At 42.1% G+C, this 144,179-nt stretch overlaps 3 protein-coding genes across 3 annotated transcripts; 1 reads left to right on the forward strand and 2 right to left on the reverse strand.

Moving 5' to 3' along the window:
- Nucleotides 1-6,393: 6,393 nt before the first annotated feature.
- On the forward strand, nt 6,394-35,402 carry LOC106602714 (uncharacterized protein C4orf54). The gene is made up of 2 exons (XM_014195514.2): nt 6,394-11,396; nt 33,804-35,402. The coding sequence occupies exon 1, from the start codon at nt 6,770-6,772 to the stop codon at nt 10,832-10,834; it is 4,065 nt and encodes a 1,354-aa protein (XP_014050989.2). The 5' UTR covers nt 6,394-6,769; the 3' UTR covers nt 10,835-11,396; nt 33,804-35,402.
- Nucleotides 35,403-40,983: 5,581 nt separating this feature from the next.
- LOC106602715 (microsomal triglyceride transfer protein) lies at nt 40,984-83,681 on the reverse strand. Its single transcript, XM_014195517.2, has 17 exons — nt 83,377-83,681; nt 81,311-81,501; nt 78,877-79,020; nt 76,681-76,788; nt 75,989-76,245; nt 75,490-75,640; nt 74,921-75,078; nt 74,351-74,519; nt 68,648-68,755; nt 67,881-68,093; nt 62,491-62,702; nt 53,048-53,145; nt 52,698-52,819; nt 50,079-50,306; nt 49,609-49,733; nt 42,536-42,706; nt 40,984-42,388 (listed from the first exon to the last, which is right to left on the reverse strand). The coding sequence occupies exons 1-17, from the start codon at nt 83,435-83,437 to the stop codon at nt 42,241-42,243; spliced, it is 2,664 nt and encodes an 887-aa protein (XP_014050992.1). The 5' UTR covers nt 83,438-83,681; the 3' UTR covers nt 40,984-42,240.
- Nucleotides 83,682-85,609: 1,928 nt separating this feature from the next.
- On the reverse strand, nt 85,610-103,446 carry LOC123742349 (uncharacterized). Its single transcript, XM_045716237.1, has 7 exons — nt 103,275-103,446; nt 89,911-90,072; nt 88,137-88,231; nt 87,772-87,853; nt 86,558-86,714; nt 85,985-86,022; nt 85,610-85,867 (listed from the first exon to the last, which is right to left on the reverse strand). The coding sequence occupies exons 1-7, from the start codon at nt 103,444-103,446 to the stop codon at nt 85,644-85,646; spliced, it is 930 nt and encodes a 309-aa protein (XP_045572193.1). The 3' UTR covers nt 85,610-85,643.
- Between the last annotated feature and the right edge of the window lie 40,733 nt (nt 103,447-144,179).

Below are 144,179 nucleotides of genomic sequence, written 5' to 3' on the forward strand. Positions count from 1 at the left end.
TCCGTAAACACACCAGCCAGCTGGTCTGCGCATAATATGAGGACGCGGCTAGAGATGCCGTCTGGACAAGTTGTTGGAGCATCCCTGAGCAAATCATTAGTAACAATAACAGGGACATCTGGACAGCCCAGGAATGTGTACCGGACAAAAACTTGTTTGAAGAACCTCTGCTTGACTCTGACATGGTGTTGTTCGTTGATGGATGTGCCTATATAGATCAAAGCTCAGGGTATTAACATGTAGGATTTGCTGTAGTAGATGTGGGAGGTGATATTGAGGTTATACGGCCCCTACCAGACCATTTATCAGTGCAACAGGCAGATTTATTAGCTCTGACCACAGCTTGTGAATTGGGGGGAAGGGAAGCCTTTACTGGCTACTCTGACTCAGCATATGTTATTGGGGTTTGTTTGTCATGGTGTGGGATTTGGAGAGCAAGAGAGTTTACTAATTACACAGACACACCTATTAAAAACAGACCTTTTGTTGAACAGTTGTTTGAAGTTTTGTGAAAACCTAACACATTGGCTATTGTTAAGGTTGAGGCATACAGTACTATATCTCTTGACACAATGATGAAAATAATCATGGCCTTTAAACCTTCAAGCTGCATAGTGGACCCTATTCCAACTAAACTACTGAAAGAGCTGCTTCCTGTGCTTGGCCCTCCTATGTTGGACATAATAAACGGCTCTCTATCCACCGGATGTGTACCAAACTCACTAAAAGTGGCAGTAATAAAGCCTCTCTTGAAAAAGCCAAACCTTGACCCAGAAAATATAAAAAACTATCGGCCTATATCGAATCTCCCATTCCTCTCAAAAAAATTCAAAAAGCTGTTGCGCAGCAACTCACTGCCTTCCTGAAGACAAACAATGTATATGAAATGCTTCAGTCTGGTTTTAGACCCCATCAAAGCACTGAGACTGCACTTGTGAAGGTGGTAAATGACCTTTTAATGGCATCAGACCGAGGCTCTGCATCTGTCCTCGTGCTCCTAGACCTTAGTGCTGCTTTTGATACCATCAATCACCACATTCTTTTGGAGAGATTGGAAACCCAAATTGGTCTACACGGACAAGTTCTGGCCTGGTTTAGATCTTATCTGTCGGAAAGATATCAGTTTGTCTCTGTGAATGCTTTGTCCTCTGACAAATCAACTGTAAATGTCGGTGTTCTTCAAGGTTCCGTTTTAGGACCACTATTGTTTTCACTATATATTTTACCTCTTGGGGATGTCATTAGGAAACATAATGTTAACTTTCACTGCTATGCGGACCACAACAGCTGTACAATTTTGGAGCCCCAAAATTGCCCTCGCTGGAAGCTCTGCATCTGTCCTCGTGCTCCTAGACCTTAGTGCTGCTTTTGATCGCATCGATCACCACATTCTTTCAAACCCAAATGTGTCTACACGGACAAGTTCTGGCCTGGTTTAGATCTTATCTGTCAGAAAGATATCAGTTTATCTCTGTGGATGGTTTGTCCTCTGATGAATCAATTGTAAATTTCGGTGTTCCTCAAGGCTCTGTTTTAGGACCACTATTGTTTTCACTATATATTTTACCTCTTGGTGATGTCATTCGGAAACATAATGTTAACTTTCACTGCTATGCGGACCACAACAGCTGTACATTTCGATGAAACATGGTGAAGCCCCAAAATTGCCCTCCCTGGAAGCCTGTGTTTCAGACATAAGGAAGTGGATGGCGGCAAATGTTCTACTTTTAAACTCGGACAAAACAGAGATGCTAGGTCTAGGTCCAAAGAAACAAAGAGCTCTTCTGTTGAGTCTGACAATTAATGGTTGTACAGTCAACTCAAATAAAACTGTGAAGGACCTCGGCGTTACTCTGGACCCTGATCTCTCTTTTGACGAACATATCAAGACTGTTTCAAGGACATTTTTTTCCATCTACGTAACATTGCAAAAATCAGAAACTTTCTGTCCAAAAATGATGCAGAAAAATGTATCCATGCTTTTGTCACTTCCAGGTTAGACTACTGCAATGCTCTACTTTCCGGCTACCCGGATAAAGCACTAAATAAACTTCAGTTAGTGCTAAACACAGCTGCTAGAATCTTGACTAGAACCCAAAGATTTAATCATATTACTCCAGTGCTAGCCTCTCTACACTGGCTTCCTGTTAAGGCTAAGGCTGATTTAAATGTTTTACTGCTAACCTACAAAGCATTACATGGACTTGCTCCTACCTATCTTTCCGATTTGGTCCTGCCGTACATACCCAAACGTACGCTACTGTCACAAGACGCAGGCCTCCTTACTGTCCTTAGAATTTCTAAGCAAACAGCAGGAGGCAGGGCTTTCTCCTGTAGAGGTCAATTTTTATGGAATGGTCTACCTATCCATGTGAGAGACGCAGACTCAGTCTCGACCTTTAAGTCTTTATTAAAGATCTCTTCAGTATGTCCTATGATTGAGTGTAGTCTGGCCCAGGAGTGTGAACAGGAGTGTGAAGGTGAACGGAAAGGCACTGGAGCAACGAACCGCCCTTACTATCTCTGCCTGGCTGGCTCCCCTCTCTCCACTGGGATTCTCTGCCTCAAACCCGATTACAGGGGCTGAGTCACTGGCTTACTGGTGCTCTTCCATGCCGTCCCTAGGAGGGGTGCGTCACTTGAGTGGGTTGAGTCACTGACATGATCTTCCTGTCCGGGTTGGCGCCCCCCCCCCCTTGGGTTTGAGCCGTGGTGGAGATCTTTGTGGGCTATACTCGGCCTTGTCTCAGGATTGTAAGTTGGTGGTTGAAGGTATCCCTCTAGTGGTGTGGGGGCTGTGCTTTGGCAAAGTGGGTGGGATTATATCTTGCCTGTTTGGCCCTGTCTGGGGGTATCGTCGGATGGGGCCACAATGTCTCCCGACCCCTCCTGTCTCAGACTCCAGTATTTGTGTTTTATGTTTGAAAGTGAGGTTGAACAGGCTAGTAATAGGGGTTGCAACAATTTCGGCAGATAATTTTAGAAAGAAAGGGTCCAGATTGTCTAGCCCGGTTGATTTGTAGGGGTCCAGATTTTGCAGCTCTTTCAGAACATCAGCTGTCTGGATTTGGGAGAAGGAGAAATGGGGAACGCTTGGACGAGTTGCTGTGGGGGGTGCAGTGCTGTTGACCGGGGTAGGGGTAGCCAGGTGGAAAGCATGGCCAGCCGTAAAATAATGCTTGTTGAAATTCTCAATTATAGTGGATTTATCGGTGGTGACAGTTTCCTATCCTCAGTGCAGCCGGGCATGTATATGTGCTTTCTTGAGCAGGGGGACCTTGCGGGCGCTGCAGGATTTCAGTCCTTCACGGCGTAGTGTGTTATCAATTGTTTTCTTGGTGACTATGGTCCCAGCTGCCTTGAGATCATTGACAAGATCCTCCCGTGTAGTTCTGGGCTGATTCCTCACCGTTCTCATGATCATTGCAACTCCACGAGGTGAGATCTTGCATGGAGCCCCAGGCCGAGGGAGATTGACAGTTCTTTTGTGTTTCTTCCATTTGCGAATAATCACACCAACTGTTGTCACCTTCTCACCAAGCTGCTTGGCGATGGTCTTGTAGCCCATTCCAGCCTTGTGTAGGTCTACAATCTTGTCCCTGATATCCTTGGAGAGCTCTTTGGTCTTGGCCATGGTGGAGAGTTTGGAATCTGATTGATTGATTGCTTCTGTGGACAGGTGTCTTTTATACAGGTAACAAACTGAGATTAGGAGCATACTTTAAGAGTATGCTCCTAATCTCAGCTCGTTACCTGTATAAAAGACACCTGGGAGCCAGAAATCTTTCTGATTGAGAGGGGGTCAAATACTTATTTCCCTCATTAAAATGCACATCAATTTATAACATTTTTGACATGCGTTTTTCTGGATTTTTTTGTGTTATTCTGTCTCTCACTGTTCAAATAAACCTACCATTAAAATTATAGACTGATAATTTCTTTGTCAGTGGGCAAACGTACAAAATCAGCAGGGGATCAAATACTTTTTTCCCTCACTGTACATTATAACATTATTTAGGTTATTCAAAGAATATTATATACTTCCTGTGGAACATTTGCCCATGTGTTGGTGTATTTGTCTGTGTGTGTTTATGTGTGAGGGAGGGTTTAAAAGATCTCCACATGGACTGTTCAGGGCTTTGATTAATGGTGGTCATGATTTAACACCTGCTGTTTTAATGTGCCCACTGTAAGTAACTGATCCCAACATGCTTGCATGAGGGGCGTCCCCATTTTAAATAGCTGCCTAAATTTATCAGCTTTGTGGAGGTCATTTAAACATGTGGGTGTGTTAGAGAGTTAAAGAACCCACTCATAACTGACACCAAGACACCATAGAGACAAATGCAGTCAAACCCCCACACCTCTCCCTCATGTTATCAAAGCTAGAAAGAAAGGTGGCAGGTGTCAAGAGTTTAAATATTCCCTATGAGTGACAGGAGCTGTTAGCTGGAGCTCCTCTCACATTCAGAATGTGGCCGTGTTCCAGAGCATCAAAACTGTAATGTATTATGGGTAAGTTGTGACAGACTGATCTACAAATAATAATGAGTTGTTATTTATGAAGCAAGGTGATTTGTAGATTTGGCAGTTTCCTGCACCCCTTCACAGAACTGACCAGACAGTATAGGTGAAACCAAAGCAATATGGCTGAAACTAGGTGAAGCTATTGCATAACACCCATCCAGTCGTCTCAAGGCTGTGATGACAAGTGAACGAGAGCAGAAGGGAGGGGGCAGAATTTTGGAATGGAATGAGGCCCGGTTCTACCCCCACGCCCCTCAGTTTGATGTCAAGTTAGAAGCCCAAGGGGAACCCAAAGGGTTCCTTGTCACGAGGCTGGGCCTGTGCCTCATCTGCATATCCTGCTTACTTTAATTTATTGTGGCTTTGGAAAAATAAGAGGTATACAACTGTGTGTGTGTGTGTGTGTGTGTGTGTGTGTGTGCGTGTGCGTGTGTTTGTGTGGTTTTGTTTTACTATCATTGTGGGGACCAAAAGTCCTTACAAGGATAGTAAAACAAGAAAAATCCAGACAAGTGGGGACATTTCACCAGTCCCCACAAGGAAAAAGGCTTTTTTAGGCTTAGGGGTTAGGTTCAAGGTTGGGTTTACAATTAGGGTTAGAATTAGGGTTTTGGATTCAGGGCTAGGTTAAGGGTTAGGTTTAGGGTTAGGTTTAGGGGTTAGGGAAAATAGGATTTGAACGGGAATCAATTGTTTGGTCCCCACAAGCATAGTAAAACAAATGGTTATTCTGCAGAAAATTTGTTTGATGTCCACAGTCCCCCTATAATGTTTTTGGCATTTCGGGTGAAGACGTTTGAATACCACTGCTGTACAAATTTTGACATTTTTTCATCAAGTTTGTCACCAATATACAGTCAGGTCGATCCAAAGTCCATACATACTGTATAAGATGAGAAAAACATATACCATTGATGACGCATTGGATCGCAGTCCTTGCTGTGAGTTCCACGACGGAACCTATTGGACAACCTCCCCGGTTCTCTTTATTTGCAGCTGTTGAAAATCGTGGGTGGAGCATTGATAGCATTCAGCTGTCAAAAAATATTTGAAGTCCAATGTATTGCAGCTATCACATAAATACAGCGAATAAGAGCTGAAAGCTGTTTCGGTTTCTAATATCAAAGTAGTTTAGCAATTTTGTTAATTTGTTAGAGACATTGATGCTCTGCATTTCTGATCTTCCCTTTCTTTAGAAAATCTTTCCTTCCGAAATGTATTTATTTACTTAGAAGGTATTTATTTAGAAAGTATACAATGAAAGAAAGAAAGATCTGGATAGAAGTTTTTGCAGTTTTCTAAGAAAATGGGCTGTTCTAGGAAAGGTGATGCACATTCCATGTCCTTTGAGCATACAGAAGCTGACACGCGACAATTCTCTTGAAAATGGGAGGAAGCTACAGTAGCGTTAAACCCCTTTAACATATTTTGAAAATACTTTTTTAAAACATTTTAATTAGGAGTTAAATTAGGACCTAATATTTTTCAAAAAGAGTATGCCTACTACGCAGTCAGCGAGTGGCTGTGCTGTGCGGCACTGAGATTTAGCTCCATGCACGGCTGATAAAAATAGCGTGTCTTCCATTCCGTCATCTTTTATAGCCTATTTGTCACATATGCAAGTATTTAAGGCAACACTATAGAGCTTTGATGTTTACGTTTTAGTATCTAATAGACTGCATGGGCGCACAAAATATTTACTAGAAAATACAGTAACACTTTGGGTATTCTGTCGCTGTGCATAATTTATTGTAATTTGGGACAGGGGAGATCATGTTCAAGCGCATTCCATAAGGGTCGTTAAATCCACATGGTCATTCGTCTCTCTCTCTCTCTCTCTCTCTCTCTCTCTCTCTCTCTCTCTATCAACTGCGCAATTGATTGTGCACCGCTATTTATCAAAGAGAGTAGCATCAAGGAGATTAGGATGTAGTCCTAAATGCGCACGCTGTGGCGAAGGTTTGACCCCAGCCTCTGCCAATGTAGCTGACATGTCATCCGAAATGTTACTCGAGTGTTATACAGACAACTGTCTTCGAGAGAAGCGGTGAAGTGCAACAGCTCCATGCGCTGAGAACGGACAGCAGAATATTCAACAGAGCGTGCACTTGGGATTCCGAAGGCAACTAGACTGACCCCCCCCCTCACTCTCCCTCCCTCCTTCACTCCAGTCTCTCCCTCGCACAGAGTTTTCCGTCCTGTGTCAGGATAAGAGCATTTCTGGCAGTAAGAAACGGCACAAATGGAAGCAGTTGAGAAAACTCTCACTTACCGAGACAACACCGGACCTTATGGAAAGCTGCTCCCTGGAAATAAAGACAAGGACAAGTGCAACCCTAAAACAAAAAGTGACGAATCCAATTATGTTGATTTGGATGACTTAATTGATATGAAATCAGAGGTCACAAAAACTGTTAAAGTGGCTTTTACCGGTGATGGTAACCAACTGGCGGTATTCAAATGCAACAGTGATACGTCCGGAGAGAGGAGCCCCTGGATTCGCGAGATTGATGACAATGTGGATAAAATCTATGAGGAAGAATCGAAGGACAAGTCAGCAGATAGGCCTGTATCGGAAGATCCCCCCATGGACACGTATTTGACAGAATTTAACAGCAATGTGGACTTGGAGAATGACAATATGACAGAACTCCAGAGCGAAATTGTGCCTCGTGATTATAATGTCCCCAGCGAGTGTGAGGAGTTACAATACACAGACATGTATTTGAACAGTAAAACCGAATCGGACGACTGTGAGAGCGTAGTATTGTCGGACCATTGTGCGCCTGATACCGAAATAGACGAATCGCACTACATTACAACGCACGAAATCCAACTGACAGAGCTTGACCATGATGTCGATTATGATTTGGGACGGGGAAGCTGTTGGGATATTGAGGACGATAATCTGGTTTATTCATTTGTGGATTATGCCTCTTTTGAAAGCGATGAAACAACAAAGGGGACTTTGATAGGCCTGGTAGATGGTAGGAGCCAGGCGAAAGTGAAAAGCAGTAAGGCGCAATATAATAATGTGCACCAAAGTGTTGCTGGTTGTGCAGTTGTCAGCACTGAGAGTGAGTTTTGTGACTCTGACAAATGCCCCAGCTCAGATGAAAGCATTTGTAAAAACCAAAACGGTAGTGGGAATTCGGCGGGGCAAATTCACCTGTCAATCAAGACCTCATCCAGAGCGATAAAGGACTATAACAATATCATTGAGAATGAAAACATTTGTTATCATACCAAGAATGTGGGAGACAGGAGCCACTTCTTCTTTACAAGCACTGACGCCAGAGCGGAAGCCTTGTGCGATAGATCCCAATATTTTATCCCAGCCCCGGGACGTCAACACTTTGCAACTAAATTAAGAGGGAAAGATGTTAACGAATATTCCAGCGGTGCGTCAAGTTCGATAAGTGAACTGGACGACGCTGATAAAGAAGTGCGTAATTTAACCGCCAAATCATTTAGGAGTTTAGCATGTCCCTATTTCGATGCTATACATTTGAGCACTTCAAGTGAGTCTTCAATGTCAGAATATGGGCTTGGCTTAAACAAGTGGTCAGCTTTCGTTGACCTTAAATATGGTAACATGTCACAGGGCAGAGACCAAAATGTAATCGCCCATAAGAGTGCAACTGCAACTTTTGAAATGAGCAAGAACGCAGACTATAAGAGTATAAATGGTATTGCCATAAGCAGTAAGAAAGGTCCCCAAACAAATATGTTTTCTTTGAATACAAAAAGATCTAGTCCACAACATGCATCTTCCTCTACCCAAAATGTAGAGCTTACAGGCCCATTTGAACCAGGCAGGGAGGTTATCACTTTGACAAAGACATTGGATTTTCGCTGTAATGTTGAAGCGGGGTCACCTGAACGCGGGAAGCCTCCCAAATATTCAGAAAATGCGTCAGGAGCACGTTCCATGGATGAAGTTCCCGGCACCTTGCCAGCAGAGCCAGGATATGAAGTGAGCTACCAACACATTGACGCGGGTGATAGCATGGAAGGCACACATAAGAAGGCAAGTTTTGCATCAAGTCTCTTAAAAAATGTAATATCCAAAAAAATGCAATTTGAACAGGAGCGCAAGATGGAGAGGGGGGAAATACGGGACACGCATCCCACGCACTCCCCATGCTTTCAATGCAAGGATCAAGATGGGGTAAGAGAGAGGGATACAGAGAAAGGCGTGCATAGTCAAACCTCAGAATCGGGTTCGGGATACACAAGCAATTCTTCTGATGAACAAGGGGCTGTGGACCGTAGACCTAATTCGTGTGACCCCAAAGAAGAGCTTACTGAGGCATTAGAAAGCTTTCAGACTATAAATGAGGCACGATTAGATTTTCAAAAGGATGCATGCGAGCCCACAAGAGGATCCCTGAGCCATAGCCAAAACAGCGCATTCAAATCATGGAGGGATGGTGAGCCAGAGCCCCAAGAGAAACATGAAATTCGTACCATTTTAGATGGGACACCCTCGACAACTGATAATATGGGGGAAAGGGAGTTAGACTCCAGAGCTGTAAGTAGCAAGCTAACTAAATTATCACACTTGTTTGTTCCAAGTTCCCAGCTTCTCCCTAAAGAAAATAAATTGAAAGAACAGGTGTCAGACAGTAATTTAGTCGGTGCGCAAAAAGAGCAACGGGGGTACGGGGAGAGAAAGTTTAGACCTGACAACAATGCAGGAATCGTGAAAGGGTCAAAGGCACCCGAGATAAAAATACGTCTGAGGAGCGTAAAAGAAAACAAATGCAATCCGCTAAATATTGACAACTTGTTAACCCCTAATATAAGTTATCCAATAAAGTCAGCAGGTGACTCCAAATGTCAGGTGCTGCCAGCGTCAGACAGAGTGCCACACTTTACGGTTAGGGATATAAGGGACAATAAGTGCAAGTTTCAGACGCCAATTCATCAGGTTAGAGACGTGCGTAAATTGGTCAAGAGTTCATATCGTTTAGTCTCAGTGGATAACAGCGAGAGTAAAGGTGCAGTCGCCACTGCTGCTGCCTCATTACGCAAAGATAATAAAGCTTCTAAGAAAGAACCTGATAAGAAATCGCCCCCCTCTTCAATTGTAATAAAATGTCAGTCTGTAAATACAAATAATAGTACTAAACAGCATGTGCTTGTAACCGAGGCTCCAAAGCGGAGACAAATTGAGAACGATAGGTCATCCCCCAAACCATCTCCAGAATGTGCCAAAAATGAACCCACGTCGCTGCACAGGGCGACAGGCAGACCTCCAATTGGCTTCGCTAAACAGCCCAACACAGATCAGTCCGAGGCTAAACAAAAGCAGGAAAAAATGGTCGATGCAGGTGAACGCAAACTGGAGTCAAAAATACCAAAACAGGTGGCATTAGAGAAACTAAAGGCGGCCGTTAAAACAATGGAACAGCTTTATGTTTTTGACAGAAATGAATGGAAGCGCAAGAGCCAGGCTCCCTGGCCTATTACAGACAGTCATGTTCTGTCACTTATTGCTAGAGAGGAGCATGGTGGCCCCGAGGAGCAAGGTGCAACAGGTGGCAGAGAGAGGCTTAGTACAGCGATAAACACAGACAGGTTGCCAGAAACATGCAACATTCAAGAAGAGAAAGGTTGTCTAAGAATAATCAATGTCCCATTCACAGAGGACACCTTTAAAACCAAGTCACAACAAAGTAAAACGTTTAGTAACAAAAGCGTGTTCCATTTGGGGAACAGCATTAAGACAGCTGTCAGTAGCAGCAGCACTAATAGCTGGAATGGGCCACAAACCTGTTCTCCATCACATGCAACCTCTATGGTGAAAAGCATTAGCTCTAAGACCCCGAAAGCTCCACTGTCATTGAAAATATCCCCCCCAAAACGAGCCCTTGTGGACAGGGGAAGGTTCAAAAGCAGCCCCACCACAGAGACTCCACCACAGCCCATCAAATCTGGCAACCCAGACACTGAAAACTACTTAACAATACCTGTAGAAGGCAGGAGTGTCGGTCAAATGAAACTGCCCATTCAAGAGCAGGTATTCCCAAGCAGCCCTGCCGCCAGTCAACCTGGCATCACCGACAACAAGAGACACAAGCATAATTATATCCAGTCCCTCAAACGGTCCCCTGTTGTCATAGAGACGCGGCCCCCGGATACCCCCACTACCGCCACCATCTACCACCACTCTCTACCAGTGGTCAAGCAAGGAAACCCCCAGCCGCAGGTGTTCTGCTTCTCCCCCCTCCATTGCCCCCTTGCTCACCACCCCTTCGGGGGGAGACGCCTTCCAGCCTACCCAGAGGAAGATGCTCTTTGATCCCACCAACGGACAATACTACCTGGTAGACACGCCGATTGAGCCAGTCACCCAGTGTCTCTTCGACCCTGAGATGGGCCAGTATGTGGACATGCCCATGCCTATGCCCCAGCCGCAGCCAGTGACCTCCGTATCCCCCCCTGGCGCTGAACCCGGGAGGGGTGTACGCACCCACCTACATGATCTACCCGGGGTTCCTCTCACCCACACTTACTGCCCAGACGGTGATGGCACCCCAGGTTGCAACCCACATGGTGTCCCAATTAGAGGACGAGAGCAGGGAGATGGCTCAAGGGAAATACACCCTGGTGCAGGAGGGTAACATGATGGGGGCAGAGAGCCCCTACTACAGTGCTACGGGAGAGTCAGTGCCAGCGTCAGTGCCTGTCATCTTGGGCCACCACGTCACCACCCAGGGGAGTGCGGTGACGTCAGAAGGGAAACCAGCGGTCATCAGCATCATGTCGCAGCAATGCCCGAGAATCATCGCACCACCCTCCTTTGATGGGACGACCATGAGCTTCGTGGTGGAGCATCGATAACCACTAAGGGAATATACACAGTGAGTCACATTGAGTGTTTCCTTCTCACTCATGCTTGTACCACTTCAAAGCTGTACAGTCTGTGGCTGGAATACAACCTTAAATAACTCGTATAGATATATTATATTGACAACATGCAAAGACCCCACTCTGTATTGGAATACCACCAAACATGCCATTAAAATGTTTACATAGTGTCTTTGTTTAAAATCCACTTTTTGACGGCCAACAGATTTTCTCGTGGAGTTTTCATTCAATAGGGTTTTTAGGTCATTTATCTTAAGCCATCCCTTTAAATACAGTGTTCCTTTTAGTTAGAATTTTAACGACACTCAATAGAATATATAGAGGGGTTCAGAATATTAGGGATCAATGAAAGAAAGCCATCTCAATAGGCTATATGCATATCGTCTCCATTTCAGCACCAATTCGTAGATGAAAAAATACTCTGTTCTTTAGATTATTTAGTTTTAGGAAAGTATTTATGAATCAAAAAAACAGGTTTGGAGATCCTTTACTCACAAAATAAAGAAAACTATGGTTTGATTAAAGATGCTCCGCCATTTCCCAACCTGGTCTCAAAGCATTTCGTATCATTCTGTATGTAAATCCGAGATACTCCATTTAGTATGATATGTTACGTTTGGTATGGTTACATAAGATAGATGGTTAGTTTAGGCAAAAACTAAAGTAGGGTTGTTGTCGGGGTGGATGGGTGGGCGTATAACGCGAATGTTTAGCAACCCAAAGGACAACTTTAGAATTTTAGCTATTTAGCATATTTTCAACTACTTACTACTTTGTATCTACTTTTCAACTACTTAACATGTTAGCTAGCCCTTCCCCTAACCTAACTTTAACCCTTTTAGCTAACTCTTCCCCTAACCCTAACCTTAACCCTATCATTAGTTTGCAAATTCGTAACATATTGTACGTTCTGCAATTCATAACATATACTATGAATTGTAATTTGTAACACATCATACGTAATGGGGGATGGACATCCACAAATTAATACAGACCATATGAAACATAACATATCATACTAAGTGGAGTGACTCAGATTTACGTACAGAATAATATGAAATTCTCTGAGACCAGGTTGCATTTCCTGGTTGCAAAATTCTAAGAGTTCGCCTAATTTTAGTTTATGTGACAAAACAAGCAAGTATAGTGTAGAGAATCATTGTACCACTGTGAAATATTTTTTTCCAGTACCAAAAGTATTTTCAGCTGTTTGAAACTGGTGTAAAAAAACTGAAGTAAAAGACGCAAAAATGAAACTTATGAACTGGAAGCATAGATATAGCACACATAAAACATATATAATGTTTCTTAGACTTGCTTTCAATGAGAATGACAGATATGTTACACACATAGTTATGTGAATTTGGTCAGATCACCCAAAAAGTTACATATTGTAGCTTTAATTCTGAAAATGGCCAAATTCAGTTCTTCGACCCATGATAATGTTGGAATATTAGTGTACATATAATTATCATATGGAGAATAGTGTACAATAGTAGGCTATACCCTAGTCTATTGCCTGCACTAACCATGGAACTGTGTAATGACACGGCCAAGTACTGTGCCAGGCATTGGGTTCAAACTGTTATGGCTTTGTCTGTGCTCCACTCCATAATATTTGAATTAGCCTACATGTCTTTTTTTTACATTATCAACTGTGACTAATGATCCTCAGCAACAACCACCCCGCCATGACGGCGTTTACAGAGGAAGCAAATGAAGTTAAATGAAACAACGTAATTAAATGGAATGATAATGTAGGCTTTCCCAACTGAAGGGAACTAACAGTAAATTAACAGTTGAATATGTGCGGTTACTGACGGTCGATACTGACAGTGGCTAAATATTTAACGTGATAGAAATAGGAAACAGAGAAAGCCAGGGTAACTCAGACATTCAAGAGTGCCCATCCCTGCAAGTTAAAAGGCTGTAAAATTTCAATTCTGCATAATGGCACAGCATTTCAAAAACATTACTGTGCGAAAGTTGATATGTTGATATACTTCAGTTTGCTGTCATATGACAGGTGTCACATTTGTCTCCAGCGATTATAAAGTAAAATAGATCTAAAACAAGTGTAATTTATATTTACAATTCCCTTATTCAAATGGGTTACTAATTTACCTAGCTATATCAAGTTGTAAATTACAGTGCATGAGAATGCTGTTATTTCTATTGGAAAATATAAAGTAGATGCTTTTTCCACTTGGAACCATCAGGATCGCTCAACCTTATTCATGGTTTCCGTGCCCGTAAAGGTGGTGGAATTATGAGAGAATTAAGTCAAGGTCAAAATACGATGTATCTGTAAACACACCGCCACCACACCTTCATTTCTTAGATCTCCACCCCGAATGAATAGCAGGTGAATAGCATGCCATTCTCATGCTTAAGTTCAAGGTCAGAATAGAGAGAAAAGTGCATATAAACGGAATTATGGTGCATTTATGTGCACTTAACTTGGGTCGGAATCGGGCCTTATGAGCCTTATGAGAAATAATAGTTAAGATTTGGTTTGAGATTAGTGTGAAGAAATGAAGAAATGTACAATTTGGTTAAAGATATTGAACGAAATCTTAAGCACTTCCAAATTCATAACATATTGTACGAATTGGAATTCGTAACATATACTAATTGCAGGGGAGTATTTATTTTTTAAATTGATATTGTAATAAAAAAAAAATTGGTAAGTGGGCTTGCGAGTTTTCATGAAGCCTTTCAGAAAGACTAATTAACGCACCATTATTGCATTAGTATTAAAAGTGCCATGCCCCCCCCGCCCTCCCATCTACTTGGAACTTTAAGATGAATGAGGAATGTTAGATATTATGAATTAGTATAATGAATGATGAGACCAGATTGACTTGGCACTTTTTTACACTTTTCTTATGCTATAAGTCCCCTGAATTTTTTTACATTTTACATTGCTGTCTCCATTGGTATTTAGCTGGTATTTACTAAGAAATGATATGGTAACAATGGGTACTTTCTGGTAATTACTTCAAATAAGTAAACAAAATTGGTAACTATCTGGTAGCAGGTGTCTACGTGGTACCAGGTGTCTTAAACTCTGATGCCCTCTGGTGGCATTTTCTAAACAATGCATAATATTGTATACTATCCACACAAAGTACATTTCGGTTCCAAAACTATGTCCTACAAACACATGCTTAGTACTGTTAGAAAGGTAAGAACTGAGGGATTCTGATAAAAGTGTCAATGTGACTACTACATAGCTCGAGATTTTGAATGTTGTAACAGTAGAATGCACTAGTAGAATCCTCTTGTCATATCAATCATTGCATACCTTAGATAGTTATTTATAACTTTCCAGAAATGTCCAGATCTGTCACGATTGTCGTCGTAGAGAGAAAGGGACCAATGCGCAGCGGGTTTCGTGCTCAACATATTTATTTATAAAATAATGCGAACACCACGGAAGAAAACAATAAACAAACTAGCGACATGAAACAGTGAAAGCAGGCTCAACAAAAGCAGTGCTCTCAAACAACTACCCACGAAAAACAAAGACAAACACACCCTACTATATAGGACTCCCAATCAAAGGCAACTCCACACACCTGCCTTCAATTGAGAGTCCAACCCCAATCAACTAGACATAGAAACACAGACATAGACCAGTGACAAACCCCATAATACATACATCAACTACCCTCTGCCACGTCCTGACCAAACTACAATAACCAAATATATACTGGTCAGGACGTGACAGTACCCCCCCCCTCCAAAGGTGCAGACCCCAGAATGCACCTACACAAAACACAGAAAAACCCCAAAACAACCAGAAAAATCCCCTAAACAAAAAGGGAGGGAAGGGAGGGTGACTGCCGTCAACGACGGGACAGTGCTACACCCCCCCTCCCCAACCCACCTATATGGGAGGCGGCTCAGGTGCGGGACATGGACTCCGCTCCATCCCTGACGTAGTCCACTTAAGTGGCGCCCCTGACCTCGCCCGACTGGCGGGCGATTCTTGCCGCAACTGGCTGGTTGGTGTCTCTTGCTGCGCCCGGCTGGCGGGCGGCGATGACTGCGCCCGGCTGGCTGACGACCCTTGCTGCGCTTGGCTGGCGGGCGACCCTGGCTGCGCCCGGCTGGCGGGCGGCGATGGCTGCGCCCGGCTGGCGGGCCACTCTGGCAGATCCGGCGCGGCGGGCCACTCTGGCAGATCCGGCACGGCGGGCCACTCTGGCAGATCCGGCACGGCGGGCCAATCTGGCAGATCCGGCACGGCGGGCCGCTCTGGCAGATCCGGCATGGCGGGCCGCTCTGGCAGATCCTTAACGGCGGGCCGCTCTGGCAGCTCCGGACAGACGGGCCGCTCTGGCAGCTCCGGACAGACGGGCCGCTCTGGCAGCTCCGGACAGACGGGCCACTCTGGCAGCTCCGGGCAGACGGGCGGCTCTGGCAGCTCCGGGCAGACAGGCGGCTCTGGCTGCTCCTGACTGGCGGGCGGCTCTGGCGACTCCTGACTGGCGGGCGGCTCTGGCGGCTCCTGACTGGCGGGCGGCTCTGGCGACTCCTGACTGGCGGGCGGCTCTGGCGGCTCCGGACTGGCGGGCAGCTCTGGCGGCTCCGGACTGGCGAGACCCACTGGAGGCCTTGTCCTGGGAGGTGGCACAGGACGGACCAGGATGGGGAGACCCACTGGTGGCCTGGTCCTAGGAGGAGGCACAGGACTGACCAGGATGGGAAGACCCACTGGAGGCCTGGTCCGTGGAGCAGGCACAGGACAGACCAGGATGGGGAGACCCACTGGAGGCCTGGCCCGAGGAGGAGGCACAGGCTTAACCAAGATGGGGAAACCCACTGGAGGACTGGTCCGAGGAGGAGGCACGGGCTTGACCAGGATGGGAAGACATGCAGGAGGCCTGGTTCTGGGCGTAGGCACAGGACGTGCAGGGCTGGGAAGACATGCAGGAGGCCTGTTTCTGGGCGCAGGCACAGTCTTCAACAGACAGCCAGACGCACCTCAGGACGAGTATGGAGAACTGACTCAGGTGACATCAATTCACTGACACGCTCCGTAGGATGAATGCCGTGCCATATGCACCAAACCAGCATCTCTCTCTCCTCCAATCTCCCCATCAACTCCTTCACCGTCTCTGCTTCGCACCCTTCTCTCACCTCCAACGTCAACCCGACTGGCTCTGGTTCCGACCTCGGCACCGCCGACTGTCCCGTGTGCCCCCCCCCAAAAAAAATCTTGGGGCTGCCTCTCGTGCCTGTTGCGCTCTCTCTCCTCATACCATCGCCTCTCCGCTCTCGCCGCTTCAATCTCCCACTGCGGGAGGCGATACTCCCCAGCCTGTGTCCATGGTCCCTCTCCGTCCAGTATTTGTTCCCACGTCCATGAGTCCATCATGCTGCTCTCCTGGTGCTGCTCCTTCCTCCGCTGCTTGGTCCTTGTTTGGTGGGTAGTTCTGTCACGATTGTCGTCGTAGAGAGAAAGGGACCAATGCGCAGCGGGTTTCGTGCTCAACATATTTATTTATAAAATAATGCGAACACCACGGAAGAAAACAATAAACAAACTAGCGACATGAAACAGTGAAAGCAGGCTCAACAAAAAGCAGTGCTCTCAAACAACTACCCACGAAAAACAAAGACAAACACACCCTACTATATAGGACTCCCAATCAAAGGCAACTCCACGCACCTGCCTTCAATTGAGAGTCCAACCCCAATCAACTAGACATAGAAACACAGACATAGACCAGTGACAAACCCCATAATACATACATCAGCTACCCTCTGCCACGTCCTGACCAAACTACAATAACCAAATATACTCTATACTGGTCAGGACGTGAGAAGATCAAACTAGCCCATGTCAACTAAAGTTTTTTTGCTAGGTTTTTTAGCCCATAGATTTTGTTGTAATGATCGAGTAACTCATATTTCACATGAATAGACATTAGACATGGCAAAATTTATAGAATTGCAAGATAATTTGCTTTAAAACTGCAACATGTTCTCTACACCGCTTGACAAAATGTGTTGAATTGCATAAAATAAGATTTTAAACCTGCAAAATGTTCTCTCCGCCAACAAGATCGGTGTGAACAGTTTACAGTATGTCATGAACAGTGCTTGTGCCCATAGAAATAGATATGGCACGCGCATAGGGGGCACGGGATGTTCCCCTGTGCTGGAAGGGGGGCCTGAGTGAAAACATTTGGGAACCCCTGCACTAGATAGCAGTAGGTGATCATATGATGTCTCTTGGCCACATTAAACCAGTTGTGTCTGGTTTGGGTAGTGAGTCACTGTGCCAAAATGGCTGAATGGATTTTCAAGCCTGACATCTTAAATTCACCCTAGCAATCAGGCCTTTCAAGGTATCGAGATTGTTTATTGAAATAAGATACAGGCAGGTGAAGAAATGTCTAACTTATTTTCCAATTCACTTTCCCTATTGTAAAACAATTGAGACAGATCAACGGCACATGTGGAGAATGCATACAAGGTAATGTGGTTGGAGAAGGAAATGCATTGCTTTACAATGAACATCAAGGTATACCCTTTCCATGCATACTAAATGTTTGCAGTTTTGAACTTGAACTACATTGAATACTACGAATATAGGTCATGATTTATGGCCTTTACGGGGAGAGGTAGGGGTAGGGGTGTCACGGAGGGTTTCTTATGACATTGCCAGCAGTAAGATTTGAGTTCAATTCCCAAAAAGACAAGGGCTGTAGCTTTCAAATGATATGTCACTTTCTATTTTCAACAAAAAAAAATTTACAGGGCCCAAAACAACTGCTCAGAGTTTAACAGGCTAAGTAACAGACGTGTAATTCATAGGTTATTGCTATGTACCATAAGTACCATCTAACAATAACATTTTGTAGTAAATATCTGGTAATCTGTGTGCAATTATATAAAGCTCAATCAAAAGGGCTTTTTGATTAATATTACATTTACACACATGCCATGTTCAGAACTCTCAAATGAATGCATTTCTAGTACAAGACCGATGTCGTCAATGTTTGAGCCCATGGATGTGGGCCAGCCCAGCGTTTAGAGGCATGTGGTTTTGTGCAGATGATTTGATGTACTACATCATGTCGGCCAGCGTGTTTGAGTTGTGCCCGTAACAAATGGCGCTAATTGACACTGCTAGTTTTACGAGACACCCCAGGGGTAATTCGACTCTAGGTGGGCTCTGGTTGGACTTGTGGTCCGGGATAGACAGTTCCCTTTCTCTGCATTACACACTGGCGGGCTATTTCCATAGTACGAGACGAGTGTGTGTTTATAAGTTTATTCTCAGGGTTTGACACTTGTCACATAAAGGTGACCTGAACAATTGTGCTCTTTACAGTGCCCTCATGCAGGCTAAGCTGATCATTATTCCATGGACCACTGGCTGATTGAAACAATGAATAAGGTTGAGCAACCTGTTGGTTCCAAGTGGAATAAAATCTACTTAATTTTTTTCCGATAGAAATTACAGTCATATGGCACCTAACTGAAGAATATGTGACTCACCACCTGGATTTGGTCTTATTTAGCAAAATGTGAAATGGTGTTTTTTACATTGGATAAAAGTAGAGATTCAGAGCTACAAAATGCTATATCATACACTGCATTTGAGGAACAATGGGAAAGTAATTCTGCTTTGAAAATTGATCAACTTGTAAACTAACTTTTGAGAAAATGGCCTTTGAATGTTTAGCGAAGAGCTCTTCTTTGTCTACACCCATTCAGCATCGTTCACACCCTCTTAAGATTTTGCCCCACCCATCTTGTTTCGATCTCGGATTGCACACTTGACGCTCTGGCCGATGATTTGTTTACCTCTTGATAACATGAAAACAGCCTAATCAGCTCTACTGGCAACAATTTCATTACCCTTTTTTGCAGACGTTTACTGACACCGGCCGTATTCAATGAGTGTTGTACACACATCACATAATGTTAGCTAACAAGCCAGCCAGCTAATGTTAGCTAGTTAAACAACAATGAACAAAGTGCCAACACTGCCTAACATTAGACTCTAACTAGAAAAGCAAACAGCTCTGGGAAACTAATAATAACGTCTGCTAGGGAGCCATCCAGCTAACGTTAACTAGCTAGCTAACAGTACACTTTAGCTAAAGACATATAGTTAGCTAGCCAGGTAAACAATGAACCTAGCTAGGTAAACAACGTTTAAGACCACACATGTCACATAACGTTAGCTAACGAGCCAGCCAGCTAACGTTAGCTAGTTAAACAATAATGAACAAAGTGCCAACAATGCCTAACATTAGCCTCTAACTAGAAAAGCAAACAGCTCTAGGAAACTAATAATAACGTCTGCTAGGGAGCCAGCCAGCTAACGTTAACTAGCTAGCTAACAGTACACTTTAGCTAAAGACATATAGTTAGCTAGCCAGGTAAACAATGAACCTAGCTAGGTAAACAACGTTTAAGACCACACATGTCACATAACGTTAGCTAACGAGCCAGCCAGCTAATGTTAGCTAGTTAAACAATAATGAACAAAGTGCCAACAATGCCTAACATTAGCCTCTAACTAGAAAAGCAAACAGCTCTAGGAAACAAATAATAATGTCGGCTAGGGAGCCAGTCAGCTAATGTTAGCTAGCTAACAGTACACTTTATCTTAAGACATCTAGCTAGGTAAACAATGAACCTTGCTAGGTAAACAAAGTTTAAGATCACCCACGTCACGTAACGTTAGCTAACGAGCTAGCCAGATAGCATTAGCTAGTTAAACAACAATGAACAAAGTGGCAACAATGCCACAGTGCTGGGAGCTAACCAACCAGGTCCAGTGTTAGCTAGCTAACATTAGGCTTTAACTAGAAAAGAAAATGGCTCTGGGAAATAAATAATAACGTCAGATAGGGAGCAAGCCTAACTTCAAATGAAACCACTTTCTGTCAAAATTAGAAACCTGTTATATTTGAAAATGTAGCTAGCTAACGCTAGACTATCTTACCTGTATACATCAACATGCATCATGTTATGCGTCTCCCTGTTAGGAATGCCATACCACGGTTGCCCTTAGTTTTAAAGATGTAATCCAGAGACAGGTGTTCTCTCCATCTCTTTAACTATCATCCTCTAATTCCACTGATTTCAAAACTTGATCCTCCAGAAAATGGAGAGCAACACTTATGCAACTCCACTACACAATACATTTTTTTAAAAGCGGTGTTCGACAGGATTACCAACACAGACTGACGAGCTCAAATAGACAAACGCCTTCAATATGGCAGACCAATCCGAACTCCTCTCTCGGCATGTTCAGCCCACTCATTATCTCAGCCAATAATGGCTAGTGGGAAGGTTGCTAACTTTTTCTGCGACTTAACCAACAAGGCTCGTAATTTAGCAATTGTTTTCGTATATACAGATGGCATACAAGTTTGTTATTAAGGCACATGAATGTTCACATGTTCACGAAGGCATTTCTGCCAAAAAATGCATTTAGATAAAAAAATATATATATTTACATTCAAACAGCTCTCCTGTGAAGTCACGACATATGCTTAGTTTCCTGAATCGGGTCACATATCAACTTTTCCACGGTGAAGTTGATGAAATGCTGGCCTTATTAATCGCAAGGATGAAAATTGGAGCCCTAAGTTCTAGGCTTCTGTAGCCATGCGCAAATTACAATAAAGGGGAAAACCCACGGAGTTGATTTGTGATTTCTAGTATGTTTTAATTTTTGCCTCAACTTTTCAATGTATAACAAAAAACGGTATCATGTTAAACAATTAGCCACGTTCGGTAGCCACCATCAGTTATACCCACATATTGTACATTCATAACTGTCAGTTTAGTGTTCATTTCCTTACATTTTGCATCATTCCATTACACACTTAGATTACCTTTCTTTCCTCTGTCACATTTGTGTGGTTGTTCCTGAGGATCGCTAGCAATAGTTGCTCATATTAGGCTAATGTATTACAAGTTCTGCAGTCATTTGGGACATGTAGCCTACATATGTAGCAGTATAAATTTGTTTGCCTGGCGCTGAGTTCATGACGACTAGAATGATGTCACCACAGTTCCATGATTAGTGGGTATTATTAGGGTAGATTTATAGCACTACTGTTCAACCCCCATTGTACACTTTGAATCAAACCACTGTAATTTTGATTCACCAATATATTTAGTACGTAAAGTCTCTCCAAACCTTTAAAAAAAAAAAAATATTCATGAATACTTTCCTAACGCTAAATAGATAACATACAAGATCAGAGTATTTTTAAATCTACCAATTGGTGCTGAAAAGTAGACGAATATGCTTGTATTTAGGCCTACATGACTTTCTTTCATTGATCCCTAATATTCTGAACCATTTTCTCCATATATTGTAGTATACTCTGTGGAGAAAATTCAAATTAAATGTACGCCTAACTTTAAAGGGATGGCTTTAGATAAATGTACTGAAAACCATATTGAATGAAAACTCCAGGAGAAAATCTGTTGGCCAGCAAGTGGGAGAGTTTTCAGTGGTTGAATTACATTTATTCAGCACGCGCAGGGGGACCACGCCTGCAAAGCCTGTTACGCACCTACATCAACTACTGAGAAGTGCGTAGGGAAGGCGAGCGTAGGGAAGGCGAGCGTAGGGAAGGCGAGCGTAGGGAAGGCGAGCGTAGGGAAGGCGAGCGTAGGGAAGGCGAGCGTAGGGAAGGCGAGCGTAGGGAAGGCGAGCGTAGGGAAGGCATACATTTCCTAAATTTGAATCTGGCCCCAAATGAGTTATCTGGTATTATAGTTTATCAGTGCTTCTAAGGAATCAATCACTTGCTTTGAGTTGCACTTTACTTTCCACTAGTTACCTGGTGTTTACTAGAAAATGATGTGGTAACAATACTTTCTGGTACTTACTTTAAATAATTATACACAATTGGTAGGCCTACTTGATGGTGCTTGTTTTAGTGAATTCTAAAGAAAGAAAAAATGTATTTCTGAGTTGTTTTCAATTTACCCTATACTTTCAAAGTAAAGTATTCGCAAAGCGTCTTAGAGTAGGAGTGGTGATGTGGAATCAGTTTTCTATTTTAGAAATTGTAATGTTTAAGATTATATTGATTGGTGGGTGTCACGACTTCCACCGGAGTTGATGCCTCTCATTGTTCGGGCGGCGTTCGGTGGTCGTCTTCACCGGCTTTCTAGCTGCCACCGATCCACGTTTCTTTTTCGATTTGTTATGTCTTGATTGTTCACACCTGGTTCCCATTACGTTATTATTATTTCCCTATTTAACCCTCTGGTTCTCATTATGTTTTGTGCGTGATTGTTTCCTGGTTTGTGTTAGTCTTTTGTGTTAGGGTTTTGTGCGTGGATTTATTTGGTTGATTATTTTCCAGAGTAAAGTACGTTATTTTACTCAGTTCTGTGTCCTGCTCCTGACTCCATCCTCATCTCTGCACAACTGACACCTGACAGAATCACGCACCACTTTTTTATGGAGTCAGCAGGTGCACCCAGTCCTCTGGTACCGGTGGAGGAATGGGTCCAGCAGCACGCGACGATGTTCCAACATCTTGGCACAGCCATGGATCGTGTGCTGCTCACCATGGAGCAATGGGAAAGAGGGGGTGTTCCCACAACCCCATCAACTTCACTCCAACCAACACCACAACCCATACCGCTGTCCACCCCTCCATCACCTGGACCCAGTGGGATTCGGCTCTCGCTCCCGAGTGAGATCTGCCGGCTGCCAAGGGTTCCTGCTCCAGTTGGAGCTCTACCTGGCGATCGTCCACCCGGCTCCCTCGGGATACGAGAGCGTGTCCGCCCTCATCTCCTGTCTGTTGGGGAAGGCGCTTGAGTGGGCCAATGCGGAATGGGGAAGTATAGACGCAACGTTGGTCCGCTATGAGGATTTCACCCACCGCTCCCGCCGGTCTTCGATCATCCACCTGGGAGAGCGGCGGGGGAATGCTTGTTCCATCTCAGACAGGGAATGAGGAGCGCACAGGAATTCGCACTGGACTTCAGGACCCTGGCTGCCAGCGCGGGATGGAATGAGAGGGCCCTGATTGACCATTACCGATGTAGTCTACGGGAGGACGTTCGTCGGGAGCTGGCCTGTAGGGACACCACCCTTACCCTCGACCAGCTGGTGGATTTATCCATCTGGCTGGATAACCTGTTGGCCATCCGCGGACGTCCGGATTGGGGTCCGTCCATTCCATCCCCCAGCACCTCCGATTCTACACCTATGTAACTCGGAGGTGCTGCTCTAAGGGTGACCGGAGGGAGGGCTGTTTCCTGCACTACCTGTGGCCGCAGAGGACACACTGCTGGTCGGTGCTAGAGAGGTTCCCCAGGAAGTCGAGGCAGCAGGCAGGGCACTGGTGGATCATCCCAGGTGAGTATGCACCTAACTCACCCAGAGCTTCCTGTTGCGCACATGTATATATCTGTAGAATTTCCTGAGTTTTCCCCGCATTCCCAGCATAAGGCGCTAGTAGATTCAGGCACAGCTGGGAATTTTATTGACCGTTCGTTTGCTCGTAGATTAGGGATCCCTATTGTTCCTGTTGATGTGCCCTTCCCTGTACATTCCTTAGATAGTCTTCCTTTAGGGTCGGGTCTGATTAGGGAGGTCACAGCTCCACTATGTATGATAACGCAGGAGGGTCATCACGAGAGAATTAGTCTCTTCCTGATAGATTCTCCTGCGTTTCCTGTGGTGTTGGGGTTTCCCTGGTTGGCCCATCATGACCCCACTATTTCGTGGCAACAGAGGGCTCTCAAGGAATGGTCATGCCAGTGTTCAGGGAGGTGTATAGGTGTTTCCATAGGGGCAACTACGGTGGAGAGTCCAAACCAGGTCTCCACCATGCACATCCCCCCTGAATATGCCGATTTGGCTCTCGCCTTCTGTAAAAAGAAGGCGACTCAACTACCACCCTATCGATTGGGGGATTGTGCGATAAATCTCCTGATAGACGCAGCACTTCCCAGGAGTCATGTGTATCCTCTGTCACAGGAGGAGACGGCAGCTATGGAAACATATGTCACCGAATCTCTGGGACAGGGATACATTCGGCCTTCCACTTCACCTGCCTCCTCGAGTTTCTTTTTTGTGAAGAAAAAGGATGGAGGTTTACGCCCGTGCATTGACTATAGAGGTTTAAATTAGTTCACGGTGAAGTATAGTTACCCTTTGCCTCTCATAGCCAGTGTGACCGAGTCATTGCATGGTGCGCGCTTCTTCACCAAATTGGAACTCAGGAGTGCTTACAACCTGGTGCGTATCCGGGAGGGGGATGAGTGGAAGATGGCATTTAGCCCATTTAGCCCACCTCTGGGCACTATGAGTACCTTGTCATGCCGTACGGGTTGATGAATGCTCCATCCGTCTTCCAATCCTTTGTAGACGAGATTTTCAGGGACCTGCACGGGCAGGGTGTAGTGGTGTATATAGATGACATTCTAATATACTCGAGAATGTGTCTCTGGTGCGCAAGGTGCTTGGTCGACTGTTGGAGCATGACCTGTACGATAAGGTGGAGAAATGTCTGTTCTTCCAACAGTCCATCTCTTTCCTAGGGTATCGCCTGTCTGAGTCAGGGGTAGAATGACCGCATTTCAGCCGTGCGTAATTGGCCGACTCCAACCACAGTAAAGGAGGTACAGCGGTTCTTAGGGTTTGCCAACTACTACCGAAGGTTTATCCGGGGCTTTGGTCAGGTAGCGGCTCCCATTACCTCTTTGCTGAAGGGGGGACCGGTGCGACTGCAGTGGTCAGCTGGGGTGGACAGGGCTTTTGGTCACCCGAAGGCTCTGTTTACCTCGGCTCCTGTGTTGGCTCATCCTGATCCCTCCTTAGCGTTCATAGTAGAGGTGGACGTGTCCGAGGCTGGGATAGGAGCTGTGCTGTCTCAGCGCTTGGGTACGCAACCAAAAGTCCGCCCCGTGCGTTCTTTTCGAAGAAGCTCAGCCCGCGGCACGAAACTATGATGTGGGGGACCGGGAGCTGTTGGCTGTTGTCGGGGCTCTGAAAGCGTGGAGGCATTGGCTTGAGGGGGCTAAACACCCTTTTCTCATTTGGACTGACCACCGCAATCTGGAGAACATCCGGGCGGCGAGGAGAATGAATCCTCGCCAGGCAAGGTGGGCCATGTTTTTCACCCGTTTTGTGTTCACTCTATCCTACAGACCAGGTTCCCAGAACGCTAAGGCAGACGCACTGTCTCGGATGTATGACACAGAGGAGAGGTCCACGGATCCCACTCCCATAATATCGGCTTCTTGCCTGGTGGCACCAGTGGTATGGGAGGTTGACGTGGACATCGAGTGGGCGTTATGTGCTGAGCTCACTCCCACCCAGTGTCCAGTTGGACGTAAGTACGTTCGGTCTGATGTTCATAATCGATTGATCTGTAGGCTCATACGTCACCTTCCTCTGGTCATCCTGGCATCGGTCGGACAGTGCGCTGTCTTAGATGGGAAGTACTGGTGGCCCACTTTAGCTAAGGACGTGAGGGTGCATGGTTCCTCCTGCTCGGTGTGCGCCCAGTGCAAGGCACCTAGACACCTGCCCAGAGGGAAATTACAACCCCTACCCGTTCCACAACGGCCGTGGTCACACCTATCGGTGGATTTCATGACGGATCTCCCTCCGTCACGAGGAAACACCACGATTCTGGTTGTTGTGGATCGGTTTTCTAAGTCCTGCCGTCTCATTCCCTTGCCCGGTCTCCCTACGGCCCTACAGACTGCGGAGGCCCTGTTTACACACGTCTTCCGGCACTACGGGGTGCCTGAGGATATAGTGTCTGATCGGGGTCCCCAGTTCATATCAAGGGTCTGGAGGGCGTTCATGGAACGTCTGGGGGTCTCGGTCAGCCTGACCTCAGGGTTTCACCCCGAAAGTAATGGGCAGGTGGAGAGAGTTAACCAGGATGTGGGTAGGTTTCTGCGGTCTTATTGCCAGGACCGGCCGGGGGAGTGGTCGGATTTCATCCCCTGGGCAGAGATGGCCCAAAACACCCTCCGCCACTCGTCCACTAACCTGTCCCCGTTTCAGTGTGTACTAGGTTATCAGCCGGTTCTGGTACCGTGGCATCAGAGCCAGATCGAGGCACCTGCAGTGGATGAATGGTTTTGGCGCTCGGAGGAAACCTGGGACGCTGCCCATGTACACCTACAACGAGCCATCAGGCGACAGAAAGCGAGCGCCGACCGCCACTGTAGTGAGGCCCCGGTATATGACCGGGTCTGGCTCTCGACCCGAAACCTGCCCCTTTGCCTGCCCTGCTGGAAGCTGGGTCCGCGATTTGTGGGGCCATTTAAAGTCCTGAGGAGACTGAACGAGGTATGTTATAGGTTACAGCTTCCCCCTGATTATCGTATTAACCCCTCGTTCCATGTGTCTCTCCTCAGGCCGGTGGTGGCTGGTCCGCTCCAGCAGTCTGAGGTGCGGGAGGTTCCGCCTCCCCCTCTGGACATCGAGGGGGCCCCAGCATATACTGTGCGAGCCATCATGGACTCAAGGCGTCGGGTGAGGGGCCTTCATTACCTCGTGGAGTGGGAGGGGTACGGTCCGGAGAAGAGATGCTGGGTGCCGATGGAGGACATACTGGACCCTTCCTTACTGCAGGAATTTCACCGTCTCCACCCAGATTGCCCTGCGCCTCGTCCTCCGGGTTGTCCCCGAGGCCGGTGTTGGCGCACTGCTGGAGCCGCGCGTCGGGGGGGGGGGGGGTACTGTCACAACTTCCACCGAAGTTGGTGCCTCTCCTTTTTCGGGCGGCGTTCGGCGGTCGTCGTCGCCGGCTTTCTAGCTGCCACCGATCCACGTTTCTTTTTCCATTTGTTATGTCTTGATTGTTCACACCTGGCTCCCATTACGTTATTATTATTTCCCTATTTAATCCTCTGGTTCTCATTATGTTTTGTGCATGATTGTTTCCTGGTTTGTGTTAGTCTTTTGTGTTAGGGTTTTGTTATCCCTGTGTGGATTTATTTGGCAGATTTTTTATCCCCAAGTAAAGTACGCTATTTTACTCAGTTCTGTGTCCTGCGCCTGACTCCGTCCTCATCTCTGCACAACTGACACCTGACAGTGGGACAATATAATCTTAAATCTGGCAATTTGAATAGCCAGATTGCTAAATAGTCAATGAATGGTACCAAAACTATCTCCACTGACTGTATCTTGCACTGACGCTACGCACACTCACTACTTTGACACTCCCACACATTCACATACACTACGCACACACACATAACACAAACACACATACATACACATTACACACAGACGCACACACTCACCCACTTTTACACTCATCATTTGCTGCTGCTACTCTGTTCTTTATTTTGCTCTTTTTATTATCTACCCTGTCGCCTAGGCACTTTATCCTGCCTTCATGTACATATCTACCTCAAATACCTCGCACATTGATCTGGTACTGGTACTCCCTGTATATAGCTCCATTCTTAAGTATGCTAGCTAGCAGGTGTGTGTTTTCATTAGAACGACACCTTTGGGTTGTTTTTCAACAACGGTGACTCAAGAGGAGGCTATGCATGCAGAGTTGACAGAGGGCCAGCTTCTGAAGTAAGGAATGGGCTGTACTCTGTAGGGATCTCGCCACAAAGTCCCAGTAGAGAAAAGCTGCAAAAGGCTGAGATGGCCTGCCACCACCTCCGGTCCCCACCTCTGCTGACTATGAGCTTCCAGATCCGTTCATGACTGCGGCTGCCCAACTGCTGGAGGCTTCAAGAAGCACTCAAACAGACTTGATCTAGTTACTGTTGTAGCCTATATTTCTTGTTTATTTTGCTTAACAAGTGCTTTCTGTCTGTAATGAAATGCGCTATAAACGTTTAATAAATTATTATGATGGATTAGACTAAGGGCTCTATTTAATCCATATAGGCGAAGTTCAGCATTACAGCGTGATTGAAATTTAAAGGCAATGTTAGCTGAGACTGCATTCACGGGAAACATTGCGTATGTTAGCTCAATGAATTACCTTCACATTTCTATACACAATCTGTAACGCTTCAGCAATACATATTGAAGAAAGCCGTAAGTATCATTTTAAGAGTAAAAAAAATCACCCAGTGCTTATATACCACTTACAATAGTTCATAATTTCATCAATTAGCGGCCTTAGTTCGATATTTTTGGAGATTTCTATTTATAGTTAAACATCACTGCACTAAAACCTTATGAAAGAATGCACAACTAGCATTTTATAAGGACTCACAAAAAAGTGTTATCCTTATGTACAGTACATTGGAATAATGTTAATAGTAGGCTTGTAATCAAATCGTATTTGTCACATGTGCCAAATACAACAGGTGTAGAAATGCTTAGTGACATGTAATCAAAAATATAGGCTATACAATGCCACACTAGCTAGGTTTCCATCCAATTGGCTGACAGATTTTCATGCGAATATTCAAAAATCTGCATAAATAAAATATGCCCATTTTCCCACCAGAGATGTGTTTCCATCAAATTGACTTGTTGCAGATAAAAGTATGTGCATGATGACGTAGTTGTCACGTACGTCGTAAAGATGGGACGAAGGCGCAGCGGGAATGTGTATGCTCATCTTCTTTATTTAATGAGAAGAAAACGAAACAAAACACTTAATACAAAAAACAACGACGAGAAACAGTCCTGTAAGGAACACAACTACACAAGGAACAACTACCCACAAAAACCCATGAAAAAACACCCCTACTAAATAGGACCTTCAATTAGAGGCAACGAGAAACAGCTGCCTCCAATTTGACCTTCAGTCAAACCAATAAACTAAGCATAGAAATAGATAAACTAGACACAGACATAGAAATAGACTAACATAGAACATTGCCCAACAAACCCCGAAACACATTAAACAAACACCCCCTGCCACGTCCTGACCAAACTACAATAACAAATAACCTCTTTACTGGTCAGGACGTGACAGTACCCCCAAACTAAAGGGAGGGAAGGGAGGGTGGCCACCGTCACCGACGGTTCTTGTGCTACACCCCCCCTCCCCAATCCTCCACTATGGAGGTGGCTCAGGCTCTGGCCTTAGTCCCCAACCTAACCTGTCCACCCCTGCTGAAGGCTCAGGGCTAAAGCGCGTCGCTGGAGACCTCGGGCTGAGGCGCGTCGCTGGAGACCTCGGGCTGATGCGCGTCGCTGGAGACCTCGGGCTGATGCGCGTCGCTGGAGACCTCGGACTGGAGGGCGACTCTGGGAGCTCCGGACTGAAGGGTGACTCTGGGAGCTCCGGACTGAAGGGCGACTCTGGGAGCTCCGGACTGAAGGGCGACTCTGGGAGCTCCGGACTCTGGGCCGTCTCTGCAGGCTCTGGACTGTGGGCTGTCTCTGCAGGCTCCGGACTGTGGGCCGTCTCTGCAGGCTCCGGACTGTGGGCCGTCTCTGCAGGCTCCGGACTGTGGGCCGTCTCTGCAGGCTCCAGACTGTGGGCCGTCTCTGCAGGCTCCGGACTGTGGGCCGTCTCTGCAGGCTCCGGACTGTGGGCCGTCTCTGTCGGTTCCGGACTGTGGGCCGTCTTTGCAGGCTCCGGACTGTAGGACATCGCCGGAAGCACTGGACGGGGAACTGTCGCTGGAAGCTCTAGACGGGGAACTATCACCGGAAGCTCTAGACGGGGAACTGTCGTCGGAAGCTCTAGACAGGGAACTGTCGCCGGAAGCTCTAGACGGGGAATTGTCGCCGGAAGCTCTAGACGGGGAACTGTCGCCGGAAGCTCTGGACTGGACAGGCGCACTACAGGCCTGGTGCGTGGGGCTGGCTTTGGAGGCGCCAGACTGGTAACACGCACCTCAAGGCTAGTGCGAGGAGCGGGAACAGGACGTACTGGACTGCGCTGACGCACTGGAAGCCTAGTGCGTGGTGCTGGCTTTGGAGATGCCAGACTAGAGACGCACCTCAAGGCTAGTGCGAGGAGCAGGAACTGGATACATCGGGCCATGAACAAGCACTGGAGGTCTGGAGCGCACAACCCGTCCTGGCTGGGTGGTAACAGTAGCCCTGCACAAGCGGAGTGCTGGCACAGGGCGAACTGGGCTGTGAAGAGGCCTGATGGCTGCCGTGCGTAGAGCAGGCGTAGGGTAGCCTGGGCCTAGGAGACGCACTGGTGGCCAGATGTACTGCGCAGGCATACTCCTACCTGGCTGGATGCCCACTCTAGCACGGCAACTTGCGAGGGGCTGGAATCGCTCGCACCGGACTGTGCGTGCGCATGGGCGAGATCGTGCGCACTTCCGCATAGACCGGCGCTCTTCTGATCCGCTGCTCCCCATAATAAGCACGGGGAGTTGGCTCAGGTCTATTGCCTGACCTAGCCACACTCCCCGTGTGCCCCCCCCCAAAAAATGATTGTGGGTGCCTCTCGGGTTTGCCAATCGGCGCGTATAATGCCTCGTAACGGCGCCGCTCCGCCTTGGCTGCCTCCAGCTCGTCCTTAGAGCGTTGGTATTCCCCAGCCTGGTGCCATGGTCCTGCCCCGTCCAAAATCTCCTCCCAGGTCCCTAAATCCAAATAGCTCCTCTGCTGCTCCTTCCTCCACTGCTTGGTCCGTTGGTGGTGGGTAGTTCTGTCACGTATGTCATAAAGATGAGACCAAGGCGCAGCGGGAATGTGTATGCTCATCTTCTTTATTCAATGAGAAGAAGTGCACATAAAAATAACTTTAGCACTTATTAATTTTACAGAGACAAAAGAATCCCACTTTGTCTAGCGTATTTTGTTTTGTCGACATTTGGAAAGTTTATGACAAATTTGCTGTTTCCATCAGGTCTGTCATGACATTTTTTTATCCGGCATGTACTTTACGGGTATAAAAAGGTTGGATGGAAACCTGGTTATTGTGACAAAATACAGTTTAAATGTTGAATATTTATTTCACACAATTTTATGAATTACGTCTACATTTAACTTAATTACATTTTTGTAAGGAAGTAAACTCAAATTTGGGTTCCTCAATATTAAATTGATCATATATGTGAATGGAGATTTGTGTATTGACATTTGTGGATATATTGAAACTCAAAATCAATTCATAATTCTTCACCTCTTCGCATCCTCCCCTACCCCTTCTGTCCTCATCTTCGCTTTCACAAACACACACACACGTGTCGGTGTATTGAGACAATTGCGTGAGGGATACATGTCAGCTGGGTCAGTGGCGTCAGATGGGGTTGAGTTGTAGCATTGGGCACGGCTGGGATAGCGACGGGAGAGAAAAGGTCAGGCAATGTAAAGTATTTGTTGTGCTGAGGCAGGAGGAGGACAGCTGCTGGGAGAGATCAAATGCTGGGGGAGGGGGGGAATAGGTGGGTGAACAAGGCTGCAGCAGGTTCAACTTTTTATAGGTCGCCCCTCTCTCCAAAAAGGGGAGGAGGTGGAGTGGTGCTGACCTCCAGCTCTTACATAAAGGGATTATATACTTTTACTGCGTTTTACTGTATCTTTTAATGGTCACACTTTAAATTAAGTTGCTCTTATTCCTGTATAATAACACCACACTGAACCTCACACCAAATATTTTGACCATGTCAAAAGGGTAATACTTTATATGAAATGTTAGACCTATGTAATAACGCTGTAATTACTCAAGTAATAATGTTGTTTTATATTATAAGTTAATTTAGTAGTTGCTTTGTAATTGCATCGTCAATTATCAGTACATATGAACATCACACCTGTGGGACAGGTACAGGATGGCAATAACAACTGCCCGAGTTACACCAGGAACGCACAATCCCTCCATCAGTACTCAGACCGTCCGCAATAAGCTGTGAGAGGCTGGACTGAGGGCTTGTAGGCCTGTTGTAAGGCAGGTCCTCACCAGACATCACCGGCAACAATGTCGCCTATGGGCACAAACCCACCGTCGTTGGACCAGACAGGACTGGCAAAAAGTGCTTTTCACTGACGAGTCGCGGTTTTGTCTCACCAGGGGTGATGGTCGGATTCGCGTTTATCGTTGAAGGAATGAGCGTTACACCGAGGCCTGTACTCTGGAGCGGGATCAATTTGGAGGTGGAGGGTCCATCATCGTCTGGGGCGGTGTGTCACAGCATCATTGGACTGAGCTTGTTGTCATTGCAGGCAATCTCAACACTGTGCGTTACAGGGAAGAAATCCTCCTCCCTCATGTGGTACCCTTCCTGCAGGCTCATCCTGACATGACCCTCCAGCATGACAATGCCACCAGCCATACTGCTCATTCTGTGCGTGATTTCCTGCAAGACAGGAATGTCAGTGTTCTGCCATGGCCAGTGAAGAGCCCAGATCTCAATCCCATTGAGCACGTCTGGGACCTGTTGGATCGAAGGGTGAGGGCTAGGGCCATTCCCCCCCCAGAAATGTCCGGGAACTTGCATGTGCTTTGGTGGAAGAGTGGGGTAACATCTCACAGCAAGAACTGTCAAATCTGGTGCAGTCCACGAGGAGGAGATCCACTGCAGTACTTAATGCAGCTGGTGGCCACACCAGATACTGACTGTTACTTTTGATTTTGACCCCGCCCCCTTTGTTCAGAGACACATTATTCAATTTCTGTTAGTCACATGTCTGTGGAACTTGTTCAGTTTATGTCTTATATGTTGAATCTTGTTATGTTCATACAAATATTTACACATGTTAAAAGTTTGCACAAGTTTGTTGAAAATAAACACAGTTGACAGTGAGAGGATGTTTCTTTTTTTGCTGAGTTTAGCATGAATACAGCAAAATAACTTTTTAAATGAAAATATGTAAATCATTATTTGAATATGTTGGTAACCCGTTGTATAAAAATGATAATACTTTGTCTCAGGGCTGACAACACCCATGCCAATATATCCTCCAAACACCGGCTTCGAGGGCATTATGACTTAAATAACAGCATGCTAGTACAATGTTATTGTTGTGGCATGACCCACTACAGCAGTGGATCCCAACCTTTTTCGGTTACTGTACCACCAACTTAATTTTGCTCTGCCTGGACTACCCTAGAAGTACCCCCTCATGTGTGTTTTACCAGTAGGCCTATGGTCCCATGAGTCTTTGCAAGTACCCCCTGTAGATAGGTCCTAGTACCCCTGGTTGGGAAACACTGTACTACAGCAAGCACAATGCTCTGGGATTGAACCCCAAACCTTCCAATGTCAGGGAGGACACTCTAATCACAAGGCCACTGAATTAGACTCTGAATACAATTTCTTGAATAATTAGTTTCACACAGGTATAATAGTTAATGTGATTCACTGCACCATTGTTGCAAAAGTGGATGTGGTCAAAATATTGTGTGTGAGGTTTGCCAAGAAAACAAAAACAAATTCAAGCCTTTTCAAATTGACCCTTACACTGATTAAGTTTTATTACATGTGTCCTGACCACAATCCTTTATTGTTTTTCTACACAGGAGTGCTTCTTGAGGAGCCTGTCCAGTGATAAGTAGATATTTTATGGTAATCTTCTCACACCCTTCTTCGCACCCAGTCCACCAAATTCCACCTGAACCCACAATGTTTCCAAGCCCAACCACCTGCCACCATCACCGCCCCCTCCAACTCTATCCTGCCGGTGGTCGTTGCAACATGTTTGTATCTGTAAAGCTATGCCTACTGCTTGTTTGTAAGGTAGCTAATTGCTTTGTAAGACTGCTTTCGGATCTGTATTTAGATTACAGACCATCCCTTTTGTTCAAAAGCAATTGGATTCAGGGACTGCAATATTGTGATTCAAAAGGAAATAATGACTGTTTTCCTATTAAGATTCAACATTTTAGACACTTTATTGGGTCCACAAACATTGAATTCAGCATGTTTCCCTTCCTGTGAATCTCTTTTGATTTCAGAACAAACAAGATATCTTTTTCTTTCTCACAGTTATTGTTGAAAAAATATATTGCAGCATACAGTATCATTCATCATACAGTAGCATTCAATGTACAAGCTGCTATGATTAATGGGAGAATAAGTAAACATTTCAATTTAAATGGAAGGCCCATAAATGTCACACACGTGTGTGTGTGTGTGTGTGTGTGTGTGTGTGTGTGTGTGTGTGTGTGTGTGTGCGTGCGCGGGTGTGATTGTCCCAACAAAAATATTTAATCAGTAGACATAATCAGTAGACAGTAGACATCAGTAGACCCTATTACACCATACATTGGAAAACATTTGCATTTGCACGTGGGTCAATTCCAATTTAATGCATCATATAAATTCAAAATCCAATCCAGGAAGGATTTTTAATAACGGATTTTTTTTTTTTTATTCTCTGAACTGAGGCGTTTCCTTTTTCTCTTGGCTGTTAGGTGACCTGTAGACGTAGAAAACCTTTTTCTTTCTCTCTCTGAACTAGCTGCACCCATTGTTTCCTAATTTTGCAGGTAATGGCCACACAGTTATTGCATTGTGTGATTTGATGTGCTTTTATATGACATTCGTATGGCACTCTCTTTGTATGCAAATAATACGAGGATAGACTTTAAGAGAAACACACTAAGTGTGTTGCCGAGAAAAGCTGGAACCCTGGGACCTGCCACATATTTAGTGGTTGTTCAGGGTCAGAGGTTGGCTATATAGTGTATTTGGGGCAAACATTTCCCAAGTAGCTTTAGGCTTAGGGGAGCCAGCTATAGTTGACACCTTTTAGGGGATAACCTCCTCTATAGGTTTTGGCTAACTTTTACACTCGTGTGTAAGATGACAATGATATGGTGCCTGTGTGTGTATGCACTGTAGGTGTTTAGTAATTTTGAGGTATTATGCATTATGTGAACAGACAACAGGCTGGCGTGCTACTTCAGCGTTAAAGAGGGCATAGAAGTAGAATACAGAGGGCTCAGATAAATTTGAAATGCATCAGGTCGATCATTCATTCATACATGAGTATTATTTACGTTTTCACAATGTTTTGGGTAGTTGCCTACTTGTAAACAGGAACGGGAAAGGAATTGTCTTTCCCTTTCATCCTTTTCTTAAATGGCAATTATTAAAAAAATAATGGATACTGCCAATTCATGCCCATTCTGAATGCTTTTAGAATAATTCTGAATGCTAATTGTAAATAATGCTTATATTCATATTCAATCAGGTCCAGGGTTGGGTTGAATTCAAATTTCAATTCAGTCATTTCAGGTTATGATTTGAAATCAAATTTAAAACACTAATCTTGTTCTTTCCTTTTGAACAACAGTGCAACAACAGACGCTCATGCTTAGTGCAATGGTGCTTTCTTAATTTTTAAATATGCATACTGTAGGTTGCTGTTTTTCTTGTTTTACAAATTTGAACATACATACAAGGTATTTGGAGCTGCTGGTCAGTCTATGAACCTGAATTGTGTAAAAAATATATTTGAGTTTTCTGTCTGTGACAACATACTGTATAAAAAAGTACCCTGTGAGTTGATTCCACTGTAGAAGAAAGTATAGTCACAGAACAACCCACTGGGCCATGGATCTATAACATTTAAAAAATGTTCACCTGCTACAAAAGGGTGTATTAAATTGACTTATGGTATTTCACCTTTATCATGCAAACATTTGGATTCAAACGTCAAACATGATACCTTTCAAAATGTCAAACCAGAGAAGACAATATATATATATATTTTTTGACATATTATTTATTGTGTTGTTGGTTTTTATGAAATGGTTCATATACTGTGGTATGTAAACTGAATTTCCTTCTTAAGTGTGTGTAATTGCTGTTGGGCACATTTGTGCACTTGGCAGGCCAGCTAAATGATTTTATTCACCAACCAATAGCAGTGCATACTATAACAGTTGAAAATTGGTTGATGATGTTTCTTGTCCTTCAAAAGGAAATTCGTTACACATTATCCTGATGAATTGTTGAATACTAGAATGTAGTCTAATTGAATTCTGTAGCACATTTTTCTGAACAATACATTCACACTACTTACAGTGCCTTTAGAAAGTATTGACGTTTCCAACATTTTTGTTGTGTTACAGCCTGCATTTAAAATTGGTTAAATTTAGGTTTTGTGTCACACAATGTCAAAGTGGAATAATATGTTTAGAAATGTTCACTATTTCTTTTTTTCCAATTGCATGGGCTCACTCTGTGTGCAATAACAGTGTTTAACATGATTTTTTGAATAACTACATCCTCTCTGTACACCACACATACAATTATCTGTAAGGTCCCTCAGTCGAGCAGTGAATTGGAAACACAGACCATGGAGTTTTTCCAATGCTTCGCAAAGAAGGGCACCTATTGGTAGATGGGTAAAAAAATCTGACATTGAATATCCCTTTGAGCATGGTAAAGTTATTAATTACACTTTGGATGGTGTATCAATACACTCAGTCACTACAAAGATACAGGCATCCTTCCTAACTCTGTTGCCGGAGAGGAAGGAAACCGGTCATGGATTTCACCATGAGGCCAATGGTGACTTTAAAACAGTTACAGAGTTGAATGGCTGTGATAGGATAAAATGGATAAACAACATTGTAGTTACTCCACAATTCTAACCTAATTGACAGAGTGAAAAGAAGGAAGCCTGTACAAAATAAAAATATTCCAACAAGGCACTAAAGTAATACTGTAAAAAATGTGGCAAAGCAGTTCACTTTAGGTCCTGAATACAAAGTGTTATGTTTGGGGCAAATCCAATACAACACATTACTAAGTAGCACTTTCCATCTTTTCAAGCATAGTGGTGGCTGCATCGTGTTATGGATATGCTTGTAATTGTTAAGGACTGGGTAGTTTTTCAGGATAAAAAAGAAACGGAACTGAGCTAAGCAGAGGCTCAGTCTGCTTCCCAGCAGACACTGGAAGATGACAATAACCTAAAACATAAAGCCAAATCTACACTGGAGTTGCTTACCAAGAAGACAGTGAATGTTCCTGACTGGCCGAGTTACAGTTTTGACTTAAATCTACTTCAAAATCTATGGCAAGACCTCAAAATGGTTGTCTAGCAATGATTAACAACCAATTTGACAGAGTTTGAATACTTTTTTTAAGAATAATGGGAAAATGTTGCACAATCCAGGTGTGGAAAGCTCTTAGAGACTTACATATAAAGACTCACAGCTGAAATTGCTGCCAAAAGTGCTTCTACAAAGTATTGACTCAGGGGTGTGAATACTTATGTAAATTAGATATTTCTGTATTTCATTTTCAATAAATTAGCAAACATTTCATAAACCATGTTTTCACTTTGTCATTAAGTGGTACCGTGTGTAGATGGGTGAGAAAAAAAATCTATTTAATCAATTTTGAATTCCGTCTGTAACACAAGAAAGGGTGGAATGAGTCAAGGGTTATAAATACTTTATGAAGGCACTGTGTAAATATGTGTATTTCATTTGGTAATGTTAGATGTTCTAGTCTAGCTGACTACAACAGAAATATGTGCAATACTGTCATTACCTTTATGTCTCTTCATTGTATGTCCATTTCTGAAAAATGACATTACACTGTCTGTTGCTCAACTTAGCTAGCTGATGCTAGCATTTCATAACTTACGGAGTTATAATTTGTCACTAACATGAACAGTCATGATGTGACATGATATATGTTAAGCTTAGTCAAAGTGATAACATAATTTAGTAAAGAACTACCCAGACACACTGTAGCATAAATTATGAGTCATTGAATAAGAAATCTCAGTTTACAGCTTCACCTAAGCACAACATCCCTCCCAAAGCCCATAAATCTACTGGCTTTCATGTTCCCTGATGCCCAATGAAAGAAACATTGTGTAAATGCTTGTTTTTTGAAAGATGTTGAAAAGAATGACAGACTGATGGGGAAGTGATGTTGAGATGGGAGAAATGTACGTGAACGAATGCATGAGAAAGAATGGCGCTATTATGATTGAGTGGCTACATTAGCCTTGGTGTCTGCAACACAGTCATACAAAAGGGACATTATGTATGTGTTGTGTAAGTATTGTGCTTTACGTACTTAAGATGGCGGCCTAAGAAGGAGCACGAGACCGGGAGGTCAATGCAGAGTTTGTTTGTTAGATGAAGCAGTGCCATGTTTGCACTTGCAAGGTGACGGTGATGAAATATGACAAGTAGACTGAGGTGAAAAGAACACACTCTAGGCCCAAAAGCCTACAAGTGTTTGGAATAAATCAAATTGCAAGCTAATTAACATTGTCTGTTGCGTATGTTGCTCATCATGGTTGTCTTGCTTGTGTCCATTTTCTTTTCTAAGGTACTTCCATAACATATTGACAGTGAGCAAATCGTTGGGAATCACAGCTATCTTTAAACACACTAAGTGGTGTCCCAACCAGTGTTTTTCTGGTCAATTTGTATAATTTCTGTTGCTGGTAATATGATGTCCCCCCAACCCTTTCTAGCAACTTTCTGCTCTACTGAATCTGCTCCTGAAAAAATGTATCCCGAGAAAAACAAGAGGAGCAAATTGATTTACTTGGAGAGACACATAAACGTGTTGGAGTCTGCCGAAGGGTGATGGCCATGAAACCTCACCCGGCCCAGGCTTAAGTTCAACCTGAGAGTTTGCTGGTGTGTTTACATCGTTGCCATGGAGGCAGTGAGACTGGCAGACAACCCCTCTCTCCCAGCTGCTCTCTGTACTTCCTAAAGAATCTCCTATAAGGCCCTGATGTTGTGCTTGGATGCCAACCGAGGGCTCTGATGTCACAACTGCGACACAAGGCCAGACACGATTTATTGCCTCACCCGGGTCAGCAAATGGGTGCACTACTCATTCAGTGCTCCTTCACACACTCACTCACTCTCATGTCATGCTAAATTCCAAATCAACCCCTGGCCCTTAATCCCTAGCCACTCCATAGATCTGACAGGATTGGATAGGTGGAGGTGAGATGGCGACATTTTCACCCAGCCAATCATAAGGCAAGATGAAGCGATTTCAATGATGCTTACTGTATATCTCAGATTGACAGGACCGCCTGCTGTAGGGGTTAGGGGTCAATTTGGGATTCAGAATCAATGCTCTCCCCTGGTTGACATACTTTGCTAATGCTACATGCCATCAACACAAAGTGTTAAAAACATAACAGGACTTGGTTTCCCACGTTTGATGTTTTTTTATACTATAAATCATTACTAAAGTGCAACGTTAATAGGCTTGTGAAATAATTTTTAACCATATCCTGTGGTTAAACATTACATTGCCTTCAGAAAGTATTCCTACCTATTGACTTATTCCACATTTTGCGGTGTTAAAGCCTGAATTTCTCCCATTCTTCCTTGCAGATTTTCTCAAGCTCTGTTAACAGGGGAGGGAGGTGAATAGCAATCTTCAAATCTTTCCACAGATTTTCAATGGGAATCAGGTCTGGGCTTTGGCTGGGCCACTCAAGGACTTTCACATTCTTGTTCTGAAGCCATTCCAGCATTGCTTTGGCTGTATGCTTGAGGTCATTGTCCAGTTGGAATGTAAATCTTCCTGTGTACTCTGAAGCTGGTTCTCATTAAGGATTTGCCTGTATTTGGCTCCGTTATTTGTCCCCTCTATCCTTGCCAGTCTCTGCCCCTGAAAAGCATCCCCATGCTTCACGTTAGGGTTGGTGTTAGATGGGTGATGAGCTGTGCCTGGCTTTCTCCAGACATAGCTTTGCATTCATGCCACAGCGTAATATTTGTCTCATCAGACCACAGAATCTTTTGCCTTATGCTTGGAGTCTTTCACATGCCTTTTTGCAAACTGTTGTCATGTGCCTTTTTCACAGGAGTGGCTTCCGTCTGGCCACTCCCCCATAAAGTCCAGATTGGTGAAGTGCTGTTGAGACTGTTGTTTTTCTGGCAGGTTCTCCCTTCTCTGCCAAAGCACTCTCTAGTTCTGGCAGAGTTGTCATTGGGTTTTTGGTCACCTCCCTGACCAAGGTCCTTCATGTCCGGTTGCTCAGTTTGGTCGGACGGCCAGCTCTAGGCAAAGTCTGGGTAGTTCCATATTTTTTCAATTTCACAATGATGGAGACCACTGTGCTTTTGGAAACTCTGGATGGTTTTATACCCCAGATATATGCCTCATCACAATTCTATCATCTTGCAGATCTACAGACAGTTCCTTGGAGTTCATGGTATAGTTTCTGGTGGGCTCCAATCAAGTTGTAGTGACATCTCAAGGATGATCAAAGGAAATTGGATGCACTGGAGCTCAATTTGAAGTGTCATAGCAAAGGGGCATGAATACTTATGTAAATTTGATAATTTATATTTCATTTTCAATACATTTGCAAAAATGTTTTAAAACAGGTTTTCACTTTGTCATTATGAGGTATTGTGTGTAGATGGGTGAGAGAGAAAAATATTTAATCCATTCTCAATTCTGGCTGTAACACAACAAAATGTGGAATAAATCAAGGGGTATGAATACTTTCTGAAGGCACTATCTGTAAATATCCCTTATGTACTATACTTCTTCCCATAACTTTCTACTATGATTGACATGTGTTAAAATTGTCAACCTGAACAAGCCACACAGAAAATCTATTATTATCTAAAAGACATGTCAGGTAAGCCAGTGTTCTGATAGCTTAACCAAGTAGGCACAACGGCCATGTGCAGGTCAGTAATGTTAGTGGGAAAGGTCAAAAGACAACCAGAATGGAAATTGTTTTTCATATCTTTATTGAAAATAATCTTACACTAGTGTAATGCCAGAAAAGCACTGCATACTGTATGTACAATTTCTTATACACTTACAAGCCAATGGGGCATAGTGGTTCCAGTGCACTCTTTGTTGTTGGTCAAGAACAAACCTAACAAACTAATCTCAAACTATGGTACAAAAAAATATATCAAAGGTTTAATGTAATAATTATAATATCAAGTCACATTTCTTAGGGATACAGGACCAAATTATGTAAATAGGCCCAATTACAAATGTAAATAAATTCATCATACATTTTCCTATTGATATACATGTTAAACATCCAGAAGTTAAAATCATAGAAGTGAATTCAATAAATTAACCCTGCGTTATCTGGTCTCATGTAACAGCTCCTTCAAGCTTGTTACAGAGTGAATCAAGTAATGTATACATTATTTTACATTGTTACGCAATGACTTTAGTGTAATTCAATCTTTGTAGCCTTGGAAACCACATTCATGTATTAAATTAAACAAACAAACTAGAAACTGTAATGTGAGCATGTATGTAAATTCAACTATAGCATCAACTCACCCAATGCTATGTACCATATTTACATAGGTGAATATGGTGTTGTATCACTTAGCTATATTGGGTATATACCACATAATGTATATGATACTCATCTACCCATATAAATAGATATGCAAACAAATTCATAAAGTCACCAGAGAAATTCCTGATTTGAAATAAAAACATTGAATTAAGAATGTAAACATGTTTATGTTGTAAAAAAAAAATAATAATAAAAAACTCAATTTCATGTTTTTTGCCTGTGGTGTGATACAGTAGGTGTTCCTGGATAGCTTTAAAAAATAATAATAAATAACTTTCCAGACAGAATTTCAAGTAGGACTCATTAAAAGAATAACCTTATTCCACTATTGTCACACTGTAAATAACACATTGTATTGTGGGATCGAAAGGGAGATAAATAGTAGTAAACAGCTAGCAAGTTAGCCTCTAGTTAGCAATTTTTCAGTAAACTGAACTCTGATGTAAGCGCTGAAAAAATGTGCCCATTTTCCAATCAGATCAACAAAAAAGGCACACATTTTACAATGATCATATCTTAGCTAGCTAGCATCCATTTATCCGCCTCATACAACACGCTGTTTACACTGTGACGTAATAACAAAATAGAGTTGTTGGCCCATAACTCTCTACACTCTGCAAAAGATCTTCCATCTTCTTACCGATTGATTGACACGGAGAAGACTACCAGTCTGAGTCAAACACCCTCTTGCACATGTTGGAGTTCTCCTGGTGGAGAGGGAACTCTGAGCCAGGCAACAGCTGCTTGTGGCCCCTGCGCGACACGTAGCTCTTCCCCGATGGCAGGCTCTCGTATTTTGTTAGGGACTCACTGCAATAAGGGACCATGTCAATTCATGAGCTATGTAATCAGAGACAGCACAGAGTGGGATTATAATGAGCCATTAACTCCTTCATAATTCACTGAAAATACAATGTAGAATTCACTAGGCTGCAATTGGTCTTAGCCCTGGCCTACCTGAAGGGGAAGGTGGTCTTGTCCATCTGCATGCACACCAGGAAAGGGTACTCCGAGAACTGGACCGTGGTGATAAAGTCTAGAGACGCCTCTGTCTCAAAGCTCACCTCCATCCCAGTGCGCACAAAGTCCATGTCCACGGTCACATTCCCAGTCACCACCATGGCTCCCCTGAAAACAGACACAATTACAAAAACTCATGGGTGGATGAGAATAAATTGTTCAATTGCATTTTACAAGTCTTTGACCAGTAAAATGCCTTTTAACTCAACATAAAATGAACAAGTGGTGACTGATGGTGGACAGAGGTGTGACAAAATCTCTTACAAATTTGAGATTGGCTGAATATGAAACCGCTATCGTCATATTAGTCTGCTTAAAATTTGTAATCAAAATGGCCACTGCCAAGCCATCTGAAAAACCTGTATGTCTGTCTGTCTGTGGAAGCATGCCTTGGCAAAGATGTTTGTTCTGCTCCTATAGATAGCCTGCTGGTCTATTATCAGAGGAGAGGAGGTACATTACGACTGCCCCTGATCCATACACCTGCCTCTGCCATTCCCCTCGTTGACTTTGAGCCAACACAGAATGCCATCTAAAATGCCATTGCAAAACAAAGACCAAGAAAGCAGCAGAAGTCTATCTACAGGATCTGGATCAGTGTTCCAAGTATAGGAAGTCATGAATCAAGCAAATTTCATTTCTTCAACTAGTATATTTGAAGGAACAATCCCAATGGCACTAAGATCAGACCAACCAAATCAGATCTTGGGTAACATAATTTTGACTAGACACAACTTGACATTGTCGAGACAAGAGCATTAGGCTCAAATAGGTGATTCAAGCACTGGAATTAAATGCCTCATGCCTCATTGCTGATCTAGGATCAGTTTTGCCTTTTTGAATAAGATTACAACATGGACAGGGGAGACCTATCCTAGTCTGAGACGCTTTGGGGGGAATTCCGACCAGAGTTAAGCATGTGTAAATGGAACGTAATTCCCTTTTATACACTTTCCTCTCTATGCGTGTTGCGACCTTTAAATGAGGGTTAGCATTAGAATAGTATGTTATTCACCCGTTATTTGTTTGGGGTTTAGATCAAAGAAATGAAGGTGTGGCGGAGGTGTGTCTACACTGAATTCTGACCTTTACCACCTTTATGCACGATGAAATGATGAATAAGGTTGAGGAATCTGTCGGTTCCATGTGGAACATCTACTTAATTCTTTGTGAAAAATTAACACCATTGTTCATGCACTGTAATTTACAAAAATTGTTAAGAGCTATTGATAAGAGCTAGGTAAATGAGTAAACCATTTGGATAAGTGGATTGTAAATATAAATGACACTTGTTTTAGATATATTTTACCTTATGAACGCTGGAGACAAATGCAAAACCAGTCATTTGGCAGCAAACTGAAGCATATCAACATATCACCTTTTCCACAGTGAAGTTGATGAAATGCTGGCCTTAAACTTAGGATGAAATTTGGAGACCCAGCTATAGGCTTCTGTAGCCATGCGCAAATTACAGTATAGTGCCAAACCTACTGAGTTGATTTATGATTTCAAGAATGTTTTAATTATAATATACCTTTCACTGTATTTTTTACAATTTGTATTGTGTAAAATATTAGCCACTATCGGTAGCCACCATCAGTTCTACCTACATACATTCATAACGGTCACTGACTTTAGTGTTCGTTTTCTTACATTTTGTATCATTCCATTACATCGTTAGTTTACCCATCTTTCCTGTGTCACATTAGCGTGGCTGTTCCTGAGGATCGCTAGCAATAGTGGATCATATTAAGCTAACATATTACAAGTTGTGCAATAATTTGGGACATGTAGCCTGGAACGCAGACCAGCAGTTAAAACCTGGAGCCTGGCTCACGATGACTGGACCGTCTTCATCACAGTTCCATGATTAGTGAGGATTATTAGGGTAGATTTTTACGACTACTGTTCAACACCAATTGTACACTTTTCTCACCTTCCAATATTTCAGGGATTTAACAATTGAATATGCCAACTTTCAGGATGAATCAAACCACTGTATTTTTGATTCACCAATATATTTTCTGCCTAAAAGGCTGTCCAAACCATTTTTTTCTGTCTTATTCATAAATAATTTCCTAACCCTAAGTGATATACAAGATCAGAATATTTCTTTCATCTACCAATTGGTGCTTAAAAGGAGATGAATATGTGTGTATTTACATGGTTTTCTTTCATTGATCCCTAATACTCTGAACCGATCTCTCCATACATTCTCCTGAGTCTGTCGAGAAAATTCTAATTAAAAAGGTACACCAAATTTAAAGGGATGGCTTTAGATAAATGTACTGAAAACCCTATTGAATGAAAACTCCAAGAGAAAATCTGTTGGCCAGCGGGAGTGTTTCAGCGGTTGAATTCAAATTGATTCAGCGCACAAAAGGGAACCAAGCCTGCAAAGCCTGTTACACACCAGGTAAGTCTGAATACCAACTTCTGAGAAGTGCATAGGAAAGGAGCGCGAAGGAAAAGGTGTACATTTACTAAAATCAGGCCCTTTATGAATATGGTCCCTGATTCCTGTAAAGCCTTGAAACTGTAAAGCACCCATCTAGATTCTAACAATTCTATCTCCATTTTATCACTGCATGATGTCACATATTTATCTACTGGATCAGTTAAGGCGAGTGATGAGCTCTACAGCAGTCTCACAACTCAATCGCTGGTTGAAAACTGTTTTCTGCTCCTACCAAAAGATAGAATTTGTAGATAAATTGGCCCTTTTTCTGGGACTCACCCACAAACAGGACCAAGCCTGACCTGCTGAGGAGTGATGAACTCCATCCTAGCTGGAGGGGTGCTCTCATCTTATCTATGAACATAGAGGAGTTAGAGCCCTGCCTATCTCCACAATGAGATAGGGTGCATGCCAGGCAGCAGGCTGTTAGCCACCCTGCCAGCTTAGTGGAGTCTGCCATAAGCACAGTCAGTGTTGTCAGCTCAGCTATCCCCATTGAGACCGTGTCTGGAGGTGTTCGCCTTAGCAATCTCACTGGAATAAAGACCTCCTCCATTCCTGTCATTATTGAAAGAGATTGTGATCTCACATCTCAAAATAGGGCTACTTAATGTTAGATCCCTCACTTCCAAGGCAGTTATAGTCAATGAACTAATCACTGATCATAATCTTGATGTGATTGCCCTGACTGAAACATGGCTTAAGCCTGATGAATTTACTGCGTTAAATGAGGGCTCACCTGGTTACACTAGTGACCATATCCCCTGCGCATCCCGCAAAGGCAGAGGTGTTGCTAACATTTACGATAGCAAATTTCACGGGAAAGTCCACAGACCCACTCCAAAAGGCTTTCGGAGCCATCATCGACTCAGTGGGTTTTGTCCAACATGTCTCCGGACCTACTCACTGCCACAGTCATACTCTGGACCTAGTTTTCTCCCGTGGAATAACTATTGTGGATCTTAATGTTTTTCCTCATAATCTTGGAAGATCAGACCACCATTTTATTACGTTTGCAATCGCAATAAATAATCTGCTCAGACCCCAACCAAGGATCATCAAAATGCTATAAATTCTCGGACAACCCAAAGAATCCTAGATGCCCTTCCAGACTCCCTCCACCTACCCAAGGACGTCAGAGTACAAAAATCAGTTAACCACCTGAGGAAGTAAATTTAACCTTGCGTAGTACCCTAGATGTAGTCGCACCCCTAAAAACCAAAAAAAACATTTGTCATAAGAAACTAGCTCCCTGGAATACAGAAAATACCTGAGCCCTGAAGCAAGCTTCCAGAAAATTGGAACGGAAATGGCGCCACACCAAACTGGAAGTCTTCCGACTAGCTTGGAAAGACAGTACCGTGCAGTATCGAAGAGCCCTCACTGCTGCTCGATCATCCTATTTTTCCAACTTAATTGATGAGAATAAGAACAATTCTAAATTTAATTTTGATACTGTCGCAAACCTAACTAAAAAGCAGCATTCCCCAAGAGAGGATGGCTTTCACTTAAGCAGTGATAAATTCATGAACTTCTTTGAGGAAAAGATCATGATCATTAGAAAGCAAATTACAGACTCCTCTTTAAATCTGCATATTTCTCCAAAGCTTAGTTGTCCTGAGTCTGCACAATAATGCCAGGACCTAGAATCAAGGGAGACACTTAAGTTTTTTAATCCTATATCTCTTGACACATTGATGAAAATAGTCTTGGCCTCTAAACCTTCAAGCTGCATACTGGACCCTATTCCAACTAAACTACTGAAAGAGCTGCTTCCTGTGCTTGGCCTTCCCCTATGTTGAACATAATAAACGCTTCCCTATCCACCGGATGTGTACCAAACTCACTAAAAGTGGCAGTAATAAAGCCTCTCTTGAAAAAGCCAAACCTTGACCCAGAAAATATAAAAAAACTATTGGCCTATATCGAATCTCCCATTCCTCTCAAAAATTGTTGAAAATGCTGTTGTGCTGCAACTCACTGCCTTCCCGAAGACAATCAATGTATACGAAACACTTCAGTCTGGTTTTAGACCCCATTATAGCACTGAGATTGCACTCATGAAGGTGGTAAATTACCACCTTAAGATATCAGTCTGTCTCTGTGGATGGTTTGTCTTCTGACAAATCAACTGTACATTTCGGTGTTCCTCAAGGTTCCGTTTTAGGTACACTATTGTTTTCACTATATATTTTACCTCTTGGTGATGTCATTCGGAAACATAATAATAACTTTCACTGCTATGCGGACGATACACAGCTGTATATTTCGATTAAACATGGTGAAGCCCCCAAATTCTCTTCCCTGGAAGCCTGTGTTTCAGACATAAGTAAGTGGATGGCAGCAAATCTTTTACTTTTAAAAACGTAGACAAAACAGAAATGCTAGATCTAGGTCCCAAGAAACAAAGAGATATTTTGTTGGATATTTTGTTGGATCTGACAATTAATCTTGATGGTTGTACAGTCGTCTCAAATAAAACTGTGAAGGACCTCGGCGTTACTCTGGACCCTGATCTCTCTTTTGACTAACAAAGAATATTTCAAGGACAGCTTTTTTTCCATCTTCGTAACATTGCAAAAAAAAACTTTCTGTCCAAAAATGATGGATCCGACTACCCGGATAAAGCACTAAATAAACTTCAGTTAGTGCTAAACACGGCTGCTAGAATCTTGACTAGAACCCCAAAATTTGATCAAATTACTCCAGTGCTAGCCTCTCTACACTAGCTTCCTGTTAAAGCTAGGGCTGATTTCAAGGTTTTACTGCTAACCTACAAAGCATTACATGGGCTTGCTCCTCCCTATCTTTCCGATTAGGTCCTGCCGTACATACACGCTACGGTCACAAGACGCAGGCCTCCTTACTGTCCTAGAATTTCTAATCAAACAGCTGGAGGCAGGGCTTTCTCATATAGAGTTCCATTTTTATGGAATGGTCTGCCTATCCATGTGAGAGACGCAGACTCGGTCTCAACCTTTAAGTCTTTATTGAAGACTCATCTCTTCAGTAGGTACTATGATTGAGTGTAGTCTGGCCCAGGGGTGTAAAGGTGAACAGAAAGACACTGGAGCGACGAACCGCCCTTGCTGTCTCTGCCTGGCCGGTTCCCCTCTCTCCACTTGGATTCTCTGCCTCAAACCCTATTATGGGGGCTGAGTCACTGGCTTACTGGTGCTCTTCCATGCGTCACTTGAGTGGGTTGAGTCACTGATGTGATCTGCCCGTCCGGGTTGGCGCCCCCCTCAGGTTCGTGCCATGGGGGAGATCTTCGTGGGCTATACTCGGCATTGTCTCAGGGTAGTAGGTTGGTGGTTGAAGATATCCCTCTAGTGGTGTGGGGGCTGTGCTTTGGCAAAGTGGGTGGGGTTATATCCTGCCTGTTTGGCCCTGTCCGGGGGTATCGTGGGACAGGGCCACAGTGTCTCCCAACCGCTCCTGTCTCAGCCTCCAGTATTTATGCTGCAATAGTTTATGTGTCGGGGGGCTAGGGTCAGTCTTATATCTGGAGTATTTCTCCTGTCTCATCCGGTGTCCTGTGTGAATTTAAGTATTCCGTCTCTCATCTCCTCCTGGCCAGTTTCAACTGTTCTGCCTCCGGCTATGGAACCCAGACCTGTTCACTGGACATGCTACCTTGTCCCGGACCTGCTGTTTTGGACTCTCTCTACCGCACCTGCCATTTCTAACGCTGAACGCTATGAAAAGCCAACTGACATTTACTCCTGAGGTGCTGTCATGTTGCACCCTCTACAACCACTGTGATTATTATTATCTGACCCTGCTGGTCATCTATGAACGTTTGAACATCTTGGCCATGTACTGTTATAATCTCGGCACAGCCAGAAGAGGACCAGCCACCACCCAGAGCCTGGTTCCTCTCTTGGTTTCTTCCTAGGCTACTGCCTTTGCTAGGGAGTTTTTCCTAGCCCCCGTTATTTTTCATCTGCATTGCCTGCTGTTTGGGGTTTTAGGCATGGGTTTCTGTACAGCACTTTGTGACATCGGCTGATGTAAAAAGAGCTTCATAAATACATTTGATTGATTGATGTTCTCTGCTTGAAATGGCTATTGTGTTTGCATTGACAGCAAGCATCAATCAGTCAACTACTCTAATCTAGAGCTGAATGAAATGTCACCTTCACATATATCTGATGAGACAAGAATAGTCACGTCACCATTCACGAGCATGCTCTATGAATCAGTGTATGAAATGAATCAGTCGTCATTTTAAATTGTGTAGTTAACGTCAAACCTCACCATTGTCAATCATGTATTACCAATTGAGTTTATAAATGTTGTGCATGTCGGCTTAAGCATAACTTACCTTTAAAATTCAGTTGTTCTATAACACGCATTGGATTGAATCTTGGCCTTTTTCTCAAATCCGAGCCCACCAAAAAGATGTCTACCTTTTGTCATGATCGTGACAAAAGGTAGACAACGATAAGCATGACTGAGTACATTCAGGCAACATACGAGAAGAATGATCAAATTGAAAACGTATTTTTGTTATCATCCTGCCCATCACTATTGAACCCAGGTTCCCTACTTGTTGTTGACGCTGGTCTTTGACTCCCTGTACCATAGGCTGACCTCCATGCCTCCTGAGATGTCGATGGCCAAGCCACCCTGGAACTCGGCATTGGCCTTCAGCCCAGACTGAAGCTGGATGACCTGAAATGATGTAGGAGAAGAGAGAATGAGAAAACAGGAGTGAAAACACAATAGCTGCTTGACCGTACGGGCCAGTGAGTGCTAGTGTCAGAATGGTTTGAAACCAAGTGGCTGAAGAAGGCACTGACAACTAAAATGTGGCCTAGGCAGATACCAACACCTATAATAGTTTCTATGAGTCTATATGAAGAGATTTGTTAAAAATGTCTGAGGTATCAGCAACTTTATATGATACAGAAGAACAAGTTAATTTGTGTGTTGTCATTAAAAAAATACATTTTAAATAAAGTTTGATTGATCGATTGACTGATTGGTTGGTTGATTAATTGATTTAAGGGTACCAACCTGGGAGTGGTCAGTGAGCAGGATCAGGCCCTTTACCACGTTCATGGGCTCGCCGGACATGGAGAACATCTTGGACATGAGGTCACTGTAGCCCTTGAAGAAGGTCACAGGCCGCAGCTGGACGTCGAAGAGCAGGGCCGACATCCCAGCGAAGGACTCCAGGTCCTCCTCACCTTCGTCCGGCTTGGCCGCGATCAGGGACTCCATGCCTTGGGCCTCAATCGCCACCTGGACAGCGAGAGATCAAATATGGCAGTCAGATCCTAACTGTCAACAAGTCGGCTGTAACTGTAACTTGGCCACTCAGGAACATTCACTGTCTTCTTGGTAAGCAACTCCAATGTAGATTTGGCCTTGTGTTGTAGGTTATTGTCCTTTTGAAAGGTAAATTGCAGTGTCTGGTGTAAAGCAGACTGAAGCAGATTTTCCTCTAGGATTTTGCCTGTCCTTAAAGCCATCACTTTTCTTTTTATCCTAAAAACCTTCACAGTTCTGCCGATGTCAAACATACCCATACCATGATGCAGCCACCACCATGCTTGAAAATGAGGCAGTTACTCAGTGATGTGTTTTGTTTTCCCCATACATTAAGGCTTTGCAGTTAGGCCAAAAAAGTGTATTCCTTTGCAGTTTTTTTGCAGTATTACTTTAGTGCCTTGTTGCATACAGGATGCATGTTTTGGAATATTTCTATTCCAAAAAGAATTAAAAAACGGCAGACACAGCATTTTCCTAGAGGAAAACCTGGTTTGAGGGGGAAACCTTTCCACCAGACACTGGAAGATGAAATTCACCTTTCACCAGGACAATAACCTAAAACACCTAAAAAGGCCAAATCTCCAATGGAGTTGCTTACCAAAAAGACAGTGAATGTTCCTGAGTGGCTAAGTTACGTTTGGCTTAAATCTGCTTCAAAATCTATGGCAAGAGCTGAAAATGCTAGACAACCAATGATCAACAACCAAAATGAATTTTGAAAATAATAAATGGGAAAATGTTGCACAATCCAGGTGTGGAAAGCTCTTCGAGACTTACCCAGAAAGACACACAGCTGTAATTGCTGCCAAAGGTGATTCTAATATGTACTGATTCAGGGAGTTGATTACTTATCTAATGAAGATATATTAGTGTTTTATTTTTCATATTATTTCTGTGTTTACAAATGTTAGAATTTCCCCCCCACTTTGACAGAGTCTTTTATGTAGGTCGATGACAAAAAAATGACAATTAGGCCTCCCGGGTGGCGCAGTGGTCTAAGGCACTGCATCGCAGTGGTAGCTGTGCCACCAGAGATTCTGGGTTTGAGCCCAGGCTCTGTCGCAACTGGCCGTGACCGGGAGGCCCATGGGGCGGTGCACAATTGGCCCAGCTTCATCCGGGTTAGGGAGGGTTTGGCCGGCAGGGATATCCTTGTCTCATCGCGAACTAGCGACTCCTGTGGCGGGCCGGGCGCAGTGCACGCTGACCAGGTCACCAGGTGTACGGTGTTTCCTCCGACACATTGGTGCGGCTGGCTTCCGGGTTAGTTGGGCATTGTGTCAAGAAGCAGTGCAAATTCATAGATTAGAGCCTAACAAATGTATTTCAATTGATTGATTTCCTTATATGAACTGTAAAATTGTTGAAAATTGTTACATGTTGAGTTGATATTTTTGTTCAGTATAGTTATAGCTAGATACCTGGCTAATAGTCAGCCCTTGAGATACCTAACTGACTGAAATATCTGTGACTATTTACCAGTTGTACACTCATTCTCCAGGTGTCAGGGGGTTTTTGTTTGGGGGATATCTGTTGACACGGCAGGAGACGAGGGATGTAAAAAAAATTCTGACTGTCAACGGCGTCTCTCCGCCACTTGCTACTGTAGGTCTCTGGTGAGCTAGTTCGTTTCACCTTTCTATGTCCTGGGCGGAGTTTCCCGTTGGACAGAGTAGTGAATTAATGCGCTGCCAACAAGCCAATTCCGGGGGAAAAGGCAAACATAATGAGCATACATGAATTACTCATGATTCCAGTCGTTCGCAGAGGTAGGCATGATAAGAACTCAGATCAAGAAGCCTCCTGAGCGTCGATCAATGCTGGGAACGCAATAATAAATGGGTAAACAATAATTAACTGAATAAAAAGGTGCGTAAACGCTATTTCACAAATAAAAAGGTGCGTAAATGGTGTTTACCCTCCACCTGGTTGGGTCTGGCAAACCCCATTCATAAACATCAATATCCTGCGTGGAAGGATTATTCATTATAATAGCTACATTTGCCCGGCATTTTAGCTATCAAATTGACCTTTGGCAGCGCCTAATCAGTCAGTTCTGTAGCTGCCTGGCGACAGTGTGGGTGGAATGAGTGAGCTCGCCTGGTAACCAGTCTGCATGGAAATTAGATCATATCTCATATTAACATATTTGATCATCTTCTGTTCTCTTCTCATTTTAATTCAAGTATTTTCAACTACCAACTTGAGAAAATGTCTGATTTAAGGTATTCCAGTACTTGAATTTCAGAGTGCTAAACTCAAGTACTTTCAGCACCTCAAACACCTTGTGCGAACCCTGGAATACTTTATGAAGGCACTGTAAATATAATAATTTCTTCATTATCAATTCATTCTCGTTACCTGGAGGCCATGTAGCAGGGCGCCATTACTGGCTCCATAGATGTTCATGTTGCTCCTCCTGAGGACTCCAGAGCCAGAGTACAGAATGTCCAGACTGTAGGTGGTAGTGGCATCAGCGGTACCTGCAGGAAGTTGATTTAGTTATAAACATAATTATACAGTACATAAAATGGCACCTGTGACTGTGCCTCATGGCAGCAATGACTAATCAACAAGACTATGAACTTTATCCATATATGATTATATCACATAGCTGTATCGATTATTCTTTAAAATGTACAAAAAAAATCCTTAATGTGGAAAGTAGTTTTTCATTTATATTGAACAGGAGAAAGGTGGGGGCCACTTACGTGCCATGAAGCCAGAGAAAGCAGAGGATGACCCAACCTTGGAGAAGCGGTCATAGTTGTGGGAGATCATGTCCTTCATGGCTTGCCGTAGAATTTTGCTGGAAATTGTAGCGACCAATAGAAATAAATGGTAAATAATGCATTGTGTCATTTTGGAGTCACTTTTATTGTAAATAAGAATATAATACTTCTACATTAACGTGGATGCTAGCATGACTACGGATAATTCTGAATGAATTGTAATGATGAGTGAGAAAGTTAGAGGCATAAATATCATACCCCCCCAAAATGCTAACCTCGCTTTTTATTGTAATGGTGAGAGGTTATGTCTTTGGGGTATGATATTTGTGCATCCATAACTTTAACTCACTCATCATTATTCACGATTCATTCAAGATTATCCGTAATCACGCTAGAATCTACATTAACGTAGAAGTGTTTAGAAACATTGTATTCTTATTTAAAAGTGACTTCAAAATGACAAAATACATTATTTACCCATTTCTATTGGGCATACAATAATATGTAACAACCAGTAAATGTATCCAACATGTTTGTAGAGTCACAAGCTTGATGCAATCATTGTGTGCTAGGAATATGGGACCAAATACTGGCCATGTTGACTCCAATGTCTATCACAGTTGTGTAAAGTTGGCTGGATGTCCTTTGTGTGGTGGACCATTTGTGCTAGGAATATGGGATCAAATACTAAACTTTTGACTACTTCAATACACAAGACAACAATAAGCAACACAAACATTGGCACACAAACACACACACTATACATGGATTTAGTACTGTAGATATGTGGTAGTGGTGGAGTAGCCTGAGGGCACACAGTGTGTTGTGAAATCTGTGAATGTATTGTAATGTTTTTAAAATTGCATAAACTGCCTTAATTTTGCTGGACCCCAGGAAGAGTAATGGAGATCCATAATAAATATAAATACATTGAGTGTACAAAACATTATGAACACTATGCTCTTTTCATGACATAGACGGACCAGGTGAATCCAGGTTAAAGCTATGATCCTTTATTGATGTCCCAATCAGTGTAGATGTAGGGGAGAAGACAGATTAAAGAATAATGTTTAAGCCTTGAGACAATTGAGACATGGATTGTGTATGTGTGCCATTCAGAGAGTGAATAGGCAACAAAATATTTAAGTGCCTTTGAACAGGGTATGGTAGTAGGCAGTGTTGTATTCGAGACCACCTAAAGCGAGACGGATTCAAGACCAATACCGGAGCAAATCAAGTCCGAGTCAAGACCAAGGCCGAGGGGGGGGGGGTCTCTGGGGAGATAAAGCTAGCTAGCTAGCTAGCTAAGTCATCCATTGGCTAGGCCATCAGAAGAATTGGATCCTGAGTTCGTAACCCCCAGGGCAATTGAACTTATCCCAGAGGCTGCTCCAAGACGCCGCCGGCGGAGAAGAGGAATTCGGAGTGGACTTCTAGTCCGACTCAGGTGGCGGGCACACCCTCCACCGCTTCCGAGTATATTACTCGCTAATGTTCAGTCTCTGGACAATAAAGTATACGAGCTCAGGGTGAGGATCTCCTTCCAGAGAGACAATCAGGGACTGCAACATACTCTGTTTCATGGAATCATGGCTCTCTCGGGATATACTGTCCCCGTCCACACAGCCAGCTGGGTTCTCAGTTCATTGCGCAGACAGGAATAAAGAACTCACCGGGAAGAAGAAAGGCAGGGGTGTATGTTTCATAATTAACTACTCATGGTGTGATTCTGATAACATACAGAAACTCAAGTCCTTTTGTTTACCCGACCTAGAATACGTCAAAATCAAATGCTGACTGTATTACCTTCCAAGAGAATTATCTTTGGTCATAGTCACAGCCGTGTATATTCCCCCTCAAGCCGATACCACAACGGCCCTCAAGGAACTACACTGGACATTATTCAAACGAAACCACATATCCTGAGGCCGCATTTATTGTAGCTGAGGATTTTAACAATGCAAATTTGAGGAAAAAGCTACCGAAGATCTATCAACAAATTGACTGTAGTCCTCACTCAGCAAAAAGATTAGATCACTACACTGATCACTGCTAGGCCCTCCCCAGCCCTCCCTTCGGCAAATCTGATCACGACTGCATTTTGCTCCTCCCTTCCTATAGCCAGAAACTCAAACAGGAAGTACCCGTGCTAAGGTCTATTCAACGCTGGTCTGACCAATCAGAATCCATGCTTCAACATTGTTTTGATCACGCGGACTGGGATATGTTCCGGGTAGCCTCAGAGAATAACATTGACGTTTACACGGCAAGGTGACTGAGTTCATCAGGAAGTGTACAGGGGATGTTGTTCCCACGGTGTTTAAACCTACCCATACCAGAAACCGTGGATAAATGGCAGCATTCGCGCAAAACTGAAAGCACAAACCACCGCCTTTCACCATGGCAAGGTGGCTGAGAATATGGTGGAATACAAACAGTGTAGTTATTCCCTCCATAAGGTAATCAAACGGGCAAAACGTCCATACAGAGACAAAGTGGAGTCGCAATTCAACCGCTCAGACACGAGACGTATGTGGCAGGGTCTCTGTGGTAGGGTCTACAGACAATCACGGACTACAAAGGGAAAACCAGCCACGTCGCAGACACAATGTCTTGCTCCCAGACAAGCTAAACACCCTCTTCTCCGTTTTGAGGATAACATAGTACCACTGACGCAGCCTGCTCCTAAGGACTGTGGGCTCTTGTTCTCTATGGCTGATGTGAGTAAGACATTTAAGCAGTTTAACCCTCGCAAGGCATGTGCAGACCAGCTGGCCGGAGTGTTTACGGACATATTCAATCTCTCCCTATCCCAGTCTTTTGTCCCCACTTGCTTCAATATGTCCACCATTTCTTTATTTGGTACAGGAACAAAGGTATCTGAACTAAATGACTATCGCCCCATAGAACTCACTTCTGTCACCAGGAAGTTCTTTGAGAGGCTATTTAAGGATCATATCACCTCCACTTTACCTGACACCCTAGACCAGGGGTCAACAACACGGTGCCCGCAGGCACCAGGTCGCCCCCAGGGACCACATGAGTCGCCCGCAGGCCTGGTCTAAAAATAGCACAACTCACTAGTGAGCAGCGTCTGAAATTTAATTATATTCTGTTGCTATTCTTTTTAATCACACTTGCATTTATATATATTTATATATATATATTTCATTATACATGAGTTTAGATAAGTTTAGGTGAACTCTGACCTACTCTAGTTCAAAGGTCAGTATTGTGCGCTCGAAAAAAACAGTGCTCGTGGAGAGTAAGCTAGCGGGCGCAGCGAAGATGGTAGCTGAATGCAGTTTCTGGCGAAGTGCAGCTGGTTTAGCATCCAGTGCGACGAGTCCGTGGACAGCAGCAGTATAGCGCAGCTGTTAGTTTTTATCCGGATGGTGTTTGAAGATTTCTCCACAAGAGAAGAACTCCTGGCACTACTGCCCTTAAAGACAACTACGAGGGGAGTTGACATTTATAACACGGTGAAGGAGTTTTTCGTGCAGAAAAAGGTACCATTGGAAAAGCTGGTAGCGGTGACTACAGACGGGGCTCCTGCTATGATCGGCCGACATACAGGTTTCATCGCTCACTGTAAAAGTGACCCAGACTTCCCAAAATTTCTGCATTACCACTGCATCATTCACCAGCAGGCGTTATGTGCAAAAGTGATCGGCTTTGAGCACGTGATGACTCCCATTGTAAAAATCATAAACAACATCCGCTCCAAAGCAAAACAGCACAGGATTTTCAAGGTGCTATTGGAGGAGATGTCAGCTGAATATGGTGACCTGCTGCTACACACAGAAATCCGATGGCTCAGCAGAGGACGAGTTTTACTTCGTTTTTTGTCACTTTTGGGTGAAATCATTGAGTTCAAGCAGTCCAAAGGCGAAGACGTCTCACTGCTAGAGGACACAGAGTGAACACTTGACCTTGCATTTTTGACGGACATTACTGGGAAACTAAACGACTTGAACTGCAAGCTGCAAGGCAAAGGTAAGACTGTTGTTGATCTGATAAGTGCTTTAAATGCATTTAAAGCCAAGATGAACATTTTCTCTGTGGATTTACAGAAAAAAAGGTGCTGCACTTTCCCTCTGTGCAGTCGGTGCTGAAAGACAATGCTTCTGCATCTGAGACATTTGACAAAGTTGCAGAAAAGTACTGTGAAGTCATAAACAGACTTGGGCAAGAGTTTGAGAATAGGTTTTGTGACCTTCATCAGCTTGAGCCATGTGTGTCGTTAATTTCCAATCCTTTCATGAATGTGGACAACATTCTTTGCTGAGCAACTAAGTGCAATGTTCAACTTGGATGCTGGACAGGTGGAGATTGAAATCATTACATTGCAAAATGACCTCCACCTCAAAGCCTACCAGGCTGCACCAAACTTTTGGTGCCTTGAAGTACAGTGGAGTATGCACAGCAGCTATGAAGGTTGCTAGCCTGTTTGGTTCAACCTATCTCTGTGAATCAGTGCTTTCTGACATGAACTTCATCAAGAACAAACACAGAACACGCCTCACTGATGCACATCTGAAAGACTCACTCACAATTGCAGTGTCAAGTTACACACCAGATTACAATACACTGGTGAACAGCATGCAATGCCAGTCTTTCCACTAACAAAGAAACAGATACCAGATGTTGTCAGTGGCAACATGGCAGTGCCATGGCGAAGTTGAATTAAAATATTGAAGAATTGTGTTCAATTTAAAAGTGTGTTAAATGCAGCAGATTTGGTCATTAGTTCAAAATGTGACAAGATTTATTTAAAAATAAGTTGGTTTTTCTAACATTACATAATTGATAACTTTTTGAAACATAGTGCAACATAGTTCATGATTTGTTAAAAAGGGTTTGTCAGTGGCTAGTGAAAATGGGACATTTTTCCTATGAAATGTAGTGATGTAAGTGATCATCTGAAAATGTAACAGTTACTGAGATTAAAGTGCTGAATATTGATATCTGTTTCCCACCTTATTGTCATTGTTGATAATTATTGTGAGAAATTATTAACGTGATCAGTGTCTTTACATAGATGAGTATCATTAATCATTATTAATAACGTATAACTAAAGGCAAACTGAGCAAATTTGTTATTTCAGAAGAGCGTATCAAACTGGTAGCCCTTCGTATGACTCAGTACACATGAAGTAGCTCTCAGTTTCAAAAAGGTTGGTGACCCCTGCCCTAGACCCAGTTCAATTTGCTTACCGCCCAAATAGATCCACAGACGATGCAATTGCCATCGCACTGCACACTGCCCTATCCCATCTGGACAAAAGGAACACTTACGTCAGAATGCTGTTCATTGACTATAGCTCAGCCTTCAACACCATGGTACCCTCCAAGCTCATCATTAAGCTCGGGGCCCTGGGTCTGAACCCAGCCCTGTACGGGGTCACACCTAGGTGGTGAAGGTAGGAAACAACATCTTCACTTCACTGATCCTCAACACATGGGCCCCACAAGGGTGCCTGCTCAGCCCCCTCCTGTACTCCATGTTCACCCATGACTGTGTGGCCATGCACGTCTCCAACTCACTCATCAAGTTTGCAAAAGACAACAGTAGTAGGCCTGACTACCAACAAGACCAGACAGCCTACATGGAGGTGGTGAGGGACATGGCGGAGCCAGGAAAATAACCTCTCCCTCAACAAAACGAAGGAGCTGATCGTGGACTTCAGGAAACAGCAGAGGGAGCACGCCCCTATCCACGTCGACGAGACCTCAGTAGAGAAAGTGGAAAACTTCAAGTTCCTCGGTGTACACATCACTGATGATCTGAAATGGTCCACCAACACTAACCAACTGTGAATATATTTTATGGGCTTTGCGATTGTGTAAAAATCTAATCAAATTTTAATGGTCACACACACATATTTAGCAGATGTTATTGCGGGTGTAGCGAAATGCTTGTGTTCTTAGCTCCAACAGTGCAGTAGTATCTAACAATTCACAACAATACACACAAATCTAAAAGTAAAATAATGGAGCTAAGAAATATATAAATATTAGGACGAGCAATGTCGGAGTGGCATTGACTAAAATATAGTAAAATAGAATACAGTTGGGCTGGGCGATATGACGATATACAGTTGAAGTACACCTTAGCCAAATACATTTAAACTCAGTTTTTCACAATTCCTGACATTTAATCCTCGTAAAAATTCCCTGTCTTAACTCAATTAGTATCACCACTTTATTTTAAGAATGTGAAATGTCAGAATAATAGTAGAGGGAATGATTTTTTTCATCTTTTATTTCTTTGATCACATTCCCAGTGGGTCAGAAGTTTACATACACGCAATTAGTATTTGGTAGCATTGCCTTTAAATTGTTTAACTTGGGTCAAACGTTTCGGGTAGCCTTCCACAAGCTTCCCACAATAAGTTGGGTGAATTTTGGCCCATTCCTCCTGACAGAGCTGGTGTAACTGAGTCAGGTTTGTAGGCCTCCTTGCGCGCACATGCTTTTTCAGTTCTGCCCACAAATTTTCTGTAGGGTTGAGGCCAGGGCTTTGTGATAGTCAGTCCAATACCTTGACTTTGTTGTCCTTAAGCCATTTGCCATGACTTTGGAAGTATGCCTGGGGTCATTGTCCATTTGGAAGACCCATTTGCGACCAAACTTTAACTTTCTCACTGATGTCTTGAGATGTTGCTTCAATATATCTACATAATGTGTGTTCCCATGGTGTTTATACTTGCGTACTATTGTTTCTACAGATGAACGTGGTACCTTCAGGCGTTTGGAAATTGCTCCCAAAGATGAACCAGACTTGTAGAGGTCTACAATTTTTTTTCTGAGGTCTTGGCTGATTTCTGTTGATTTTCCCATGATGTCAATGAGAGGCACTGAGTTTGAAGGTAGGCCTTGAAATACATCCACAGGTACACCTCCAATTGACTCAAATTATGTCAATTAGCCTATTAGAAGCTTCTAAAGCCATGACATAATTTTCTGGAATTTTCCAAGCTTTTTAAAAGCACAGTCAAATTAATGTATGTAAACTTCTGACCCACTGGAATTGTGATACAGTGAATGATAAGTTAAATAATCTGTCTGTAAACAATTGTTGGAAAAATTACTAGTGTCATGCACAAATTAGATGTCCTTAACTGACTTTCCAAAACTATAGTTTGTTAACAAGAAATTTGTGGAGTGGTTGAAAAATGAGTTTTAATGACTCCAACCTAAGTGTATGTAAACTTCTGACTTCAACTGTATATCGTTTCATATTATGCTCTATCGTTTATTTCGATGTGTTGTAAATCACACTCTTTACGGCAATATGTTTTGTCAATTGAACAATGCTTTGCAGACATTTGCAACACAAACAAACATGGAGGAGAGTGAACGTGACACAGAGCATGGAGACATGGAGCTCGTACCTAAAAGAGGGGCTACTTCGGTCGCATGGACTTGATTTGGGTATGAAAAGTCTGACATGGACCAGAAAACCACCCTCTGCAAAATATTACGCAGGCCGGTAACCGACAACAGGCTCAAACACCACTAACTTCTTACTACCTATGCAAGAATCATGTGAAACTGTACGGAGAGTCTATGGATGATACCCAAAAAAGTACAGTCAAGTGTTCAAATCAAACCCCCGACTCAGACGTTGCAAGAGGCTTTTGCCCGCGGCACACCATATGGCAAAAAATCACGAAGATGGAATGAGATAACAGCTGCCGTTACAACTTACATCTGCAAAGACATGGGCACCAATTTACACGGTCGAGAAACGGGGGTTTCGTGAGTTGCTGCTAACACTCGACCCAATGTACCAAATGCAAATTGATATGTGACACGTATTAATGCCAAACAGGCAAGCCCAGGCAAGGATGTTTCGGACTAGCTGATCCGTCACAATAGATATGAGATGAGTAAAGCAGTATGTAAACATTATTAAAGTGACTAGTGTTCCATTATTAAAGGGGTCAGTGATTCCATGTCTATATATTTAGGGCAGCAGCCTCTAAGGTACAGTGTTGAGTAACAGGGTGGTAGCCGGCTAGTGATGGCTATTTAACAGTCTGATGGCCTTGAGATAGAAGCTGTTTTTCAGTCTCTCGGTCCCAACTTTGACGCACCTGAACTGACCTCGCCGTCTGGATAATAGCGGGGTGAACAGGTCATGGCTTGGATGGTTGATGTCCTTGATGATCTTTTTGGCCTTCCTGTGACATCGGGTGCTGTAGGTGTTCTGGAGGGCCGGCAGTGTGTCCTTGGTGATGAGCTGGGCAGACCGCACCACCCTCTGGACCATCACAGAAGCTCCTTTGTGCATGATTTCGCTATTCTACTACATAATTGAACAATCGTATACCTCCACTACTTTGATACGCATCAGTAGGGATTAAGACGTAGGGATACACCACTGGCCCTTTGTGTTTAACAAAAAGTGCACTCTCCTACATGACTGCGCTGGTATTACGGTTGCTGTCCTTTCAGAATCACAAACCTGTCACACACTGAAGGCCTATAGGTTCGCCACTTCGCAAACATGTCTATAATAGATATAAAGGCTGTTAAGATACTGTTTCAAGAAAGGAGTGTATATAGTTGGCCTGGCAAAGCGGTTTTATGCGTTTAAAAAAAAAAAATGTTTTACTGCTCTGGTCTCGGCAAGAAGTTATGAGTCCTCACTGCCCGAGAGCGAGTCAAGACCAAGTACAAATGTATCCGACACCGAGACAAGACCGAGACCCTCAATTTGTGATCTCGAGACCGGACTGTTAGTAGGTGCCAGGTGCACCGGTTTGTGTCAAGAACTGCAACGCTGCTGAGCTTTTCACGCTCAACAGATTCCCATGCGTATCAAGAATGGTCAACAACCCAAAGGACATCCAGCCAACTTGACACAACTGTGGAAAGCATTGGAGTCCAACATGGGCCAGCATCCCTGTGGAACGCTTTCGACAGCTTGTAAAGACAATGCCCCAACGAATAAAGGCTATTCTGAGTGTGGGGTGGGGGGCTATTTGAGTCTATTCTTGATGTTTCGTACGCTGAAGTCCCCTAAAATCTGGGGATTTTGGGGATACATTGCTGTAATTTCTAAAAGGTTCAACTAATATGGATGGAAATACCCTCAATTAAAACTGACAGTCTGCACTTTAACCTCATAAACATTGTATAATTTCAAAACAACAAAATGTGTCACTGTCCCAATACTTTTGGAGCTCACTGAAAGTAATGCCTGCCTTCAATTTAGTGTTTTAATTAAATAAAATTAGTGCCTGCTGGTCTAGCAGGTAACACCACTGCCTGCACCACATATACACCACCCCAGTGTGGGTACGAATCCCAGCCCAATCGCTAGTCTCCCCCCTCATTTAGTGCTGTTTCAGTCTGAATAAAATGAAAATAACAAAAAAATTGTCAAATCAAATGTAACTCCCATCACCCACCTGGCAGGCATTTCAAAGTGGAGGATGTCCTTGACCTTGGAAAGCATGTACTTGTTCAACTCTTTGGGAAGGTTTCCGATGGACAGGAGCACATTCTTCACCTCCATGTATGAGGGGTTGCTGCTAAAGACGACGTCCGCGGCTGCTGCCCTCACATTCTTCTCGTAGACCCGGCGGTTCTGGTGGTACACTCGGTTCACCGTCTGCTTCACCTGAAATGGAGTGAGGTACGACAACAGTTTAAAAGATCAGTTTTGGTGGCCAGGCTGGTCTAGCGCGGGCACACATCTATGATGTTGGCATAAGTTTGAACCCGACCTACTGCCCTTTAACACAACTTCTCTCTATAGTTCCACACTGCTATCATCCTTTCAATAAAATCTGAAAATACACACACATACAGTTGTGGCCAAAAGTTTTGAGAATGACACAAATATTAATTTTCACAAAGTCTGCTGCCTCAGTTTGTATGATGGCAATTTGCATATACTCCAGAATGTTATGAAGAGTGATCAGATGAATTGCAAAGTCCCTCTTTGCCATGCAAATGAACTGAATCCCCCAAAAACATTTCCACTGCATTTCAGCCCTGCCACAAAAGGACCAGCTGACATCATGTCAGTGATTCTCTCGTTAACACAGGTGTGAGTGTTGATGAGGACAAGGCTGGAGATCACTCTGTCATGCTGATTGAGTTCGAATAACAGACTGGAGGAGGGTGGTGCTTGGAATCATTGTTCTTCCTCTCTCAATCATGGTTACCTGCAAGGAAACACGTGCCGTCATTGCTTTGCACAAAAAGGGCTTCACATGCAAGGATATTGCTGCCAGTAAGATTGCACCTAAATCAACCATTTATCGGATCATCAAGAACTTCAAGGAGAGCGGTTCTATTGTTGTGAAGAAGGCTTCAGGGCGCCCAAGAAAGTCCAGCAAGCGCCAGGACCATCTCCTAAAGTTGATTCAGCTGCGGGATCGTGGAACCACCAGTACAGAGTTTACTCAGGAATGGCAGCAGGCAGGTGTGAGTGCATCTGCATGCACAGTGAGGCGAAGACTTTTGGAGGATGGCCAGGTGTCAAGAAGGGCAGCATAGAAGCCACTTATCTCCAGGACAAACATCAGGGACAGGATGATATTCTGCAAAAGGTACAGGGATTGGACTGCTGAGGACTGGGGTAAAGTCATTTTCTCTGGTGAATCCCCTTTCGGATTGTTTGGGGCATCCGGGAAAAAAGCTTGTCCGGAGAAAACAAGGTGAGCGCTAGCATCAGTCCTGTGTCATGCCAACAGTAAAGCATCTGAGACCATTCATGTGTGGGGTTGCTTCTCAGCCAAGGGAGTGGGCTGACTCACAATTTTGCCTAAGAACACAGCCATGAATAAAGAATGGTACCAACACATCCTCCGAGAGCAACTTCTCCCAACCATCCAGGAACAGTTTGGTGACGAACAATGCCTTTTCCAGCATGATGGAGCACCTTGCCATAAGGCAAAAGTGATAACTAAGTGGCTCAGGGAACAAAACATTGATATTTTGGGTCCATGGCCAGGAAACTCCCCAGACCTTAATCCCATTGAGAACTTGTGGTCAATCCTCAAGAGGCGGGTGGACAAACAAAAACCCACAAATTCTGACAAACTCTAAGCATTGCAAGAATGCTTAGATGTGGATGTGGCCCAGAAGTTAATTGACAACATGCCAGGGCAGATTGCAGAGGTCTTGAAAAAGAAGGGTCAACACTCAAAATATTGACTCTTTGCATCAACTTCATGTAATTGTCAATAAAAGCCTTTGACACTTATGAAATGCTTGTAATTATACTTCAGTATTCCATAGTAACATCTGACAAAAATATCTAAAGACACTGAAGCAGCAAACTTTGTGAAAATTAATATCTGTGTCATTTTCAACTTTTGGCCACGACTGTGTATTCGGAAAGTATTCAGACCCCTTGATTTTTCCCACATTTTGTCACGTTACAGCCTTCCTCTAAAATGGATTTAAAAAAGTAATAATTCTCAGCTATCTACACACAATACCCCATAATGACAAAGCAAAAACAGGTTTAGAAATGTTTGCAAATGTATTTAAGAAAAATTGAAATACCTTATTTACTGTACATATTGCAATGAGACTCGAAATCAGGTGCATCCTGTTTCCATTGATCATCCTTGAGATGTTTCTACAACTTGATTGAGTCCACTTGTGGTAAATTCAATTGATTGGACCTGATTTGGAAAGGCACACACCTGTCTATAGAAGGTCCCATAGTTGACAGTGAATGTCAGAGCAAAAACCAAGCCATGAGGTCCAAGGAATTGTCCGTGGAGCTCCCAGACAGGATTGTGTCGAGGCCCTGATCGGTGGAAGGGTACCAAACAAATGTCTGCAGCACTGAAGGTCCCCAAGAACACAGTGGCCTCCATGCCTCCATTCTTAAACGGAAGAAGTTTAGAACCACCTCTTCCTGGAGCTGGCTGTACGCTCAGCCAAAATGAGCAATTGTGGGAGAAGGGTCTTGGTCAGGGAGGTGACCAAGAACTCCATGGTCAATCTGACAGAGCTCTACAGTTCCTCTGTGGAGATGGGAGAACCTTCCAGAAGGACAACCATCTTTGCAGCCCTCCAACAATCAGACCTTTATAGTAGAGTGGCCAGACAGAAGCCACTCCTCAGTAAAAGGCACATGACAGCCCGCTTGGAGTTGCCAAAAGGCACCCAAAGGACTCTCAGACCATGAGAAACAAGATACTCTGGTTTGATGAAACCAAGATTGAACTCTTTGGCCTGAATGCCAAGCATCACGTCTAGAGGAAAACTGGCACCATCCCTACGGTGTAGCATGGTGGTGGCAGCATCATGCTGTGGGGATGTTTTTCAGGGACTGAGAGACTAGTCAGGATCAAGTCAAAGATGAACAGAGCAAAGTACAGAGAGATCCTTGATGAAAACCTGCTCCAGAGCACTCAGGACCTCAGACTTGGGCGAAGGTTGACCCTCCAACAGGACAACCACCCTAAGCACACAGCCAAGACAACGCAGAAGTGGCTTCAGGACAAGTATCTGAATGTCCTTGAGTGCCCAGCCAGAGCCCAGACCCCAGACCCCATCGAACATCACTGAAGAGACCTGAAAATAGCTGTGCAATGATGCTCCCCATCCAACCTGACAGAGCTTGAGAGGATCTGCAGAGAAGAATGGGAGAAACTCCGCGAATACAGGTGTGCTAAGAGTCACACCTAAGAAGACTTACAGTTGAAGTCAGAAGTTTACATACACCTTAGCCAAATACATTTAAACTCAGTTTGACATTTCCTGACATTTAATCCTCGTAAAGATTCCCTGTCTTAGGTCAGTTAGGATCACCACTTTATTTTAAGAATGTGAAATGTCAGAATAATAGTAGAGGGAATGATTTATTTCATCTTTTATTTCTTTGATCACATTTCCAGTGGGTCAGAAGTTTACATACACTCAATTCGTATTTGGAAGCATTGCCTTTAAATTGTTTAACTTGGGTCAAATGTTTCAGGTAGCCTTCCACAAGCTTCCCACAATACATTGGGTGAATTTTGGCCCATTCCTCCTGACAGAGCTGCTGTAACTGAGTCAGGATTGTAGGCCACCTTGCTCGCACATGCCTTTTCAGTTCTGCCCACAAATGTTCTATGGAATTGAGGTCAGGGCTTTGTGATGGTCACTCCAATCCCTTGATTTTGTTGTCCTTAAGCCATTTTGTACAACTTTGGAACTATGCTTGGGGTCATTGTCCACTTGGAAGACCCATTTGCGACCAAGCTTTAACTTCCTGACTGATGTCTTGAGATGTTGCTTCATTATATCCACATTATTTTCCTCCCTCATGATGCCATTTATTTTGTGAATTGCACCAACTAGTACAAAGAGGAGGGTGCAAAACGTCCTGGGATATTTATTTACAACTATGTACAATGTCTCCAACGCATTACAAGAGGAAAATTTACACAGCGGAGACCTTTAACTGAAACATACCACAGATGTCAGAAAGATAATAAATAGGTTATTTGTCACCACTCCTGCAGCAAAGCACCCCCACAACATGATGCTGCCACCCCGTGCTTCACGGTTGGGATGGTGTTCTTCGGCTTGCAAGGCTCCCCTTTTTTCCTCCAAACATAACAATGGTCATTATGGCCAAACAGTTATATTTTTGTTTCATCAGACCAGAGGACATTTCTCCAAAAAGTACGATATTTGTCCCCATGTGCAGTTGCAAACCGTAGTCTGGCTTTTTTATGGCAGTATTGGAGCAGCGGCTTCTTCCTTGCTGAGCGGCCTTTCAGGTTATGTCGATATAGGACTCGTTTTACTGTGGATATAGATACTTTTGTACCGGTTTCCTCCAGCATCTTCACAAGGTCCTTTGCTGTTGTTCTGGAATTGATTTGCACTTTTCGCAACAAAGTACGTTAATCTCTAGGAGACAGAACGCGTCTCCTTCCTGAGCGGTATGATAGCTGCGTGGTCCCATGGTGTTTATACTTGCGTACTATTGTTTCTACAGATGAACGTGGTACCTTCAGGCATTTGGAAATTGCTCCCAAAGATGAACCAGACTTAGGGAGGTCTACAATTCTTTTCTGAGGTCTTGGCTGATTTCTGTTGATTTTCCCATGATGTCAAGCAAAGAGGGACTGAGTTTGAAGGTAGGCCTTGAAATACATCCACAGGTACTCCTCCAATTGACTCAAATTAAGCTTCTAAAGCCATCACACCATTTTCTGGAATTTTCCAAGCTGTTTAAAGGCACAGTCAACTTAGTGTATGTAAACTTCTGACCCACTGGAATTGTGATACAGTGAATTATAAGAGATATAATCTGTCTGTAAACAATTGTTGGAAAAATTACGTGTCATTCACAAAGATGTCCTAACCGACTTGCCAAAACTATAGTTTGTTAACAAGAAATTTGCGGAGTGGTTGAAAAACGAGTTTTAATGACTCCAACCTAAGTGTATGTAAATCTCCAACTTCTATATAAATTAAATTAGCTAACATTTCTAAAAACCTATTTTTGCTTTGTCATTATGGGGAATTGTGTTTAGATTAATGAGGAAAACAAACAATTGAATATATTTTAGAATAAGGCTGTAGCGGAAAAAATGTGGGCATGTCAAGGGGTCTGAATACTTTCCGAATGCAGTGTACATACAACAGTATATACAGTGCATTCGGAAAGTATACAGACCCCTTGACTTTTTCCACAATTTGTTAAGTTACAGCAAGTGTCCATATACCTTTGGTACTCTCAGTGTATATCGAAATAAGATAAATATATCTAAATATATGGCTCTGGCAATGGCAATCCAGCTTCCCTCATGAATGGATGTCTGGCCAATGGCCTCACCTCATCTGTGATGAGGGCGACGTCGTATCTCTGCAGGGCTGTGAGGGAGATGGTGCAGTATGCCCCGACCTCCGACTCAGCATATTTGGAAAACAGGGGAATGGCCTCGGGCAGAAGGGAGTTCTTCAGCGCTAGCAGGTACATCTGAATGTCTGACTCCACCTGTGTACTGTAGGGGCCTTCCAGAATCATCTTCTTTACCTCAACCACAGTCTACGTTGGACATGGGACAAAACACACACCATAAATCAGCCATTGTATAGTTCCTTTTAAGAAATTGTGACTTTCTTTGGTGCATTTCACAACAGGATCATAGAGGGATCATTTCTGTATATTTTCAAACTATCAGACACAGCTACCTCTCACTACTGTTTCACTTCACTATTCCAGTCTTGCATTCCAATAGAGTCACACATGGCTCAGTTAAAAAAGTCTAATCAGTATTATCTTGGTTGAAGATGATTCAATTGCTTAAAAGGGACATTTAAACACATTTTACTTCATATTCATCGAGACAATGCCTACTCATAGTTGGTTAAAATCATATGATGCACAACAAGATGACGTCACCGGAAACACTTATATTCCTCCATCTTTTGAACTATGAAACATAGAAAAACGCCATTTTCACATTTGATGACGTTGGGGGTGGTGCTTGAGATTATTAATATGAAGTAAAAATAATGTTTTAATCCCTTTAAGAATTGGTTGTGTACAACTCCCCTCATTGCAGACACGGGCTAAACATATTCGATAACTTTACTCACTGGTAGCTCGCAACCTCCTTTTTGACAGAGTTTGTGCACAATGGCACCCATGATGATCACCACCGATTCTTTGATGTCTTTACTGCCAATCTTGCCCTTTGAAATGTCCTGAAAAAACAATGTGTCATTATCATCATATGATTTATCATCATACAGTACCCCAAAAAACATGATTTTAAATAAAATTGCAATTTTGGAAGTCATTTGAGTGTAGGTACAACATCTAAGAGAAGGAGAAACAACTGCCCCACAAATTCTGTATGTTATTTCCTTTAACGCAACACGGGACATATTTAGACTGAGCCACAGAAATGCTACAATCAGCAATGTCATGAAGGGTGCATTGAGAGCGCTGGGTCATGATCAGTATGGAGAAAACATTTTCAAATGGCAAGGTTCAAAAGTATTTACAGTACCAGTCAAAAGTTTGGACACCTACTCAATCAAGGTTTTTTTTCTTTTTTTTCTCTTCTATTTTCTACATTGTGGAATAATAGTGAAGACATCCCAACTATGAAATTACATTATTCCATACGTGTTGTAACCAAAAGAAAGTGTTAACCTGTCTGGGAACCTGGGACGCTTGCGTCCCACCCTAGTCAACAGCCAGTGGAATCGCGTCGCGCGAAATACAAATACCTCATAAATGCTATAACTTCAATTTCTCAAACATATGACTATTTTACACCATTTTATAGATACACCTCTCCTGAATCGAACCACGTTGTCCGATTTCAAAAAGGCTTTACAGCAAAAGCAAAACATTAGATTATGTTAGGAGAGTACCCAGCCCAAAATAATCACACTGCCATTTTCAAAGCAACTAGCATGCATCACAAATACCCAAAACACAGCTAAATGCAGCACTAACCTTTGACAATCTTCATCAGATGACACTCCTAGGACATAATGTTACACAATACATGCATTTTTTGTTCGATAAAGTTCATATTTATATATAAAAACAGCATTTTACATCGGCGCGTGACGTTCAGAAAATATTTTCCCTCAATGCTTCCGGTGAACAGCGCTACAATTTACAAAATTACTATTTGAAAACATTGTTAAAATGTAATATTGTCATTCAAAGAATTATAGATTAACATCTCGTGAATGCAACCGCATTGCCAGATTTAAAAATAACTTTACTGGGAAATCACACTTTGCAATAAACGAGGTGCTATGCTCAGAAAAATAGGCTAGGCGATACAGGTTAGCGCCATCTTGGAACCATCTAAAATCAAATATACTATTGTAAATATTCCCTTACCTTTGATTATCTTCATCAGAAGGCACTTCCAGGAAGTGTAGTTTTGTTCGAAAAAGTTAATAATTTATGTCCCAATAGCTCCTTCTTGTTAACGCGTTCCGAAGGCTACTCATAATGTACTGAAGCGCGCGGGACTTGTCGTCATGAATGTGTAAAAAATATATATTTACGTTAGTTCAAACATGTCAAACGTTGTATAACATAAATCTTTAGGGCCTTTTTCAATCAGAGCTTCAATAATATTCAAGTCGGACGTTTGCATTGTCTTACTAAACGTTTCGGAACAAAAGGGTACCCATAGGTGCCCGCGTCATAGTGGTAATGGCCCTCCCCCTATGACCAACTTTCCAGGCCTCTCGTTCGGTCAGTTTTTACCGGAGAAGACTCAAACCACTTTGTAAAGACTGTTGACATCTAGTAGAAGCCTTAGGAAGTGCTAAATGAATTATAACTCACGGTGTGTTTCATAGGCAAAGTGTTGAAGGTGATTACACAAATCAGAATTCCACTTCCTGCATGGAATCTTCTCAGGTTTTGGCCTGCCATATGAGTTCTGTTATAATCACAGACACCATTCAAACAGTTTTAAAAACTTTAGAGTGTTTTCTATCCAAATCTACTAATTATATGCATATTCTAGTTACTGGGCAGGAGTAGTAACCAGATTAAATGGGGTACGTTTTTTATCCGGCCGTGCAAATACTGCCCCCTAGCCCCAACAGGTTAAACAAATCAAAACATATTTTAAATTTAAGATTCTTCAAAGTAGCCACCCTTTGCCTTGATGACAGCTTTGCACACTGTTGGCATTCTCTTAACCAGCTTCATGAGGTCGTAACCTGGAATGTATTACAATTAACAGGTGTTCCTTGTTAAAAGTTAATTTGTGGATTTTCTTTCCCTTCTTAATGTGTTTGAGCCAATCAGTTGTGTTGTGATAAGGTAAGGGTGGTATACAGAAGATAGCCCTATTTGGTAAAAGACCAAGTCCATATTATGGCAAGAACAGCTCAAATAAGCAAAGAGAAATGACAGTCCATCATTACTTTAAGACATGAAGGTCAGTCAATCCAGAACATTCCAAAAACTTTAAAAGTTTCAAGTGCAGTCGCAAAAACCATCAAGCGCTATGATGAAACTGGCTCTCATGAGGACTGCCACAGGAAAGGAAGACCCAGAGTTACCTCTGCTGCAGAGGATCAATTCATTAGTGTTACCAGCCTCAGAAATTGCAACCCAAATAAATGCTTCACAGAATTCAAGTAACAGACACATCTCAACATTAACCGTTCAGAGGAGAGTGCGTGAATCAGGCCTTCATGGTCGGATTGCTGCAAAGAAACCCCCACTAAAGAACACCAATAAGAAGAAGAGACTTGCTTGGGGGCAAGAAACACAAGCAATGGACATTAGACTGGTGGAAATCTGTCCTTTGGTCTGATGATTCCAAATTTGAGATTTTTATTTCCAACCGCTGTGTCTTTGTGAGATCTCCGCATGTGTAGTTCTCATAGTGAAGCATGGAGGAGGTGGTGTGATGGTGCTTTGTTGGTGACACTGTCGGTGAATGGATGATCTCCGCATGTGTAGTTCTCATAGTGAAGCATGGAGGAGGTGGTGTGATGGTGCTTTGTTGGTGACACTGTCGGTGATTTAGTTAGAATTCAAGGCACACTTAAAACCTGTTTGGGCTAGGGGGCAGTATTTTCACTTTTGGATGAAAAGCGTGCCCAGAGTAAACGGCCTAATACTCAGGCCCAAAGTCAAATATTTGCAAATTATTAGTAGATTTGGATAGAAAACACTCTAAAGTTTCCAAAACGGTTTGAATGATGTCTGTGAGTATAACAGAACTCATATGGCAGGCAAAAACCTGAGAAAAATACAACCAGGAAATGAAAATCTGGTGCCTGTAGTTTTTTCAAGTCCTTGCCTTTCTAACACACAGTGAGTTAGGGTTCATTTTGCACGTCCTAAGGCTTCCACTAGATGTCAACAGTCTTTAGAAAGTTGTTTGAGGCTTTTGCGGTAAACACAGACCGAACGAGAAGGCTGGGAAGTAAGTGACTCAGAAAATCACATGCGTTCATTGCGCGCATTCACATGAGAAGGGACCTGTGTTCCAAAACGTTTTTCAAGACATTGCAACTGTCCGGTTGGAATATTATTGAAGTTTGAAGTTAAAATGGCCCTAAAGATTGATGCTATACAACGTTTGACATGTTTGAACGAACGTAAATAGAACTTATTTTTGACTTTTCGTCGTGACATTTTCCTCGCCCGTCCTACATTTTGTTTAGCTTACTGAACGCGCAAACAACATGGAGTTATTTGGACATAAATTATGAACAAACTTCGAACTATCGAACAAAACAACATTTATTGTGGACCTGGGATTCCTGGAAGTGTCATCTGATGAAGATTATTAAAGGTAAGTGAATATTTCGAATGCTATTTATGCATTTAGATGACTCCAAAATGGAGGGTACCTGTAATTGCCTGATGTTTTTTTCTGAGCGCAGTACTCAGATTATTGCAAAGTGTGCTTTCCCAGTAAAGTTATTTTGAAATCTGTCAACGCAGTTGCATTCAGGAGATGTTAATCTATAATTCTTTGAATAACAGTTTATTAATTTATCAACGTTTATAATGAGTATTTTTGTAAATTGTTGTGCTGTTTCACCGTTTCAACAGTTTTGGGGGAAATACATTTTCTGAACGTCACACGCCAATGTAAAATGGGGTTTTTGGATATAAATATGAACTTGATAGAACAAAAAATGCATGTATTGTCTAACATAAGGTCCTAGGAGTGTCATCTGATGAAGATTGTCAAAGGTTAGTGCATAATTTTAGCTGGTTTTCTGCTTTTGGTGACGCTTGTCCTTGCATTGAAAATGTGTGTAATTTTTTGTCTATGTACTGTCCTAACATAATCTAACTTTATGCTTTCGCCGTAAAGCCTTTTTGAAATCGGACAACGTGATTGGATTAAGGAGATGTTTATCTTTCAAATGGTGTAAAATAGTCGTATGTTTGAGAAATTTGAATTATGACGTTTTGTTGTTTTCGAATTTGGCGCTCTGTTTTTTCACTGGCTGTTGAATAGTGTGGGACGGTAGTTGATAGTTGAATACGTGGGACGGTAGCATCCCACGTAGCCCATAGAAGTTAACCAGCATGACTACCACAGCATTCTGCAGCGATACGCCATCCCATCTGGTTTGCGCTCAGTGGGACTATCATTTGTTTTTCAACAGGACGATGACCCAAAACACACCTCCAGGCTGTGTAAGGGCTATTTGACCAAGAAGGAGAATGATGGAGTACTGCATCAGATGACCTCAATCCAATGGAGAGGGTTTGGGATGAGTTAGACCACAGAATGAAGGAAAAGCTGCCAACAAGTGCTCAGCATTTGTGGGAAATCCTTCAAGACCTTTGGAAAAGCATTCCAGGTGAAGCTGGTTGAGAGAATGCCAAGAATGTGCAAAGCTGTCATCAAGGCAAAGGGTGGCTACTTTGAAGAATCTCAAATACAAAATAGATTTTGATTTGTTCAGTTTCGATGTCTTCACTATTAATCAACAGTGTAGAAAATAGTAAAAATAAAGAAAAACCCTTGAAGTAGTAGGTGTCCAAACATTTGACTGGTACTGTATATATAATAAATAAATGTATCAAAACTTGCACTTGACACCCCCCCCCCTTCTAGCTCTGACTCTAGTGATAGCTACATTATTGAGGAGATATTTACTTTCTATGCCTGTGATATGTGGTTGTCCCACCTAGCTATCTTAAGATGAATGCACTAACTGTAGGTCGCTCTGGATAAGAGCGTCTGCTAAATGACTAAAATGTAAAGTTATAAAACATTATGCTAATGTTCTTACTGAATATTGCCCTGATGATGAGCATAAGGGTGCTTTCAAACCAGAAAAAAATGGATACGTAAAAAACATAGTAAGTCAATGATTTTCATTGGGAGCCGTGCGTTGGGGGAGTGTACAGTGTTGTGTAGCGCTGTCCGTCAGAAGTCACAATGATGCATTTTGGGGCTCCCGAGTGGCGCAGAGGTCTAAGGCACTGCATTTCAGTGCAAGAGGCATCACTGCAGTCCCTGGTTTGTATCCAGGCTGCATCACATCCGGCTGTGATTGGGAGTCCCATTGGGCAGCGCACAATTGGCCCATTGGCTGGGTTTGGCTGGCGTAGGCCGTCATTGTAAATAAGAATTTGTTCTTAACTGACTTGCCTAGTTAAATAAAGGTTAAATAAAATAAGAAATCTGTCTAACAATTGAAAACATTGAACTGACTTTTTACCAAAGAATTTCTCCCCATCCTACTGTGTTGGACATGATATTAATTATTTTGATTTGAAGGCACCCTAAGATGTAGAGTTTGAGCAAGAGGCAGCCATTGGCCACTCACCATCAAAGCCTGGAGCATTCTCTCATTGGGGTGCGAGGCAAAGCCGCAGGCATACAGGAACCTCTCCTGCAGAACCAGGCCTTTGGGGTCGGCAAAGTTGAGGAACTGCAGCATGGCGTCCAAGGAATCGGGCGTCTGGGACGAGGTCACGGCGTCCACCACCTGAGGTCTGCAGACCCCAAGAGAGTTGGAGAGAGGCGGTGAGACAGAAGTCATATCTAAAATGGTACCATATTCCCTATATAGTTAACTATGTGGCTCTGGCCCAAAGAAACATGGGGCGAGAGACTGATAGCAAGGAAACGGGGTGAGGAGTCTCTACATCTCATAAGAAAGCATCAAAGCCTGAGAGAGAGAGAAAAAAAGACACATACAGAAAAAGAGGAGAAAATGAGAGATCAAGAAGAGAAAGAGCGATAGAAGAGAAGTGAAAATAAAGAGAAGAAAAAGGGAATGAAGCGGGAAATACAAAAAGAGAAAAAAAGAGGAGAGCTAGAGAAAGAGGCAGACAGAAAGAGAATGAAAAGGAGGGAGAGAGAGACAGAGAGGTGGGAAAGTGATAGGGATTACAGGGCAGTCTTGCTGGAGCGCTTCAGCACTTGGAGGATCTCGTCCTTGGAGGCTTTCCTTATGCTCTGGATGAGAGCCAGGAAGCTTCGGGGAGCGATGGCCTTAGACAAGCTATCTGGTTCAAACTGCTTCTGGACTGCTTGCCAGTGCTCAAACAGCTAGTGGGATGGGCAGAGAAAAGGAAAAGAAAGGAAAAATAGTAATGTCTTATTTAAATGTTTGGTCAGCAAGGACATGTATCAACAGTGTGGTAGAGTGTTGGTAAATGCAGACTACTAATAAAGGCAGCTTTTCACACTATTGTAACACCACGTACTCTGATAATTTAATTCTAGCACCATTCCAGCAATCAATCAGGCAAGCATAGTTTTGCCCTGCTCTGCCCTTTTTAATTATTCTTTAGCAAAGAGTAATTTTTTAAGCATTTGTTTTGGCAGTAAATACCATCAATGTAAAAGCTGAATTGAAGATAGGTTATATTGGAACCTTTCAGAGGAAAAAGTCAGTGTCCAAGGTTGACAACAACCTGAAGCAATTTCTTTTCTTTATTGCTTCTCACAACCACTCACCGATTGACAGCCCTTGCATTGGGATTTGACCTTCTCAGCTACCACACCAACAGCAAACAATTTCTCATCCAGTGATTTGACAACACTGGCAACATTCTTCCCCGCAGCCTCAAACGGCCCAGTCTCAATTGCAACCAGCGTCAAGCTTTGCCTGAGGACAACATAAACGAACAAATCCATCAATCAGTTTCTGTTCCTTGCTATTGATGTTCTCAGAAAGCCTATTCAATCAATAAGTGAAAAAACAACATTACTTTCACAATGAAAAATGCATGTGTTGAATTAATGTAGTAAACAAAAGTAGAAGAAAATAAACTATTGCCTCAAAGTTTACAAGATTTTTTTTCACCATTAACATTCCATTTGACTCCCTTGTGTCTTATTTTTCTTAAAACTGCATTGTTGGTTAAGAGCTTGTAAGTGAGAATTTCATGGTAAGGTCTACAACTGCTGTATTCGGCGTATATGACAAATAACATTTGATTTGTGCCAACCTTACCTGGACACTATTTTAGCAGCGGTGGTGCGGCGTGCATTGACTGCTAAGATGTGAGTCTCCTTGGCTATGGCTGACTTAATGAAGCCATCCTCCAGGGTGAAAACAGTGACAGAGCTGGACTCCCCACTCACGCCCAGGACCTGAATGTAGGTGGTGAAGCCGGTCTCTGCGGTCTTGCAGGTCTCCAAAGCCTTGGTCCTTGTCACCTGGCCCTGGGCAGCCTTATACTCTACCGTACACCTCCCGGACACGTCATTCTGTTCCCAGACCAGACAGATCAGTCAGCCAACAAAGTACTCATACAGAAAACCATTGAAAAACAGTTAAGCAATTGTTTGAATGATTTACATTGAGAATTCAGTACAAATTTACAACTGTGCGTTTGGTAAAATTGTATTTTACAGTGCGTTATTTAGTTGGTATTTTTTTGATGACATGATAAAATGGCAATTACATGAGTATCCACTTATAATTACTTTTTGGTTTCTCTAGGAATCATTGAAACAAAAATCATACATACACCCAATTTAGTACACGGTGGTGTATGTACCCTCCCAATTGGTAACCAATTGAGTTTGTTTACTCAAAAGTAATTTCTCTTAGTAAGTGTCTGCTAAAATAGGACTGTAGAGTAAAACATTTAAATGTTTCCATGATTACCTGTAACTGTATATGTATTAGATCTCATTTACCTCTATGACCTTCCCAGATCTGCATTGCACCTGTAGCAGGCTGGCCACACCCCTCTTCAAGTTCTTAATGGAAGCAGGCTCCGCCTTATAGCAGTAAAAGCTGCTCACCTGAAACAGAGGAATGGAACAACAAACAAGTCAATACGATACGAAAGTGAGTTCTTATTTGCTGAAAGTGTGCATAGTAACAATGCACGAGTCAAATGACAGGGAACAGTGAAATTAGCTGTAGTTTCCTCAGATTAATATTATCTAAGTGCCTCAGATAATGATGAGATGTCAACAATTGGAAAAGGGTCTGACTACATAGGGTCTGACTGTAAACTGCATCTTCAGGGTGTTCCTTGCGAGGGAGTTCCTTTTTTCTTGGCAAGGTATGCACATGGCATTGAGCAGGGGCCAATATGAGTGCCATTTTCTTGTCAAGGAATGCCCATGGCAAGGAACGCAACCCAAGACAAATTCTGCAGTCAGACACTATCAAACAAATGTCTTATTCACTTTCCCAGCATATTCCACTCAACTCAGGGCATCATACTGTAAATCACACTTTGAGGCTTAGATTAAATGACTAGATTGATTAGGCTTTATTTACTATATTTGTTAAAGACTAACCTTCTTTAACCTTATTTGTCCATATTCAGCCTTTATCAACTCAAGAGAGATAGAAAGCTTTATTTGAAAAACCATGTCTAACATTGCAGAGATTACAGGAAAAAAAAGTCTTAAATACAATACAGAAGTACAAAGGTTGCAAACAATAGATCACATTGTAGTAAAAACAAACACATCGTCACCGTAAGGTCACCATTATCACAAACGTTTCAAAATCTTGTCAGTCGTTCATTATCTTACACTCACTGGACAGTTTATTAGGTACACCATCCTGTTTACAAAAATGGATGGCTCCTATAGACAGTGAGTCACGTGGCTTGTAATATGAAGCAGGCAGACAGGCATCAAGGCATTCAGTTACTGTTTGATTGAATATTAGAATAGGCAAAACAAGTGACCTAAGCATCTTTGAGGATGGTATTCTGGGTTTTTCACGCACGACTGTGTCTAGGTTTACAGAGAATGGTGCGACAAATAAAAACATCCAGTCAACGACAGTCCTTTGGGCGAAAACAACTTGTTGATGAGAGTGGGCCAATAAGAATGGCATGAATCATGCAAGCTAACAGGCGTCCAATCTGCATCAACTGTGTGATGCCATCTCGTCAGCATGGACCAACATCCCTGTGAAACATTCCTGTGGAACGCAAAGGGGAGGTCCGACTCGGTATTAGATGGGTGTATCTAATAAACTGTCCGGTGAGTGCATGTAATCACTTATTATAGTTTGTAATACTATGAGATACATTTAGTTACAATATGTACAGTCCAGTGCTAAATTGTTACTATTTTCATAACAGATTTAGCTGATCACATGTCCTGTTGATGCATTCAACAGGACATTCACTGATCAACTGGTTCACCTATTCACCTCACCCTGTCTGTGTCATCAAGGAACTTTGCCACGCCAATGCCCCCACACTTGTCTCCCGTGGGATCTGATAACCGGACGGACGGCAATCTGAAGAGTTGACCTTTGCACATACACACCATTTGTCTGGTATTTCCCCTTCCAGCGTCACCACACTAACACATTGCCAATTACTGCTCGATTAATAGTCCTCGGAAATATGGATGTTGTCAAGGATGCTCCGGAAATGGCTCCCATAATAGATTTAGTATTTTTTATCTTAACTGATTGTAGTAAAAGTGATGGTTGATATAGAAATACATGTAAAATTGCACAATACTTTTATGACTATTGACCTATGAAGATATAACAACAAAAGTACTACAATGATAGAAAAATAGCTATTTGTAGTATATCTAGTATACTTCTGGTAATGATTAAACACCCTACTACCTACACATTTTACTACATCTACCTATGGCAGATAATCTCCCCTACAGTATACCCAAAGTACATTCATGTTCCTAGTAACTGCCTTAAATTCAATCAATAATTTTGCATTATACATCGATAAAAACATACAGTAACACTTTACTTAGCACCTGCAGGTATAATGCATTATGATCAGTTCTTATTATTTTTAAGACCTGTTATGAGCATGAATGAGCCCCTTTATAACGTCTAATAACTGTTTGTTTCCATAGCAACAAACCAACATTCACAGCTCTTACCTTTCCGTTTTTCAGGTGCACCATGAACGGCCTTTCCAGTGCTGCCAGCTTCTTCTCTCCGAGAAGGCTTTGCGTTGTTGCGCCCTCGAATATATTCTTCTTGGCTGAGCGTGGGGCCACATTTTTTATCTTCACGTTTGAGATCTGTGGATGGGAATGGAAGAGCTTGTTAGACGATCTGGAGGACAAGGAGGAGGAGGACATAGTCATGTTAAGAAAAAAAGGAGGAATTTATAACATGGATGCATGTTCCTCAACGGCCAGAAGAAAAGTTAGTGACTAAAAAGCTTAGGACATTTCAAGCAGCTCAATATCAATATTCTCCATAGAATACAACCAGAGTGGAAGGTATAGACTTCAAATAGTATTTGAAATCTTTCAAAAAACTGTCAGTGTTTGATTTAGCCTGTCTGGAATTCCAGGCAGGCATGTTGGCACTTTTGAGATGACTGCTTTTGGGCCAGGCACGCACAATTAAGCACAACTTAAGTATAACAGAATGCCCAATACTATTTGAACCCAGGTCTTTTTAAATACAATTTAAAAAACAGACTCCCTGAGGTGTCTGTCTGAGAACTTAAGTACTATTTTTACACAATCAGACCAGGCAATTGTTTTCTATTTGTGCCAATTACAGGGGACATTAAGAACCTCTCCCAGGACCACTTTCCCAGGACCACTCTCCCAGGATCATATCAATATGTGGTTGAGTTTCCTTTCCTTTCACATTGTAAACAATATTTTGCATGTATAAACTCCAACATGTACCCTCCCAAAACAAGAGGTGTTTTCCAAAAAAATATATTCAATATCCCAGGGAAACATGTAACCAGGTTTGACAAAAACTGGCTCTGTCTGACCCTGAATGAATCATAAATCAACCGCTACCCCCCACTCACTGCCCTCTCTGTGTTTGTGTAGATCTGAAAAGACTGGATAGGTCTAAGTGTAATGGTGAAAATTCCAACTAGGCTATCATTTGCGAGGTAGGGTTACTGCCATAAAGCAGTTACACATATCCAATACTCTTAGATCTACATATGGTCTAGGGGCTGGGGTTTTAGCAGTGGATTTGGGATTCAGGATAATCTATCCAACATACATTTAAGTCATTTAGCAGACATTCTTATCCAGAGCGACTTACAGTTAGTGCAGTGGTCGCCAACCGGTCGATAATCTTCAAGGCATTCCATGTCATTCACCAAATATTTATGTAGAAAAGCCAACGAACGATAAAGGCTTGCGCTCCTTTTTTAAAATCGTGTTGAGCTGTTGCCGGTAGGTGCACTTGATTCAAAAGTCCTGCGCACCAGGTAGCAAAGTGTTCCCATGAGACAAACTCCGCCTACCCGGCAAATCTGTGACTAAATCAAGTGCACCTACTGTGCTGCCCAATCGGATAGCTCAAATCACAGTGGCTACAGAGCTTCCATGACCCTGGCCACAGCCAAGTTTAATAGGCTACTAGCCTACGTAAGATTTAATAACTTTTAAAACCATGACCACAGAGAGACTCAACGAATACAGCTGTTTTTATGAGTGAGTTCATGTTCAAGTTTATATTCAGCACTGTCACTGTTTTTATTCAACACTATTACAAAACGCGCTTCTCCGTACTTCCGCTTGGGCTGCAGCTGCAATGAATGAGTAGCCAAGTAACGATAGCCCTGCGTTTTATTATTATTAGCAGCTCGTCATGTCGATTTTAATATTAAGGAATATTTAACTTCTCTGGTCATAGGAACAACATGAATTTGTGCATGAGGCAGATGCGGTGCGGCTCCAGTTTTGCCATCAGGTGGAAGACGGTGTCCCCTCTCTCTGGTCAGTCTCACTGGAGGAAAGGAAGGAGAGAGCAGGGACCGTGAGAGGCGGTTGGGAAAAATCGTTTTGAACTCGGAATTCCAAGTCGGAAACTCGGGCATCTTTCTAGAGCTCCGACTTTTCGACCTGAAGATCACTGACATCGTGATTTGATCTCGTTGACCATCAGATGCAGGTACCATCAGTCCAGTAAAATAAAAAAGCTAATTATTTCAATTCATGCTCCACAGTGCTAAACCAACTGATCTATTTTGTTATCAAAGTACGAGTTTTGAAATATAATACGGTCTGATTAGCAATATTGGCAGGCCAATCATATAGCCAATATGATGTGATAATGTATTAGGCCTACTGCCCAAACCTCATTCTTACAAACCTGTTTGTGTGAGGTTAATGTAAAAAAGAAAACTTGAGCAGTAGATCTCAGCTTGCTTTTTGACTGTGAATCTTGACTCAGAAAAGGTTGGTGACCACTGAGTTAGTGCATTCATCTTAAGATAGCTAGGTGGGACAACCATATATCACAGCCATAGTAAGTACATTTTCCCTCAATGTAGCTATCAGCAAAGTCAGGGTCAGGGTGAGGAGGTGGTGCTGTGGGATTATTTACCACCAGTTGTATGAGCTGGTCGTCCTTGCTGCTGGGGTCTCGCCACACTAAATTAACATCTACGTCACTGGAGATCCTATAGCCGGCACTGCCATCTTTTGACCCCTTGGCCCTGTCCACCAGCACCTCGGTGGTGTAGCTGAATTTGTACAACCGGTCACTGTTCAGCCTTGGTCCAGCAGCACCAGCACCTGAAACAACAAGAGGGGGAATGCTGGAATCACAGCGTGATATCAAAACTCACAGTGATATGAGTGACTTAGGGCAGGGGTTCTCAGTCTGTTTTCTTTTTGAGCCCCACTAGGCCTTTTCAAACTACATTCTCTTAGCCCCGGGCTATCCTAAACCCTGGGTTAAAATTAGCCCAGGGCCAGTTTAACGTCCTTTTACACAAGAATTTGTTAACCCTGGCTAGTTGAAAATAACTGTCACTTTTCTGGAGTAGAATATTCCTGTGTCACTTTTCTGGAGTCAATTGGGTGACAACCCAGGGTGTTTGCACTAGGCTAAGAGCAAAGGGTTGGGAGTCACTTAGACTTGTGTTTCTTTATATAAATACCAAGGTCTTTCATCAGTAACTGGACAATGTCAGTAAGCTCATTAACACTAAAGGGCCCTCACTGCTGAGTGAGATGTCTGTCAAAACAACTCCTAAACAAAAGGCCCTCAGAGAGAGGGAACTACGTCTGTCAAGAAGTATTTAAGGAAGAACTTATGATGTCATTTTAGTTCTCTGTCTGCCCTTCGTGGTGACACAGTGAGCCCGTATATACGAAACATCATATTTACCATAAATGTGTTTGCATTAATTAAACTACAAAGAAATCAGACGTTACTATGTGCTGACTATTTTGTTCCGATACCAGATCGAATTGACGCAACTTTAACACTAGGCAACAATTAACCGTTTAACCATTATACACGTTACCTAGTCCCCTGGCTAATTGCTACTGGTTCAACAGAGAAAGATCAGGCAGGTGGATGAGACTGTGACACGTGTAAAACCATGTGGAGCTTTGGGCAAAATACTTCCAAAAATCTTATCCTCTGTAGCAGATTATTTAAAACAGACAGTAATATGTATACATCCTGGATTCAGAAGGTGAGAAGGTAAGCCCTTCGTGGTGGCGCAATTGCAGCTTGTAATATTGTGTCATTATTACAAGAAACCTTGTAAGCTAAACCTACTATGGTCTACGTTTCTGATGGACACAATCAACACTGGAGACAGTGAACGTTGTGGGTGGACTATTAAAGTCCTCTATTGCTCTAATACAGTGTATCATTCCAAAAGAAGTGACATTAGGCTATGAGTCAAGACTGACGTGTCACTTTCGAGTTGCATCAACAAGTGCTGAATCAAACATACAAAATCTGTCACAGACAGCTGTATTCAACCACTTTGTCAACTGCCTCAGTTTCTACTGACCAAGTTGAACATGAAATCATTTAATTCATATCGCCTATGATTAATAGATATGGCACCCAAAAAACAACTTTACCACCACCAACTACAGTAATATCCACAATATCTACCCTGCAGGTTGCCCCAAATGTTTAGTAGACTAATTACTATTGGTTGTGTATTTAAATGTTTATTTAACTAGGCAAGTCAGTTTTGAAAGAAATTCTTATTTACAATGACGGCCTAATCTTAACAAAGCTGGGCCAATTGTGCGCTGCCGTATGGGACTCCCAATCACAGCTGGTTGTGATACAACCTGGAATTGAACCAAGGTCTGAAGTGATGCTTCTAGCACTGGGATGCAGTGCCTTAGACCATTGCGCCACTCAGGAGCCCAGATTATATCACCAGGAAACTCTATTTAACTATTGAATTTAGGAACGAACATGTTTTGGGAATTTGTCCATCTCCAGTGAAAGTGATTTGTTAGTTTCTTGGCTGTTGCAAAACCATTCAAAGGTTTTATGACAGACGTTCCAAGGTCACTGACTGTAGGCCTAGAGCCCAACTCCTAACATACTCTCCAAGCAAATCACAAACCAACCCAATGTAAAACATATTCATAACACTAATCGGTACATGAAAAAAACCACTAACTCACCTCTAGTTGAAGCAGAAAATGAAGATGTCATGCAGAGCAAAAGCACAAAGAGAGCTAACATTTTGCACTATATTAGGAGCAAGGTGATTGCAGGTAAAAGTTTCCTGAATAGGCGCTCACAGGCCAGAAAGAAAGGCTCAGCTACCCGAAGCTACTCAAATTATGTTAAACGATGTGGAGGGCAGAATCCAAACTCCACGCTCAAGAACTAAGTACGAGATAAAGAGCAAATCATTAACTTGTAGAGCTGAGTTTTGACAATCCCTTCAAATATCGATAGGTGCAATGCCCACTGTCGCCGGGGGATACGGGAGCAGTTAATTTATGTTACGACACCTAATGATCGGATGATAGGCTTATCAACAGCGCATGCACAAATGCGAATTGACATCGATGTTTCGTCCTCAAGCAGTAGCCAGCCTATCATGATAAAATCAGTGAGACAATTACATATAGGCTAAAACAGTAGTTTCACAGCAGTAGCGATAGTTACGAATTCTGCCCAACTTTCAGCAACAACTTTAAAACAATAAAACTCTACATTTACAACGTACGTCTAAAGGGGTTACAACAATGGTGACATTTACCCCTCGGTAGTGAGACGGCGTCAATTTGAGATTGAACCTTTCACCTAATTTTGCATGTCAATAATAAACAGATTGACATTGTTTCACACACGGTTAAAGGAAATTGACTATACCGTCACACTATAACGACCAGCATATGAGCCAATGGTAAGTACTTGGCTTTCTGCCGTGTTTGTGTGCGGTTTGGGGGAATTTGTAAGCACCAACTTGAGGTCAGTTTTGCGTTTCCCCACTCTAATGGTAAGGATGGATGTGGGGACATCTGCGGAGGGGACGCGGACTGATCCGTGACCTGTGACCCCCGATTCCCATCAGGGACAAATTGATCTGGGTTTACATTATAGATGATTCATATCGTTGATTACATTGCGAGGGAAAGGGATTGATTTATCAAGGAGTGAAGTAATTTCCTTGACAGTGAAGTCGTTTTTATAATTGTCTTTATTGGAGAATCCTATTTATATATATTTTTTGAAGCTCATATGCTTCTACTGATTAACAATATACAAAGTATCTCACACTTCGGAAAGGAATATGGAGGCCTCCTTTCAAGGTGATACTTCTCTGATTAGATCAACTCTGTCATCAGCGACAACACCACAATGATTAAATGAGATTTTGCATGCAGCCCTACTTCATCGATGTCTGGATGAATGTAATTTTGAGTGATTTCCAATCAATCTATTGTATTCATTAATAGGCATTCATTGGTTCACTTTATTTTTTCATGCATTTGTGGAAAAATGTAGATATATATACAGAGATATTGAGTACAGATCATATTGTCTTTATAGTCTTTCAGATGATGTTATTCTTTTGTTCTGAACAATTGTCTGTGTAGAAATACTGGTAGTGGTGCAGTATGTGGAATGTGGTAACACTTAAACTACATTGCCATTATTACTGTGTAACTACTTATGTAATTGCAGTGTAAAAAGTATTGTTGTAACTAATGATTACACTGTAGCAATAACCCTAACCTTAGCCCTATCCCTAACCTTAACCCTACCCCTAACCTTAACCCTACCCCTAACCTTACCCCTAACCCAAAGTAACCCTAAGTAGAGCGTAATAATGAGTAATTAACCATACTCATTAGACTGTAATGACATAAAACTAATTACACAGTAGTAAGGGCACTGTAATGTAAAGTGTAACCCAATAGCGAGTAAAACTAGAAGACATCAATCAAATCTGAGTATTTTTTGTTGTCTATCACAATTTCAAGTCCCATTTGAACTCCCCTTCCAACTCAATCAAACACTCATTCAAAATCTAATTCAAACCAAATCAGAACAAAATGACTACCAGAATGACTACAAATTGCTGAGTAAGACATGTATTGAGATGCACAGGAGGGGTTCATTCATGAGGGCACAACATTCAGAGTGTTGCAGATAGAAATAAAATCACTAGAGCTGATACCATATTAACAGTAACAAACTCTGGCAATACACCTGGGGCTGGTTCAGGAAGTTGCAACGTCACTGAACGTTCAGATAGAAATGTATGATGTAGAATAGATACCATTGTCTGTCATGTTGAATAGGTTATTCTATTCAACATGACAGACAATGGTATCTATTCTACATCATACATTTCTATCTGAACGTTCAGTGACGTTGCAACTTCCTGAACCAGCCCCAGGTGTATTGCCAGAGTTGTGTTTTAAGTCACGAGTCAGCCAGGTGCCTGCTGGGTATAGTTGGGCCATTCAGCCTGGAACACTTCAGGTTGTGTGTGAGGCATCAGGGCCCACTTGGTGCACCGTAGGACCACCTTCTGGTTGAGGTGACACACGGGGGGGCTACCCAGGGTCCTCTGGGTACTCAGGGGTCTGGCGCTGTGATTCTCCCTGGGGGTCTTGGACTCTGCCCTCTCTGTGTCTGCATCCTCCAGTTTACCTGGGAATGGTGCATTATAGATAGACAGAACTCCAGATTTTGAGTGAATCAATCAACATATCAATTACTAGGTAAATTAATTATATTATTTGTCAGCACATAACCTTGGAGACTCACCTGAGTCACAGTTTGACATCATTTCTAGGGAATGATTTCTGTGAAGTGTAAAGATAATATATTTTGTAAATGCATTACAGGCTGTCCTTTTTGAATAGGCAAATGTATTGGCCAGTGGGTATTAGTATTAATATACAGCACCTACTGCAGGGGTGCACAACTTACAGGATTTGTGCAGGGGGGAAGTGGCAGCCAGATATTGACATGGTTCAAAGGGCCAGAAAATAGTTATAGCTCGATGTACTATTTCTTGGTAGCATGGTGATTTCATGCTACATGGCATTGCATCATCATTCATCCAATTTCAAATAGATTTCTCTAAGAACTAGGATTTTTCCCCACACATCATCAATTACTTTTTAGGCCTGTATGCTGTGAAGTGTGCAGCCAACTTGCAAGGTACAATGGTTCCAAAACATATTTTTTTATCTGTGATCCACTAAAAACGTTTGCCATCTTCAAGTGACCCAACAATTAAAACACAACCAATGTTTCAACAATCAATCCTCCCAGCTAACAACATTTGGCATAGGTGTCTTACAATGACGTCATTTTTTGGTTGGAAACACTAACCTGGTGGTATCCTTCTCACTGATCAAAGCCATTCTGGAGGCAGGAGGGAAGTTTTGAACCTCCTTCACTGTCAGCTGCTCTCTTCCTGGAGCCTCATAGGCTGAGACAGGGTCCTTGGCCAGGGCGGAACACAGCAGACTTAGAACCTGGTCCTTTTCTGGACAAAAGTAAATAACACCACAGGTTAAAGGCATGACAGATCAATGTTCACATTCTGATGGATATTAGTAGGGGCTTGGGATTATGGTCCCGATTAACAGTGGTGGAAAAAGTACCCAATTGTCATACTTGAGTAAAAGTAAAGATACCTTAACAGAAAATGACTCAAGTAAAAGTGCAAGTCACCCAGTGAAATATTACTTGAGTAAAAGTAAAAGTATTTGGTTATAAATATACTTAAGTATGAAAAGTAAATGTAATTGCTAAAATATACTTAAATATCAAAAGTAAAAGTATAAATAATTTAATATTCCTTATATTAAGCAAACTAGACGGCCCCATTTTATTTTATTTTATTTTTATTTTTACAGATAGCCAGGGACACGCTCCAATACTCACACATCATTTACAAACGAAGCATGTATTTAGTGAGTCCGTCATATCAGACGTAGTAGGGATGACCAGGGATGTTCTCTTGATAAGTATGTGAATTATACAATTTTCCTGTCCTGCTAAGCATTCAAAATGTAACGAGTACTTTTGGGTGTCAGGGAAAATGCATGGAGTAAAAAGTACATTATTTTATTTAGGAATGTAGTGAAGTAAAAATAAAAGTTGTCAAAAATATAAATAGTAAAGTAAAGTACAGATATCCCAAAAAACGACGTAAGTAGTACTTTCAAGTATTTTTACTTAAGTACTTTATACCACTGCCAATAAACACTATTATGGGGACTTTTATAGTTTTTGTGTGAGTGCATCTCGCTCATCTGCAATATTCTTGGTTCATTCTGCCTGTGGCAATGCTAATTGCTGAGTCTTACTTTAATTTTGTGATAGAATGTTTCTTGATAATGTACCATTTTGTTACTGTTAATATGGCTGATGCTCTCACATTTACTTTGGGGTATAAATAAAGAACTATCTTATCTATCTAATCTTGTCTTTCCCTCACTATGCTCTGCAGCTGGATTTCAACAACTAGAAAAGGGCTCTAGATAACAGTGACTGCATGCTAAATGGATTGGTGTATATGTGCAGTCCAGTGCACTTACCTCTTTGACCAGCTGTCAGAATCCATTGCTGGACATCCCATATAGACTCAGTCTGCAGTATCTGACACAACATATCAATCACCTACAATATATAAGAGTGTTCAAACTATGTCATAACATGTTACAAGCTGTAACTCAAAGGCCATCATGAAGGCAACCTATAACTGAAACATGCAAGTTGCATTCCTTGCAGATATATAGTATGCCAACATAAAAAATACATTAAAATTGTGAATCAACGTTGTTTCCACATCATGTCAATGAAATGACATTGAACCAAGATGGAATAGACGTTACATTGATGTCTGTGCCCAGTGGGAAGTGCCTTGGAATTTTTTTCAAACATGAAGAACTCTAGTGCTCACCATCAGCTGTAGTTTAAGGTTCCCCTCTCTGTCATCTCTAGAACCTCCGAGGGCTGACACACAGCTGGACTGGGGGAAGAAGGGGACACCACTGCCTGGAGGTCAGAGGGCAATTTGGTAACAACCAACAATCCTAATCTTAACTCTAATCTTAACCCTAACTCTTAACTAAACCTAAACCTCAAACCAAACAAACATTGTTTTCACCAGACACAGAATGTGCATCTATAACAACACACATTTCTTTTGTGGGTATTTTACCTACTTTTTCTCACCAGTTTCAATCTTGTCTCATCGCTGCAACTCCCCAACAAGGTTGGAAAGTGAAGGTCGATTCATGCGTCCTCCTAAACATGACCCGCCAAACCGCGCTTCTTAACACCCGCCCACTTAACCCGGAAGCCAGTGTGTCAGAGGAAACACTGTTCACCTGACGATCGAGGTCAGCCTGCAGGTGCCCGGCCCGCCACAAGGAGTCGATAGAGCGCGGTGAGCCAAGTAAAGCCCCCTCGGCCAAACCCTCCCCTAACCCTGAGGACGTTGGGCCAATTATGCGCCGCCCTATGGGACTCCGGATCACGGCCGGTTGTGATAAGCGATGCAGTGCCTTAGACTGCTGCGCCACTCGGGAGGCCCCAAAATGGTTTTGACTTATATGGCTTCCTCTTAAGCGTTAGGAGCACGTTATTAAACAAAATGTTATATTTTTTTGCAGCGGTTGTGGGGTCAATAGACTTTAAATTCAATGCCACTCCAACTTTCTCTCATTGATGTCAAAATCTGGAGTTAAGAGATCTCCAGTTAGGATTCAGCCTTTCTTGTGGTGGAGTTGAAGAGGAATTTACCCAGACCTGGGTGGGCAATATCTAATAATAACATTTCATCTTAACATATTTTTTGTCATGTGTGACAACTACATACGTGTGATTTCGATATTTACACTGTACTGTGCTTATTTTGTATTTTTTCTGTACAATTACTTTCAATATGGAACTTAATTTCCCAAACACAATGTCGAGAGCGTAACAACACATGCACACACAAACGCACACACACACATATACAGTACACACACACACAAATACATACATAGATTTTGAGTGTCTTTAGGCCACCATCATGAATATAGTTTTAAATAATTGTTGTTTCCCATTCATCGTCCCTACCAGTTGATCCCATAGTTTGTTTTGAATGAGCTGCTTTGTGCAGCAGTTGTAACATGATAGGGTAGATGGATACAATGAAGTGCTTAACTGCCACACTGATATCTGGTTACCTGTAGCAGAATGCTCTGGGGTCTAGTAAGGGTCTAGAGTTTCATTCTCACTCTACATGCCTGTATTTAATTTCAGCAACACTACAATATCTAGGCATAACATGCAGCTAAAATGCAAGATCAAATTAATGAAATTTAACACCTTTTTTTAAGGGTTCAATCAGAACGTCATCATAACTTTGTTTACCAGTAGGTAAGTACATCATACTATAGTTGTAAACACTAAATAATGTACAGTAGGCTACTGCACGGGAATACAGCTGGATGCAGATGGGCAAGAACCAAAGCACATCCATTTTACAAGAGAACTACTTCCTTACAACACCACGTCACAGGATCAATAGGGCTGGTATGTACATAAATGACATCACAATAAAAAAGAGAGAAAGGTTCATATTGACAGAGACTTGATGTATTGAAGGAGTCTTGCCAACTCCTATGGCCATTGACATGACATAAACAGATCTGGGGCCAGACTGACAGACTGTCTGAACGTACATAACCTCAGAGAGGGGGAATCCGTCTGCTTCAGGGGGAAGAACTGGAGGCCCGTGAGGACCTCAATAGGGAGGTAGGTGCTGTTGGTGCCAATGGCCGCCGTCTGTATTTTTGACTGCAACACCAGATTCTTCTCAGGGGTCAGGACCCTGCCCAACAGTACTGGGGCATTTGGCCAAAGGTGACATCATTGATAAACACAGATTTGTTTGTCATTGATAACTGTGGAAACAACAGACATGGATTAAACATGTTTTATCTGAAGGATGGAGCATTGTTTAATTACCTGTAAATTCAATAATCGTAATAAATCTTCAAAGGGGATAGGGTCTAGTTTCCTGAATTTCCGCCTGACTGACTTTCCCAAAGTAAGCTGCCTGTTACTCAGGCCCAGAAGCCAGGATATGCATATAATTGGTAGCATCGGATAGAAAACACTTTGAAGTTTCTAAAACTGTTAAAATAATGTCTGAGACTATAGCAAAACTGATATGGCAGGCAAAAGTCAGAAGAAAATCCACCAGAATTGTATTTTTTTGAGCTCCCAGGCTCTTATAATCGAAACCTATTGTTTCGATGTAAATCCGTCTCCCAGATTGCAATTCCTATGGCTTCCAGTAGATGGCAACAGTTTTATTCAAGGTTTCAGGCTTGTTTTTTTAAAAACAAGCAGGAATTTGGAGTTTTGGGGAGAAGAGCACCGGAACAATATCAATCTATTGAACATACTACTTTCCGTATTAAATATTATAGTTTATTTACATTTTAGAGTACCTGCGAATTAAATAGAAATGTCGATTGACTTGTTTGGACGAAGTTTAGTAATAGCTTTTTGGACTCCTTTGTCTGCATGTTGTACGAGTGGATTACTGAAATCGATGGCGCCAACTAAACAGACATTTTGGGATATAAATAAGGATTTTATCTAACAAAACAACCATTCATGTTGTAGCTGGGATCCTTGGGATTGCAAACAGAGGAAGATCTTCAAAAGTAAGTGATTTATTTAATCTCTTGTTGTCCTCAAATGGACAACACAGTTAGATTAACAAGAATTTAAGCTTTTAAATTATATAAGATACTTGTATGTTCATGAATGTTTAATATTAAGATTATTTATTTGAATTGCGCGCCCTCAAATTTCACCGGATGTTGTCGGTATCCCTAAGAAGTTCTAACCAGTTCTGATACGGCAAGTAAAATTGTCAGAGTTAGGTGTTCTCTCATTTCTGTCTGCAAGCTAGTCAACTTTAGCTAGTTAGCTTGGGTGCTTCACTGCCGTTGTGAGGTCAGTACGCTTGGATTAACCTGTTATGGCTAGGGGGCAGTATTTTCACGGCTGGATAAAAAACGTACCCGATTTAATCTGGTTACTACTCCTGCCCAGTAACTAGAATATGCATATAATTATTGGCTTTGGATAGAAAACACTCCAACGTTTCTAAAACTGTTTGAATGGTGTCTGTGAGTATAACAGAACTCAAATGGCAGGTCAAAACCTGAGAGATTCCTTTACAGGAAGTGGCCTGTCTGATTATTTCTTGAACTTCTTTGCCATCTCTATCTTTTACAAAGGATCTCTGCTCTAACGTGACACTTCCTACGTCTTCCATGGGCGCTCAGAGCCCGGGAAAAACCTGAATGTCGTCATCCCAGCCCCAGGCTGAAACACATTATCGCCTTTCTCAAGTGGCCGATCAAGGGACTGTGGGCTTAGGCACGTGCCCTGGCCGCCCCCGTCTTTGTGATTTTTCCTCTGTTTGCCGAAAAGGAGATTCCCGGTCGGAATATTATCGCTTTTTTACGAGATAAATTGCATAAAAATTGATTTTAAACAGCGCTTGACATGCTTCGAAGTACGGTAATGGAATATTTAGAATTTTCTTGTCACGAATTGCGCCATGCGCGCGACCCTGATTTACCATTTCGGATAGTTTCTGGAACGCGCGAACAAATCGCCGCTATTCGGATATAACGATGGATTATTTGGGACCAAACCAACATTTGTTATTGAAGTAGCAGTCCTGGGAGTGCATTCTGACGAAGAAAACAAAGGTAATAACAATTTTGTTATAGTAAATCTGATTTTGGTGAATGCTAAACTTGCCGGGTGTCTAAATAGCTAACCCGTGATGGCTGGGCTATGTACTTAGAATATTGCAAAATGTGCTTTCACCAAAAAGCTATTTTAAAATCGGACATATCGAGTGCATAGAGGAGTTCTGTATCTATAATTTTTAAAATAATTGTTATTCTTTTTGTGAACGTTTATCGTGAGTAATTTAGTAAATTGTTAGTAAATTCCCCGGAAGTTTGCGGGGAATGCTAGTATGCTAGTTCTGAACGTCACATGCTAATGTAAAAAGCTGTTTTTTGATGTAAATATGAACTTGATTGAACAAAACATGCATGTATTGTATAACATAATGTCCTAGGTGTGTCATCTGATGAAGATCATCAAAGGTTAGTGCTGCATTTAGCTGTCTTCTGGGTTTTTGTGACATTATATGCTAGCTTGAAAAATGGGTGTCTGATTATTTCTGGCTGGGTACTCTGCTGACATAATCTAATGTTTTGCTTTCGCTGTAAAGCCTTTTTGAAATCGGACAGTGTGGTTAGATAAAGGAGAGTCTTGTCTTTAAAATGCTGTGAAATAGTCATATGTTTGAAAAATTGAAGTTTTTGTATTTTTGAGGAATTTGTAATTCGCGCCACGCCTATCATTGGATATTGGAGCAGGTGTTCCGCTAGCGGAACGTCTAGATGTAAGAGCTTAACCCTACTCCTTGGCCAGAGCGTCCAGTGTGTGCTCTGAAAGCTCCAAGAGTGAAATGCTCTGAATTTACAAACAATCTGACAGCGTTCTGAATTTACAAATGCCCAGAGCACACTCTGAGAGCACTCTGGCAATACAGAGAGAATTTATGAACACACCCGTAATTACAAATCCTTACTAGACTGCAAGTTGGGGGTATGATTCTTGCCTAGGGTGTGAGAGGTCCCGGGTTCAAATCCCTGGCCGAGCCCTCCTTTTGGGGTTAGAGCGTTGTGGTTAGAGCGTTGGGTCAGTAACCGAAAGGTTGAATCCCTGAGCTGACAAGGTTAAAATCAGTTGTTCTGCCCCTGTACAAGGCACTGTAGGCCGTCATTGTAAATAAGAATTTGTTCTTTATTAACTTACTTTTTTTATCTCTCTATTATGCGTGGGAATACTTGAGAACAGATTTTCAAAATTTAAATTAATTGGAGCTGATTTCCTGGTGTTTTTACAGTCTTCTATGTTTAACAATGAAATAAAACCACCCACGGGCCAAATTCGGCCAGGGGGCTGCCAGTTGGGGAACACTGACCTACGGCATGGTCAAGCAAGTTAATGTTTCCAATATTTTTGGACCACTAAACAACTATTGATTTACAACCACAGAGAGTTACTGCAAGTAGAAAAGAAACAGGAGCTGCCTCCACTACTTCAGCACCATGATCATCAAATCACCTATACTTAGTCTAACACAGTGACAACTAAAAGATACCAAAAACGATTTAGTCCAATCAACGTAAGCTAAATATGATGTGGCTGTCCATGGTTATTATTTGTGTGTATGTGTGTGTGTCTGTGTGTGTCCGTGCAAGTTGAAAAACTTGTTGAATCGCCCTACTTGTAGAGAAACGCTAATGCCATCCTTCACTCTTTCATGTTGACAAAAGGGTCTATCACTTTTTTGTTGTTGTCCTAGGCTACCTGTCTAAAATGCTTGCTTGCTAGCCTAACTTCCTTTCTTGGGCAACGTTAGCTAGTTAAGACTCTTAGTAAATATCTGGATTGACCCTTACCTCTTGCTGTGTTACTCTGCGCCTGGGTTTAAGTTCGTACCAGTATTATTGTCACACATTCTTTGTGTTAGAAATATTGTTTCATTATCCATTTTTGGATGTTGGCGTTTTGGTGGGAAGAATCTCTTTGTAACAAAAGGGTTATTTTGAGGACAACAACACATCGAGATACAACAATTCTAGTTGTTTCTGTCAATGAAGTATGCTCTCAATGCGATTTGATAGGAGTGATGCCAAATCGAAACTGGCTTCCCTTGACTTTGTTTTACCATTCACAGTTGAGCTAACTCAGTTTACCTTAACACTGATTGGCTCTTATTTCACACTTTTTTTCTCAAGGGTGGCCAAATGCTCACTGGCTTCCATTGTATTCAATGCTACGGGCGGCAAACAATGTCATACTCTTTTGGAAGAGAATAACATTCAGCCTCTTGTGAAAAATTATAAAACAAAGAGAGACGAAAGATACATTATTTAATGCTTCCCTTGGCACCCATGAATACACACCACTGCCATAAACCCATGGATTGTGAATCTTTCTAATACATTTGCTTTTTAATCAAATTCAACGAAAAACCATACATCTGTTTTTTTTTTTAAACCAACAACAATATTGAAATGCTTGTTCTTTTTTTGCATAATATTATTCCATGAGCACGAGGCAATGTGGGCACACGTAGGCCTAAGGGCTCTTTGGAAGGTGATATAGATGTTTGTCTTATCCATTAAATATAGTTAAATGGTTACACTAACCCTACAATAGGCCTAGTTATAACAAACATGTTGTAGCTAGCTAATCTAGTTTCTATTGGCTTCAACATGGAAATATTCATTGACACACACTGCATTCGCATTTCGGAAATTCACTGCATGTTAGACCCATGGACAATTTCACATTGCCCAAATGTTATAATAAGATTAGCCTACCATCATCACCTGATATGGCCTGTTAGTGACTTTGCCAAGTAAAAGGTAAACAAATGAATAGGAAAATAGCCTAGGCTACAAACGGATTCAGCACTAAGGACAGTGATCGGAATTCCCACGATTTGACAGTTAGGTCCAACAGATGAAAGTGGAATATGCCATTTTTTTATGATAAAGGAGACACAATAAGACGTCTATTGTAATAACTTAGTTTTCCTAAACAGACTTCCTACAGTCACTGACATCTTTCATTCAATTGGCATCGCACATAGGCCTAATGAGTCCAAACTTTTACAGAAACTGAACGGGAATTTCTGTTGATTGTTTTGCAAAAAAAAATCTCATTGCTTAGGCACTATCTTTGAAACTATAGGCTATTTTTTCAAAACTCTACACACTAACCACAAAACCTTACAACAACCAACAAAACATTATACATCTCTTGCTAAAGCAAACAATTCTTGCATGACCCCTGATCGATGTCTCCACAAGCCTCCTCCATTGCCTGTGGAAGGGGTATGTGTTGGTGGGGCTGGCGATCATACATCTTCCAACGCCATTCAGAGAAGAATTCTTCAATAGGATTCAAGAACGGAGAGTATGGAGGGAGATTGAGTGCGATGAAAAGTGGGTGACCTGTGAACCATTTGCAGACTACAGCAGCCCGGTGGAAACTAACATTGTCCCAGATGATAACGTACCTGGGCTGCTCTGGCCCCTGGTCATTAGGGATTAGTCTGTTGTGGAGGGTGTCCAGAAATGTGATAATGTGTGCAGTGTTGTATGGGCTTAGGATTGCATGATGGTGAAGGATGCTGTTTTGACAAATAGCCGCACACATTGTTATGTTCCCACCACGTTGTTCTGGGACATTGATGATGGCACGATATCGAAGTAAACTTGGAGTCACGCGATGATACAGTGTTGTGTGGTCCTCCCAGTATGCCTCTGGAAACCATGCTGTTTATTAGACTACAGATTAAATAAGTTATGATGAACTTCACAGGGTGGTGAAAGTGCACAGTGATGGGGTTGAAACAGGTAAATTCAACTGGAGACGGTGAAGTAGAAATGCAAAGTTCCTTAGAATACTTTGACAAATTACATCTCCTTATGCTCAGAAAGGTTAAAATAATAGTAATGAGTTGTGTAGGACAGAGGACTGGGTATGATGTTGAATGTTTCATTATGTTGCTTCAAATTTCTCTCATATGCTTTCAGGTTTTAACAGTTATGGCGGGATGTGTGGATCACCGTGGAAAACATATTTTACAATGTCCTACACAGTCTGGAAGATGAGGGCTCCCCTGACCTGTCAAACAGCCTTCACCTATTCTGTGCGCATTGTATTCCTCCCGTGCCTCCAAGCAGACCTAGACGCCTTTACCAATAAACATTCTCTGCACACCAAGCAAAATTGGACCCCCAACCAGCTATGGGAAATGGGACAAGCACAGAATCCTGTCACCTTCCCTGGCAATGTGGAGGTATAGATTTAAAGGAGCCACTATGAAAATGCAATTAAGTCTTATCTAAAAAAAAGTGGTTGTTTTGTAAATTAACATAATTTTCCATGTTTAGGATTTAAACAACTTGGACGGGGACGATGCCTGCCTCAAAAACAATGCTGTGTTCATAGTATGTTCTATGGCTTTTAAAGGCAAAGTAATTGGACTATGTTACTTGGTGAGTAATCCAATAGATGTTACCATTATAAACTGGTAATCAGCAACTGAACACATTCAGTTATCTTCCCAACCCTGTTGGTTTATGACAATTAATGTTGACCATTTCAAACAAAAAAATAAAATGTATAAATAAATCTGACTCTCATACAACATAACTAGTAATAAAACAAATGCACTAACTGCAATCTTCCATAGGGACAAAGTGGCACGCCCTGATCTGTTTCACTTGTCCTTGTGATTGTCTCCACCCCCTCCAGGTGTCGCTTATTTTCCCTGGTGTATTTATCCCTGTGCTTCCTGTCTCTCTGTGCCAGTTCGTCTTGTATGTTCAAGTCAACCAGCGTGTTTTTCCCGTGCACCTGCTTTTCTATTCTCTTTTACTAGTCCTCCTGGTTTTGACCTTTGCCTGTTTTTCTGAACTCCATTCCTGCCTGCCTTGACCCTGCCTGCCATTCTTTACCTCTGGAACTCTGAACTGGTTTAGACTGGGCTCACTCCTCCAGGCTTCCCTGTCATCCTGGTACCCGTCGGACCCTGGCTTTCCTCCGTCAATGCTTCTGGTGGCCTACCATGGTTCCTGATGTCTCAGCCATTTGTCTAACTAGTCAGACAACTTAAGCCAGCCGACTAAACTAGTTAAGTAACGTACTTCAAAATTGTAACTTAACAGGTTAATATATTAAGCGTATCTTTAAAATACATTTTAAGCAAAATTGAGTCTAGGTGTCAGGTATTGTTATGGGAAAAGCTTATTTAAAAAAAATGTCCTCTAGGGGGTGGATCAGCTTTAATATTGTTCATGTTCATTTGGCTAGCTAGTCCGACACCAAAGCCAGCCAACTATGCTAACGTAATTCACAATTGTTAGTCACGGGTAAATGTAATACATTTAATTGCGAAAAACCGAACTACTTACCCAAAGTTTGTTGCAGGTGTTGTTAACTGGTTCACCATGTTTAGAACATGCGGACATAGTGGGAAGATTTGACGCATAGTGGTGACGTCAGACCATCTGGTTAAGTAGCCAATAGAAAAATAGGCTGTCTATCATGTTCATTGATTGGGTTAAGATGAACCGTCACTCCAAAACGAGTGGACCAATGGAGGCTCATTGTCTATACCTCCCTCTAAACCCTGCCCTTCACGGCAAAATAATGCCAAAACTCTCAATCAAAGAAATTGGCTGTGAAAGCAAAGAAACAGACATCAGAAGCAAAGATACGAGTAGCGTAACCAAAAGTAGTAAATGCAGGCAAGAGCGTAGGCAAAATGTATTCAATTGGATTGGTTGCTGGGAAAGTTTAACTGAAAAATATTTTTGCATTTCTTTTCATTTTTTTAATCATTTGTCATAGAGTTTTGCTCTCGCTTTAAAATGATTTGCTCACAAGTTAGATTTTTATGTCTTATTTTTTGTTTACAATTCAATCCTTTTATTTTATTTTATTTTTGCTTTCAATTGTTTGGTTTTTGATTTCAACATCCATTATATCAACCGTCCTTAAAAATATGTTTACCTTCTCAACTTTATATTTCATGTTCACAATTTATTTTATTTTGAATTTAATACATATGGCGTGAAATTGACCCCGTAGTTTCCTGTCCTTCATGAGATCACCAAATGAAACACACTCATCATAACTGTCCCTTTAGTGTCCCCCGACCATTCTCACATTCTCAAAAGTAGAAATATTGTTTAATTCTCCCATTTTTGGGATTAAGAGTTTGGCCAAGAGTGGTGCTTTGTTCTCTTAGATTCTCTCAATACTGCATGGCAGTTTCTACCAGGTAAAGTCATAAAACTGTAGAGAGAGAGGGGGGGGCTATGATCCTCCCCCCAGGCAGGGCATGTCATGACAGTCCCCCTCTGGTGGGTTGAATCTTGTGATTACCTGCAAGTTGCAAACCAACATAAATATAATGACCACGTTATGTGCTGGTTGTGGATCATCGTTGCGGTCCCCCTCTGGTAGTCTCTCTAAAAGCAGAGCAGTCCACCACAAGGATGGGCAGTGGATGTCCGGTTGGTGATCACCGTTGCGGTCTCCCTCTGGTGGTTTACCTTGGTAGGTTTTCTGGAAGCTGCAAAGTACCACAGGAATGGCCAGGGGATGTCCTGGTTGGGGATCTGTGTTGCGGTTCTCCTCTGGTGGTTTACCATGGTAGGCTATCTGAAAGTGGAGCAGTCCACCACAAGGATGGGCAGTGGATGTCCTGTTGGCGACTGCCGTTGAAGTACCCCTCTCATGGTCGACCCGGGTAGGATTTCTACAAATGGAACAGGTCGCCACAAGGATGGGCAGCGGATGTCCGGATTGGGATCGCCATTCTGGACCTGTCTTCTAGTCGTCCAGATTGGAAGATATGGGCAGTAACTTAGGCAGATGTTAACACACAAACTCACAAAATATACACTGCTCAAAAAAATAAAGGGAACACTAAAATAACACATCCTAGATCTGAATGAATGAAATAATCTTATTAAATACTTTTTTCTTTACATAGTTGAATGTGCTGACAACAAAAATCACACAAAAATAATGAATGGAAATCCAATTTATCAACCCATGGAGGTCTGGTTTTGGAGTCACACTCAAAATTAAAGTGGAAAACCACACTACAGGCTGATCCAACTTTGATTTAATGTCCTTAAAACAAGTCAAAATGAGGCTCAGTAGTGTGTGTGGCCTCCACGTGCCTGTATGACCTCCCTACAACGCCTGGGCATGCTCCTGATGAGGTGGCGGATGGTCTCCTGAGGGATCTCCTCCCAGACCTGGACTAAAGCATCCACCAACTCCTGGACAGTCTGTGGTGCAACGTGGCATCGGTGGATGGAGTGAGACATGATGTCCCAGATGTGCTCAATTGGATTCAGGTCTGGGGAACGGGCGGGCCAGTCCATAGCATCAATGCCTTCCTCTTGCAGGAACTGCTGACACACTCCAGCCACATGAGGTCTAGCATTGTCTTGCATTAGGAGGAACCCAGGGCCAACCGCACCAGCATATGGTCTCACAAGGGGTCTGAGGATCTCATCTCGGTACCTAATGGCAGTCAAGCTGGTGAGCACATGGAGGGCTGTGCCCAAAAAAGCTGGTGAGCACATGGAGGGCTGTGCCCAAAAAAATGCCACCCCACACCATGACTGACCCACCGCCAAACCGGTCATGCTGGAGGATGTTGCAGGCAGCAGAACGTTCTCCACGGCATCTCCAGACTGTCACGTCTGTCACATGTGCTCAGTGTGAACCTGCTTTCATCTGTGAAGAGCACAGGGCGCCAGTGGCGAATTTGCCAATCTTGGTGTTCTCTGGTAAATGCCAAATGTCCTGCAAGGTGTTGGGCTGTAAGCACAACCCCCACCTGTGGACGTCGGGCCCTCATACCACCCTCATGGAGTCTGTTTCTGACCGTTTGAGCAGACACATGCACATTTGTGGCCTGCTGGAGGTCATTTTGCAGGGGTCTGGCAGTGCTCCTCCTGCTCCTCCTTGCACAAAGGCGGAGGTAGCGGTCCTGCTGCTGGGTTGTTGCCCTCCTACGGCCTCCTCCACATCTCCTGATGTACTGGCCTGTCTCCTGGTAGCGCCTCCATGCTCTGGACACTACGCTGACAGACACAGCAAACCTTCTTGCCACAGCTCGCATTGATGCGCCATCCTGGATGAGCTGCACTACCTGAGCCACTTGTGTGGGTTGTAGACTCCGTCTCATGCTACCACTAGAGTGAAAGCACCGCCAGCATTCAAAAGTGACCAAAACATCAGCCAGGAAGCATAGGAACTGAGAAGTGGTCTGTGGTTACCACCTGCAGAACCACTCCTTTATTGGGGGTGTCTTGCTAATTGCCTATAATTTCCACCTGTTGTCTATTCCATTTGCACAACAGCATGTGAAATGTATTGTCAATCAGTGTTGCTTCCTAAGTGGACAGTTTGATTTCAAGGAAGTGTGATTGACTTGGAGTTACATTGTGTTGTTTAGTGTTCCCTTTATTTTTTTTAGCAGTATATAATTACTTTTCTTCCCAAATGAGCGGCATTGTGGCACTAAGTGATGATTGTATGGGGACTTTGTTTATGGCTCTATCACTTCCTAAGTGTCAAAGTAACTGAAACGAAAAGGAATGAAAGCATAAACAAAATATATACAAAATATAGTTATCGCACCAAAACCATCTAATTGGACTGTATTCTATATACTGTACGTCCAAGGTCCTGGGATGACCTCTGGACCTCTGTGGAGAAACTGGTGAGTACTGTAGCTGTAGAGTATAAAAGGCCTAAGAGTAAATGTTCAACTTTACTAAGGCTGGTATTTTGTTCGAACCCTTAAGTGATCTGAGCATAAATCCTCATTAAATGTTCCGTTGTAGGTGTACGTTTATGCTTACATAAGCGCACATGCCAAGGGGAAGAACCAAGTATCCTGGTAGGTTGCAACCTGTTCAGAATGAGTCTGACGTCATCTGATAATTTCCAGGTCGATGCCTGGAGGTCAGTAAGAATTCATGTCGACCTCAAGACATATGTTAAGGGGACCTGTAGTAGTTTTACTGCAAGTCACTGTGTCTTACACAATTGTGGCGGTGAGAGGTATGAAGGACTCTATTTCATAGCTATGTTAACCACGGAGGAGCTAACCTCACGACGGAAGTACTCTCTCAGCACTGAACCAGTCGTACGTGTTGTGATCATGGTTCATGACTTCTAATAACTTTCCTCCTGAATGGAGGGTTCTATTTATTTGTGGCATGTGTGTTGACCATCAGAAGAGTGTTCTGGAAATTCCCTTACACGTATTGCAATCTGAGTGACTACTAACTCCTCTGTCTCTATTATCAATAGCAATTTGACTTGTGAGGTCTCCAATCCTCTTACTGATTGTTGCTGGACTGACTGTGGTACCATTGGTACTGGTACTCAAGGGGACCAGTTATCCTACCGATTTATTCAGAAATGTTATCCTACAGGAACACATGATTAGAGAATTTTACTATTTGTATTGTAGTTGAACCTACACATGGCAAGGCATGACTATTTTTGCCAGTTGTTTTGGAGGTGGAAGTCCACTGGACTTCTTTTACGACCAGTGTGGTACACCTCAGTAATATCTTAGATGTGCTCTAAGATTATCCCCGTCGAGGGGTCTGTCTGCTACTCACTGTTCTCATAGGGGAGTTTACAACAATATTTGTTTTTTGCTCTGGCGAACTCGTACTCTGTTACACCCCCCCCCACCGGCCTCATGCGTCTGGGATACTATTCCCCCCCTTTGTGGATCAGGGACCCCCCACCAGTGGTTGGTGTAGGTATCCGAGGCACAGACGAAAAGGTCGGACCCTATGTACGAGTTGTCAGCAGCCGCGTTGTTATGAGAATGTCTGTAACCTTTCAACCAAATCTCCTGGTGTTTGTTCTTCAAAACGCTCAGTGGATGTCAAGGCCTGTCAGTCACCACTGTGTCCGCATGTGGCAACCTCTTCAGTACCTGCGAATTGAGATGAGGATATCAGTCTGTGATATCGCAAAGTGATTCACCAGTGGGAGTCATCGGGTCAGTTGCTGGGTCAGTTGCTGGACCAGCGCCGTTAGTGTCATTGTAAGGGGTGACAGTCCCCCAGAAAGAGGAAGATGTATCATCGGAAGCAGAGTACACTCTGCGCATTGATGTTTTTCTTGATGAGATGCAGAAGTGTCCGAAGGGCAAGAGAAGTTAATCTCAACTACAGTATTGCATGACTCCAAGGAGGAGGGAAGTTGCACATTCACAGAGACTGCTGGCTCAAAATCATGAAAATAATGGTGAATCAGGTTTGCTGATGGAATGTGTCGAGATCAGATTCTGCACCAAGAGGTTTCGAAACATCTTTTTCTAAGGGGTGCTTTCGACAGATACCCCTCATGGATGACTGCGTTGCAACTAGCGTTAGGGGTAGACAGTGTGGTCAGTGGAGAAGGCCCTGTGGCCTGTGACCATGGTTGGTTTTCCAATCCATCAGTGGGAGTAACCAATCCATCAAGTCTGCTCCGAGTAGCAGGGGTTCAGATTCGAGGCTGGTAAACATACACAGGGTGAACGAACGATACGTCCTGGAAGTGTAGTTTCACATCGTTCACTTTTAACCAACGTTTAGTTGGCTTCAAAGCCCTTTTGAGATCATTGAACAATGTTTGAGAGATGAGCGATATTGTCGCGTCCGACTCAATTAGCGCATGACAAGTTAAGCAGTCCTCCATGACTGTTTCCAGGTATGGCCATTAAGAGTCGCGTTTAGTGGACATATTCCCCACAAAGTGGGGTGGTCGTTCGTAAAGACATGATGTGCCATTTCTGTTCAAGGTGAAAGCAGATCGACTTTTCGGATTTTGAGTGGGCTTGGCTTTAACAAAGCTTTTGACCTTTTTCTTTGTAACCTTTGTGTCAGAGTCTATAGACAAAGCCTGTGGGCTTGTTTCTTGATCAAGCGGGCCCTGGATAGGGTCTCAAGTGAGAGCGGGAGAAATTTGGCGTAGTCGTTTAACACGTTGCTGTTGTGGACGAAGGAACCTCGTCACGTGTTAATTCGATGTTCGCTCCCACAGGTAAACCCTGTCAGAACCCGTAGCATTCGGGTAACCATCCAATGCGTCCTCTATGTCAGCTAGCAACATCTCAGTATCGTTTGGCTGACCTGGAACTGGGTCAAAGGTGGGGAAGTTTGACGAGTTTGTCAAGGCGTCTGCGCCAATTGGGCGGAGAGGGTTGGCTTCATCCTGTGGGGAAATTTGGGCCAAGAGGAGAAGCCTAGCTTTGGCTTTGTTGGTCGAAAAGGCACCATATTACTCAGTGCCAAATGGCTAAGAGGAGAAGACTGAGGGACACATGAGGGAGACAAAGCCTGAAACCTTCTATCGTCTTCACTCCTTTGAGTACCGGGCTCCGGTTGCTTGGTTGGGTAGTCACGCTGTAGCTCGTGACCGTTCAGGAATTCCACCCGATTGTACCTAAGGGTGGTATTCTGCTGCATTGCAGAGTCCACTTCAGCGCTTAGAATACTGATTTTGGACACATGAGTGTCGCACTTGCTCCTTTCAGTCTCAAACATATCTGTCACAGTTTGCAGATAGAGGTCTTGAATATAGAGCGAGAGATTCAGTGATGAGATTTGCTTGCTTACAAATCAATATTTCCATCCATATTTCCGTCAGACAGGCCACTTCCTGTAAAGGAATCTCTCAGGTTTTGACCTGCCATTTGAGTTCTGTTATACTCACAGACACCATTCAAACAGTTTTAGAAAATTTAGGGTGTTTTCTATCCATATGTAATAAGTATATGCATATTCTAGTTACTGGGTAGGAGTGGTAACCAGATTAAATCGGGTATGTTTTTTATCCAGCCGTGTCAATACTGCCCCCTAGCCCTAACAGGCTAGGTTAATATGGGAAACTTTAAAATTAGTAAACGTTTGGCCTAAAGGACTAAATCTGAAATTTAACAACTCAATACTCTGACGTTATCAGATACGCGACACCGGGACAACTTCTATGGGCAACACACACACCAATAATTCCTGTCTACAACTCCCCTGGTGTATAATATAATCTGGGTGTATAATGCAATCTGCTTTTCAATTTTATATAGGCTGACTCAAAACAAATGCCTCATTCTATTTTAGATTCCTCACACGGGTGTCAAATGGGTCTGTGACTATCATTAATGTGATTACATGCTATTTTATCAAATCAATTCCCTATGTGTAATTATTATACATGATTAAACTAATCATGTAAACTTTAATTAACTAGGAAGTCGGGGCACCACAGAAGAATGTTTATAGAGTCTCAATTTCCCGAATCAACTCTTCAGATATTTTCATATCTTATTAATTAGTCTTCCATTAATGATTATTAATTGTTACCTCATTAGTCTCATTCCAAACGTCGTAAAATTATTGGTTATCTGCACGAACCCTAGTTTCCATAATGAATCAACAATATACAAATTGGCTTAATTATTTATGATAGAAAGGTCCATAGTGGGCTAAGCCGATATGACGGCTTGGTAGACAAAAAGGAAAGGGGTGGGGACTGAGAAAGGCAAAATGGATTCACTACAGTCTATAATTATATTCATTGAAATGCTAATCCCTTGCACATGAACGGCCGCTCATTCGAGAATAATTGCAATTTATATATTTACGCCCGTATGTCGTTGTTGTCTTCTCTGTTGGAATCCTCAATCGTCCTGTAGGGTTCATCAGAGTCTCTGGTTAACTTTCCCTGAAGTCACAATATATTTCGTGGTTGTAGGCGGTACTTCAGAGTACCATTCGGAAATGTTCTCATAGAATAGATGCTTCGGCGGTTGTCTGTATTCTCGTTCTAGATTTATGTAATTTCTAGCTGCAGACTGGTAATTATACGTCTAAGATTTGCTCTAATTCTGTAGTGATCGATAGTCTCAAAGTTTAACCATTTCCAGCCGTGTAGCCAATGCTCGACGTGGTATGGTCTTGTCCTTTGGTAGAGTTGTAGTGCCAACTATTTCAACATGTGTTGTCTCAGCTGCATGTTTTCTAGTCTGGTGTGAATTTCGTCACGAGTGGGTTTTATACACTTCAGAGAAAAGGGAGGTCCATGACGCCGACGTAACGTCTTTGCTCACGTGGGCGTGGCCACTGATTTGGTTAACTTTATATGAATAACCCATTCTCTCATTTACAGTGCCTTGCGAAAGTATTCGGCCCGCTTGAACTTTTCGACCTTTTGCCACATTTCAGGCTTCAAACATAAAGATACAAAATTGTACTTTTTTGTGAAGAATCAACAACAAGTGGGACACAATTATGAAGTGGAACGAAATTTATTGGATATTTCAAACTTTTTTAACAAATAAAAAACAGAAAAATTGGGCGTGCAAAATGATTCAGCCCCCTTAACCTGTTATGGCTAGGGGGCAGTATTTTCACGGCTGGATAAAAAACGTACCCGATTTAATCTGGTTACTACTCCTGCCCAGTAACTAGAATATGCATATAATTATTGGCTTTGGATAGAAAACACTCCAAAGTTTCTAAAACTGTGTGAATGGTGTCTGTGAGTATAACAGAACTCAAATGGCAGGTCAAAACCTGAGAGATTCCTTTACAGGAAGTGGACTGTCTGACCATTTCTTGAACTTCTTTGCCATCTCTATCTTTTACAAAGGATCTCTGCTCTAACGTGACACTTCCTACGTCTTCCATGGGCGCTCAGAGCCTGGGAAAAAACAGAATGTCGTCCTCCCAGCCCCAGGCTGAAACACATTATCGCCTTTCTCAAGTGGCCGATCAAGGGACTGTGGGCTTAGGCGCGTGCCCTGGCCGCCCCCGAACTTTGTGATTTTTCCTCTGTTTGCCGAAAAGGAGATTCCCGGTCGGAATATTATCGTTTTTTTACGAGATAAATTGCATAAAAATTGATTTTAAACAGCGGTTGACATGCTTCGAAGTACGGTAATGGAATATTTAGAATTTTTGTGTCACGAATTGCGCCATGCGTGCGACCCTTCTTTACCATTTGGATAGTGTCTGGGACGCACGAACAAAACGCCGCTATTCGGATATAACAATGGATTATTTTGGACCAAACCAACATTTGTTATTGAAGTAGCAGTCCTGGGAGTGCATTCTGACGAAGACAACAAAAGGTAATCAAACTTTTATAATAGTAAATCTGATATTGGTGAGTGCTAAACTTGCCGGGTGTCTAAATAGCTAGCCCGTGATGGCTGGGCTATGTACTTAGAATATTGCAAAATGTGCTTTCACCAAAAAGCTATTTTAAAATCGGACATATCGAGTGCATAGAGGAGTTCTGTATCTATAATTCTTAAAAAAGTTGTTATGCTTTTTGTGAACGTTTATCGTGAGTAATTTAGTAAATTGTTAGCAAATTCCCCGGAGGTTTGCGGGGGGTATGCTAGTTCTGAACATCACATGCTAATGTAAAAAGCTGTTTTTTGATATAAATATGAACTTGATTGAACAAAACATGCATGTATTGTATAACATAATGTCCTAGGTGTGTCATCTGATGAAGATCATCAAAGGTTAGTGCTGCATTTAGCTGTGGTTTGGGTTTATGTGACATTATATGCTAGCTTGAAAAATGGGTGTCTGATTATTTCTGGCTGGGTACTCTGCTGACATAATCTAATGTTTTGCTTTCGTTGTAAACTTCTATGGGCTAGGTGGGATGCTTGCGTCCCACCTACTCAACAGCCAGTGTAATCCCGTGGCGCGATATTCAAATACCTCAAAAATGCAAAAACTTCAATTTTTCAAACATATGACTATTTAACACGATTTTAAAGACAAGACTCTCGTTAATCTAACCACATTGTCCGATTTCAAAAAGGCTTTAAAGCGAAAGCAAAACATTAGATTATGTCAGGAGAGTACCCTGCCAAAAATAATCACACAGCCATTTTCAAAGCAAGCATATATGTCACAAAAACCAAAACCACAGCTAAATGCAGCACTAACCTTTGATGATCTTCATCAGATGACACTCCTAGGACATTATGTTATACAATACATGCATGTTTTGTTCAATCAAGTTCATATTTATATCAAAAACCAGCTTTTTACATTAGCATGTGATGTTCAGAACTAGCATACCCACTGCAAACTTCCGGTAATTTACTAAATTACTCACGATAAACATTCACAAAATACATAACAATTATTTTAAGAATTATAGATACAGAACTCCTTTATGCAATCGCGGTGTCAGATTTTAAAATAGCTTTTTACACATTTTGCAATATTCTGAGTACATAGCTAGCTATCATGGCTAGCTATCTTGACACCCACCAAGTTTGGGACAACCTAAACTCAGAATTACTATTAGAAAAATTGGATTACCTTTGCTGTTCTTCATCAGAACGCACTCCCAGGACTTCTACTTCAACAAGAAATGTTGTTTTGGTTCCAAATAATCCATAGTTATATTCAAATAGCTCCGTTTTGTTCGTGCGTTCAGGTCACTATCCGAAGGGTGACGCGTGAGCACATTTCGTGACAATAAATTTCAAAATATTCCATTACCGTACTTCGAAGCATGTCAAACGCTGTTTAAAATCAATTTTTATGCTATTTTTCTCGTAAAATAGCGATAATATTCCAACCGGGCGATGTTGTATTCATTCAAAGGCTGAAAGAAAAAAAAATTGAATTCTCATGGACGCGCATCTCCAGTGTCACTGTCCCCAGGCTGACCACTCACAAATTCTCCTGCTGTTCTTCGCCCAGAGACAGGAGACACGTCATTCCACTTTCTGGCACCTTCTGAGAGCCAATGGAAGCCTTAGAAAATGTCACATTACAGCAGAGATGCTGTATTTTCAATAGAGATGCAACAGAAGGACAACAAATTGTCAGACAGGGCACTTCCTGTATGGAATCTTCTCCGGTTTTGGCCTGCCATATGAGTTCTGTTATACTCACAGACACCATTCAAACAGTTTTAGAAACTTTAGAGTGTTTTCTATCCATATCTACTAATTATATGCATATTCTCGTTTCTGGGCAAGAGTAGTAACCTGTTTAAATCGGGTACATTTTTTTATCCGGCCGTGCAAATACTGCCCCCTAACCCCAACAGGTTAATTGCACCTCAGATTGCAACCCAAATAAATTCTTCACAGAGACTACGTGAATCAGGCCTTCATGGTCGAATTTCTGCAAAGAAAGCACTACTAAAAGTACACCAATAAGAAGAAGAGACTTGCTTGGGCCAAGAAACACGAGCAATGGACGTTAGACCGGTGGAAATCTGTCCTTTGGTCTGATGAGTCCAAATTTTTGATTTTTGGTTCCAACCGCCGTGTCTTTGTTTGATGCAGAGTAGGTGAACAGATGATCTCCGCATGTGTGGTTCCCACCATGAAGCATGAAGGAGGAGGTGTGATGGTGTGGGGGTGCTTTGCTGATGACACTGTCAGTGATTTATTTAGAATTCAAGGCACACTTAACAAGCATGGCTACCACAGCATTCTGCAGCAATACGCCATCCTATCTGGTTTGCGGTTAGTGGGACTATAATTTGTTTTTCAACAGGACAATAACCCAACCCTCCTCCAGGCTATGTCAGGGGTATTGGATCAAAAAGGAGAGTGATGGAGTGCTGCATCTGTCACGGTTATCGTCGGTGAAGGAGGACCAAAACGCCGCAGGTATGTGTACGCTCATCTTGACATTTATTAACTCAGAATGAACACACCAAAACAACAAAACGAAACGAACTTACGAACAACGAAACAGTCTTGAATGGCTCACTCGGCAAAACAAGAAACAATCTCCCACAAATACAAAGACAAACACACCCAACTAATATAGGACTTCCAATCAAAGGCAACACCACACAGCTGCCTTCAATTGGAAGTCCACCCCAATTAACTCAACATAGAAATAGATTACCTAGACTAAACATAGAATTACATAAACAAGGAACAGTGCCCAAAAGCCCCGGAATACATAAATCAAATGCCCTTTTTAGAAAAACCACCACCCCGAACCACATAAACCAAATACCCTCTGCCACGTCCTGACCAAACTACAATAACAATTAACCCTTATACTGGCCAGGACGTGACAGCATCAGATGATCTGGCCTCCCCAATTGAGATGGTTTGTGATGAGTTCGACCACAAAGTGAAGGAAAAGCAGCCAACAAGTGCTCAGCATATGTGGGAACTCCTTCAAGACCATTGGAAAAGCATTCCAGGTGAAGCTGGTTGAGAGAATGCCAAGAGTTTGCAAAACTGTCATCAAGGCAAAGGGTCGCAACCTTAAAGAATCTAAAATCTAAAGTATATTTTGATTTGTTTAACCCTTTTTTGGTTACTACATGATTCCATATGTGTTATTTCATAGTTTTGATGTCTTCACTATTATTCTACAATGTAGAGAATAGTAAAAAATAAAGAAAAACCCTTCAATGAGTAGGTGTGTCCGAACTTCTGGATGGTGCTGTACGTATAGGTCTATCTGGCATATATGATTATGATTGTCATAATGCTTCTTGACAATGTCATAAAGTGTATTTTCTTAGTCCAAGGAAAGTGACACAGGATTGTGTGTTGGAAAATGTTATGTTTGTGCTTTTCTAATAACCAATTTCTATGCTCATGCAAGTGACTGATTGAACGTGCAGAGGAGGAATCCTCACTATCAATATCTTCAGTTTGGCAGTACGCCCAGAACATTGTTTTGACAATGGAAAGGGATATCTCACTTTCAAGGTCTCTGCTAGGAGAGAAGAACCCTTGTGAGGTATTGGTCGGTCACATGCATGAACCAATCGTTAATGATGAATTTATTATGAATAATGAATAAGTTAAATCATGCAAATATAACTTGTCTGTGTAAGCATTCAGAAAGAATTCAGACCCCTTGGCTTTTTCCACATTTTGTTACGTTACAGCCTTATTCTAAAATTGATTAAATAAAAAATGTCTCACATCAATCTACACACAATACCCCATAATGACATATAGCAAAACAGGTTTTTAAAAATGTTTCTAATTTATTAAAAATACAAAACAGAAATACCTTATTTACATACGTATTCAGATCCTTTGCTATGAGACTCAAAATTGAGCTCAGGTGCATCCTGTTTCCATTGATCATCCTTGAGATCTTTCTACATCTTTGGTTGGACTCCACCTGTGGTAAAATCAATTGATTGGACATGATTTGGAAAGGCACCACCTGTCTATATAAGGTCCCACAGTTGACAGTGCCTGTCAGAGCAAAAACCAAGTCATGAGGTCGAAGGAATTGTCCGTAGAGCTCCAAGACAGGATTGTGTCGAGGCACAGATCTGGGGAAGGGTACCTAAAAAAATCTGCAGCATTGAATGTCTCCAACAACACAGTGGCCTCTATCATTCTTAAATGGAAGAAGTATGGAACAACCAAGACTCTTCCTAGAGCTGGCCGCCTGGCCAAACTGAACAATTGGGGGAGAAGAGCCTAGGGAGCGACCAAGAAACCAATGGTCACTCTGACAGAGCTCCAGAGTTTGTCTGTGGAGATGTGAGAACCTTCCAGAAGGACAACCATCTCTGCAGCACTCTAACAATCAGGCCTTTATGGTAGAGTGGCCAGACTGAAGTCAGTCCTCAGTAAAAGGTACGTGACAGCCCGCTTATAGTTTGCCAAAAGGCACCTAAAGACTCTCAGGCCATGAGAAACAAGATTCTCTGGTCTGATGAAACCAAGATTGTACTCTTTGGCCTGAATGCCAAGCATCACGTCTGGAGGAAACCTGGCACCATCCCTACGTTGAAGCATAGTGGTGGCATTATCATGCTGTGGGGAGGTTTTTCAGCGGCAGGGATTGGGAGACTAGTCAGGATTGAGGGAAAGATGAATGGAGTGAAGTATAGAGAGATCCTTGATGAAAACCAGCTTCAGAGCGCTCTGGACCTCAGACTGGGGCGAAGGTTTACCTTCCAACGGGACAACGACCCTAAGCACACAGCCAAGACAACACAGGATTGGCTTCGGGACAAGTTTCTGAATGTCCTTTATTTGCCCAGCCAGAGCCGTGACTTGAACCCGATCGAACATCTCTGGAGAGACCTGAAAATAGCTGTGCAGCACGCTCCCCATCCAATATGACATACCTTGACAGGATCTGCAGAGAAGATTGGAGGAAACTCCCCAAATACAGGTGTGCCAAGCTTGTAGCGTCATACCCAAGATGACTAAAGGCTGTAATTGCTGCCAAAAGGGGCTTCAACAAAGTACTGAATAAAAGGTATGAATACTTATGTGAATATGATATTTAATTTAGTAATTTTTAATAAATTGCCTTTGCTTTGTCATTATCATGTATTGTGTGTAGATTTACGAGGGAAAAAAATATCAATTTTAGAATAAGGCTGTAATGTAACTAAACTTGGAAAAAGTCAGAATGCACTGTATAAGAGAACCAACGGGACTTCCCCGGTGGAGCTGACAGATGTGTACTGTGGTGCATCAAGTTTGTTGAAACCTCTCCAGTTAACTGACAATAAAGAATGATTCATTTAAGATCGACTTCGAGTGTCCCTGTGTGTAGAATTTCCATGACAATTTGGCTTTATACGGTAAGAACTGTATGTGCTCTCCTCTCACCTGTGCTAACCCTTCCTGGTCACCTGTGTTACCTATATACACATGCGACCAGTGACCCATGACCCCAACATATAGTGCCCTCTAGTGTATAAAACAAGTAAATATAACCCTTGACAGACAACATATACACAATTCATAAAACAGGCCAACATGGCTCCTACACAACAGCCCTAATTGTTCTCTGCCTTAGGAAAGAAACAATTCTACAAATGCAAAAAAGGAGCCAACAATGTGTCTTCATGATGGGATGATCTTCAGGGCCAGAGTTTACTAGCACTTAGCCCCAGCCCAGCCTACAACAAGGTAAGTTCTATAGTAGCTTGACAGGTCATCCAAGGCAGCATCCTGTAGCACCCAGTTTGCCATTCCTGCATGTCTCATATGGAGACGGGGTGGGCAGTAACAGCAGGGCAGCCAATCTGTCCTGGGTTGTCACCACCTTCTCCTAAGGGACCGCCAGAGACCCACATCAATTGGGTTACAGCCTTGTGGGTCTCTCTTAAACACTGGCATCATCAACAGGGTCTATGGCCTGTGGAGCATCACTGCCAATCAGCAACTCTTCACCGGCCTCTATAGGCATTTATTGAAGAAGTGTCTACGTGGTCTGCAGCCACTGGTAATAGCATGAGGTGTTTTTGAGCACTGGGTGTTATTGTATATGTATAGGAAGAATCAGCAAGAGAACCATTGAAGATACTTATGGTACATAGGAAGTAACGACAGAGAGAATCGTTGAAGATGCACAGAGTAATAAGGGAGATTACTCAGTGTGTTTGAGAATAGTACTAAGTGAATGTGGATGTGAGAGTTGTGTGAGTGTGAAAAGGACATGTTAAGCTGTTTGAAATTTGAATAATAAGATAAATTATTAGTGATTGAAATTTGGAAATTAATCTGATTGAAATTTGAGCACTGACAGGAGAAGCCACTGAAAAGTTTGAGAGGGTAACAGCTAAGACGTGTAAGGGCTGTAACAATGAAGTTCATTGATGCCCCCGGACACAGATTTCCTCGAGAACATGATATGAGTACCACTTGGGCTGGCTACACTGTGATCGTTGCTGGTGGTGTGGATGTGAATACGTTATATAGGGATTCGGTATGTGTGATATGAAAGGAAAGAGTACTGTTCCCGAACATGCTATTAAATAGAACACTAGTGTAAGTATTTAAACCCCTGTATGAGTAGAACACTGGTGTAGAGGAGGAATTTCTGATGAATAGTATAATGGGTTACTAGAGGCACACAAACGTATAATGGGTTACCAGAAATTGTATAAAGTAACAATGGAAAAAAGAATACAAATAACATACAACTTCCACACCCACACGTAGAGATACGTAAGTGATGTAAAAAATATTAAGAGAAATTAATAGTGTAATGGATTACTAGATTTGATAAAGTAACAATGTATGAATCTGTAATGGGTTACTAGAGTTTAACTTGCTAGGTAGACACTCATTATGGACAGAGCATGCCATCTATAGGGGACTGATAGATAGTGCCAGCCCAGTTATAGTGAAAGTTGATCCCAGAAAGAGACTCTAGTCTCAAGAGCTACCTTAAAAAAGGAAGCTCATCTCTTCCCTTCTGAATTGGCCAATGTATTTAAAAAATTTGGCGCATTACATGTTAGTAATCTTAAAATAATCAACATTTAATAAGTGTGAAGCAGAAAGTGAATATCCAACAGAAATTGGTAATAAATATTAAGAGCAACATTGTTAGGGTAGACTAAAATGAAAACAATGCCTATATGGAGAATGTTATCATGTTTGTTTTGTTTTATTTTAAACCATGCAACATGGGTAAAAGCAGAACATTGTTTGAGTGTGATCTGTGTGTATTAACAGTAGTGATTGAGAGGTTCTTGAGAGTTCTAGTTGAAGGAAACAGATATAGAGACTAGTGAAAGTTACAAAGTGAATAGTAATATTAGTGGCTTTCAGATAGCACTCTAATAATGCAATGTCTTAACAATTTGAAGAAGTAAATGCTTCAATACAAGGTCACATGACGAACAGAAGGATTGAGCATTGGGACTGATATTAAATTAGAGGCCGCCATCTGTTTGGGTTAGAGATACGCTTCCTGTGAAAAAAGGTAGTACTCACTGAACTCACAGGCTGTAAGGGACACAGTGGGAAATTTAGGACAGATGTATGAATAATTGAATAAGATATGTGTTTGACCATTTCCAATTATTATTACTCAATTCTATAGTTTGGGTAGTACCAGTGATTTAAGTAAGAAGGTAATGTTATCTAAAACAATAATCTGTTTCCATTACGTGGAACTGTGTCCAGAATTGAAGAAGATCCAAGTAAATATTTTTAGTACCAAATATTGAGCTGATAAGTCAGCACCAACTTTTTGAAGGTCCTAGCAGATTTGTTAAACAACAGGTTTCATATTTTGACTAATTGATGGGACAGTCACTACAGGACATATATCAACATTATAAGATTACAAGAGAGGGGCTGTGGGATTGTTTACTTTAGAAGGTGCCTATTCAGCTTAACGGGACACTGTATCTGATGTGTCTGAAGATTCTCTATACGCATGGTTTTATCAAGACTTTCTGCCCAAGATGCATTAAACTCCATTAAGATTATGAATTTTTAGGACATCATTAAAGTGTCATTTTTTATATATTTCTTTTTTCAGGACTGATTGAATGTCCGCTACCAAGTCTTTTTTGGACATGTTTACCAATGATTCTGTATCTCTCTCTTTGAAAGGCTTCCTGAGGCAGGTGCCTTAGGAGAGCAGTTATTGAGACTATGTGCTATACAGTATGAAGGTACCCAGATCCAGCTGTTAAGGGAGCTCCCAAATGAATTAAGGCCTGGCCATTTTGTTTGTTTTTGCCCTACAGTTTACCACACACACGCCAGCACCCACACATACTGATAATGAATATTTGTTAGTGGTGTTCATTATGATTTATTGTGCGGTGTCTTTATTTTGGTTTTAGTGGGTTTTCACGGGTTAGAAAGGATGCACCTTAAAGGGCACACAAATTGAATTTTCTTAAGTATCTATTGTCAGAGTTTTGTTTGCACACATTCTCTAGATAAGAAATGTACTGAAAACCCCAATGTAATGGTAGACAAAATGTTTGGAATGTTTGAAATGTCTTTAAATAATATCTGAGGTACAGGGAAAGAAAAAGGAAAGAAACACTCACTTAATGGGGTTGAATGACCTCTGACCTCTGTTCTGACTTCCTGGTGAGGTCTGATCACCGTTACTAGAAAGACTAGAGACATTGAGTGAGAATTAAATGTTATATGTAAACAGTGATAATTAGGAAGAAGTTTATAATTTATCAACAGTCCTATTTTTCTATTTAACCTTTATTTAACTAGGCAAGTCAGTTAGGAACAAATTGTTATTTTACAATGACGGCCTACCCCGGCCAAACCCTCCCCTAACCCGGACGACGCTGGGCCAATTGTGCACCTCCCTATGGGACTCCCGATCACCGCCGGTTGTGATACAGCCCAGGATCAAACCAAGATCTATAGTGATGCCTCTAGCATTGAGATGTAGTGCCTTAGACTACTGCGTCACTCGGGAGCCCTATGTGTGATTCGGACAATGAGAAGAACAGAGAGAGAGCATTGCCCCTGAATGAGAGACACCTGTATCTAGTCTATTTTGCTATTCCTTGAATAACCTTATGGGATACAATTAGGTTAAGATGGAGTTATCAAGGGTTGTCATTTACATTTTATTTTGATTTAACCACCAGTGTTGTTTTTTTGGATACATGAATCACGATGTGAGTCGTGTCAAAAGGGAAGAATTGTATTGTTTTTGTAACGAGTGCGCTGAGAGTCGGGAAGCAAGTACAGGGAGTGAGTGTTTTAATAAATAAACGAAACAGAAACACGAAACAAACAACGCACCGACATGAAACAGAGTCAATAACACCTGAGGAAAGAACCAAGGGGAGTGACAGATATAGGGAAGATAATCAAGTAGGTGATGGAGTCCAGGTGTGTGTCATGAAGTGCTGGTGCAGTTAACGATGGTGACAGGTGTGCGGGATAATCAGCAGCCTGATGACCTAGAAGCCAGAAAGGGAGCATACGTGACAGTACCCCCTCCCTGACGCTCGGTTCCAGCCACAGGACGCCGACAAAGAGGACGAACCCAGGGATCAGGAGCGGACCGGTCACACCGGTCACACAAGCGCAGGAACCTGTCAAGCCGGCTGAGGCACGGGAACCTGTCGAGTCGGCTGTGGCGCGGGAACCTGTTGAGCCGGCTGGGGCGCAGGAACCTGACAGACCGGCTGAGGCAGGGGACCCTGACAATCTGGCTGAAGCATGAGAGCCTGTCGAGCCGGTGGAAGCAGGGGAGCCTGGCGATCCGGCTGAGGCATGAAAGCCCAACGAGCTGGCTGAGCCAGGGGAGCCTGATGATCCGGCTGAGGCAAGAGAGCCTGTAGCGGCTCCCGGACCCGATGTCATTTACACTGACACACAAAAAAATAAACACTCCCTGATGATTCCCTTAGGTGAGGTGTTATTCTGTAATGAGTATGCTGAGAGTTGGGACTTTGACTAGGCTATTCCAAGACATTTAAATGTTTCCCCTTAACCTCTATGGGCTAGGTGGGACGCTAGCGTGCCACCCGTGGTGCACTCCATCAACAGCAGGTGCATTTCAAGAGCGGCAAATTTGAATCCAAATAAATGTCAAAATTCAAATTTTTCAAAAATACAACTATTTTACACCATTTGAAAGATAAACATCTCCTTAATCTAACCACGTTTTACGATTTCAAAAAGGTTTTACGGCGAAAGCATAAATTTAGAGTATGTTAGGACAGTACATTTACAAGAGTTGTGTGTAATGTTTTGTCAAGTCAAAGACAGGGTCACCAAAACCATAAAACCAGCTAAAATGATGCACTAACTTTTTACAATCTCCATCAGATGACACTCCTAGGACATTATGTTAGACAATGCATGCATTTTTAGTTCTATCAAGTTCATATTTATATCCAAAAACAGCGTTTTACTATGGCATTGATGTTGAGGAAATCGTTTCCCTCCAATAACCGGCAGTCAAGTCAGCGTCACAAATTAAATAATTAAAATTAGAAAACATTGGTAAAATATTATATTGTCATTTAAAGAATTATAGATTTACATCTCTTGAACGCAATCAACTTGCCAGATTTAAAAATAACCTTACTGGGAAATCACACTTTGCAATAATCTGAGCACTGCGCCCAGAAAAATACGCGTTGCGATACAGACTAGACGTTATGTTGGGGAGATCTAAAATCGAAAATACTATGTAAATAATCCATTACCTTTGATTCTCTTCATCAGATGTCACTTCCAGGTATCACAGGTCCATAACGAATGTAGTTTTGTTCAAAAAAGCTCATCATTTATGTCCAAAAATCTCCGTCTTGTTAACACATGATCTAAGCCAGCCGGACTTCTCGTCATGAACGAGGGGAAAAAATATATTTACGTTCGTTCAAACATGTCAAACGTTGTATAGCATAAATCATTAGGGCCTTTTTTAACCAGAACATGAATAATATTCAAGGTGGACGAATGCATACTCTTTTATAACGTATTGGAACGAGGGTACCCAACATGAACTTCGCGCCAGGTGTCTAATGGGACATCATCGTTCCATGGCTCTTGTTCGGTCAGATCTCCCTCCAGAAGACTCAAAACACTTTGTAAAGGCTGGTGACATCTAGTGGAAGCAATAGGAAGTGCCAAAATATTCCTCAGCCCCTGTGTTTTTCAATGGGATAGGTTTAAAGGTAATACAACACATCAGGTATCCACTTCCTGTCAGAAAATGTCTCAGGGTTTTGCCTGCCAAATGAGTTCTGTTATACTCACAGACACCATTCAAACAGTTTTAGAAACTTTAGAGTGTTTTCTATCCATATATAATAAGTATATGCATATTCTAGTTACTGGGTAGGATTAGTAACCAGATTAAATCGGGTACATTTTTTTATCCAGACGTGCAAATGCTGCCCCCTAGCCCTAACAGGTTTTAAACCACTCGAGTGTTGCTTTAGCAGCATGCTTAGGGTCATTGTCCTGCTGGAAGGTGAACCTCCGTCCCAGTCTCAAATCTCTGGAAGACTGAAACAGGTTTCCCTCAAGAATTCCCCCCGTATTTAGCTCCATCCATCATTCCTTCAATTCTGACCAGTTTCCTAGTCCCTGCCGATGAAAAACATCCCCACAGCATGATGCTGCCACCACCATGGGATGGTGTTCTCGGGGTGATGAGAGGTGTTGGGTTTGTGCCAGACATAGCATTTTCCATGATGGCCAAAAAGAGCAATTTTAGTCTCATCTCACCAGAGTACCTTCTAGCACATGTTTGGGGAGTCTCCCACATGCGTTTTGGAGAACACAAAACGTGATTGCTTATTTTTCTCTTTAAGCAATAGCTTTTTTCTGGCCACTCTTCCGTAAAGCCCAGTTTTGTGGATTGTATGGCTTAAAGTGGTCCTATGGACAGGTACTCCAATCTCCGCTGTGGAGCTTTGCAGCTCCTTCAGGGTCATCTTTGGTCTCTTTGTTGCCTCTCAGATTAATGCCCTCCTTGCCTGCTCCATGAGTTTTGATGGGCAGCCCTCTCTGGGCAGGTTTGTTGTGCTGCCATATTCTTTCCTTTTTTAAATTATGGATTTAATGGTGCTATGTGGAATGTTCAAAGTTTCCGATATTCTTTTATAACCCAACCTTGATCTGTACTCCACAACTTTGTCCCTGACCTGCTTGGAGAGCTCCTTGGTCTTCATGGTGCCGCTTGCTTGGTGGTGCCCCTTGCTTAGTGGTGTTGCAGACTCTGGGGCCTTTCAAAACAGGTGTATATATACTGAGATCGTGTGACAGATCATGTGACACTTAGATTGCACACAGGTGAACTTGATTTAACAATTATGTGACTTCTGAAGGTAATTGGTTGCACCAGATCTTGTTTAGGGGCTTCATAGCAAAGGCGGTGAATACATCTGCACCCACCACTTTTCCGTTTTTTTATTTTTTAGAATTTCTGAAATTAGTAAATTTTTTCATTTCACTTCACAAATTTGGACTATTTTGTGTATGTCCATTACATGAAATCCAACTAAAAATCCATTTAAATTCCAGATTGTAATGCAACAAAATAAGAATAACGCCAAGAATGATGAATAATTTTGTAAGGCACTGTATAAAACCCATATTAAGGGTTACCTCAGTAGTTGGATAAGCAAAAATGTCCCTTCTGCTCCTTAACTGAATTCATTCTAAATGTATAGTCTGTTGTTGCTATCCTTGTGAGGCAATCCAGGTGTGCATTGGTCAGTCTGTTTTTGTTTCACAATGTTCATTCTTGAAAATGTTGCTTCACATGAATAAGTTCTGACAAAAAAATGCACCTTTTGCACACACGGCTTCAGAAGTGGATACTCTGTGTCTGACACAAGGCTCCAGAAATGGGTAACACCTGATCTTAGTTCACATTGAAATGTGTCATTTGCCTGCAGCTCCACTATCTCACTCTCTATTCCAGCACGGTCAGGACAGAGGGCTGTGATGACTGGGGTCAGAGATGACACTGGCACATGAAAGGGGTTCTCAATGAAGTTGAAAAACTTCTTGTACTCCATGATATCCTTGAACCTTGACTCAAACTCCAACTCCAACTCTTCCAACACACGCACAAATGCATCATAGCTAAAATCATTGCAGTATGTCTGGGTTGGATGTGGTGACTGCTCTGAATTTGGGGAAATTAACAAACTGTCTGTCAGGTATGAACAATGTGGTGATTTTATTTTGAAATGCTGTGACCACACGCAGCATTTTGCCCAGAGCTGGATATTCATCGTGTTCAAGTGGCAGGTGATGTCAGTAAAAAAAGCTAGCTTTAATAGCCACTGTGGATCATCCAGCTCTGGCTCCTCTCTCCCCTTGTTTGCTACAAATTCACAGATTTGAGGGAGGAGAGAAATCTTTCCAAAACTCTGCCATGAGACAGCCATCTCACCGCATTGTGAAATATCAAGTCGCTGTATTCTGTCTGGTACTCCTCCAGCAACTCGTGGAATTTCCAGTGATTCAGTGCCCTCGCAATAATAATGTTCACCTCTTGCATCACGTTCTGTAAGTTACAGTCTTTGAGTTTAGCCACAAGTGCTTCCTGATGAATAATACAATGAAACGTAACAAATTCGGGAATATCCTCTCTTTTTCATCAGGCCTATGAGTCTCTTCTCCTTCCCTCGCATGTTTGGGGTGCCGTCAGTGCACACAGATGACAGATTTGACCAGTCAATATTATTATTAGCAAAAGATGTAACAAGGGCTTTCAGAATATCCTCTTCTCGTGTTTGTCCCTGAAGGGGCAGTAAACATAAAATTTCCTTTCTGAACGGCTCGTTTTGAGGGAAGCAGACCCAAACACATAATTGGGCAATATCACTTACATCATTGCTTTCGTCAAGCGAATTACTAAAACACGGTGCCACAGATATGTCAGTAATCAGTTGCTTACCGATGTCTTTGCCGATGTCTTCTATGTGTCTTGTTATGGTCGAGTCGGAGAGTTGCAGTCCCTTAATTTGCTTTAAAATAGCTTCCTTGTTTGTGAATTCAGCATACAATATTTCGGCTGAGGCCAAAAAAAAACATTCTTTGACAATCTCTGCGTCTGTGAAGGCCTTGTTTCTCGTGAGTATCCAAGCAATCTCATATGTTGCCTCTGTCGTTTTCTCTGCAACAGTGCTAGATCTGTCCGTCATTTGTTGTTGTCCTTTGAGCTGTCTTCTGAGTTGCGCTATTTTGTTGTTTCTGAGATTACTTTGTGGTGGATATGTTTTGTCAAAGTGGGCATGGTGTGACTGGAAATGACTCTCTAAATTGGCCTTCCCTGTGGCTCAGTTGGTAGAGCATGGTGTTTGCAACGCCAGTATGGTGTGTGCAACGCCAGGGTTGTGGGTTCGATTCCCATGGGGGGCCAGTACAAAAAAAATGCACGAAATGAAATGTATGCATTCACTACTGTAAGTTGCTCTGGATAAGAGCGTCTGCTGAATGACTAAAATGTCGAATGTAAATGTAAAATGCTTGTTTAAAACATTTGACGGCCTTCTGGCAAATAAGACAAAGTGAGCTAGTTCCATAAAAAAATACTTGTCTGTCCATTTCTCTTCGAACTTTCTGTGTTCTTCTTGAATCGACCGTATCCTTCTCTTAGCCACCGGAGTCACGTTAGCTACATTAGCTAGCTGCATTTCCCCGCCACCATCTTCCTGATTTTCCTGGTTCTGCGGTGGTTGTTTGTTCCTAGCTGTCACATTGTTCTCCAGCTCTTCCCCCTCCTTTTCATTGTCAATAGATTTATATATATATTTTACAATAAATCGATCCATGTTGACCAGACTACAAAATAAGCAGTTACGTTCTATTTCGGCAAACGTTCAATTTTCTGCCTTTCTGTTCAACAGCTGCGCTATACTGCCATCTATCTGCCATTCAGGGAACAATAAATATATTCAATGAAGTGATCCAGGCCTACATTAAACACATTGAATTGAAATTGTATCATTGTACTGTATTATGAATGGAAAATAGGAAAATCACAGCGAGCCGCAAATGAATGGCTCGCAGGCCACATGCAGCCTGCAGGTCGCACAATGAGTACCACTGCACTAGATTGATGCTTGGGCTAACCTTGCCCCAATCTTATTCTTATCAAGGCTGGTGTGAAACTGTTATAATGTGTTGTCACTCTTCCCTGTGAAAATCAATAAGCTATGGGAGCTGTTCCAAACAATAAGAAGGATCTGAAGGCTCTGTTTAAGAGACTACAAACCTCCTGAAATGGGGAGAGATAAAAGGCCTCTAGCTGACATCCCTCACACTCAGGCACCTGCCTTCAGGTTCTTTGGTGTGTTTTTCCCTAGGTATGGAGTTGCATGTGCCCTAGACCAAATTCTGGAGATCTCTAGAGATGTAGAGAAAATTGGCAATGCTAAAAGAATTGCGTAAATTGGCTCTGCAAAACAGAAAGACTCTTGACTATCCTTTGGCAGGTCAAGGGGGCACTCGTGCAATCATTGGCAATGAATGTTGTACTTTTGTCCCAGATCACTCTTCTAATATGACTGATCTTGCCGAATTCTTTGCCACTGTTGCTAAGAATAATTCCCCACAACCAGAGTTGAATCCTTGCAACTTGGTTGGAATCCCTGTTTGGAAGTTGGGGATCCCAAATTGCCAAATGGGCTGCAGCGTGTGTGTTTTTTCTTAGTTTGCCTAATTGTGTTATTAACATGCTGTGTATGTGTGTGTATTTTTTATGAATTCACTCCCGTTAATAGAAGCATAACCTTTATTATGATGATAGTATTACCATACTAATTGGATTGTACAACCAAGAATGAAGGATTTGAAAGTATCTGCGGTTTCATGCGTTGATTTTGTTTACTTAATCCTTTGATAGTTTAAGTAATATCCAAATTAATAAAATGTTCTAATAATGATTACAGAGTAAGAGATAAGAGGAGGGAATGTGATGGAAAATATAATGTTTGTGCTTTTCTAATAACCAATTTCTGTGTTCTATGTTAGTGCTTTTATAGTAACCAATTTCTGTGTTCATGCAAGTGACTGATTGAATGTGCAGAAGAGGAATCCTCACTATTAGTATCTGCAATTTGGCAGTACACCCAGAACATTGTTTTGAGAATGGAAAGGGATATCTTAGTTTCAAGGTCTCAGCTTGGAGAGAAGAAGTCTCGTGAGGTATTGGTTGGTCACATGTGTGCTGCCATCCTGTTAGAAGGTAACAGATCATTTTATTACAATGGTTAAGATGGATTTTCATTGTGTTCCATGGTGTTATTCGCCCCTAGTGGATCTTTCTGGTACTTTGAAAAACTGTACGCAAACAGGAAGTAGAGAATTCGATCTGCACACATAGAAGCAGCTAAAATCAACGCTACGGTGCAGGTCTTTCAGTGTAGTTATTTCTTGTCACGCTTCAGCCTCGGAAACTATTTGTTTGTAAGTTCGATTCAAGCATTTAGCTAGTGATGATAATCTTGATATTGATAGAGTTGGTTACATATCAATGTTGGTTGGTTGCATTTACTCACACAAATTGCAATGCCTTTCATGTATGCCGTCAGCTGAATTACTTTATCGTGCGTCATGTAAACTAATTGTAAAACATACAATACTGAAGTTTTGTTACTGTTTCTAGTGTAATATGCTTTGTTATTCTACAGAGATGGTTGTACATTATCAGAGTAATGAAAGTTAGCCAATTACCATATGAGTAACAATTAGCTACAGTGGGGAAAAAAAGTATTTAGTCAGCCACCAATTGTGCAAGTTCTCCCACTTAAAAAGATGAGAGAGGCCTGTAATTTTCATCATAGGTACACTTCAACTATGACAGACAAAATGAGAAAACAAATCCAGAAAATCACATTGTAGGATTTTTTATGAATTTATTTGCAAATTATGGTGGAAAATAAGTATTTGGTCAATAACAAAAGTCTATCTCAATACTTTGTTATATACCCTTTGTTGGCAATGACACAGGTCAAACGTTTTCTGTAAGTCTTCACAAGGTTTTCACACACTGTTGCTGGTATTTTGGCCCATTCCGCCATGCAGATCTCCTCTAGAGCAGTGATGTTTTGGGGCTGTCGCTGGGCAACACAGACTTTCAACTCCCTCCAAAGATTTTCTATGGGTTTGAGATCTGGAGACTGGCTTGGCCACTCCAGGACCTTGAAATGCTTCTTATGAAGCCACTCCTTCGTTGCCCGGGCGGTGTGTTTGGGATCATTGTCATGCTGAAAGACCCAGCCACGTTTCATCTTCAATGCCCTTGCTGATGGAAAGAGGTTTTCACTCAAAATCTCACGATATATGGCCCCATTCATTCTTTCTTTTACACGGATCAGTCGTCCTGGTCCCTTTGCAGAAAAACAGCCCCAAAGCATGATGTTTCCACCCCCATGCTTCACAGTAGGTATGGTGTTCTTTGGATGCAACTCAGCATTCTTTGTCCTCCAAACACGACGAGTTGAGTTTTTACCAAAAAGTTATATTTTGGTTTCATCTGACCATATGACATTCTCCCAATCCTCTTCTGGATCATCCAAATGCTCTCTAGCAAACTTCAGATGGGCCTGGACATGTACTGGCTTAAGCAGGGAGACACGTCTGGTACTGCAGGATTTGAGTCCCTGGCGGCATAGTGTGTTATTGATGGTAGGCTTTGTTACTTTGGTCCCAGCTCTCTGCAGGTCATTCACTAGGTCCCCCCGTGTGTTTCTGGGATTTTTGCTCACCGTTCTTGTGATCATTTTGACCCCACGGGGTGAGATCTTGCGTGGAGCCCCAGATCAAGGGAGATTATCATTGGTCTTGTATGTCTTCCATTTCCTAATAATTGCTCCCACAGTTGATTTCTTCAAACCAAGCTGCTTACCTATTGCAGATTCAGTCTTCCCAGCCTGGTGCAGGTCTACAATTTTGTTTCTGGTGTCCTTTGACAGCTCTTTGGTCTTGGCCATAGTGGAGTTTGGAGTGTGACTGTTTGAGGTTGTGGACAGGTGTCTTTTATACTGATAACAAGTTCAAACAGGTGCCATTAATACAGGTAATGAGTGGAGGACAGAGGAGCGTCTCAAAGAAGAAGTTACAGGTCTGTGAGAGCCAGAAATCTTGCTTGTTTGTAGGTGACCAAATACTTATTTTCCACCATAATTTGCAAATAAATTCATTAAAAATCCTACAATGTGATTTTCTGGATTTTTTTTCTCATTTTGTCTGTCATAGTTGACGTGTACCTATGATGAAAATTACAGGCCTCTCTCATCTTTTTAAGTGGGAGAACTTGCACAATTGGTGGCTGACTAAATACTTTTTTCCCCACTGTATATGGTTTGGCATCATGCCAGATGCATGGTACCTTGGCACGTGCTTTGTATTTTCATGCAACTTCAACTTGAAAGGTATAATGTACAGCTACAGTATGTCGATGTGAATTGAATACTAAAGTATATTCTTTTCTGTATTTTTCAGTTTCACAACATAAACGTTTTCAGTATATTCATTCAAGAAAAGTCACGCCTGGGAGTTTTATTGAAGACTTAGTTGTTAGCTATCTGTCTAGTTTTGCATGGTAATGCAATTCAAGGGCAGAATAACATGCATGAACCAAACGTTAGTGAATTTATTATGAATAATGAATAATCTAAATCATGCAAATATAACTTGTCTGTGTAAGCAGGCCGTCATTGTAAATAGGCCGTAATTGTAAATAAGTCTTAACTGACTTGTTAAGTTAAATAAAGGTTAAATAAAAAAAATCTTTAAAGCAGTATATGAGACAACTAACGGGACTGCCCCATTTGAGGTCCTGACAGATGTGTACTATGTTGCATTATGTTTGTTGGAACCTCTCAGTTATCTGACAATAAAAAATGATTAATTTAACATCCACTGCGAGTGTCCCTGTGTAGAATTTCCAGGACAATGGTCATAATGCTTCTTGACAGTATCATAAAGTATTTTTTTTACAAGTTATTCAAAACATGATTAAAAAAAACATTACTATAAAGAATCTATTACAACAACAAAGGATTTAACTCTAAATCGTATTATTTATTCTAATCTATTTTTTCCCTTCCAAGAAGTTTCCTTTCATTTGAAAGTTTGTTTATGCAGCATCCCTCAAGGTCTTAAACTCCACCCCTGGATGCAGCAGATGCATTACTTTCTCTGAAAATATAGCTAAGTAAAGAACAGAAATCAGAATATAATATGGCAATAGCAAACACTTTCACATATTCTCAAATACATTATAATCCTGTTTTCTCAATGTTTTCATAGTGCTGAGTTAGCTAACATTTGCGGTTAGCATGCAACCGTTAAACACACATTTCATAAAAAGTAACATTATAAAAGATGTATCATTAGCATGGTTCATATGTACTCATGTTAAGACACTTAATACGAGCCATCGTTTGTTAACTTAAAAAATAAATAAACCAGATTAACATGTTAGAGCTAGATTTTGAAACCACAGAAAAACTAAACCATGCATATAAATGTTACAAACTGTAACATCTGTCTTCAAGAATGTACCAAGGCGCAGCGGGAATGTGGATACTCATATTTTAATTCAAAAAAGGAGTAAAGCATCCACCGGACAAAAACAGTCTTGCAGGCACACAAAACGCAATACAAGAACAACTACCCACAACCCCAAAGAAAAACACACACTACTATATAGGACTCCCAATCAAAGGCAACTCAACACACCTGCCTTCAATTGGGAGTCCTAATCACCAACACAACACTTAACACACAAAAACCTGCCACGTCCTGACCAAAACTAATACAATTGCTCCCTCTGCTGGTCAGGACGTGACACAAACCTAAAAACTGGATTATAAGAAGACATGGACAATTGACAATTTTCCAATGGGCTTCTCTTCCTGCTTCTTTTCTTCCAACATCTGATTTGTGCGCCTGCAGCTAACAGTTAGAATGTCTCCCCCTAGTGGTAGCGCTAAGTTTACATGTAGCTATATTAAAGCAAAACCATGGAGGACTACAATAATAATGTTGTTTGTACATTTCGATATTTTGGAATCAAAGTTTGTTCACAAATTATTATTGTAATCTTCCATGGTTTAGCTTTAATCTATCACAGGACATTTTGTTGTTGTTGTAAGAGTAATAATATAAACCATGTTAGTCATAAGTTCCAAAGAGGGTGTTATGTCCTGCTCCTGCATTCATCCCAGTCAAAAATCAAATAAAAAATATGATTTCTCCTCTCCCCATTCTCCGCTCTAGGCATAATAATATATATTTTTTTTCCCCGTGTCAAAATCTGTCTGTTTAAGCTCGAGATACCTTTTTTTCTTTGTGAAAACAAAAATGAGCTTTGTTAAGTGTTGCAGTGATTTCACTCACTGTAGTAGCTGATGTGTATAGTGTTGAGTCATCTGCATACGTAGACACAAAGGCTTTACTCAGAGCCAGTGGCAAGTCATTAGTAAAGATTGAAAAAAGTAAGGGGCCTGCCCTGGGGAATGCCTGATTCTATCTGGATTATGCTGGTGAGACTACTGTTCTGCTAGACAGGTAACTCTCAATCGACAGTATAGTAGGGGGTATAAAGCCATAACATATATACCTTTTTCCAACAGTATACTATGACTGATAATGTCAAAAGCCGCACTGAAATCTAACAAAACAGCTCCCACAATCTTTTTACAATTTCTCTCAGCCAATCATTAGTAATTTGTCTAAGTGCTGTGCATGTTGAATGCCCTTCCCTATAAGTGTGCTGAACGTCTATTGTTAATTTATTTACTGTAAAATAGCATTGTATCTGGTCAAAAACATTAATTGTTAGCGTAATGACTTTTGCTTCCCTCCAGGCCTGAGGGTACACATTTTTTGTAAGCTTGGATTAAAGAGATGGCAATATCATTCCGCTATCATCCTCAGTAATTTTCCAACCAAGTTGTCAGACCCAGGTGGCTTGTCATTGTTGATAGACAACAATAATTTTTTCACCTCTTCCACACTAACTTTATGGAATTCAAAATTACATTGGTTGTCTTTCATAATTTGGTCAGTTATACTTCGATGAGTAGGTTCGGCGTTTGTTGCTAGCAGGTCATGCCTGAATTTGTTAAATCTTCCAATGAAAAGAATCATTAAAGTACTTAGCAATATTAGTGGGTTTGGGATAAATGAGCCATCTGATTCAATGAATGATGGAGCTGAGTTTGCTTTTATGAACGAAAATAACATTGAAGTTGCTCCAAAGCTTTTTACTAAAAGTATTATTCTTTCTTTCATAATATAGATTCATCTTCTTTTTATTCAGTTAGTCACATGATTTTTTCAATTTGCAGTACATTTGCCAGTCGGTTGTGTAGCCAGACCTATTTGTCATTCCTGTTGCCTTGTCACGCCCTGACCTTAGAGTTCCTTTTTATGTCTCTATTTTGGTTTGGTCAGGGCGTGAGTTGGGGTGGGCATTCTATGTTCCCTATCTATGTTTTGTATTTCTTTGATTTTTGGCCTGGTATGGTTCTCAATCAGGGATCGCTGTCTGTCGTTGTCTCTGATTGGGAGCCATACTTAGGTAGCCCTTTTTCCACCTGTCTTTTGTGGGAAGATGTCTTTGCGTTGCATGTGTTTGCACGCATAGCTTTTCGTTCGTTGTATTGTTTATTGTTTTGCTGGTTCACGTTTAAAATAAAGTAAGATGAACCCAACTCACGCTGCGCCTTGGTCTACCTCTAACGACGGACGTTACATGCCTCCCCCTTTCAACCATAACATGTTTCAATTCCTCATCAATCCACAGGGATTTAACCGTTTTTACAGTCATTTTCTTAATGGATGCATGCTTACTAGTAACTGGAGTAAGTCATTTCATGTCAAGTGCAGCATCTGGTACGGTGGCAAAATTGCAAGATTATGTTATAATACTTTTATTGCATGAAATGGTTGTTTTATTCAACAGAATAGAGTATTCTTAACTATTGTGTGTGTGTTCTACAGAGGCTGGGCCTCTGGGAGCTAACACTGACAGGAGATTTACGATGTCTTTTGGGTGATAAAACCTAAAGAGCATTCCAGAGCATGAGTTAATGTTTCTGTTCTATACCGTACCAGGGAGAGATGGTTCCAGTTTGAAGTCGGAGGGCCAGACACTGGTCTATACAATGAAAACTGTTGGCACAGCAGATACTGTCTGCTATGTATTATAAGTATATTTCATACAGATCTAAACCTTGTGACCCATTCTATATAGCTGTTGTTCATCATGTAGGTTGAAAGGGGTGCATCTTGGCTATAAAAGACCTTTATCCTTTTGTCTCGCCCCTCTCAACGGATCATCAGAGACGGTGATTCAAAGAACAGCCATCGCTATTGCAAAGCTCTCACTATTTAAGATTTAGTTTAAGTATAACTCTGACTTGTGTGATAAGTTTGTCTCTCCTCATTTGATAGTAAAGAAATTAAACACCACATTTGGGATGTGGGATGCAATGTGAATCTTCACTTGGTGACCGCTCCTGACGACCTGAGTAAATCGTGCACGAGGGATCCCTCAAATTTGGGATCTCAGGGAGACCACACTTCGAAAACGAAGCAGATGAACCCACCTTTGATCTGAGAGGCAGCAAGACCAATGGATACCACATCTCGAACTTAGTTAAAAAAAAATTAAAAAGAGGTGAGCGAACCACACTTGAAGTCGAGTTTTTAGATAAGCCTCTGTTACGTAGGCTCTGAGTGTGTATTCCTGTGTGAGGGGGGCACCTTGGAGGCGTAAGCAGGGCCGAGTCAGTGGAGGATGATCTGAGAGTTAGTCGACTCAAAAATACTCTGCCACTGGTCAGTTGCGGGCCGACCTGACACTGAATTGAGCCGTCCTGACACTGAATTGATCACATTGGTGCGGTTTGTAGGGGTGAGGGGCCAGGGTGACTGGGTTCTGTGTGAAGCACGATATCTGGTGAAACCCTATTGGAAGAAGGACCTCATTCTGAAAAGTGATCCTCAGAAGTGGTGAATTCCAATTATTTTAGATGTGCTTGCCAGGTATGCCCTGGGTTTGGTAATTTAGCGTTAAATATCTAGAATCAGTGTGAACTACTTTTGGCCATGTAATGTTAAAACATCTGGAATCTGTGTGAACTAGTTAAGACCATTTATGATACAGTATAAGATAGTAAGGTGCACCTATACTTGTTTTAAACCTGTAATTGTTTTAAACCTGTACCCCATTTTAGAAGTATTGAAAGATGTAAACGTATGAGTTGCATTATCCTAGGAACTAATCATGAGATAGAAATTTGAAAATATTCCTGCAGGTTAAAATATTGCTGAAAAACAACTAATTGATTAGGTATGTTTGAGAATAGCATTGTGTGACTGATATGAGAGTTGTGTGAATATGGAAATGAGTCTTAATCTGATGTTTGGATAGTAACTTATAGAAATATGCTTAATTAGATGATTGAAATTTGGATAATAAGCTTTGATATAACGTTATCTTGGGGTTCTGTTCCTTCACTGCCCATCATAGAATATCACGGGGTGGTATTGAGAGCGGGATGATATTTTAGAAAGCAGCGGATGGTCTATAGTTCCTGAGAGGTTTGATTTTGCCGTGGTCTCTGGGAGGTTAAAGAACCGTTGAGGATCCCATGACGTGCTGGTCATTGTCTGGGAAACAAATAGGTTTTTTTTCTGCTGGGAGTATGTTTGGAGAGCTGCTTCGTAGCTATGGAGAGTCCTTGAAAGAGCAAATGGAATGGTTGTCGTGAGTACCTCAGAATTTCTTACATTTTATATGGATTCTGTGAATATATGAAAATATGATCAATTGTATGTGTGTATAATCGATTACTAGAGATTGGATAAAGTAATACTGGGAATATAATTAGATACAATTTAAACCACCCATTCGTAGACGTACGTAGGTTTTGAGTTTGTATATTTAATGGATAATTTGATAAAGATGAGGTTTAAGCATTATTAAACTGTCTACAAAGTCTGGAAAATTGTGCTCTAGAAACTGATTGGAGTGGCACTTTTGGTTAACTTACCCTAACGATGTAACTATAAAAGGCTTATTGGATTTTCTCCATCTGGGTACTACATTTGAAATAAAACTACCCTTAAGGCCTGAAAATGTGTTTTATTTTTTTTCTTCCCAGTATGAGAGGATTTATTGAATAAATCTTTTTCCTTAAAGTTAGAGCAATTCTTAAATTGGAATCTCGATGGAATTTATAACGCTGTACAAAGCCTAGGGTATCCATCAAACTAATTGTCAATGGGTGATTAATGTGATGTAGTAAAGAAAATGAAATATGTTGCATGAGAAAACATAATCTAGTTTCATTAAAAAGCGCAAGATCTGTCAATGAATGTCGATTTAACTCTGACTGCTAATCTATTAATTTGGCATGTGAGAATCATGGCCGGAGAAACGCGTGGACCTTTAATTAGGGCTATTTTCTGGGAATTGTGTCGTTAGTATGTGCCTGATTTTACGACTACAGACAATTATAAATGGGGTTATTTGTGGGGTTTCTTCGTCATTTCAATAGCATTGGGTCTGTGGTATTGACTAAAATCTGGGTTTCTGATTGTAATTCAACTATTGGTATGTTTTGCCTGGAAAGATACGGCCGGCAGTGTTTATTTAAGATATAAACTGAACGTTTTAATAGCTTGCTTAGTTCAAATTGAAAGACAAATTCATGCAACATAAATAGCGAGGCGATTTATAACATATTGAGAATGGAGTCGTATTTAAATAACTGATTCAAAGAAGTGACAGTTACCTAAATCTAATGAATTCTAATAATAGCGGATAGGTAATTGCGATAGAGTTGTGCCCACCAAAATGTGTATTTTTATTCTTATGGATTGACTGAGGTATTTTATAAATTTGGCGCAATACATGTTATTTTTAAGGTCTTGGACATTTCATTAATGTGAAGCTGAAAGAGAAGAGAAAGTTGTAAATTTTGTTTTTAACTTCACTAGGGTAGAGGACAGCATTCGGAATTTTGGATGAAAAGCGTGTCCAAATTAACCTGTTAGGGCTAGGGGGCAGTATTGACACGGCTGGATAAAAAACATACCCGATTTAATCTGGTTACCACTCCTACCCAGTAACTAGAATATGCATATACTTATTACACATGGATAGAAAACACCCTAAAGTTTCTAAAACTGTTTGAATGGTGTCTGTGAGTATAACAGAACTCAAATGGCAGGTCAAAACCTGAGAGATTCCTTTACAGGAAGTGGCCTGTCTGACCATTTCTTGAACTTCTTTTCCATCTCTATCTTTTACTAAGGATCTCTGCTCTAACGTGACATTTCCTACGTCGTCCATAGGCGCTCAGAGCCCGGGAAAAACCTGAATGTCATCATCCCAGCCCCAGGCTGAAACACATTATCGCCTTTCTCAAGTGGCCGATCAAGGGACTCTGGGCTTAGGCGCGTGACCTGACCGCCCCCGTCTTTGTGATTTTTTCCTCTGTTTGCCGAAAAGGAGATTCCCGGTCGGAATATTATCGCTTTTCTACGAGAAAAATGGCATAAAAATTGACTTTAACCTCTATGGGCTAGGTGGGACGCAAGCGTCCCACCCGTGGTGCACTCCATCAACAGCAGGTGCATTTCAAGAGCGGCAAATTTGAATCCAAATAAATGTCAAAATTCAAATTTTTCAAACATACAACTATTTTACACCCTTTGAAAGATAAACATCTCCTTAATCTAACCACATTTTACGATTTCAAAAAGGTTTTACGGCGAAAGCATAAATTTAGAGTATGTTAGGACAGTACATTTACAAGAGTTGTGTGTAATGTTTTGTCAATTCAAAGACAGGGTCACCAAAACCATAAAACCAGCTAAAATGATGCACTAACCTTTTACAATCTCCATCAGATGACACTCCTAGGACATTATGTTAGACAATGCATGCATTTTTAGTTCTATCAAGTTCATATTTATATCCAAAAACAGCGTTTTACTATGGCATTGATGTTGAAGAAATCATTTCCCTCCAATAACCGGCAGTCAAGTCAGCACCACAAATTAAATAATTAAAATTAGAAAACATTGGTAAAATATTATATTGTCATTTAAAGAATTATAGATTTACATCTCTTGAACGCAATCAACTTGCCAGATTTAAAAATAACCTTACTGGGAAATCACACTTTGCAATAATCTGAGCACTGCGCCCAGAAAAATACGCGTTGCGATACAGACTAGCCGTCATGTTGGGGAGATCTAAAATCGAAAATACTATGTAAATAATCCATTACCTTTGATTCTCTTCATCAGATGTCATTTCCAGGTATCACAGGTCCATAACGAATGTAGTTTTGTTCAAAAAAGCTCATCATTTATGTCCAAAAATCTCCGTCTTGTTAGCACATGATCTAAGCCCGCCGGACTTCACTTCATGAACGAGGGGAAAAAATATATTTACGTTCGTTCAAACATGTCAAACGTTGTATAGCATAAATCATTAGGGCCTTTTTTAACCAGAACATGAATAATATTCAAGGTGGACGAATGCATTCTCTTTTATAACGTATTGGAACGAGGGTACCCAACATGAACTCGCGCGCCAGGTGTCTAATGGGCCATCATCGTTCCATGGCTCTTGTTCGGTCAGATCTCCCTCCAGAAGACTCAAAACACTTTGTAAAGGCTGGTGACATCTAGTGGAAGCAATAGGAAGTGCCAAAATATTCCTCAGCCCCTGTGTTTTTCAATGGCATAGGTTTAAAGGTAATACAACACATCAGGTATCCACTTCCTGTCAGAAAATGTCTCAGGGTTTTGCCTGCCAAATGAGTTCTGTTATACTCACAGACACCATTCAAACAGTTTTAGAAACTTTAGGGTGTTTTCTATCCATATATAACAAGTATATGCATATTCTAGTTACTGGGTAGGATTAGTAACCAGATTAATTCGGGTACATTTTTTTATCCAGCCGTGCAAATACTGCCCCCTAGCCCTAACAGGTTAAACAGCGGTTGACATGCTTCGAAGTACGGTAATGGAATATTTAGAATTTTTTTGTCACGAATTGCGCCATGCGCGCGACCCTTCTTTACCATTTCGGATAGTGTCTGGAACGCACGAACAAAACGCCGCTATTCGGATATAACGATGGATTATTTTGGACCAAACCAACATTTGTTATTGAAGTAGCAGTCCTGGGAGTGCATTCTGACGAAGACAACAAAAGGTAATCAAACTTTTATAATAGTAAATATGATTATGGTGAGTGCTAAACTTGCCGGGTGTCTAAATAGCTAGCCCGTGATGCCTGGGCTATGTACTTAGAATATTGCAAAATGTGCTTTCACCAAAAAGCTATTTTAAAATCGGACATATCGAGTGCATAGAGGAGGTCTGTATCTATAATTCTTAAAATAATTGTTATGCTTTTTGTGAACGTTTATCGTGAGTAATTTAGTAAAATGTTAGCGAATTCCCCGGAAGTTTGCGGGGGTATGCTAGTTCTGAACGTCACATGCTAATGTAAAAAGCTGGTTTTTGATATAAATATGAACTTGATTGAACAAAACATGCATGTATTGTATAACATAATGTCCTAGGGTTGTCATCTGATGAAGATCATCAAAGGTGAGTGCTGCATTTAGCTGTCTTCTGGGTTTTTGTGACATTATATGCTAGCTTGAAAAATGGGTGTCTGATTATTTCTGGCTTGGTACTCTGCTGACATAATCTAATGTTTTGCTTTCGTTGTAAAGCCTTTTTGAAATCGGACAGTGTGGTTAGATTAACGAGAGTCTTGTCTTTAAATAGGTGTAAAATAGTCATATGTTTGAGAAATTGAAGTAATAGGATTTTTAAGGTTTTGAAAATCGCGCCACAGGCTTCAAGTGGCTGTTACGTAGGTGGGACGAATTCGTCCCGCCTAGCCCAGAGAGGTTAAACTGCCTGCTACTCAGGCCCAGAAGCTAGGATATGCATATAAGTGGTAGATTTGGATAGAAAACACTCTAAAGTTTCCGAAACTGTTAAAATAATGTCTATGAGTATAACAGAACTGATATGGCAGGCAAAAACCTGAGGAAAATCCATCCAGGAGTACTATTATTTTGAAAGGCTGTTTTTCCATTGAAAGCCTATCCACCATACAAAGACGATCTCTATGGCTTCCACTACATGTGGCCAGTCTTTAGGCATTGTTTCAGGCTTTTACTCTGAAAAATTAGGGAGATACAGCACTTTCAATGAGTGGACAGTGGAAATTTCCAGACATGAAGCCAGCGCGAGTTCGAGAGCGCGCCTTTCTTGTTTCTCCTTTTCTATTGAAGAAGCTTTTGTCCGGTTTAAATATTATTGATTATTTATGACAAAAACAACCTGAGGATTTATTTTAAACATCCTTTGACATGTTTCTACAAACTTTTATTGTACTTTTTTGACATTTCGTCTGGATGTTGAGAGCGTGCTTTGTGCCTTTGGATTACTGAACTAAACGCACCAACAAAACTGAGGTTTTTGGACATAAAGAGGACATTATCAAACAAAACGAACATTTATTGTGTAACATGGAGTCCTGGGAGTGCCACCAGATGAAGATCATCAAAGGTAAGTGATTCATTTTAATGCTATTTCTGACTTTTGTGACACATCTCCTTGGTTGGAAAATGGATGTATGGTTTTCTGTGGCTAGGTGCTGACCTAACATAACATAATCGCATGGTGTGCTTTCGCCATAAAGCCTTTTTGAAATCTGACACAGCGGCTGGATTAACAAGACGTTTATCTTTAATCCTATGTGTAACACTTATATCTTTCATCAATGTTTATGATGAGTATTTCTGTAATTTGATGTGGCTCTCTGAAATTTCACCGGATGTTTGTTTGAGACAATGATTACTGAACATAACGCACCAATTTCAACTGAGTTTATTTTTAAAATGGTGTATAATACTTGTATGTTTGAGGAATTTTAATTATGGGATTTCTGTTGTTTTGATTTTGGCGCCCTGCAAATTCACTGGCTGTTGTCGAGGTGGGACGCTACCGTCCCACTCATACCAGAGAGGTTAATCTAACGATAGAGGTAAGCCAGAACGTTGTTTGAGTATGGGTTATATTTTTTCCTACTGGTAAGAATAGGAGAGTTGGTTTTCTCTGTCCCCTATCCTCCGGGCCGGCTCGGTCCTCCCCTCCTGCTCCGTGGCTCGACGACTCACTGCGAGCTCACAGAACAGGGCTCCGGGCAGCCGAGTGGAAATGGAGGAAAACTCGCCTCCCTGCGGACCTGGCATCCTTTCACTCCCTCCTCTCTACATTTTCCTCTTCTGTCTCTGCTGCTAAAGCCACTTTCTACCACTCCAAATTCCAAGCCTCTGCCTCTAACCCTAGGAAGCTCTTTGCTACCTTCTCCTCCCTCCTGAATCCTCCTCCCCCTCCCTCCCCCTCCTCCCTCTCTGCGGATGACTTCGTCAACCATTTTGAAAAGAAGGTTGACGACATCCGATCCTCGTTTGCTAAGTCAAACGACACCGCTGGTCCTGCTCACACTGCCCTACCCTGTGCTTTGACCTCTTTCTCCCCTCTCTCTCCAGATGAAATCTCGCGTCTTGTGACGGCCGGCCGCCCAACAACCTGCCCACTTGACCCTATCCCCTCCTCTCTTCTCCAGAAAATTTCCGGAGACCTTCTCCCCTACCTCACCTCGCTCATCAACTCATCCTTGACCGCTGGCTACGTCCCTTCCGTCTTCAAGAGAGCGAGAGTTGCACCCCTTCTGAAAAAACCTACACTCGATCCCTCCGATGTCAACAACTACAGACCAGTATCCCTTCTTTCTTTTCTCTCCAAAACTCTTGAACGTGCCGTCCTTGGCCAGCTCTCTTGCTATCTCTCTCAGAATGACCTTCTTGATCCTAATCAGTCAGGTTTCAAGACTGGGCATTCAACTGAGACTGCTCTTCTCTGTGTCACGGAGGCTCTCCGCACTGCTAAAGCTAACTCTCTCTCCTCTGCTCTCATCCTTCTAGACCTATCTGCTGCCTTTGATACTGTGAACCATCAGATCCTCCTCTCCACCCTCTCCGAGCTGGGCATCTCCGGCGCGGCCCACGCTTGGATTGCGTCCTACCTGACAGGTCGCTCCTACCAGGTGGCGTGGCGAGAGCACCACGTGCTCTCACCACTGGTGTCCCCCAGGGCTCTGTTCTAGGCCCTCTCCTATTCTCGCTATACACCAAGTCACTTGGTTCTGTCATATCCTCACATGGTCTCTCCTATCATTGCTATGCAGACGACACACAATTAATCTTCTCCTTTCCCCCTTCTGACAACCAGGTGGCGAATCGCATCTCTGCATGTCTGGCAGACATATCAGTGTGGATGACGGATCACCACCTCAAGCTGAACCTCGGCAAGATGGAGCTGCTCTTCCTCCCGGGGAAGGACTGCCCGTTCCATGATCTCGCCATCACGGTTGACAACTCCCTTGTGTCCTCCTCCCAGAGTGCTAAGAGCCTCGGCGTGACCCTGGACAACACCCTGTCGTTCTCCACTAACATCAAGGCGGTGACCCGATCCTGTAGGTTCATGCTCTACAACATTCGCAGAGTATGACCCTGCCTCACACAGGAAGCGGCGCAGGTCCTAATCCAGGCACTTGTCATCTCCCGTCTGGATTACTGCAACTCGCTGTTGGCTGGGCTCCCTGCCTGTACCGTTAAACCCCTACAACTCATCCAGAACGCCGCAGCCCGTCTGGTGTTCAACCTTCCCAAGTTCTCTCACGTCACCCCGCTCCTCCGCTCTCTCCACTGGCTTCCAGTTGAAGCTCGCATCCGCTACAAGACCATGGTGCTTGCCTACGGAGCTGTGAGGGGAACGGCACCTCCGTACCTTCAGGCTCTGATCAGGCCCTACACCCAAACAAGGGCACTGCGTTCATCCACCTCTGGCCTGCTCGCCTCCCTACCTCTGAGGAAGCACAGTTCCCGCTCAGCCCAGTCAAAACTGTTCGCTGCTCTGGCACCCCAATGGTGGAACAAGCTCCCTCACGTCGCCAGGACAGCAGAGTCAATCACCACCTTCCGGAGACACCTGAAACCCCACCTCTTTAAGGAATACCTGGGATAGGATAAAGTAATCCTTCTAACCCCCCCCTTAAAAGATTTAGATGCACTATTGTAAAGTGGTTGTTCCACTGGATATCATAAGGTGAATGCACCAATTTGTAAGTCGCTCTGGATAAGAGCGTCTGCTAAATGACTTAAATGTAAATGTAAATGTTGTGCACGCTGGGCTGTATTGGGCTGTAAGGGATTCAGGTCTGAATAGTTGAATTGGAAATGTTTTGTGATAGTTTCTGATTATTGTTGCTTGGTTTATTGTTTAGGTAACACCAGTGAATTTGAGCAGGAAGTTAATGTATTCTAACATTATAATCTTTTTCCATTATGTGGAACAATGTTCGGTCATTAAAACCTGTTGAGGACAGACGTTCCGCTAGCAGTCCACGTGGCTCAGTGACTGAGCTACTATACTCTGCCCAGTGACAGGAGAATGCTCAAACAACTTTCTGAAGGCTTTTGACAGCCAATGGAAGCCTTAGGAAGTGCAACGTGACCTCACAGATAGTTTCGAAAGGGACTAGAAAGAAGAACTACAATTCTCAGATCCTCCACTTCCTGGTTTAATTTTTCTCAGGTTTTTGCCTGCCATATGAGTTCTGTTATACTCACAGACACCATTCAAACTGTTTTAGAAACTTCAGTGTTTATACTTAAACACTGTACTATCTGATGTGTTTTGAGTAGGATTCTTTCTTCCAGGACTGATGGAAGTCACCCAAAGTATGTATGCTCCAATCCCGTTAGCGGGATCAACAGCCAGTGAAAAATCAGAGCGCCATATTCAAAGAAATCTAATCATTTATATTTCTCAAACATAGGACTATTTTACACCATTTTATAGATACACTTCTCCTGAATTGAACCACGTTGTCCGATTTCAAAAAGGCTTTACAGCGAAAGCAAAACATTAGATTATGTTAGGAGAGTACATCGACAAAAATAACCACACAGCCATTTTCCAAGCAACTAGCATGCATCACAAATACCCAAAACACAGCTAAATGCAGCACTAACCTTTGACGATCTTCATCAGATGACACTCCTAGGACATCATGTTACACAATACATGCATTTTTTGTTCGATAAAGTTCATATTTATATATAAAAACAGCATTTTACATCGGCGTGTGACGTTCAGAAAATATTTTCCCTCAAATACTGCCGGTGAATCAGCGCCACAATTTACAAAAATACTTGTCGTAAACGTTGATACAAAATTAAACTGTCATTCAAAGAATTATAGATGAACATCTCCTTTATGCAAACGCTATGAAAGAATTCAAAAAAGCTTCACAAGGAAAGCACTCTTTGCAATAATCTGAGTACTGAGCTCAGAAAAATACACTAGGCTATACAGATAGCCGCCATCTTGGAGTCATCTAAAATCCTAAATTGCATTAGAAATATTCCCTTACCTTTGATGATCTTCATCAGAAGGCACTTCCAGGAATCCCAGGTCCACAACAAATGTTGTTTTGTTCGATAAAGTCCATAATTTATGTCCAAATAACTCCTTGTTGTTCACGCGTTCAGTAAGCTACTCCAAATGTAGGAAGTTCGCGGACGATGTCACGACGAAAAGTTTAAGAAAAGTTGTATTTACGTTCGTTCAAACATGTCAAACGTTGTACAACATCAATCTTTGGGCCTTTAGAACGTGAAGATTCAGTAATATTTCAACCGGATGGTTCCTCTGTCTTGAAAAAGGTTTTGGAACGGAGGATCCGCCCTCATGAACGCGCCCCCTTGGTGACCAAGTTCCCGCCTTCTCATTTGGTCTCTGTTCATCGTAGACAACTCAAACAACTTTGTAAAGACTGTTGACATCTAGTGGAAGCCGTATTCAATAGGAAACGACTTGAAGAGAGCCCATGCATCCAGATTTCCACTTCCTGGTAGGATTTCTCTCAGGTTTTTGCTTGCCATATGAGTTATGTTATACTCACAGACACCATTCAAACGGTTTTAGAAACTTCAGAGTGTTTTCTATCCAAATCTACTAATAATATGCATATCCTAGCTTCTGAGTTTGAGTAGGAGGCAGTTTAATATGGGCACATATTTTTTCCAAAATTGTCAATACTGCCCCCTATCCTTAAGTAGCTGTAAGAGTTAACCTCTTAGTGCGTAAATCCCTCTAGCGGGATCAAATTCAACAACATCCGGTGAAATCGGAGCGCGCCAAATTCAAAATACAAAATCTTAATAATAAACATTCATGAAAATACAAGTGTCCTACATCATTTAAAAGAAAAACTTCTTGTTAATCCAGCCGCTTTGTCAGATTTCAAAAAGGCTTTACGGCGAAAGCATACCATGCGATTATCTGAGGACAGTGCCCTGCATACAAAAGCATTACAAACATTTTCCAAACAAGCAGAGGCATCACAAAGTCTAAAATAGCGATAAAATAAATCACTTACCTTTGAAGATCTTCCTTTGTTTGCAATCCCAAGTGTCCCAGCAACTTAAAAAAAAAAATGTTGTTCGATAACGTCCTTCTTTATATCCCAAAAAAGTCAGTTTAGTTGGCGCGCTTGATTCAGTAATCCACCGGTTTCCCTCGTTCAAAATGCATACAAATGAATCTCAAAAGTTACCAACAAATTTCATCCAAACAAGTCAAACAACGTTTCTAATCAATCCTCAGGTACCCTAATATGTAAATAAATGATCAAATTTAAGACGGAGAATAGTATGTTCATTACCGGAGATAAATAATGAAGTGCACTCTCTCATCCAAGTGCACCACAATACTAAAGCCAAAATAGGAGCCACCTATAAAAATGACAAATTCTAGCAAATTTTTCAGAACACAAGCCTGAAAGTCTTCCTAAAGACTGTTGACATCTAGTGGAAGCCCTAGGAACTGCAATCTGGGAGGTATTCCTTTGATTTCCCCATAAACAAGGATTTGGATGGGCAGACACCTCAAAAAAACTTCTCCTCTGGTTTTTGCCTGCCATATCAGTTCCGTTATACTCACAGACATTATTTTAACAGTTTTAGAAACCTCAGAGAGATTGCTATCCAATACCACAAATTATATGCATATCCTACCTTCCAGGCCTTAGTAACAGGCAGTTTACGTTAGGCACGTCAGTCATTCAAAATACCGCATACTGCCACCGGCCCTCAAGAAGTTGTTAAGAATGTGAAATGTCAGAATAATAGTAGAGAGAATGATTTATTTCAGCTTTTATTTCTTTTATCACATTCCCAGTGGGTCAGAAGTTTACATACACTCAATTAGTATTTGAAAACATTGCCTTTAAATTGTTTAACTTGGGTCAAACATTTCAGGTAGCTTCCCACAAGCTCCCCACAATAAGTTGAGCTGGTGTAACTGAGTCAGGTTTGTAGGCCTCCTTGTTCGCACACGCTTTCAGTTCTGCCCACAAATTATCTGTAGGATTGAGGCCAGGGCTTTGTGATGGCCACTCCAACACCTTGCCTTTGTTTTCCTTAAGCCATTTTGCCACAACTTTGGAAGTATGCTTGGGGTCATTGTGCATTTGGAAGACCTATTTGCGACCAAGCTTTAACTTCCTGACTGATGACTTGAGATGTTGCTTCAATATATCCACATAATTTTCCTCCCTCATGATGCCATCTATTTTGTGAAGTGCACCAGTCCCTCCTGTAGCAAAGCCTCCCCCTTTTTCCTCCAAACATAACGATGGTCATTAAGGCCAAACAGTTATATTTTTGTTTCATCAGACCGGAGGACTTTCTCCAAAAAGTACGATCTTTGTCCCCATGTGCAGTTGCAAACCGTAGTCTGGCTTTTTTATGGTTGTTTAGGAGCAGTGGCTTCTTCCTTGCTGAGCGGCCTTTAAGGTTATGTTGATATAGGACTCGTTTTACTGTGGATATAGATACTTTTGTACCTGTTTCCTCCAGCATCTTCACAATTCACAAGGTCCTTTGCTGTTGTTCTGGTATTGATTTGCACTATTTGTACCAAAGTACATTCATCTCTAGGAGACAGAAAGGGTCTCCTTCCTGAGCGGTATGACAGCTGCATGGTCCTATGGTGTTTATACTTACGTACTCTTGTTTCTACAGATGAACGTGGTAGCTTCAGGCATTTGGAAATTTCTCCCAAGGATGAACCAGACTTGTGGAGGTCTACACATTTCTTTCTGAGGTCTTGGCTGATTTCTTTTGATTTTCCCATGATGTCAAGCAAAGAGGCATTGAGTTTGAAGGTAGGCCTTGAAATACATCCACAGGTACACCTCCAGTTGACTCAAATGATGTCAATTAGCCTAACAGAAGCTTCTAAAGCCATGACATCATTTTCTGGAATTTTCCAAGCTGTTTAAAGGCATAGTCAACTTAGTGTATGTAAACTTCTCACCCATTGGAATTGTGATACAGTGAATGATAAGTGAAATAATCTGTCTGTAAACAATTGTTGGAAAAATGACTTGTGTCATGCACAAACTAGATGTCCTAACCGACTTGCCAAAACTATAATTTGTTAACAAGACATTTGTGGAGTGGTTGAAAAATTTGTTTTAATGACTCCATCCTAAGTGTATGTAAACTTCCGACTTCAACTGTATATGTTAGTGCAGGGTGAGCTGCACACAGTGGACTTCCTACTAGGGCACACCGATTCAGTACTAACAGTATAACTCTGGTTCATAGGCACATGATTACTGCATACAATAGCTGTAGGATCGGCAAAGGCATTCAGGGCAGTTAGAGGGACATAAATTAGGTTACTTACATTGCGTCTTCAAACGCCCCTGGGATAATGTACATTTGGGTCATTGATAAGTCATTGTCTCAATGCAGCCTTGTAATGCTGTAAAAGGATCTAGGAACCCAAAGGATTTGGGTAGATCCCATCCTCCTTATAAAAGAGTTTTGTTTCCAGAAGGTATCAAAATTGTCAATAAATGTTACACCCACAGAGCTACAATAGTCACGTTGCCAGTCATGGAGGGCTAAAAGTCTGTTGAAATGTTCATTGCCATGATTTAGGGAGGGCACAGGGGCAAATATTATGGTGTGTTTGTTGGTATCAAGAAAAGACCCAATCAGTTCTTTAAAATCCATCTTCAGCTTTTCTGAGCTGCCCTTCATAATGTCATTGAATCCCACATGAACTATGATAGACTTAGTTTCCTGATGCAGGTTTAAAATGTTTAGGAGTAGTTTATTGATATGCAGTACTCGTGCTCCTGGATAACACAACGTTTTTGCTCTAGGGACTGAGACATTTCTCACCACTGAACTGCCCAATAAAACGGCTGGAGAAGAGGATGGAGAAATCCGCCCATTCATACCCCTCACACAATTCGTGGTACCTTTCACTGGCCCACGAGAAGCAGGATGGCATATGCTCGCAGCTCCCGACGATAGGCCCAGACCTCACACAGCAAGCAGTGCCCCGTCAGATCCAGAGGAAGGGAAAGGAGCCGAACACGATGCCACTGCTTTAGTCAGTGTAGTTGGAGTCAGGACAGCCATCGCAGACACAGGCAGTCCCAGTGATGAAGGCGTAGGTAGATCAGGCACCAGGGTGGCGAAGCTATTCCTAATGTCGATCTACTCCAAATCACAGATGAGAGAATTTATACAAAGACACATTTAGCTCTCATACAACAGACATCATGATTTACATGGCACTAAATATCTGTCTAGTACATTTACTGCTTGCTTGTACAAAAATACTAATGCAACCTAGAATACTAACACCTTTCTTTAACCTCTCTTGGGTAGGGGGCAGTATTTTGACGTCCGGATGAAAAGTGTGCCCAAAGTAAACTGCCTGTTACTCAGGCCCAGAAGCTAGGATATGCATATAATTGGATAGATGTGGATAGACAACACTCTAAAGTTTCTAAAACTGTTAAAACTATATCTGTGAGTATAACAGAACCGATATGGCAGGTGAAACCCAGAGGACAAACCATCCCAAAAAAAGAAAATTCAATGGCTATCACTTTTATTATAAGGCCAAGTCCTCCTAGATTGCAGGTCCTAGGGCTTCCACTAGATGTCAACAGTCTTTAGAAAGAGTTTCAGACTGGTTTTGGAAAAATGAGCCAGAAATTGTAGTTTATCTAGGTGGCTCCCATTTTGGCTGCAGTGTTTCCAAATGCGTGGAAGAGAGCACGTTCTTTGGTATTTTTCTCCGGGAAAGACAATAATGATTCTTCGTCTTAAATTGTATTGTTTATATACGTATTAGGGTACCTAAGGTTTGATTATAAACGTTGTTTGACTTGTTTGGAAAAGTTTATTAGTAACGTTTGGGATTCATTTTATATGCATTTTGATGGAGGGAAACTGGGTGGATTATTGACTGAAGCGTGCCAGCTAAACTGAGTTTTTATGGATATAAAGAAGGACATTATCGAACAAAAGGACCATTTGTGATGTAACAGGGACCTTTTGGAGTGCCAACAGAAGAAGATCATCAAAGGTAAGGCATTTTTTATATCACTATTTCTGACTTTCGTGTCGCACCTGCCTGGTTGAAATATGTTTTTCATGTGTTTGTATGTGGGGCGCTGTCCTCAGATAATCGCTCAGTTTACTTTCTCCGTGAAGCTTTTTTGAAATCTGACACAGCGGCTGGATTAACCTGTTGGGGCAAGGGGGCAGTATTTGCACAGCCGGATAAAAAACGTACCCGATTTAAACTGGTTACTACTCTTGCCCAGAAACGAGAATATGCATATAATTAGTAGATTTGGATAGAAAACACTAAAGTTTCTAGAACTGTTTGAATGGTGTCTGTGAGTATAACAGAACTCATATGGCAGGCCAAAACCTGAGAAGATTCCATACAGGAAGTGCCCTGTCTGACAATTTGTTCTCCTTCTGCGGCATCTCTATCAAAAATACAACATCTCTGCTGTAACGTGACATTTTCTATGGCTTCCATTGGCTCTCAGAAGGAGCC

The sequence above is a fragment of the Salmo salar genome, chromosome ssa04 (genome assembly GCF_905237065.1).
Source record: "Salmo salar chromosome ssa04, Ssal_v3.1, whole genome shotgun sequence".
Lineage (NCBI taxonomy): Eukaryota > Metazoa > Chordata > Actinopteri > Salmoniformes > Salmonidae > Salmo > Salmo salar.

Bases quoted from the DNA above. Each gene is read 5' to 3' on its own strand.
- LOC106602715 (XM_014195517.2), bottom strand. From the start codon at position 83,437: ATGTTAGCTCTCTTTGTGCTTTTGCTCTGCATGACATCTTCATTTTCT. The intron at 81,502-83,376 runs GTGAGTTAGTGG...TTGTTGTTTCAG, and splicing joins ATTTTCTGCTTCAACTAGAG to GTGCTGGTGCTGCTGGACCA. The intron at 68,756-74,350 runs GTGAGTGGCCAA...TTGTTTTTTCAG, and splicing joins GAATGCTCCAGGCTTTGATG to GACATTTCAAAGGGCAAGAT.
- LOC123742349 (XM_045716237.1), bottom strand. From the start codon at position 103,446: ATGTTTGAGACTGAAAGGAGCAAGTGCGACACTCATGTGTCCAAAATC. The intron at 90,073-103,274 runs GTACTCAAAGGA...CAAATGCCCCAG, and splicing joins AACCAAGCAACCGGAGCCCG to TACTGTTGGGCAGGGTCCTG. The intron at 87,854-88,136 runs GTGAGCACTAGA...TATATATTGTAG, and splicing joins ACCTTAAACTACAGCTGATG to GTGATTGATATGTTGTGTCA.
- LOC106602714 (XM_014195514.2), top strand. From the start codon at position 6,770: ATGGAAGCAGTTGAGAAAACTCTCACTTACCGAGACAACACCGGACCT.